Below are 121,591 nucleotides of genomic sequence, written 5' to 3'. Positions count from 1 at the left end.
CGTGGTGGGATTCTGCTATAGACCACCAGCCCAGGGGGATGAGATGGACGAGGCTTTCTTCCGGCAACTAACAGAAGTTACTAGATTGCAGGCCCTGGTTCTCATGGGAGACTTTAATCACCCCGATATCTGCTGGGAGAGCAACACAGACAATCCAGGAAGTTTTTGGAAAGTGTAGGGGTCAATTTCCTGGTGCAAGCACTGGAGGTATCAACTACGGGCAGAGCTCTTCTTGACCTGCTGCTCACAAACAGGGAAGAATTAGTAGGGGAAACAAAAGTGGATGAGAACATGGGAGGCAGTGACCATGAGATGTTCAAGTTCAGGACCTGACACAAGGAAGAATGGAGAGCAGCAGAATATGGAGCCATGACTTCAGAAAAGCAGACTCTGACTCCCTCAGGGAACTGATGTGCACGATCCCCTGGGAGAATAACATGAGGGGGGAAGGAGTCCAGAAGCGCTGGCTGTATTTTAAAGAATCCTTATTGAGGTTGCAGGAACAAACCATCCTGATGTGTAGAAAGAATAGTAAATATGGCAGGCGATCAGCTTGTTTAACAGTGAAATCCTTGCTGATCTTAAACACAAAAGAAGTGGAAGCTTGGACAAATGACCAGGGAGGAGCATAAAAATATTGCTCAGGCGTGCAGGAGTGAAATCAGGAAGGCCAAATCACACTTGGAGTTGCAGCTAGCAAGAGATGTTATGAGTAACAAGAAGGGTTTCTTCAGGTATGTTAGCAACAAGAAAAAAGTCAAGGAAAGTGTGGGCCCCTTACTGAATGAGAGAGGCAACCTACTGACAGAGGATGTGGAAAAAGCTAATGTACTCAATGCTTTTTTTGCCTCTGCCAAACAAGGTCATCTCCCAGACTGCTGCACAAGGCAACACAGCATGGAGAGGAGATGACAAGATCCCTGTGGAGAAAGAAGTGGTTCAGGACTATTTAGAAAAGCTGGATGAGCACAAGTCCATCGGGCCGGATGCACTGCATCTGAGGGTGCTGAAGGAGTTGGCGGATGTGACTGCAGAGCCATTGGCCATTATCTTTGAAAACTCATGGTGATTGGGGGAGGTCCCGGATGACTGGAAAAAGGCTAATGTAGTGCCCATCTTTAAAAAAGGGAAGGAGGATGATCTAGGGAACTATAGGCCAGTCAGCCTCACATCAGTCCCTGGAAAAATCATGGGGCAGGTCTTCAAGGAATCAATTCTAAAGCACTTAGAAGAGAGGAAAGTGATCGGGAACAGTCAGCATGGATTCACCAAGGGCAAGTCATACCTGACTAACCTAATTGCCTTCTATGATGAGATAACTGGCTCTGTGGATGAGGGGAAAGCAGTGGGTGTGTTATTCTTGACTTTAGCAAAGGTTTTAATACAGTCTCCCACAATATTCTTGCTGGCAGGTTGAAGAGATATGGGCTGGATGAATGGACTATAAGGTGGACAGAAAGCTGACTAGATCGTTGGGCTCACCGGGCAGTGATCAATGTCTCCATGTCTAGTTAGCAGCCAGTATCAAGTGGAGTGCCCCAAGGGTCGGTCCTGGGGCCGGTTTTATTCAATATCTTCATTAATGATCTGGAGGATGGCGAGGACTGCACCCTCAGCAAGCCTGCAGATGACACTAAACTGGGACGAGTGGTAGATATGCTGCAAGGTAGGAATAGGGTCCAGAGGGACCTAGACAAATTAGAGGATTGAGCCAAAAGAAATCTGATGAGGTTCAGCAAGGACAAGTGCAGAGTCCTGCACTTAGGATGGAAGAATCCCATTCACTGTTACAGACTAGGGACCGAATGGCTAGGCAGCAGTTCTGCAGAAAAGGACGTAGGGGTTACAGTAGATGAGAGGCTGGATATGAGTCAACAGTGTGTCCTTGTTGCCAAGAAGGCTAACAGCATTTTGGGCCGTGTAAGTAGGGGCATTACCAGCAGATCAAGGGACATGATCATTCCCCTCTATTCGACATTGGTGAGGCCTCATCTGGAGCAATGTGTCCAGTTTTGGGCCGCACGCTACAAGAAGGATGTGGAAAAATTGGAAAGAGTCCAGCAGCAGGCAACAAAAATGATTAGGGGCTGGAGCACATGACCTACGAGGAGCAGCTGAGGGAACTCGGATTGTTTAGTCTGCAGAAGAATGTGGGGGAATTGGATAGCTGCTTTCAACTACCTAAAAGGGAGTGCCAAAGAGGATGTATCTAGACTGTTCTCAGTGGTAGCAGATGACAGAACAAGGAGTAATGGTCTCAAGTTGCAATTGGAGAGGTTTAGGTTGGATATTAGGAAAACCTTTTTCACTAGGAGCGTGGTGAAGCACTGGAATGGGTTACCTAGGGAGGTGGTGGAATCTCTTTTTGTAGAGGTTTTTAAGGTCAGGCTTCACAAAGCTCTGGCTGGGATGATTTAGTTGGGGATTGGTCCTGCTTTGAGCAGGGGGTCGAACTAGATGTCCTCCTGAGGTCCCTTTCAACCCTGATATTCTATGATTCTATGAAAAAGAACAAGATACATTCATGGAAGATAGGTCCATCAATGGCAATTAGCCAGAATGGGCAGGGATGGTGTCCCTAGCCTGTGTTTGCCAGAAGCTGAGAATGGGCGACAGGGGATGGATCACTTGATGATTACCTGTTCTGTTCATTCCCTCGGGGCACCTGGCATTGGCCACTGTTGGAAGACAGTATACTGGGCTAGATGGACCTTTGGTTTGACCCACTATGGCCGTTCTTATGATCGAGCTCTACAAAATCATGACTGGTGTGGAGAAAGTGAAAAAGGAAGTGTTATTTACCCCTTCACATAACACACGAACCAGCGTCACCCAATTAAATTAATACGCAACAAGTTTAAAACAAGCATAAGGAAGTAGTTCTTCACACAACGCACAGTCAACCAACCTATGGATCTTGTTGCCAGGGGAATGTTGTGAAGGCCGAACATATAACAGGATTAAAAAAAGAACGAGATAAATTCATGGAGGATGGCTAAATCCATCAGTTGGCAGAGACGCAACCCCATGTTCCACGTGTCTCTAAGACCCTCATTGCTAGATGTTTGGACTGGATGAGAGGGGACAGCCTGTTCTGTCATTTGCTCGGAAGCCTCTGGCACTGGCTGCTAACAGAAACGGGGTACTGGGCTAGACAGACCATTGCCCTGACCCCACACAACTGTTCTCATGACTGTGTCTTTGGCACTGGTGCATTGCACCACTGGTGTTATCATGACATGCACACACTTCCCAGAACAGGAGACTGCACAACCCCTGCGGCAGGAGGGAGGCACTGGGGAACGTGGACCAGCTTCACTAGGGACGAGGCCGCAGCGCGATGGTACACCCGGCTCCCGGCTCGGAGCACAGCTCTGCGGAGCAAGCGCTGCTGCACACCCCGGGCAGGGCGGGGAGCGCCCGGAGCTGGGTCAGCCCACCAGGGGCGAGCTCTGTGGGTGACGGTGTGGGAACGGGTAGGGCCCCCTACTGCCCTGGGGCCCGCCCGAACCCCACTGCTCGCGTCCAGGCCCAGCCCACACGAACCGTCGGCGACCGCGACTACGGCGCTTGAGGGCGGGCCGAGGAGATTGACGTACACACTGTGCGGGGAGGAGGGGTGGCTTCGACACGCGCCTGCGCTAAAGTTCATCGCGAGACCAGATCGCGTACGACCTGACGCCAGACGTTAGTGTAGCGGTTCCCTGGCAACGGGTTGATGCTATGGGCCCGAAGCGGCTGCTGCTCCCGCTCCTGCTATTGCTGCAGCCGCGGTGGGGGGCTGAGACCCCTAGCCCGACCGCGGGGGGGAGCCCCGGGACCCCCAGCCCGACCGCGGGGGGCAGCCCCGGGTCCCCCAGCCCGACCGCGGGGATCGGCCCCGGCCCCCCCAGCCCGACCGCGGGGGGCAGCCCCGGGTCCCCCAGCCCGACCGCGGGGATCGGCCCCGGCCCCCCCAGCCCGACCGCGGGGATCGGCCCCGGCCCCCCCAGCCCGACCGCGGGGGGCAGCCCCGGGTCCCCCAGCCCGACCGCGGGGATCGGCCCCGGGACCCCCAGCCCGACCGCGGGGGGCAGCCCCGGGACCCCCAGCCCGACCGCGGGGATCGGCCCCGGGACTCCCAGCCCGACCGCGGGGATCGGCCCCGGGACCCCCAGCCCGACCGCGGGGGGCAGCCCTGGGTCCCCCAGCCCGACCGCGGGGATCGGCCACGGCGCTGCCACCGACCCTGGTAGTCTCGGCACGACTCCGGGGGGAAGTTCGGGCCCCGAAAGCCCCAGCCCAGAGGGAGGCAGCTCCGCGAAGCCGGAGGCCAGCACGGTTCCAGTCATCCAGGGAGACTCATCCGCTCCCGAAGGTGAGGAGGCGCCCATAGTCCCTTCTCGCTCATCCCCTGCCGGGCATTGCCCAGGCCCAGAGTGAGACCCTCCACCCCCACCCCCGGCCCAGCCTGTTTCCTCCCTAGGGTGCCCAGGCAGCAAATGCGAAAAATCAGGACGGGGGTGAGGGGTAATGGGAGCCTATATAAGAAAACGATCCCAAAATTGGGAGTGTCCCTATAAAATCAGGACATTTGGTCACCTTATTGGTCCCTGCCCCATGCTCTGCAAGGCAGTGCTCAGGGTCCCCTGTGACCTGTCACTGATCTGAACCCAGCATGTCTCTCCACCCATTCCCAGCAGTATAGTGCTCAGGGTCCCCTCTCACCCTGACCTGGGCTGTCTCCTGACCACTTCCCTGGAGTACAGTGCCTGGGGTTCCCTCTCTGCTGACACAGCCTCTCTTCCCGTGTCCATCCCCTGCAGGATAGTCATTGGGTTCCCCTGCTTGACTTGGCTTGTCTCTCCCCCTCATCCCCTTTAGGGCGATACCCAGGGTCCTTTTCCATATCAGCCTCTCTCTCTTGAATCTCCCACTGGCTGGTCTCCCTCACCTACCCCTTACAGGGCTGTCCCGAGGGTGCCCTCTCCCCCAAACCAGCTTTCCCCTCACATCACCTAGATGACAGGGTCGGGGTCACCTCTCCCCTTGATCTAGTGTGTCTTTCTCTTTTCTTAGCCTGTTTGCCCACCTGTATCTGCAACCTGCATTCTGGATCCTGTGACATAAACTGCTGCTGTGATACTGACTGTAACCTTGGCTGTGATCTGGAGGACTCAAGGGCTGCCTTCTCCTTCTGTCTTCCAGGCAGCACCAGGTAAGTTGTGAGGGCCCAGCTTCCTGATGCTCTTCAGTGCTGCATACAGATACCTTTGCAAAGCAGTGGTGAAAGGCCCAGGGCAGTGCTGATGTCAGACTGCTGTAATGTATTTTTGCCCCTTTTCAACCCAAGCAGCTAGTCAAAGTCTGGGGCCCGGGAGCAGAAATTGGTGATAGGCAGGTATATCTTTGATGCAGTTTTGTTTATTACAAATGTATCCCACACACCTCCTAGATGTGGTGTTCTGTCCCATCTAATGGCACCGAGACCACTTAGAGAGAGATTAATGAGTCTGATCAACAGCCTAAGATAAGGACCATGGGGCTTTTAGCTCATGCAGTAGAGGCTCATGCATTTAGCGTCCCAGGTTCAATCCCACTCGCTGACGAACAGGGTCTGTTGGTGTCACACAAAGAATATACAAAGTTCTGTGTCTCTGAATGCAGAGAGAACCAAATAGCAAGAAATGGCTTTTTTTCCCCTACAGCACTAAGAGCATTCTCTTCTAGGTTTCCTACTGGGTCAGCCACCATGCTTTCAGCTGCACCTTCAGGCTGTGTCGCTCTCTCAGGCTTCGTCTACACACGCACTTTTGTCGGCAAAACTTTTGCTGGTCGGGGGTGTGAAAAAACCACACCCCGACCGATATAAGTTTCACTGACAAAAGTGCCAGTGTTGACTGCGCTATGTCAGTGGGATAGCCTCTTCTGCTGACATAGCTACCACTGCTTGTTGGGGGGGTGGTTTAATTGTGCTGGCTGATGAGCTTTCTCCCACCAGCATAGAGCAGCTACACAAAAGACCTTACAGTGGCGCAACTGCCATGGTACAGCTGTGCTACTGTAAGGTCAGTAGTGTAGACATAGCCTCAGTTGGTTCTGGTCTGGTCTTAGATTCTGTGTATTCCCTTCCCACCCCGCCCCAAAACAATACTCAGCCAAAAGCTCTTGGGAAGGTTCACATACATCTTTTGTCTTGGGTGGGGTGTATGCTTACAGTTACGTTAATTGAACGGTGAGTTCACACCTACCAATCTCAAGGGTTGTTTTTTTAAATTCCACTCATAACAAGCCTTCTCCTTCTATCTCCCAGGCAGCAGTAGCTGAGGTGTGAGGGACTGACTGCCTGATACATTTCCATGTTGCATGCAGACATCTTGGCTAAGCAATGGCTAAGGGACCATAATAATGCTGATGCCTGACTGAAGTAACTAACATACATATGTGCAAGGTGATTGCCGTGACACTTTGAATCATAAAATCCTAGAAGACTAGGGTTGGAAGAGACCTCAGGAGGTCATCAAGTCCAACCCCCTGCTCTAAGCATGACCAATCCCAACTAAATCATCCCAGCCAGGGCTTTGTCAAGCTGGGCCTTAAAAACCTCTAAGGATGGAGATTCCACCACTCCTGAGATAACCCATTCCAGTGCTTCACTACCCTCCTAGTGAGTTTTTCCTAATATCCAACCTAGACCTCCCCCTCTGCAACTTGAGACCATTGCTCCTTGTTCTCTTATCTGCCACCACTGAGAACAGCTGAGCTCCATCCTCTTTGGAACCCCTCTTCAGGTAGTTGAAGGCTGCGATCAACCCCCCCCTCACTCTTCTCTTCTGAAGACTAAATAAGCCCAGTTCCCTGAGTCTCTCCTCGTAAGTCATGTGCCTCAGCCCCCTAATCATTTTCGTTGCCCTCTGCTGGACTCTCTCCAATTTATCCACATCTTTTCTGAAGTAGGGGGGCCCAGAACTGGCCACAATACTCCAGATGTGGCCTCACCAGTGCCGAATAGATGGGAATAATCTCTTCCCTTGATCTGCTGACAGTCCTCCTACTTATACAGCCCAATATGCCGTTAGCCTGCTTGGCAACAAGGCACACCATTGACTCATATCCAGGTTCTCATTCACTGTAATCCCCAGGTCCTTTTCGCAGAACTGCCGCTTAGCCAGTCTGTCCCCAGCCTGTAGCGAGGCATGGGATTCATCTGTTTTAAGTGCAGGACTCTGCACTTGTCCTTGTTGAACCTCATCAGATTTCTTTTGGCCCAATCCTCCAATTTGTCTAGGTCACTCTGGACCCTGTGCCTACCCTCCAGTGTATCTACCTCTCCCACTAGCTTAGTGTCATCCATGAACTTGCTGAGGGTGCAGTCTATCCTATTATCCAGATCATTAATGAAGATGTTAAACAAAACCAGCCCCAGGATCAACCCATGGGGCACACCTCTTGATACTGGTTGCCAGTTAGACATTGAGCTGTTGATCACTATCCATTGAGCCCAACGATCTAGCCAGCTTTCTATCCACCTTATAGTCCATTCATCTAATCCATATTTTTTTAGCTTGCTGGCAAGAATACTGTGGGAGACTGTGTCAAAAGCTTTGCTAAAGTCAAGGTATGTCATGTCCACTGCTTTCCCCGTCATAGAAGGCAGTCAATTTGGTCAGGCATGACTTGCCCTTGGTGAATCCATGTTGACTGTTCCTGATCACTTTCCTCTCCTCCAAATGCTTCAAAATGGATTCCTTGAGGACCTGCTCCATGATTTTTCTCAGGACTGAGGTGAGGCTATCCCATCTGTAGTTCCCCGGATTCTCCTTCTTCCTTTTTTAAAGATGGGCACTTTTTTTGCCTTTTTCCAGTCATCTGGGACTTCCCCCGATCGTTGCAAGTTTTCAAAGATAATGGCCAATGGCTCTGCAATCACATCAGCCATCTCCCTCAGCACCCTCGGATGCGCTGCATCTGGCCCCATGGACTGGTGTATGTCCAGCTTTTTCTTTGCTTTCTCACTGTCTGAACACTTCCAATAGAAACTAAAATCCAGCACAGTTATTTTAATATCACTTTGTGTTTGTGTGATCTTTCTCCTGATGTTCAAATGCCTGAGGTCAGTTAAATGATTATGAGGGAAGAGCTGGGGATGTTTGGCTAGGGTTCATACATTGTCATGACAGTTTTGCAAGGCTGGACGTGATGACTTTATAATGAAATTATTAGGGATGGCAACTGAGAGGCAGAGGATAGGGAGACAGATTGGAGAGAAGGGGGAGGAGGTTGAGCTGGGCTTGGCTGTTCTAGAAAGGAGGAGATTTGGGAGAAGGCTCGTACTCCTGCTATTATGAGATTGTGGACAGGACAGAGGAGATCCATGCTGGCCCTATATTGCATTGTATGAAGAATCCTAAAGTGCTTCGCAAATATACAGATCACTTCTCCCCCACAGCTCCTTCTAGGGTGAGACACAATAACTATTTAATAATGCAAAACAACTTGTGTTAGGAAATTAAGAAGAATTCGGTATCCAGTTGGTTGTGGGGTGAAGGGACATGGATTGTAAATGTATCCTTAGTGTTATCTCTCTCTCTCTTCTGTTTTTTGTGCAGAATTGTGAGTCAAATGTGCGTGGAGAAGTCTCTTATTTTCAGAAATAACACCCCTCATCACACTGAAATCATCACTGACCCCAGCGGATCTGAGTCTCTGTTCTGTGTGCAGCTAAGTGATTGTAAGTAGTCTTGCCCTCCGCACACTGAATTCTCAAGTTCTCCCTGATCAGGGAATCTGTTCTGTAACATCTTGTGAATATGAGGGGTGAACAGTCAGCTGTTCCACAGCACTTGCCAGCATCACTACAGGCCAAGGATGAGAGAAGGAGTTATGCACCTTTGATCTGAAGCTGGCCAAGAAATCTACAAGATTGCCACAAGGTATTATTGAGGCCAAGAGCTCAGTGAGATTTAAAAAGTTAAGACATCTGTGAGAATAATTATAATGTTCACAAGGATAGTGTCAAAGTTAGACTCAGGACTCACGGTTTGTCAGACCACTCTGTTTTATTAGCACAGCGCTCTGCTAATAACACCCAGATAATGTGAGCACCATGCAAGACACAAACTATCTTATTTATACAGATAAAAGGGTGAGCACTTAACAAGATAACAAAGGAAGCAGAATCTGATATGCATGCCTAGCTCAGGTAAACTTATCTTGTTTCCTTACTAACTATTACCGATCTTCTGTTAATGTTTCGCCATTAGCACCCTTGTTTATGCCTAATGTTTCTTTTCCTGGCACCTGTATTTCAACATTTCTTATTTCTGCTTAAAGGTACATACAACATTTCTTTAATCCATTCTTATTTTTACAATCTAATTCATTCTACTTTCACAATAGTAAAGAAGATAAGAATGCTAACAGGGGTATAAACCCTCTGGCTTCATGGAATAAATCTTGAGTTAGAAAGCAGCTGCCCCATGTTACTCCATAATGGGCCATTATGTGTTTTCTTACATCTTCCTCTGAAACATTTGGCAGTGACCATTGTCAGAGACTGAGACCCGACTAGATCAGACTATTTTCTCATGTAATCTGAAAATTTCTGTATTATGCTACTGTGCCTGCCCCTGACTCTCCCTACTAGTTTGTATTTAAGTTCACATTTCCTTAATGTATAATATGTTTTTCATTCACCTGTTGCTCTTTCAAGGATCCATTCAAATATGCAGATTCATATGGCCTACACTCATCTGGCTAAAAAAACAAAAATATTTTACTTACTTGCTGTGGGCCTGAGCCAAAGTGCTTTGAAGTCAGTATATCACATTATATAATATATATACCAATGTAACAATTTCTCTTTCAAAAAGCCTGCAGAGGTTTATCAGCCATGTGGTATTTCTTCATCTGGATCGGGGTGGCCAACCTGAGCCTGAGAAGGAGCCAGAATTTACCAATGTGCATTGCCAAAGAGCCACAGTAACACATCAGCAGCCCCCTGTCAGCTCCCCGCTCCGCCCCCAGTGTCTTCCACCCACCAGAAGCACTGCTGATCAGCACCTAACCCTCCAATCCTGTGCCTTCCGCCCGCTGCGATCAGCTGTTTTGTGGTTTGCAGGAGGCTCGGGGTGCAGGGTGAGGGAGGAGAAGTAAGGGTGTGGCAGACTCAGTGGAAGGGTTGGGGGAAGGAGTGGAGTGGGGCCGGGGCCTGGGGCAAAGCCAGGGGTTGAGCAGTGAGCACCCTGTAGCACATTGAAAAGTTGGCGCCTGCAGCTCCAGCTCCGGAGTTGGTGCCTGTGCAAGGAGACACATATTCATCCTGTGACGAACCGCATGTGGCTCCAGAGCTACAGGCTGGCCACCCCTGTTCTGGATCATGGTGATGACATTAAAAACTTATATAAAACAGGGAATAAACCCATCTACAGGCCTAGTTTATTTTTTTTTCACCTCATGGATTCTAAAACATGCGTCTCCTGTACAGTAACTCCTCACTTAAGTCGTCCTGGTTAACATTGCTTCATTGTTACGTCGCTGATCTATTAGAGAACATACTTATTTAAATTTTCACAATGTTTGGGTATCACATTGTTTGGCCCTCGGAACTTGGAACCAAGGTGGGTTGGTAGCCCACCTATCAGCACTCCTCCAGCTCCCCAACCCCTCCCACCCTCCAGCGGCTCCATGGATCAACAACTCCTCCCTCCCTCCCTGCACCTCTTGCCTGCAGCAATCATCTGTTTTGCGGCATTCAGGAGGCTCTGAAGGGAGGGAGGAGGAGCAAGGATGTGGTGTACTAGGTGATGTGTTAGCTAAAGCAGCCCCCTGCTTCTCCAATTCATATTTCAGCTCACCAAAAGGTAATGCCAAAATTTTCAAGGGTGTTTTTTAATATTTAATATTGTGCATCTTAATATGGGCACCTAACTGGCTCTGTGGATATGGGGAAAGCAGTGGACGTGATATATCTTGACTTTAGCAAAGCTGTTGATACGGTCTCCCACAGTATTCTTGCCAGCAAGCTAAAAAAAATATGGATTGGATAAATGGACTATAAGGTGGATAGAAAGCTAGCTAGATTGTTGGGCTCAGTGGGTAGTGATCAATGGCTCGATATCTAGTTGGCAGCCGGAATCAAGCCGAGTACCTCGGGTCGGTCCTGCAGGTGGTTTTGTTCAACATCTTCATTAATGATCTAGATTGCATCCTCAGCAAGTTCGCAGATGACACTAAGCTGAGGGGAGAGGTAGATACACTGGAGGGTAGGGATAGTGTCCAGAGTGACCTAGACAAATTGGAGGACTGGGCCAAAAGAAATCTGATCAGGTTTGACAAGGACAAGTGCAGAGTCTTGCACTTAGAATGAAAGAATCCCATGCCCCTACAGTCTGGGGATCGACTGTCTAAGTGGCAGTTCTGCAGAAAAGGACCTGGGGATTACAGTGGATGAGAAACTGGATATGAGTCAGCAATGTGCCCTTGTTGCCAAGAAGGCTAACAGCATATTGGGCTGTATTAGTAGGAGCATTGCCAGCAGATCAAGGGAGTGATTATTCCCCTCTATTCGGCACTGGTGAGGCACATCTGGAGTATTGCATTTAGTTTTGGGCCCCCTACTACAGAAAGGATGTGGATAAATTGGAGAGAGTCCAGCGGAGGGCAACAAAAATTATCAGGGGGCTGAGGCACATGACTTACAAGGAGAGTCTGAGGGAACCGGGCTTCTTTAGTCTGCAGAAGAGAAGAGGGAGGGTGGGATTTGATCGCAGCCATCAACCAGCTGAAGGGGAGTTCCAAAGAGGATGGAGCTCAGCTGTTCTCAGTGGTGTCAGATGACAGAACAAGAAGCAACGGTCTCAAGTTGCAGTGGGGAAGGTCTAGGTTGAACATTAGGAAACACTATTTCACTAGGAGGGTGGTGAAGCACTGGAATGGGTTGCCTAGGGAAGTGGTGGAATCTCCATCCTTAAAGGTTTTTAAGGCCCAGCTTGACAAAGACCTGGCTCAGATGATTTAATTGGTGTTGGTCCTGCTTTGAGCAGGGGGTTGGACTAGATGATCTCTTGAGGTCTCTTCCAACCCTAATTTTCTATGATCCTGAGATGCCTGGGGCTGGATTTAAAAAAACAAAAATATTCATCTCCCATTTAATGGAGGTGTAGGCACTCAGCACTTCTGAAAATCAGACCATCGATGTCTTAAGTTGGGTATTGAGAAACAGGGGCACCCATAATCAGACTGATTTGGAAAATTTTGTCCGGAGGCACTTGCTCAAGATCAGACAAAGTCTATGGCAGAGTCAAGAACAGAGCTCAGATTTCCTTATTCCCTGTTTTGTGCCTTAACTTCAAGACCATCTTCCTTCCCCTTGGAATAGTCTCTTCTCTTCCTTCTTGAGAAAATGGTGTTTTGTGGCTTTTTATCATCAAAATGAAACAGATTTCCAAAATCCTTGCATGTCATACAGCCTTTTGCTGAACCCGGGCTGCATGGCTGAAACAGGAATAGTTCCACCATGCAAGGGTGCAGTGACCCAAACAAAGAATGCCACTGAGGGGAATGGGGGGAACCCGAACTCGCCCTCTACTCTGGGTTCCAGCCCAGGGCCCTGTGTATTGCAGCTGTCTATCGTGTCTCCTGTAACAGCTGTGTGACAGCTACAACTCCCTGGGCTACTTCCCCATGGCCTCCTCCCAACACCTTTATCCTCACCACAGGACCCTCCTCCTGGTGTCTGATAACGCTTGTACTTCACAGTTCTCCAGCAGTACTCCTACTCACTCTCAGCTTTTTGTGCTTCTTACTCTGTTCCTCACATGCGCCCCTCACTAACTGAAGTGAGGTCCTTTTAACCCAGGTGCCCTGATTAACCTGCTTGTCTTAATTGATTCTAGCAGCTTCTTAATTGGCTCCAGGTGTACTAATTAGCCTGTCTGCCTTAATTTGTTCCAGCAAGTTCCTGATTGTTCTGGAACTGTCTCTGTTACCTTACCCAGGGAAAAGGGACCTGCTTAACCTGGGGCTAATATGTCTGCCTTCTATCACTCCTGTAGCCATCTGGCCCGACCCTGTCACACTATCTATCCCTTTCTTAATGATTCGCAACATTCTGTTAGCTTTTTTGGCTGCTGCTGCACATTAACTGGATGTTTTCAGAGACCTATTCACAATGACTCCAAGATCTCTTTCTTGAGTGAATAAACTAAATGCATTGAGCTTTGTAAGGTTCTCACTTATAAGGCATGTTTCCCAAACCTCTAGTCTCTAAAATGCCACAAGTACTCCTGTTCCTTTTTCCCAAACCTCAGTGCATTCTTGTGCTCTTTTCTGAGTCATTTCCAGGACATTTTTTCAATATCCTTTCAAAAGAGTGGATAGTAGAACTGGACATAATATTTCTGTAATGGTCTCACTAATGCTGTGTTCAGGGTCGTTACCACCTCCTTACCCCAACTTGATATTCCCTTGCTGATGCATCCAAGGACCATGTAAGCCCTAAAATAGTACATCTACACTTAAAAAAAAAAAAAAAAAGCCCGATGGCAGTGAGTCTTAGAGCTTAGGTCAGTTGGCTTGGGTTGCTGGCATTCGCGCTACAGGATAGCAGTATAGATGTTTTCAGCTTGGGCTGAACCCTTGGCTCTGAGATCTGGCAAGGCCAGGTCTCAGAGCCTTCTCTCCAGCCTGAGTGGGAAAGTATACACTGCTATTTTTAGCCCTGTAATGCAGGACCATGAGCCCAGGTCTGTTCACCCGGGCTCTGGCACTCACCGCTGCAGGTCATTTTTTGTAGCGTAGACATACCCTTAGGTCCATCAATGGCTATTAGCCAGGCTGGGCTGGGCTGGTGTTCCTAGTCGCTGTTTACTAGAAACTGGGAATGGGCGATGGGATGAATCATTTGATGATTACCCATTCTGTTCATTCCCTCTGGGGCACCTGGCATTGGCCACTGTCGGCAGAGAGGATACTGGGCTAGATTGACCTTTGGTCTGACCCAGTATGACTGTTCTTATGTTCTACAGGATCACACTGGGAGCTCATGTTCAGCTACTTATCTATCATGACCTGTAAATCCTTCTCAGTGTCACTTCATTCAAAGACACAGGCCCCCCATCTTGTAAGTTTGACCTACATTTAGTGTTCCTAGATGCATGACCTTGGATTCAGCAGTATTAAAATGCATGTTGTTCAAATGAACCCACTTTACCAAGCTCTCCAGATCGGTCTATATAACTGATATGTCCCCTTTATTTGCCATTCTACAACGGTATGTCCTCTGGAAGGTTTGCTAGCTGCAATTTTATATCTGTTCCAGATAATTTATAAAGTTATTGAATAGCATTGCGCTGAGAAGAGATCCCTGTAAGACCTCACTAGAAAGCCCCTTCACCCCCGCTCCGCAATGACTGTTCCCCAGTCAAGGGATGAGTTTCTCCAGCATGCCTCTTTGTGGCTCTACTGGTGCACTCCATACCCCTTTCAGTTCTTTCATTCAATTACCAGGCTTAGCTTGGTTCAGAAACATCCATACCCTTTGTAGAGTCTGGTTTATTAAATTTTCTACAGAGGGTGACTGACTTTGTTAGTAGCCCCAGATCACTCTACTCTAGGTCCCAGTAAGAGTCCTGGTCACCTCTTTGTGCCAGTTCAGAAGAGCACCCCCCTTCTCTGACTTGGAGTTGTGCTTCAAACAGTCATTCTCTCTCTCTCTCTCCTTATCGCAGGGTCCTCAATCCTCCTCTCTCTCTTCTTATACCAGGCTATATATCAATGACATATTTTGTAAATTGCATACTTGATTGTTTGTCCACACTTTTTGGTTCTTTATGTAACTTACTTGAGGCCAAATGACCAATATCAGTCAGGTTTATTGCTAAAAATTAATAATATCGTATAGGAAAAAAGATTCAACATGATATCAGTTTCTGGGAGGCTATATTGTTCAGCATTTTTAAATTAATCTTACACAGAAGATGTGCTTTCAAATTGCACATTTCCGCTGGTAGTATTCATAGGATGATTTTATAAGTTACAAAATTCCTCACATATCACTAAAATCTAGTTTGTACCAGTTCCTTAACTTGTTCTGTACCTTCCTTATCTTTGGTTTGGATACTAGCATTCCAGGTATTGGTCTTTGAAGGTAATGTACCTCTCTCCCCAGCCTGTATTAGGGCAGAACATTAATGTATTTTGCCTTTGACAGGATTTCCATTTTCTAATGCCAAAGCTAACTTCAACTTTGCAAAGTGCTATACGTAAATGAACAAAATTATAAAAGGACATGGGCCAATTCAGGCCATGTAACTGCTAGAACTATAATACAATACAATATAATGGAATGTTTATATTGTGTGCATAATACATATTAATATATGTGGTGTGTACTAAGCACACAATATAAACATTCTCCCAGCTCATTCCCAGTTGGTTGGAAGGAGAGAGGAGCCTTGCCCCTCCCTCTCTGGAAGGCTCCTGGCCCTAGGCCCTTAAAGGATACAGTTACAGGATTTCCTTTCAAGAACTGCTCATTCCCAGGACTATTTCCTTCCCACATCCCCATTTGGTCCTTCTATTGGACCTTTCAAACCCTTGAAGGGCCAAGCCACGTGGTGGGATGGGCTGACAACTGCTACTGAGCTACTGCCTTTAAGGGGTAGACTACCCTGTCACATCCTCACTTATAATTACTTAGGGATTTATCATTTAATCAGTTTTAAATTAACTTAATATGGGCTACGTTGGTTTGTAGAGTGCTAATTTTTACTAAAATCAGAATATCATGTGGGACTAAGTCAAATGCTTTACAGAAGTTTAAGCATATTATGTCACGGTTACCTTTATCAACCATACTTGTATCGTAATGAAAAAAAAGATAAAATTTGTTTGACAGAATATTTTCCCTGAAATCATGTTGATTGGCATTAAATATGCTATCGTCCTTTACTAATTGCATATCATCTTTTCCTTTTTTTGCATGGCATTGATGTCAGGCTAACAATCCTATATTTACCCAAGTCATCTCTTTTAGAATAGTGGCACAACGTTAGCCTTTCCACGATCTTTGTCTAGTGATTTGATGGTGGATTTGTTTGTTTTTTCCCTCCCCAACTTTAGCAAAGTTGAACTATTTCCAGCAGCCGCAAAAAGTTAAAAAATCAGATTTCTCTGTGTTCTTGGCACAGTATGGCGGACCATCATTCATTCCACCATCACAAGACCTGCCATCTTCCTCTGCGTTTTACCGGGTGAGTTGGAAGAGCACTTACGAAAATCTAATTGTTTTTCTCTGGGGTTCTTGGTGGCGGCAAGGGGGATATAAGAATGCCATAAGGAGTTAGACCACTACTCCATCTAACCCACTACAGTGGCTGGTGCCCGATGAACAGAACTGGACAATTTGGAGTGATCCGTTCTTTGTTGTCCATTCCCTGCTTCTGGCAGTCAGAGTATGGGTTTGCGTCCCTGACCATTTGGCTAATAGCCATTGATGGATCTAGCCTTCATGAATTTAGCTAATCCTTTTTCAGTACAGTTATACTTTTGCCCTTCTCAGCTTCTGATGGCAACAAGTTCCACAGGTTGTGTGTGTTAAGGAAGTACTTCCTTATGTTTGTTTTAAACTTGCTGCCTATTAATTTCATTGGATGACTTCTGGTTCTTGTGCTATGTGAAGGGATAAATAACACTTCCCTATTCACTTTTTCCACACCATTCATGATTTTATAGCATCCAGCCTCCCATCCACCCTCCTCCTTCCCAGAGGTAAAACAGGAAGTGTGCTTCCCAACAAACTTAAACCCCTCTGCTTATGATCGATACCTAATAGATGCTTGGGATTGTTCAAATTCATCAGCAAAAGTTGCAAGCTCTTTTACCATTTTTACCTTTTAATCTCATAAGCACTGTTTTACATCATCATTAGACATATTCAGGAGCTGTTCCTGAGCCACCAAATCACAAATTTCTTTAAAGCTTGAAATACCTTTTCCCCTTACCCACTTATCCAATGAATCTCCCATTTAATTTACATATGTCACATTACTCAATCCAGCCCCTCTCTTAAAGCTTCTAAATTTTACTCTGTAAGTTTCAGGTGTAATCTGAAACTGTTTCACAACCAATTCCTTAAATTTACCATAATTTGAAACATCATCAATTGACATTTTATTGAATATTTCCAGAGCTCTCACAGAGAACTTTGCAACCAAGATGGTCATCTGTTGATCCTCAGGAATCTCATGGAGCACACACAGCCTCTCAAAGGTGATGAAATATTCAGTAATGTCCCCAAACTCGCTGTATGCAGGACACAATCGCTCCCACCTGTGTGTGGGGTTCTGTTTCCTCCATTCCATTAAGGCCAGTTCATGCTTTCTCTCTTTTTCTTTCTCCTTGTGACGTTCTCCTGGTGTTATCTGTACTGGTCATCTGCTAGGCCACTTCAATCCTTGACTCTGGGAGCCAGCCTTACCTACTCTGCTGTGAGAACCCCCACTCCTGGGATGTTCACGCACAGCCTCTGGATGTAAGCTGCTCCCAGCTATGTGAGTGGGCACTTTTGGCCAGCCGCTGCTTGGATTGTGCAACCAAGTGACACTAGCCATTATCTCCGGTCCCAGACACAACCCTAGGAATCTCTGTCTTGCAGGGTCCAGTTATGCCCGCTGGACGCTGCAAGCCTATATGAGTTCATCAGTTTAATAAAGAAATTGATATGTTCCAGGTTTGTTATCCCAAGGGGAGTCTCTGACATGCTTCAAACCAAATGCACTGCTTCAGGTAGAAAAAACAAATAAATTTGTTTACTGCAAAAGATAGATTTTAAGTGATTATAAGTCAAAGCACAACAAGTCAGATTTGGTCAAAAAAAAAAAAAAAAAGCAAAACACAGTCTAAGCTGATCATAACACTTTCAGTGCCCTTACAAACTTAGATGATTCTCACCACAGGTTGGCTGGTTGCCCTTCAGCCTGGCTCTCCCCTTTGATCAGCGCTTCAGTCGCTTGGTGGTGATGTCTGTAGATGGAGGTGGAAGAGAGAGGAAGAGCATGGCAAATGTCTCTCCCTTTTATCACATTCTTTATTCCCTCTTGGCATTGTCTCCCCGCCCCTCCTTCAGGGTCAGGTGATCATTACCTCATCGTAGTCCCTGATTGACCAAGGGAAGGGAGGTGACTTACTCGAGAGTCCAACAGATCCTTTGTTGCTATGAGACTGGGCTGGGTTTGTCCCATACATGTCCTGATGAGGTGTGAACCGCCCCTCTGTTCCTGGGGAGTTTTGTCTGGGCTTGTTTTAAGCCATGAGGACACATTTTCAGTCTCATAACTCTATAAACAACAATGTTTAGTGCACCATGAGCCTTCCAAAGACACCCGACATAACAGACTTTGCACTGGATACCACACAATCATATTATAAGGATGAACATGGGGGTGCAGGGTGTTCCCCCGAGATACAGATTTGTGAGACTCCTCCATTGCTAGCTTCCAGGCTTCACTTTCTTTATCAGCCTCTAGCTGTCTCAGTTCCATGGCTAGCTTCTGGATTTCCATGGCCCTCTCTTGGGCTGCTTTTTGTCTGGCTTCCTCTGCTTCCTGGAATTCCATGTCTTTTGCATTCTTTTTTGCTTTCTTCTGTCTGCAATCTGTATAGCTCCAACTTTTTGGTAGCTTCACTTGCACTCATTTTCCTACTTTTGTGCCCCTACTTCCCTTGCCCGAAATAAGCAAACAGAAAATAACAAACCAGTAATCACTTTGTCTGTTCCCTGTCCGACACAGTTAAAATCACCACCAGTGTCTCAGAGCTATAAGCTGTGCACACGACTCTGCTCGCTGCACCACTGTGATGAGTTGGACCCCCCTTCCACGGTGCCACCTGATGTGCTTGGGGTCCCACTGAGCCTTCCTGTTCTTTTCTATTCTTTTAGCTGATTTGTCTAGTACAGAAGTTAGACTTACCAGCCTGTAATTGTCAGGATCGCCTCTGAAGCCTTTTTTTAAAACTTGGCATTATGTTAGCTATCCTCCAGTCAGCTGATACAATGTTAGTAATTATGGAGTTTCATATTTGAGTTCTTTCAGAACTCTTGGGTGAATATCATGTGGCCCTGGTGACTTAATTCTGTTAAATTAAACAGTTTGTTCCAAAACCTCCTTATTGACACTTCAATCTGGGACAGTTCCTCAGATTTATCTCCTAAAAAGAATCCTCTGCAGTAAAGACTGATGTAAAATATTCATGTACCTTCTCTATAATGGCCTTGTCTTCCTTGAGTGCATCTTCAGCACTTCATTGTCCCCTAACTGTTTGACAAAGTACTAGCAGCAGCACCCTGATCACTGACATTGCTGCAGCACAGAGAAGTCTGGAAACAGTTAACTACTTTTCTGTTGGGGGATTATGAGCACCTGGGTGGTAATTACCAAGCTGTTGATACAATTGGTAGGAACAAGAAGCAGAGAGAGAAGCTCAGGGAGTGATCTGTGTGAAGAAGAGAAGTTGTGTGGAGAGTTTCTGCTGCAATTTGCTTGTGACTTGGCCTGTTTGAAAAAGAGTTGTGGAATGAAAGGTACCCTTGGTGAAAGGGAAACTCTTGGCATATTTATGATGGTGAGGTAATGGAAGCAAGGCAGTGCGGCACGCCAGGTAGCTGAGGGAGAACCCTGTGATGGGCTTGATACTGGCTGCCAAGCAGTCATGGAACCATTGATCACTACCCGTTGAGCCCAATGATCTAGCCAGCTTTCTATCCACCTTATAGTCCATTCATCCAGCCCATACTTCTTTAACTTGCTGGCAAGAATACTGTGTGTGACCGTGTCAAAAGCTTTGCTAAAGTCAAGGGTTGGTCCAGGGGCCGGTTTTGTTCAATATCTTCATTAATGATCTGGAGGATGGCATGGATTGCACCCTCAGCAAGTATACAGATGACGCTAAACTGGGAGGAGTGGTAGATATGCTGGAAGGGATAGGATACAGAGGGACCTAGACAAATTAGAGGATTGGGCCCAAAGGAATCTGATGAGGTTCAGCAAGGACAAGTGCAGAGTCGTGCACTTAGGACGGAAGAATCCCACGCACTACTACAAACTAGGGACCAAGTGGCTAGGAAGCAGTTCCGCAGAAAAGGACGTAGGGGTTACAGTTGATGAGAAGCTAGATCTGAGTCAACAGAGTGCACTTGTTGCCAAGAAGGCTAACGGCATTTTGGGCTGTATAAGTAGGGGCATTGCCAGCAGATCGAGGGACATGATCCTTCCCCTTTATTTGACATTGGTGAGGTCTCATCTGGAGTACTGTGTCCAGTTTTGGGCCCCACACTACAAGAAGAATGTGGAAAAATTGGAAAGAGTCCAGCAGAGGGCAACAAAACTGATTAGGGGGCTGGAGCACATGACTTGTAAGGAGAGGCTGATAGAACTGGGATTGTTTAGTCTGCAGAAAAGAAGAATGAGGGGGGATTTGATAGCTGGTTTCAACTACCTGAAAGGGGGTTCCAAAGAGGATGGATCTAGACTGTTCTCAGCGGTACCTGATGACGGAACAAGGAGTAATGGTCTCAAGTTTCAGTGTGGGAGGTTTAGGTTGGATATTAGGAAAACCTTATTCACTAGGAGAGTGGTAAAGCACTGGAATGGGTTACCCAGGGAGGTGGTGGAATCTCCTTCCTTAGAGGTTTTTAAGGTCAGGCTTGACAAAGCCCTGGCTGGGATGATTTAGTTGAGGATTGATCCTGTTTTGAGCAGGGGTTTGGACTAGATGACCTCCTGAGGTCTGTTCCAGCCCTGAGATTCTATTATTCTATTCAATGGTCAGGTTTCTTGCTTCTGATGAAATTAAAAAAACAAATACTGTTAGTTTTTGTGTCTTTAGCTAGTTCACATTCTTTCTTGGGTTGCCTTAATTGTACTTTTACACTTGGTCTGCCAAAGTTTATACTTCTTTCTATTTTTCTCTCAAAAGGAATTGACTTCTAATTTTTAAAGGATGCCTTTTTGCCTCTAACCGTCTCTCTTATTCTGCTATTTAGCCATGGTTGCATTTTTCTGGTCCTCCTAATGTGTGTGTGGTTTTTGTTTTTAAAATTTGGGGTGTACTTCTAGTTTGAGCCTCTATTATGGTGTTTTTTAATAGTTTCTAGACATTTCACCCTTGTGACTGTTACTTTAATTTCTGTTTAACTAATTTTCCTCATTTTTGTGTTGTTCCTCCTTTTTGAAGTAAAATGCTGCTGTGATGGGTTTCCTCAGCATTTTTCCCTCGACAAGGATGTTAAATTTAATTAAATTCACTGTTGCCAAGCAGTTCAGCTATACTTACCTCTTGGATCAAATTCTATGTTTCACGTAGGACTAGATCAAGATTTTTCTCTCCCCTTTTGGGTTCCAGGACAAGCTGCTCGAAGAAGAAATCACTTATGGTGTCTAGAAATTTTACCTCTACATCTCTTCCTGTAGTGACACATACCCAGTCAATATGGGGATAGTTGAAATCCCCCATTATTATTGAGTGCTCTCTTTTTATTTTTTCTATCATCTCTAATCTCCCTGAGCATTTCACAATCACCATCTCTGTCATATAGTTCGTAGTACATTCCTACTGCTGTACTCTTTATTATTCAAGCATGGAATTTCTATTCATAGGGATTTATGACCCAGTCTGATGAATTTAAGATTTTTAATTTTATTTGACTCTGATTTCTTTCGCATATAATGCCACTCCCTCATTAGCGTGACCTACTCTGTCATTCCTATATATTTTGTACTCTGTTATTACTATGTCTCCTCCTTCCTCCAAAGTTTCATGATGCCTATTATATCAATATCCTTATTTAATACCAGGCATTGTACACCTCTCTTAGTATTTAGACTTCTAGCATTTGTATACAAGCACTTGTACATTTTGTCAGTATTCAGTTGTTTAGCTTCAGGTGTTACATTTAACTTCCATCCCGGACACACCACACGATCCATTGTCTATAGCCAAGCACTGAGGTACAACCGCATCTGCTCCAACCCTTCAGACAGAGACCAACACCTACAAAATCTTCACCAAGCATTCTCAAAACTACAATACCCACAAAAGGAAATAAGGAAACAGATCAACAGAGCCAGACGTGTACCCAGAAGCCTCCTGCAAGACAAGTCCAAGAAAGAAACGAACAGAACTCCACTGACCATCACATACAGTCCCCAGCTAAAACCCCTCCAACTCATCATCAGGGATCTACAACCCATCCTGGACAATGATCCCTCACTTTCACAGGCCTTGGGAGGTAGGCCAGTCTTCGCCCACAGACAACCAGCCAACCTGAAGCATATTCTCACCAGCAACCGTACACCACACCATAATAACTCTAACTCAGGAACCAATCCATGCAACAAACCTCGATGCCAACTCTGCCCACATATATACACCAGCGACAGCATCACAGGACCTAACCAGATCAGTCACACTATCACCAGTTCATTCACCTGCACATCCACCAATGTAATATAGGCCATCATGTGCCAGCAATGCCCCTCTGCTATGTACATTGGCCTGTACAAGGGTTCGCTGGGGCTCGACCCTCTTCGGGGCGGCGGGAAACCACACCGGCTCACTACACAGTTGATGTTGGGGAATTAGTCTGGCCACGAGGTCTCCCTCAGCAGCCCTTGCTGTAACCAAAACGAATACTGTAAGCCCAGGCCCTAGGTCTGGGCAGGGCAACACTGGGTCAGGTGCTCAGGCCCTTGGGCCGGGGTTGAGCACTAGCACTATAAACAGTAGCAATAAGCCCAGGCCTTAGGTTAGGGCAGGGCAACAAACGCTGAGTCAGGAGCTCAGACCCTCAGGCAGGGCTGAGCAGTAAGTACAAGAGTATTAAGCCCAAGCCCTAAGTCAGGGTGGGCAACAAATGATGAGTCAGGAGCTGAGATCCTCAGACAGGGCTGAGCAATAGCAATAGGCCCAAGCCTCCTCAGGCCTGGGCGAGGGGGAGTCTGCCACCCATGAGTTGGGTGGCAGGCAGGACGCAGGCCCTCCCACTCCATTGCTTCCCAACCCGGGACCCTAGCAGCGGCAGAAGACCCACTGCTTAGTCAGTGGGGATCCTGGCTGCAACACACTGACATGGGCTCTGGCAGTGCTGCAGCCAGACTGGGGTCAGCTGCCCCCGGGCTACTTCCACACTCCCCCTCGGGCATACCTGGGTCCTGGCGTTGGCCTCTAGGGGATCCAGGACCATGGGTTCTTCAGGGCAGGGTGTGATCGGCAGGCCCGGCACCTCCTCCGGGTAACAAGCACTGGGCAGGTCTGGCAGCTCCTCCGGATAGCAGGCTTAGGGCAGGTCTGGCAGCTCCTCCGGATAGCAGGCGCAGGGCAGCCCCGGCCAGCCGCCTTGGGCCATGGGATTTTCCCAGTTGCAGGCTAGGCTAGAGACTTCTGGCCTCTCCGGCAGCTGGGGCCCTACTGAGCTCTGAGAGTGAGCCTTTATACTTCTGGGTCGCTGCCTGACCCTCTGAGGGGTGGGCTCAGAGCTCTCTAGCTCCGCCCACTCCGGCCTCTGGATGGGCTCTTCCCCTTCCGGGGCAGCAGGGAGCCACACCTGCTCACTACACAGCCAAACTGGACAGTCCCTACGTAAAAGGATAAATGGGTACAAATCAGATATTAGGAATGGCAGTATACGAAAACCTGTAAGAGAACACTTCAGTCTCCCTGGACACACAATAACAGATTTAAAGGTAGCCATCCTGCAGCAAAAAAACTTTCAGGACCAGACTTCAAAGAGAAACTTCTGAGATTCAGTTCATCTGCAGATTTGACACCATCAGCTCAGGATTAAACAAAGACTGTGAATAGCTAGTCAACTACAAAAGCAGTTTCTCCTCCCTTGGTGTTCACACCTCAACTGCTAGAAGAGGGCCTCATCCTCCCTTATTGAACTAACCTCGTTATCTCTAGCTTGTTTCTTGCTTGCATATATATACCTGCCCCTGGAAATTTCCACTACATGCATCCAACGAAGTGGGTATTCACCCAGAAAGCTCATGCTCCAATATGTTTGTTAGTCTATAAGGTGCCACAGAACTCTTTGCTGCTTTTACAGATCCAGACTAACACTGCTACTCCTCTGATATTTGACATATTTAACTAGGATTCTTATGTTTGATTCTTCCTCACTAGCTCCTACCTGTACTTTACCTGTATTTTCGTTTGTTTGGTTGGTTGTTTGAAGGACCATGTGCTGTTGCTGGCAGTTGCAGACCGTGAGCTTCAAAGGAAGGTTTGAAAGCTCGAAGCCTCTGGTAATTGGCTGAGCCTTAATCAGTGGGCGGGCATTCACTCAGGCCAGGGCTCTATAAAGCCACGCACAAGCGACCAGGGAACTTGCGACCAGGGGCTGCTAACAGGGAGTTTCGCAAGGGAGTTTGGAAGGGAAGTGGGAAGGGAGCGGGGGTCCCTGGTTGGTCCTACCTGTTCCCCTGTAGTCCCCTTAAAACCTATACTCCAAACCATATTCCAAAACCCCTATCTTTAAACCCACCCTTTCATTAACTAGGAGACAATGCAGGCAGAAGTCCAGCAGCAGAGTGGGCTATCCAGTTTATTGCACTGAGTGTAGCATGTATGATTACCTGCCTTGTGGCCGGGTGGCGTATGTGTGCAGTCGGTGCAAGGAGCTCCTGGCCCTCAGAGACCACGTACGGACTTTGGAGGCCAGGGTGGCGGAACTGGAGGAGCTAAGAGAGGCAGAGAGGTATGTTGATGAGGCTTTCAGGGACACTGTAGAATTGTCCCACCTCCGCTCAGACAGTCTGTATGCTGTTGAGGAGGAAGAAAGGCCCAGGGAAGCAGAGCAATCAATGGGAGCAGAGGGAAACCTTCCCATAGTTGGGACCCTCCTTCCAGATGGTGCTGGGGTTGCCTCTCACACTGAGGTTACCTCTCCGGGGGAGGGAACTCCAGTTGCTAGGAAAAGGCAGGTGTTAGTAATGGGAGATTCGATCATTAGAAATGTAGATAGCTGTGTTTGTGATGACCGGGAGAACCGTATGGTGACTTGCCTGCCTGGTGCGAAGCTTGCGGATCTCTCGAGGCATCTAGACAGACTTATGTGTAGTGCTGGGGAGGAGCTGGTGGTCGTGGTACATGTAGGTACCAATGACATAGGGAAGGGTAGGAGAGATGTCCTGGAAGCCAAATTTAAGCTGCTAGGGAAGAGACTGAAATCCAGGACCTCTATGGTGGCATTCTCAGAAATGCTCCCAGTTCCACGCGCAGGGCCAGGTAGGCAGGCAGAGCTTCAGAGTCTCAATGCGTGGATGAGACGATGGTGTAGAGAGGAGGGGTTTACCTTCATTAGGAACTGGGGAAACTTTTGGGATGGGAGGAGCCTGTACAGGAGAGATGGGGTCCACCTAAACCAAAGTGGAACAAGGCTGCTGGCACTAAACATTAAAAAGGTTGTAGAGCAGCTTTTAAACTAGGAGATGGGGGAAAGCCGACTGCTGCAGAGGAGCATGTGGATTGGACACAGACTTCTCTTGGGGAGAGTCTGATGATAGAGAATCTCCAGGTTATAGTCAGGAACAGAAGACAGAAGAGGATAATGTAAGGGCTGGATGAGATGATAAACAGTCACATAAAAAAGAGTCTGGCACATCAGAAAAGGGCAGACAAATAAACAGGGACAAGTTTTTAAAGTGCTTGTACACAAATGCTGGAAGTCTAAATAATAAGATGGGTGAACTAGAGTGCTTTGTGATAAAGGAGGATATTGATATAATAGGCATCACAGAAACATGGTGGACTGAGAGCAATCAATGGGACACAATCATTCCGGGGTACAAAATATATCGGAAGGACAGAACAGGTCGTGCAGGGGGAGGAGTGGCACTATATATGAAAGAAAATGTAGATTCAAATGAAGTAAAAATCTTAAGCGAATCCACATGTTCCATAGAACTGCTATGGATAGAAATGTCATGCTCTAATAAAAATATAACATTAGGGATCTATTATCGACCACCTGACCAGGACAGTAATAGTGATGTTGAAATGGTTGAAAAACCATAGGCAGGAGTTGTAGACCAAGCTGGATGAGCAAGCATCTCAGAGAGATGATTAAGAAAAAGCAGAAAGCCTACAAGGAGTGGAAGAAGGGTGGGATTAGCAAGGAAAGCTACCTTAGTGAGGTCAGAACATGTAGGGATAAAGTGAGAAAGGCTAAAAGCCATGTAGAGTTGGACCTTGCAAAGGGAATTAAAACCAATAGTAAAAGGTTCTATAGCCATATAAATAAGAAGAAAACAAAGAAAGAAGAAGTGGGACCGCTAAACACTGAGGATGGAATGGAGGTTAAGGATAACCTAGGCATGGCCCAATATCTAAATAAGTACTTTGCCTCAGTCTTTAACAAGGCTAATGAGGAGCTTAGGGATAATGGAAGGATGACAAACGGGAATGAGGATATGGAGGTGGATATTACCACATCTGAGGTAGAAGCCAAACTTGAACAGCTTAATGGGACAAAATCAGAGGGCCCAGATAATCTTCATCCCTATTAAAGGAACTGGCGCATGAAATTGCAAGCCCATTAGCAAGAATTTTTAATGAATCGGTAAACTCAGGGGTTGTACTGTGTGACTGGAGAATTGCTAACATAGTTCCTATCTTTAAGAAAGGGAAAAAAAGTGATCCGAGTAACTATAGACCTGTTAGTTTGACATCTGTAGTATTTAAGGTCTTGGAAAAAATTTTGAAGGAGAAAGTAGTTAAGGACATTGAGGTCAATGGTAATTGGGACAAGTTACAACATGGTTTTACAAAAGGTAGATCGTGCCAAACCAACCTGATCTCCTTCTTTGAGAAGGTGACAGATTATTTAGACAAAGGAAATGCAGTAGATCTAATTTACCTCAATTTCAGTAAGACATTTGACACGGTTCCACATGGGGAATTATTAGTTAAATTGGAAAAGATGGGGATCAATATGAAAATTGAAAGGTGGATAAGGAACTGGTTAAAGGGGAGACTCCAACGGGTCGTACTGAAGAGTGAACTGTCAGGCTGGAAGGAGGTTACTAGTGGAGTTCCTCAAGGATCAGTTTTGGGACCAATCTTATTTAACCTTTTTATTACTGACCTTGGCACAAAAAGCGGGAATGTGCTAATAAAGTTTGCGGATGACACAAAGCTGGGAGGTATTGCTAATACAGAGAAGGACCGGAATATCATACAGGAAGATCTGGATGACCTTGTAAACTGGAGTAATAGTAATAGGATGAAATTTAATAGTGAAAAGTGCAAGGTCATGCACTTAGGGATTAATAATAAGAATTTTAGATATACATTGAGGACGCATCAGTTGGAAGCAACAGAGGAGGAGAAGGACCTTGGAGTATTGGTTGATCACAGAATGACTATGAGCCGCCAATGTGATATAGCCGTTAAAAAAGCTAATGCAGTTTTAGGATGCATCTGGTAAGGTATTTCCAGCAAAGATAAGGAGGTGTTAGTACCGTTATATAAGGCACTGGTGAGACCTCATCTGGAATACTGTGTGCAGTTCTGGTCTCCCATGTTTAAGAAGGATGAATTCAAACTGGAACAGGTTCAGAGACGGGCTACTAGGATGATCCGAGGAATGGAAAACCTGTCTTATGAAAGGAGATTCAAAGAGCTTGATTTGTTTAGCCTAGCCAAAAGAAGGCTGAGGGGGGATATGGTTGCTCTTTATAAATATATCAGAGGGATTAATATTAGGGAAGGAGAGGAATTATTTAAGCTTAGTACCAATGTAGACACAAGAACAAATGGGTACAAACTGGACACTAGGAAGTTTAGACTTGAAATTAGATGAAGGTTTCTAACCATTAGAGGAGTGAAGTTCTGGAATAGCCTCCCAAGGGGAGTAGTGGGGGCAAAAGACATATCTGGCTTTAAGACGAAGCTTGATAAGTTTATGGAAGTGATGGTATGATGGGATAGCTTAATTTTGGCAATTGATCTTTGATTATCAGCAGATAAGTATGCCCAGTGGTCTGTGATGGGATGTTGGATGGGATGGGATCTGAGTTACTGCAGAGAATTCTTTCCTGAGTACTGGCTGGTGAGTCTTGCCCACATGCTCAGGGTTTAGCTGATCACCATATTTGGGGTCGAGAAGGAATTTTCCTCCGGGGCAGATTGGCAGAGGCCCTGGAGGTTTTTCGCCTTCCTCTGCAGCATGGGGCATGGGTCACTTGCTGGTGGATTCTCTGCAGCTTGAGGTCTTCAAACCACAATTTGAAAACTTCAATAACTCGGACGTAGGTTAGGGGTTTGTTATAGAAGTGGATGGGTAGTGATCTGTGGCCTGCTTTGTGCAGGAGGTCAGACTAGATGACCATGTTGGTCCCTTCTGACCCTAAAGTCTATGAGTCTGAGTCTATGCTAAGGGAAATTAGAGAGGCTATCAAAATTAAGAACCCAATAATAGTGGGGGATTTCAATTATCCCCATATTGACTGGGAACATTTCACTTCAGGATGAAATGCAGAGATGAAATTTCTCGATACTTTAAATGACTGCTTCATGGAGCAGCTGGTATGGGAACCCACAAGGGGAGAGGCAACTCTAGATTTAATCCTGAGTGGAGCACAGGAGCTGGTTCAAGAGGTAACTATAGCAGGACTGCATGGAAATAGTGACCATAATACAATAACATTCAACATCCCTGTGGTGGGAAGAACACCTCAACAGCCCAACACTGTGGCATTTAATTTCAAAAGGGGGAACTATACAAAATAAGGGGGTTAGTCAAACAAAAGTTAAAAGGTACAGTGACTAAAGTGAAATCCCTGCAAGTTGCATGGGCCCTTTTTAAAGACACCATAATAGAGGCCCAACTTCAATGTATACCCCAAATTAAGAAACACAGTAAAAGAACTAAAAAAGAGCCACTGTGGCCTAACAACCATGTAAAAGAAGCAGTGAGAGAGAAAAAGATTTCCTTTAAAAAGTGAAAGTCAAATCCTAGTGAGGCAAATAGAAAGGAGCACAAACACTGTCAGCTTAAGTGGAAGAGTGTAATAAGAAAAGCCAAGGAGGAGTTTGAAGAACGGCTAGCCAAAAACTCCAGAGGTAATAACAAAATGTTTTTTAAGTACATCAGAAGCAGGAAGCCTGCTAAACAACCAGTGGGGCCCCTTGACGATCGAAATACAAAAGGAGTGCTTAAAGACAATAAAGTCATTGCGGAGAAACTAAATGGATTCTTTGCTTCAGTCTTCACTGCTGAGGATGTTAGGGAGATTCCCAAACCTGAACTGGCTTTTGTAGGTGACAAATCTGAGGATCTGTCACAGACTGAAGTGTCACTAGAGGAGGTTTTGGAATGAATTGATAAACTCAACATTAACAAGTCGCTGGGACCAGATGGCATTCACCCAAGAGTTCTGAAAGAACTCAAATATGAAGTTGTGGAACTATTAACTAAGGTTTGTAACCTGTCCTTTAAATTGGCTTCGGTACCCAATAACTGGAAGTTAGCTAATGTAACGCCAATATTTAAAAAGGGCTCTAGAGGTGATCCCAGCAATTACAGACCGGTAAGTCTAACATCGGTACTGGGCAAATTAGTTGAAACAATAGTTAAGAATAAAATTGTCAGACACATAGGAAAACATAAACTGTTGAGCAATAGTCAACATGGTTTCTGTAAAGGGAAATCATGTCTTACTAATCTATTACAGTTCTTTGAAGGAGTTAACAAACATGTGGACAAGGGGGATCCAGTGGACATAGTATACTTAGATTTCCAGGAAGCCTTTGACAAGGTCCCTCACCAAAGGCTCTTACGTAAATTAAACTGTCATGGGATGAAAGGGAAGGTCCTTTCATGGATTGAGAACTGGCTAAAAGACAGGGAACAAAGGGTAGGAATTAATGGTAAATTCTCAGAATGGAGAGGGGTAACTAGTGGTGTTCCCCGAGGGTCAGTCCTAGGACCAATCCTATTCAATTTATTCATAAATGATCTGGAGAAAGGGGTAAACAGTGAGGTGGCAAAGTTTGCAGATGATACTAAACTTCTCAAGATAGTTAAGACCAAAGCAGATTATGAAAATCTTCAAAAAGATCTCACAAAACTAAGTGATTGGGCAACAAAGTGGCAAATGAAATTGAATGTGGATAAATGTAAAGTAATGCACATTGGAAAAAATAACCCCAACTATACATACAATATGATGCGGGCTAATTTAGCTACGAGTCAGGAAAAAGATCTTGGTGTCATCGTGGATAGTTCTCTGAAGATGCCCATTCAGTGTGCAGAGGCGGTCAAAAAAGCAAACAAGATGTTAGGAATCATTAAAAAGGGGATAGAGAATAAGACTGAGAATATATTATTGCCCTTGTATAAATCCATGGTATGCCCACATCTCGAATACTGTGTACAGATGTGGTCTTCTCACCTCAAAAAAGATATATCGGCACTAGAAAAGGTTCAGAAAAGGGCAACTAAAATGATTAGGGGTTTGGAGAGGGTCCCATACCAGGAAAGATTAAGGAGGCTAGGCCTCATCAGCTTGGAAAAGAGGAGACTAAGGGGGGATATGATAGAGGTATATAAAATCATGAGTGATGTGGAGAAAGTGGATAAGGAAAAGTTATTTACTTATTCCCATAATACAAGAACTAGGGGTCACCAAATGAAATTAATAGGTAGCAGGTTTAAAACAAATAAAAGGAAGTTCTTCACGCAACGCACAGTCAGCTTGTGGAACTCCTTAGCTGAGGAGGTTGTGAAGACTGGGACTATAACAATGTTTAAAAGGGAACTGGATAAATTAATGGTGGCTAAGTCCATAAATGGCTATTAGCCAGGAAGGGTAAAGAATGGTGTCTATAGCTTCTGTTCATCAGAGGATGGAGATGGATAGCAGGAGAGAGATCACTTGATCATTGCCTGTTAGCTTCACCCCCTCTGGGGCACCTGGCATTGGCCACTGTCGGTAGACAGATACTGGGCTAGATGGACCTTTGATCTGACCCGGTATGGCCGTTCTTATGTTCTTAACATCTTTCTTATCCTCCTTACTGGAATATAGTAATAAATTCATCCCTAGGGGCTGGGGGAATAATCTGTTCCCTTGTCTGTTTTCACCTAGCCCTTAGTTTAAAAAATCCTCTACAACTTCTTAAATTTTACATGTCAGCAGTCTGGTTCCGTTTTGGTTTAAGTGGAACCCATCCTTCCAGTATAGACTTCGCCTTCCCCAAAAGGTTCCCCACTTCCCAATATACCTAAAACCCTCCTCCCTACACCATCATCTCATTAACAGATTGAGACTCTGCAGTTCTGCCTCGCTGGTCCTGCATGTGAAACTGGAAGCATTTCAGAAAATGCTGCTGTGTTGGTCCTGTACTTTAATCTCTTACCTACCGACCTAAACTTGACCTCCAGGACCTCTCTTCTACCTTTCCCTATGTCCCTGGTACATACATATACCATGATCCTCAGCTCCTCCCTAGCACTGCACATAATCTGACTAGATCCCTCATGATAGAAAGAGGGTCTTCTCCTATCTAACTTCTCTCTCTTACAACCCATATCCTCCCTGCAGTTCTTTTCACTCTCCTTGGGCTTGGCTACACTCGAAACTTCAAAGCGCTGCCGCGGGAGCGCTGCCATGGCAGTGCTTTGAAGTGTGAGTGCGGTCGCAACGCCAGCGCTGGGAGAGAGCTCTTCCAGCGCTGCACGTACTCCACCTCCCTATGAGGATTAGCTTGCAGCGCTGGGAGCTGTGCTCCCAGCTGTGCGGCACTGTTTACACTGAGGCTTTACAGCGCTATATCTTGCAGCGCTCAGGGGGGTGGTTTTTTCGCACCCCTGAGCGAGAAAGTTGCAGCGCTGTAAAGTGCCAGTGTAGCCAAGGCCCTTATCTGAGGTCCATGAAACTGGATTATGCTGCTGAATGGGGTTTATGACTAGCTGTATGCATTGGGGGTGGGGGGTTAAGGTGCAGGGGCAGTGGGACTCTGCAGTGGCTTCCAGGTGAAGGTGGTTGGGGCTCAGCAGAGGGGTCTGGGTGTGGGGGTCTCGGCAGGGGGCTCTGGTGCTGCAGGAGTGGGGCTTGGTGGGGTGGTGGTCTGAGTGCAGCTAGTTGGGGATCAGTGGCATGGAGGTCTGGATGTGGGAGCTAAGGGTGGTGCAGGGGGGTGGGGCTCATCAGGGTGGGGATTTGAGTTCAGGAAACTCAGTAGGGGGTGGACTGGGTGTAGGGGGGCTCCAGATGCACAGTTTGAGGTACAGTGAGTGGGGTTTGGGTATGGATGGCTAGAGGGATTCTGGTGTACAGGGTGAGGCTTGGCAGGTGTGTCTAGGTATGGGAGTCCAGATGCACAGAAGTTGGGTGGATGGAGGAGCAGCTTGCCGTACAGTGACCCCCTCCCCCCACAGCTGAGGAGCAATGGGGAAGGAAGCAGGGGAAGATGCTGAGCTTCTGCAGCTGGGGGAGGTTTCTGGGGGTGGGTCTGACACAGCCCCAGCCACTCCTTGCAGAGGAAAAGGAAGTCCCAGACTCTCCTGCCTCCAGCCCAGCCGGGACTAGCAGCAGTTCCCGGCTCAGGGTAGGAGCCACTGGCCGGGGTGTCCCCAGCCCTGCAGAGATTTACCTCTCCGCCAACTGCTCCGGGTGCATGAAACTATGTACCCGTGCAGCTAGGGAAGGGTGCATGACTGCCATTGCAGTTTCTCTTTGCTTCTCTGTCAGAAAGTCATTTTTCTTTGGGGAAGCAAAGAAATCTGTGAGGGACATGAATTCTGCGCACACACAGTGGCACAGAACCCCACAGGAGTAATAAGTATGTGTACTATGGGCATATTGACCCATTGCTCAACAAAAGCAGAGTTAAAGTTGTATTTTCTAGTTTTCAGAGGTCAGAGTTTTGCTATATTTGATGTGCTGGAAGGGTATGAGATACCTCTGGGCAACCTTAGTTCTGCATTAACAAAGTGTTTTTTTTGTTTTCTTTTTTGTCAATGAATTACCTAGGGGTGGGGGGTTGTTGTGGGGTTTTTTTTAACAGCAAGAAATTTTGTTGGTAAGAATGGTTATTTAGGCATTTGTAGTTCTCACTTAGGTTTGCAGTTGATACAATGCTATGGCTAGGTAATAACAAAAAGACTTTTTCATCAGTGGATCTCAAAGATCTTTACATCATTATACCATTTTCAGATGGGAAATTGAGTCTCAGAGGAGTGAAGTGTCTTGCCTAGGTTCACCCAGCAGGCCAGTGGCAGAGCTATTAATACTCTCAATCCAATGGTCTCCCCACTAAGGTGCACAGGTGCTGGGTGATTCCTAATTGCCATCCCCAACCCCCAGTACTTTTTGTCATCATAGATGGGGATTATGATTATGTTTTGAGATGTTGGGAGTGTGTGGTGGGTCAGTGAGAGAAATCCCAGACATGGTCTATGTCCCCAAATCATAGCAGTTCTATTGCATGACACTTATAGTAACTAAGCACATGAGAGAAAACTGGTGTGTCTCTTCTTCTCCAGTCCTCTCCCCCACCATTCCCAGTAACATTTTGGCTCAGGAAGAGTGAAACATACATTTCTGGCTCGCCCTCCTCTTCCTGTCCCATTAAGCCATTCATTGGTATTGTAAAAGCCACTAGCACGTAAGAACTTGCTCTTGTGCTGTCTCCTTCCCTATGCTGCTGCATACTCATATCATAGGTGGTAGTTTACTGGAAGGTTGTACACCTTGGTTATGTAGCCTGAACTGCACACTGATCTGGGCCCCTCACTTCCACTACCGGTCCCCAGCTGGGACTCCTGCCTCTGCCTCAGCCAACTTCCTCAGGCTCCCCACCCCCTCATTTTGAAACCAGAACCCTCCCCTATACACTCTGGTCAATTTCCCTCTCCCAGAGGAATGATGTGCACCGTAGCTATTTATTTCCTGGATTTCAGATGTTTAAACCTGTTGGCTTAGGATGTCCCCATTCTTGTGCCTCCCAGATCCTGGCTGACGTGTGGGCGAAGGAGAGGAGTTCAAACAACCTGATAAGGGCAGGGTCTCGTAGATCTCAGGACATACAGGAGTCAGGGAGAGCCCCCAGGAGAAAGGCTCCCCCAGATCTCAGCTCACACAGAAGGGGAGAATTCAGGGCTGACATACCTCCTCTAATCCTCCAAGTTCCCTGTCACCACTCCCATCTTCTCTCTTCTCTACCCTACACTCCCATGTGGCACAGCAGATTTCAAGACAATCCAGGAATGTGTGGGGCTTGTAGAGCACTTAGAAAAGTTGTCCTTTAAACAGAAAACTCTTCTAAATCTTAACTACAGCTGAGCTGGTACTTTGCTATAATATTGTATGAAATTTAATCATCAGCAACAATTTTGGTATCTCCAGATCCAGCACAGAATAATCCTGAAAGTATATGAGGCTGCAAGAGGTGTGAAGTGGCCCATTCATTTCTGAGATTGTCTTGGCTGAACAAGAACACCACATGCAGATGAATATAGCCAGAAACAATAGTTCTGAGATGTCAACTGCTTCAGTCATCTCTGTGGATGTTCCCATCTCTATCTCCCCAGTGACGAGAAACCTGTGATGTGCAGCAAGCTTGCCTGTTCTCAACTTCTCAGTAGCAGTATACTCTTGATGCATGCTCCCAGCATGCCTGTCCTTAGCTTCCTACCCGGAGGGCAGGGCTTTGCCAGATGCTGGGTCCCATGGAAGGCAGGGAGTGGGGCTCTGACCTCCCAGAGAGACAAGGCACCCCCAGAATGGCAAGGCCTCACCCAGACTCCAGCTTACATGAGGGGGCAGGAAGTGAGGGTCAAATCCGCTTAGATAGGCAGAGGCCTGTCAGATCCTGGCACAGGGGAGGCAGGAGGAAGGGCTTACCATGCCCCTCTGGGGGTCTCTTCCCCGTATTCTGACTCTCAGGGAGTGGGGGCTCAGCCCTCTCAAAAGAGGCAGCCCCCCACAAGATCCTAACACATACCTGGGAGGGGAAAATATGAGGGTAACAAGTGCCTCTGCCTACAGAGTGTAACCACTGAGTTTGTGGGTGATGGGTGTGCAGTTGAATGGACACAACTCTGTTCTGCTAATAATGTTATGATTTTCTTGCTCCTCCAAAGGCCTAGTATGTGACAAGCGCAGTGGGGATAACTCTCAAGCGATTGAGACCCCACAGTGATGATCTCAGCCATGGCTTGAGCCCTATCTTTGGACAACATTACATTGATTAAATTAACGAACCTTCAGGAAACTTTTTTTCCCTGCAGGGGACAGTATTCTGGGAACCCTTGGTCAAATGATCACCAATTAATTTGAGTCACTAACTCTACCCCTGTACCCCCAAATGAGGCACACCAAATTTCAAGGCAATCCAAGTAACCATGCAGGTTTTAGAGTACTTCAAAGAGTCAAGCTTTAAACAGAAAGCTGGTCTAAACCTTAACTCTAGCAGACCTGATGGTTTGCTATAATTCCTTCCTGCATTGATGGTGTTAAGCCCCTTGCACTTGGTGTGGGTGTTCCATGAACACTTTGTAAATTCTCCAAATTTCCTTTTCAGGCTGGTGATCCAATCCAGACCTACTTTGCTGCATCATCTGTACGGAGCACACTAAGACAGCCAGTGGGAATGAGTGCCAATGGATTTTGTATTGATGGGAATCCTGCTGGTGAGTGTGGTAATGGTAGCAGTTCCAGCTTTATTAAGGATGACATTTCCGACTGCTATTTTTTCATGTCTCTTGTTCCCTTTTCTCAGGTTTCCTGGAGAGTAAAAGCACAAGCTGTACTCGGACCTTCACCAACCTGAGCAGCAGCTGCACCACTGATCCTACCTTGGATGCAGCCTCATATTACCGTGACTTCACTATATTAAAGGTGCATATCGTCTTCCCCACCCTCAGCAGTGTCTTGTACTGTGATTTGACATCCTGTTCTCCTGACTTCAGCACTGTTTTGCCACTGCCTTTTCAGCTAATTTAGCTATTAATAAAGCAGAGCTCACTTGTGTGCATTTCTCAGGGGCTCCCAATCACCTTGGCCTGTCTTTCAGTACAGAAACTGATTTTAATGAAGGATTGTTTAATGAAGGATTCATTCCATTCTGCATTCCTACAGTACTCCTGGATCAAGAGCATCCTGTCTTGGTGACTTGCTGCTATTTAATGAATCATTAATGTAGTCCCCATCATTAAAAAAGGGAAGGAGGAGGATCCGCAGAACTACAGGCCGGTCAGCCTCACCTCAGTCCCTGGAAAAATCATGGAGCAGGTCCTCATGGAATCAATTCTGAAGCATTTAGAGGAGAGGAAAGTGATCTGAAGCAGTCAGCATGGATTCACCAAGGGCAAGTCATCCCTGACTAACCTAATTGCCCTCTATGAGGCGATAACTGGGTCTATGGATGAGGGGAAAGCAGCAGATGTGTTATCCTTTGACTTTAGCAAAGCTTTTGATACAGTCTCCCACAGTATTCTTGCCAGCAAGTTAAAGAAGTATGGGCTGGATGAATGGACTATAAGGTGGATAGAAATCCACCACTCCTCCCAGTTTAGTGTCATCTGCAAACTTGCTGAGGGTGCAGTCCATGCCATCCTTCAGATCGTTAATGAAGATATTGAATAAAACCAGCCCAGGACTGACCCTTGGGGCTCTCCACTTGATATTGGCTGTCAACTAGACATGGAGCCATTGATCACTACCCATGGAGCCCGACAATCTAGCCAGCTTTCTATCCACCTTATAGTCCATTCATCCAGCCCATACTATTTAACTTGCCGGCAAGAATACTGTGGGAGACCGTATCAAAAACTTTGCTAAAGTCAAGCAATAACACGTCCACTGCTTTTCCCTCATCCACAGAGCCAGTTATCTCGTCGTAGAAGGCAATTAGGTTAGTCAGGATGACTTGCCCTTGGTGAATCCATACTGACTGTTCCTGATCACTTTTCTGTCCTCTAAGTGCTTCAAAATTGATTCCTTGAGGACCTGCTCCATGATTTTCCCAGGGACTGAGGTGAGGCTGACTGGCCTATACTTCCCCAGATTCTCCTCCTTCCCGTTTTTAAAGATGGGCACTACATTAGCCTTTTTCCAGTCATCCGGGACCTCCCCTGATCACCATGAGTTTTCAAAGTTAATGGCCAATGGCTCTGCAATTACATCCACCAACTCCTTTAGCACCCTCGGATGCAGCGCATCTGGCCCCATGGACTTTTGCTCGGCCAGTTTTTCTAAATAGTCCCAAACCACTTCTTTCTCCACAGACGGCTGGTCACCTCCTCCGCATACTGTGCTGCCCAGTTCAGCAGTCTGGGAGCTGACCTTGTTTGTGAAGACAGAGGCAAAAAAATCATTGAGTACATTAGCTTTTTCAACATCCTCTGTCCCTAGGTTGCCTCCCTCATTCAGTAAGTGGCCCGCACTTTTCTTGACTTTCTTCTTGTTGCTAACATAACTGAAGAAACCCTTCTTGTTACTCTTAACATCTCTTGCTAGCTGCAACTCCAAGTGTGATTTGGCCTTCCTGATTTCACTCCTGCATGCCTGAGCAATATTTTTATACTCCTCCCTGGTCATTTGTCCAATCTTCCACTTCTTGTAAGCTTCTTTTTTGTGTTTAGATCAGCAAGGATTTCACTGTTAAGCCAAGCTGATCGCCTGCCATATTTACTATTCTTTCTACACATCGGGATGTTTTTTTCCTGCAACCTCAATAAGGATTCTTTAAAATACAGCCAGCTCTCCTGGACTCCTTTCCCCCTCAATACATCTGTTAGTCTATAAGGTGCCACAGGACCCTTTGCTGCTTTTACAGATCCAGACTAATACGGCTACCCTTCTGATACTTGACACCATGCAAGGCACTGCATTTAGCCGTATGGAGTGGAAATCCATCAACCTCATTTTCACAGGGTGAGTGCAGGCTCTCCCACTTTTGTGCCTGCACCCTGTGTTTAGGCTGGTTTAATATAGAGTGTTCACTCCCTCTGTTGTTGAATCCCCCCAGCGTCTTTATTTACAGTGCCCGTGCAGTGCCCAGATCCCCCAACAGTTAGTGCCCCACAGACCCTCCCCAGGGTCTCCTGGCCCTTGAGGCTTCCTTCTTGGCAAGGAAACAGAGATACTGCGCTCCTGTCTCCTCCCAGGCTAGCCTCTCCACTGAGGTTTGCCCAAGGCTTTTACAGCCTTCTCCTGCCTCAGCCCAGCTGTCACTACTTAGCCCAGCAAGTTCATCTGAGCCAGCCTTCGTTAGCGCTTGCAGCTGGGCTCACTGCTGAGTACCTGCATCCTTACCCCTGGTCTACCAGCCAGAGAGCAGGCTGTAGCCCGCATTTTGACAGGGCTTTAAAGGGGTTTTACCCCTGCCCTGCCACACTCATGAAGAAACTTGCTTGCATATATATACCTGCCTCTGGAAATTTCCACTACATGCGTCTGACAAAGTGGGTATCCACCCAGAAAAGTCATGCTCCAATACATCTGTTAGTCTATAAGGTGTCACAGGACTCTTTGCTGCTTTTACAGATCCAGACTAACACGGCTACCCCTCTGATACTTCCCCCTCATGTTATTCTCCCAGGGTATCCTGCCCTCTCAGTTCCCTGAGGGAGTCAAAGTCTGCTTTTCTGAAGTCCAGGGTCCATATTCTGCTGCTTTCCTTTCTTCTTGTGTCAAGATCCTGAACTCGACCATCTCATGGTCACTGCCTCCCATGTTCCCATCCACTTTTGCTTCCCCTACTAATTCTTCCTGGTTTCTGAGCAGCAGGTCTAGAAGAGCTCTGCCCCTGGATGGTCCCTCCATCACTTGCACCAGGAAATTGTCCCCTACACTTTCCGAAATCTTCCTTGATTGTCTGTGCATCGCTGTATTGCTCTCCCAGCAGATATCAGGGTGATTAAAGTCTCCCATGAGAACCAGGGCCTGCGATCTAGTAACTTCTGCTAGTTGCCGGAAGAAAGCCTCATCCACCTCATCCCGCTGTCTGATGGTCTATAGCAGACTCCCACCACGACATCATCCTTGTTACTCACACTTCTAAACTTAATCCAGAGACTCTCAGGTTTTTCTGCAGTTTTATACTGGAGCTCTGAGCAGTCATACTGCTCTCTTACATACAATGCAACTCCTCCACCTTTTCTGCCCTGCCTGTCTTTCCTGAACAGTTTATGTCCATCCATGACAGTACTCCAGTCACATGAGTTATCCCACCAAGTCTCTGTTATTACAATCACATCATAGTTCCTTGACTGTTCCAGGACTTCCAGTTCTCCCTGCTTGTTTCCCAGGCTTCTTGCATTTGTGTATCGGCACTTAAGATAACTCGCTGATTGTCCCGCTTTCTCAGTCTGAGACAGGAGTCCTCTCCTCTTGCACTCTCCTGCTTGTGCTTCCTCCCGGTATCCCATTTCCCCACTTATGTCAGGGCTTTGGTCTCCTTCTGCTGGTGAACCTAGTTTAAAGCCCTTTTCACTAGGTTAGCCAGCCTGCTTGCGAAGATGCTCTTCCCTCTCTTCCTTAGGTGGAGCCCGTCTCTGCCTAGCACTCCTCCTTCTTGGAACACCCATCCCATGGTTGAAGAATCCTGGCTAATAGCCATGGATGGACCTATGTTCCATGAATTTATCTAGTTCTTTTTTGAACCCTGTTATGGTCTTGGCCTTCATAACATCCTGTGGCAAGTAGTTCCACAGATTGACTGTGCATTGTGTGAAGAAATAATTCCTTTTATTTGTTGTAAACCTGCTGCCTATTAATTTCATTTGGTGACCCCTAATTTTTGTCTTCTGAGAAGTAGTGAACAGCACTTCATCTACTTTCTCTACACCAGTCATGATTTTATAGACCTCAATCATATCTCCCCTTAGCCATCTTTTTTCCAAGCTGAGACGTCCCAGTCATTATTAAACTCTCCTCATATAGAAACTGTTCCATGCCCCTAATCATTTTTGTTGCCCTTTTCTCAACTTTTTCCAGTTCCAATATCTCTCTTTTGAGATGGGGCGACCACATCTGCACAGAGTATTCAAGATGGATTTATAGAGGCAACATGATATTTTCTGTCCTGTTATCTACCCCTTTCTTAATTATTCCCAGCATTCTGTTCGCATTTTTGACAGCCGTTGCACATTGGATAGTTCTCTGAAAACATCCACTCACAATGACTCTAAGATCTCTTTCTTGAGAGGTAACAGCTAATTTAGACCCCATCATTTTATCTGTATTTGTAGGGATTATGCTTTCCAATGTGCATTACTTTGCATTTATCAACATTAAATTTTTTTGGCCATTTTGTTGCCCAGTCACCCAGTTTTGAGAGATCCTTTTGTAGCTCTTTGCAGTCTGCGTGGGTCTTAACTATCTGCAGATTTTGCCACCTCACTTTGTTTACCCCCTTTTCCAGATCCTTTATTAATTTGTTGAGTAGGACTGATCCCAGAACAGACCCCTGGGGCACACTACAATTTACCTCTTTCCATTCTGAAAACTGACCATTTATACCTACCCTTTGTTTCCTATCTTTTAACCAGTTATCAATCCATGACAGCACCTTCCCTCTTATCCCATAGCAGCTTACTTTGCTTGAGAGCCTTTGGTGAGGGACCTTGTCAAAGGCTTTCTGAAAATCTAAGTACACTATATCGACTGGATCCCCTTGGTCCACATGCTTGTTCACCCCCTCAAAGAATTCTAGTAGATTGGTGAGGCTTGATTTCCCTTTACTAAAACCACGTTGACTCTTCCTCAACAAATTATGTTCAATCTATATTGTTCTTTATTATAGTTTCAACCAGTTTACCTGGTACTGAAGTCAGACTTACAGGCTTGTAAATTCCAGAATCACCTCTGGACCCTTTTTAAAAATTGGCGTCATATTAGCTATCCTCTAGTCATCTGGTACAGAAGCTGCAATTTTACATTTAAGTTCCTTCAGAACTCTTGAGTGAATACCATCTGGTCCTGGTGACTTATTGCTATTTAATTTATCAGTTTGTTCCAAAACCTCCTCTAATGATACCTCAATCTGGGACAGTTCCTCAGATCTGTCATCCAAAAAGAATGTCTCAGGTTTGAGAATCTCCCTCACATCCTCAGCCATGAAGACTGGTGCAAAGAATTAATTTAGTTTCTCCGCAGTGGCCTTATTGTCCTTGAGTGCTCCTTTAGCACCTCGACTGTCCAGTGGCCCCGCTGGTTGTTGCGGGCATCCTGCTTCTGATGTACTTGAAGAAAATTGCTATTACGTTTTGAGTCTTTGGCTAACTGTTTATGTTCTGTTTTTGACTATTTGCACTTCAAAAATTGCTCCTTTAGCCCTCCTAATTTCCATCTAATGCTTTATCTGCTACAGCATTTGCTCCTTTATTTTGACTTCCATTTTCTGAAGGATAACGCTTTGACTCAAATAACCTCTTGTACACCTCTACCCCGATATAACGCAACCCGATATAACATGAATTTGGATATAAAGCGGTAAAGCACCACTTTGGGGGGGCAGGGGGGAGACTGCATCCTCCAGCAGATCAAAGCAAGTTCAATATAACACAGTTTCACCTATAACACAGTAAGATTTTTTGGCTCTCAAGGACAGCGTTATATCGGGGTAGAGGTGTATTTTGTCATTTAACTATACAGGTTTTTTTTTTTCCCTTGCCTTTTTTGTTTTGTTTGGGGAATGCATGCAGTTTTTGAGATTATTATTATGACTTGGTCAAATATAGACTCCATACCAACTCTGAGCATTTTAATTTCTTTTGACCTAGTTCCAATGAGGAAGCTAGACAAAGACAACAAAAATGATCTAAAGTATAGTATCCAGTGACAGTGCTTGTTGTGATTTCCCTCCCTCTCCCCTACCCCCACTCTCCTGGAATGTGGAGATTAATTACATTGAAACCAGTGTTACTTAATGGCTCAAGAGTAGTCCTTGAACTGCTTGTGTGTGTAGCGAGGTGATGACTCACCAGCACGGCACCTCCTGCTGGTTATCCTGAGACTTAGTTCGATTCCACCCCAGAGTGCCTTCTGCTGGCCGGTGGCTCACCTGCTGCTGGCACCCGTGTCCCTCTCAGATCCCGGTGCCCTTTACCTTGGGGGGCTGCCCCCAGCAGTAACCCACAGTCTGGGTCTCCCCTCCCAGAGGAACCCCCAACCCTCTATCCCCAGCTTGCCTCAGTGGCTACTGCCAGTCATCATCTAGCCCACCCGCTCACTGGGTCTGTCAAGGTATTATTCCCACTTTGAACTTTAGCGTCCAGAAAGTGGGGACCTGCATGTACCCTTCTAAGCTTAATTCCTAGCTTAGATTTGATAACGCTGCCACCAACCAAAAATATAGTGTTTTGGTACACTTTCTATCCCCCAAAAACCTTCCCTGGGGAACCCAAGACCCAAACCCTTGGGCCTTAAAACAAAGGAATAAACCATTCTCCCTCCTTTCCCCCTCCCAGATTTTCCCCTCCCTGGGTTACCCTGAGAGATCACTGTGATTCAACTCTTTGAATCTTAAAACAGAGAGGAATTAACCTTCCCCCTCTCTCCTTTCCCCCTCCCAGACTTTCCCTGAGAGATCACTGATCCAAACTCCTTGGATCCTAAAACAGAGAGGAATTAACCTTCTCCCCCACCTTCTCTCCCCGGTGAGTTCAGACTCAATCCCCTTGAGTTACACAAGGAAAAAAATAATCAGATTCTTAAAAAAAGAAAGCTTTTAATTAAAGAAAGAAAAAAGTAAAAATTCTCTCTGTAAAATCAAGATGGAAAATGTTTACAGGGTCTAAGCTTTACATAGACTAGAGGGACTCCCTCTCCCCCAGCTTAAGATACAAGTTACAGCAAACAGAGGTAAAATATCCTTCCAGCAAAATCCACATTTGCAAATAAAGAAAACAAACAAAAGTCTACTCCGTCTTCTAGCTAGTACTTACGATTTTTGAACATGAGAGACTGTTTCAGAAAGATTGGAAAAAACTGGTTGCATGTCTGGTCCCTCTTAACTCCAAGAGAGAACAAAGAACATCCCAAAAAGCACAAACGAAGACTTCCCTCCACCAAGATTTGAAAGTATCTTGTCCCCCAATTGGTCCTTTGGTCAGGTGTCAGCCAGGTTCACTGAGCTTGTTAACCCTTTACAGGTAAAAGAGACATTAACCCTTAACTATCTGTTTATGACAGGGGCAGACTGCAGTCTGTAAACCACTCATCACTGGCAAGGGGGGGTTGGACCTGCTGTCTTTCCCTGCAGCCCAGTACCTCTCTTTAGGCCTTGAACAAGGCCTGCAGCCTGGGGAGTTGCCAGGCTGGAGCTCCCCAGCTCCTCTCTACCTCTGGTACCCTGCTCCAAGGCAACTAGATCCTTCTCTCTCCACTGCTAGAGAGAGACTGACACAGCTCCTCCCTGAGCCCTTATAACAGGACCAGGTGTGGCCTGATTGGGGCGTGGCCCCAACTGTGGCTGCTTTCCCAATCAGCCTAGCCTTTTCTCTAGGAATAGGGTAACTCCTTGCTACACACACCCCTCCTTAAAATCTCCACTCGTGGGGGTGGGGGGACTCTTGGGCTGGGCTCCCCGAAGATGGCCCTCCAGGGCTGCCACTCCAGGCCCACATGCATCCTCTCTGAAGACTCCCAGCTTCAGACCATCTCCCACGTGTGGGCTTCCACCTTCCAACTGGCCTGTTCCATGCCTTGAGCTGCGCCCTCAGGTCTGTATCTCCCGGACCCTCCACCCTCAGGGTCTGGGTTCATTTGGTGTCCTGTACCACGACCACCTGGGTCCCAGCCTCTTGCAGGGCTCACTCTGTCTGGGTTTCCTCATTGGCAAGTGGCTCAGTGACGGTCTGGGTCCCAACCGTCTCCATCGCTGCCTTTCCCACCTCTCGTGGGTGACCCAATGGCCAGTCAGCCATTATCTCTGTCTCCTCCACCCTGTCCTTGAGGGGGCAGTGTCTCTCAATGTGGCCCAGTTTCTGGCAGCCACAGCAGGCTCCCCGCCTCCTCACTGCCTTGGGCCTTTTCCCCTCCTTTCTGGGCCTAGCCCTCCCTGGGCTGCCGTGGATCATGTTTCCTGGGCCTGGGCAATCCCTCAAGAGGTGCCCTCGCTGCCCACAGGCCCAACATGTCCATAGCCGCCTGGATTCCCTCAGCTAGCGGACTCTTATAGGGACTTGTCCCTGTCCCTACTTGGGATGAGGTGCCCTGCCCCCAGCCCAAGAGGGACAATTTCTTTTTAAATGTCTATGCTGTGTACAGGCATAACACGCCCTACGTTCCCTGCCTGGCCTCCGTGTCCTGGTGCTGGGATTTCCGTCCCGCTCTCTCTGGTGTAGCTTTATCAGGGCCTGCTGCTCCTCCGCCAGCTGGCCCAACTGTTCACTGCACCTCTCAGAGTCTCTGGGGGTCATCAGCCCCCTTTCACCAGGGCACTGACGCCTGTCCCCAACCAGGGGTAGCACCTTGGGCCTCCGCAAAGAAAACCCCAGTATAGCCAGGATCCATCATCCCCTTTTTCCTGATCTCTGGGCAATAGTCCCACAGTTCTTGCTCTGCCCCTTGTATCAGGGGTGGACCATACATGCCCACATTCTGCACCACGTGTAGCGAGGCAACAACTCACCGGCGCTGCACCTCCTGCTGCTTTTCCTGGGAATTAGCTCAATTCCAGCCCAGAGCACCCTCTGCTGGCCAATGGCTCACCTGCTGCTGGCCCCCATGTCCCTTCCAGACCCCAGTGCCCTTTACCTTGGTGGGCTGCCCTCAGAAGTAACCCACAATCTGGGTCTCCCCTTCCAGGGCAACCCCCAACTCTCTATCCCAACCTGGCTTCAGTGGCTACTGCCAGTCATCATCTAGCCCCCCTGCTCACTGGGGCAGACTGTAGTCTGTAAACCACTCATCACTGGCAAGGGGGGTTTTGGATCCGCTGCCTTTCCCTGCAGCCCAGTACCTCTCTTTAAGCCGTGAACAAGGCCTGCAGCCTGGGGAGTTGCCAGGCTGGAACTCCCCAGCACCTCGCTACCTCTGGTACCCTGCTCCGAGGCAGCTAGGTCCTTCTGTCTCCACCACTAGAGAGAGACTGAGCCAGCTCCTCCCTGAGCCCTTATAACAGGGCCAAATGTGGCCTGACTGGGGCATGGCCCCAGCTGTGCCTACTTCCCCAATTAGCCTAGCCTTTTCTCTAGGAGCAGGGTAACTGACCTGCTACAGTGTGATTGTTGCCATCCTCTTACGTTTTTGGTTACACTTTTCCCCTCACCTCCTTTTGTATGCACTCCCTATCCGTGGCCCCACGAAGTCCCGGGACCTCCTGGTCAACCTCCTCCTCGCCCTGGCGAAAAAGGCCATCCACGCGACCAGGGAGGGGAGGTTGGCCGACGGAGACTCCGGTGACTGTGGGGCTTGCTTCCGCTCCATGGTCCGATCACGTATCCGGGCGGAGTTCCTCTGGGCGGCATCCACTGGCTCCCTTGACGCCTTCGAGGAGCAGTGGGCGCTGTCCGGGGTTCTCTGCTCGGTGTCCCCGTTAGGTTCCCTCCTTCTGACCCTTTGACCTCACTCCTGTCCCTGTTCTTTTATTAGTTGTCCCCCGCACTCAGTGGGTTCTGTGGCCCTGTGGTTCCTCCCCTTAGGCTGGGGGAGGATCCTTTAGCAGTGGGCGGGCTTCGCCCGCCCACTTCCCGGACACCCAATAGGTACAGTGTGATTGTTAGGCCTGGAATCCAATAGGTACAGTGTGATTGTTAGTCCCAGATCAAACATAGCCTCTCCTGGTGCTCTAGAAAGCAATCATTTAAGGTATCAAGAGACTGTTTCTCTAAACCTTGTCCTACTGCAATACTTCTAGATTCATAGATTCTAGGACTGGAAGTATCAGAGGGGTAGCCGTGTTAGTCTGGATCTGTAAAAGCAGCAAAGAATCCTGTGGCACCTTATAGTCTAACAGACTTTTTGGAGCATGAGCTTTCGTGGGTGAATACCCATTTCGTCAGATGCATGTAGTGGAAATTTCCAGGGGCAGGTATATATATGCAGGCAAGCTAGAGATAATGAGGTAGTTCAATCAGGGAGGATGAGGCCCTGTTCTAGCAGCTGAGGTATGAAAACCAAGGGAGGAGAAACTGGTTCTGTAATTGGCAAGCCATTCACAGTCTTTCTTTAATCCTGAGCTGATGGTGTCAAATTTGCAGATGAACTGAAGCTCAGCAGTTTCTCTTTGAAGTCCGGTCCTGAAGTTTTTTTGCTGCAGGATGGCCACCTTAAGGTCTGCTATAGTGTGGCCAGGGAGGTTGGAGTGTTCTCCTACAGGTTTTTGTATATTGCCATTCCTAATATCTGATTTGTGTCCATTTATCCTTTTCCGAAGCGACTGTCCAGTTTGGCCGATGTACATAGCAGAGGGGCATTGCTGGCATATGATGGCGTATATTACATTGGTGGACGTGCAGGTGAATGAACTGGTGATGGTGTGGCTGATCTGGTTAGGTGCTGTGATGGTGTCGCTGGTGTAGATATGTGGGCAGAGTTGGCATCGAGGTTTGTTACATGGATTGGTTCCTGAGCTAGAGTTCCTATGTTGTGGTGTGCAGTTACTGGTGAGAATATGTTTCAGATTGGCAGGTTGCCTGTGGGCGAGGACTGGCCTGCCACCTAAGGCCTGTGAAAGTGTGGGGTCATTGTTCAGGATGGGTTGTAGGTCCCTGAAGATGCGTTGGAGAGGTTTTAGCTGGGGACTGTATGTGATGGTCAGTGGAGTCCTGTTGGTTTCTTTCTTGGGTTTGTCTTCCAGTAGGAGGCTTCTGGGTACACGTCTGGCTCTGTTGATCTGTGTCCTTATTTCCTCGTGCGGGTATTGTAGTTTTGAGAATGCTTGGTGGAGATTTTGTAGGTGTTGGTCTCTGTCTGAGGGGTTAGAGCAGATGCGGTTGTACCTCAGTGCTTGGCTGTAGACAATGGATTGTGTGATGTGCCCGGGATGGAAGCTGGAGGCATGAAGGTAGGCATAGCGGTCGGTAGGTTTTCGGTATAGGGTGGTGGTAATGTGACCATCACTTATTTGCACAGTGGTGTCTAGGAAGTGGACCTCCCGTGTAGATTGGTCCAGGCTGAGGTTGATGGTGGGGTGGAAGCTGTTGAAATCGTGGTGGAATTTTTCCAGAGACTCCTTCCCATTGGTCCCGATGATGAAGATGTCATCAATGTAGCATAGGTAGAGAAGGGGCCTGAGTGGACGAGAGCTGAGGAAGCGTTGTTCCAGGTCAGCCATAAAAATATTGGCATATTGTGGGGCCATGCGGGTGCCCATAGCTGTGCCACTGATCTGGAGATATATATTGTCATCAAATTTGAAATAGTTGTGTGTGAGGATTAAGGCACAGAGCTCAGCAGCCAGTTGTGCTGTAGCATCATCAGGGATACTGTTCCTGACAGCTTGTATTCCGTCTGTATGTGGGATGTTTGTGTAGAGAGCCTCTACGTCCATGGTGGCTAGGATGATGTTTTCTGGAAGGTCACCAATGCATTGTAGTTTCCTCAGGAAATCAGTGGTGTCACGGAGATAGCTGGGAGTGCTGGTGGCATGGGATCTGAGTAGAGAGTCCACATATCCAGACAGTCCTTCAGTGAGAGTGCCAATGCCCGAGATGATGGGGCGTCCAGGATTTCCGGGTTTGTGGATCTTGGGTAGTAGATAGAATAACCCTGGTCGGGGCTCTAAGGGTATGTTGATTTGTTCCGGTGTTAGTGTAGGGAGTGTCCTGAGTAGATGTTGCAGTTTCTTAGTGTATTCCTCAGTGGGATCTGAGGGAAGTGGCCTGTAGAAAGTGGTGTTGGAGAGTTGTCTGGCAGCGTCCTTTTGGTAGTCAGACCTGTTCATGATGACAACAGCACCTCCTTTATCAGCCTCTTTGATGATAATGTCAGGGTGGTTTCTGAGGCTGTGGATGGCATTGCGTTCTGTATGACTTAGGTTATGAGGCAAGCGATGTTGTTTTTCCACAATTTCTGCCTGTGCACGTCGACAGAAGCATTCAATGTAGAGGTCCAGACTGTCATTTCGACCCTCAGGAGGAGTCCATGTGGAGTTCTTCTTCTTGTGCTGTTGGTGGGTGGGTACCTGTGTATCAGTGCGCTGTTCAGTGTTGTCCTGAAAGTATTCTTTGAGTCGGAGACGGCGGAAGTAGGCTTCCAGATCGCCGCAGAACTGTATCATATTGATGGGGGTGGCAGGGCAGAAATAGGACAGACTTTTCTTCTGGGTTGAGTGTGTAGTTGGATAGATAGGACTGGAAGGGAGCTCGAGAGGTCATCAAGTCCAGCCCCCTGCCCTCATGGCAGGACCATATACTGTCTAGACCATCCCTGATAGACAATTCTCTAACCTACTCTTAAATATCTCCAGAGATGGAGATTCCACAACCTCCCTACACGATTTATTCCAGTGTTTAACCACCCTGACAGTTAGGAACTTTTTCTTAATGTTCAGCCTAAACCTCCCTTGCTGCAGTTTAAGCCCATTGCTTCTTGTTTTATCCGTAGAGGCTAAGGTGAACAAGTTTTCTCCCTCCTCCTTATGACACCTTTTAGATATCTGAAAACTGCTATCATGTCCCCTCTCAGTCTTCTCTTTTCCAAACTAAACAAACCCAATGTTCTCAAGACCTTTAATCATTCTTATTGCTCTTCTCTGGACCCTCTCCAATTTCTCCACATCTTTCTTGAAATGCGGTGCCCAGAACTGGACACAATACTCCAGTTGAGGCCTAATCAGCACAGAGTAGAGCGGAAGAATGACTTCTCGTGTCTTGCTCACAACACGCCTGTTAATGCATCTGTGACGTTATTGATATAAACTAGGACCATATAGAACATGGGTTGCAACCAAGGTCCTGTAGTGGCACCAAATCCTAGGTACAGGGGGTCATATAAGGTGTCTAAGACTAGGTTACGGATTACTGGTTATGATTATGCTGTCTGTATGTCTGTAGCATTTTGGTAGTTGAAGTTATGAATATTGGCTATATGCTGTCTGTATTGCAAACTTGTGTTGTGTTACTGGGAAAGATCCCAGACAAGTTGGTGTCAGCTCTGTTTAGCCTGCTTGATGGCCCATTAAGGACCATCACCTACACAATTGTCCCATCGAGAGAAGGCAGTTACGCCCTGTGACTCAGCAGGGTGTGCAGAAACTGGCCCATGTGACTGCAAACTCCATTTTGCTGTAACTTTCCACAGCAGGAACAAAGGAGTGTTCTTACACTTGGAAAAGCCTATATAAGGCAGAGGCCTCATCTCCATTTTGTCTTCAATCCTGCTTCTTACCTCTGGAGGGATTTTGCTACAAGCTGAAGCTCTACACAAGGGACTGAGGACCCATCCCAGTGGGGGATGTTCTCCAGAGACTTGATTTGAACCTGCAATTTACTCCATCACTGCTACAAGCCTGAACTAAGACCTTTGCCATTCCTGTATGTAATTGATTCCATTTAACCAATTCTAGCTCTCATCTCTATCTTTTTCCCTTTATGAATAAACCTTTAGATTTTAGATTCTAAAGGATTGGCAACAGCGTGATTTGTGGGTAAGATCTAATGTGTATATTGACCTGGGTCTGGAGCTTGGTCCTTTGGGATCGAGAGAACCTTTTTCTTTTACTGGGGTGTTGGTTTTCATAACCATTTGTCCCAGGACGGGTGGCACTGGTGGTGACACTGGAAGACTGGTGTGTCTAAGGAAATTGCTTGTGTGACTTGTGGTTAGCCAGTGGGGTAAAACCGAATTCCTTTTTGTCTGGCTGGTTTGGTTTGCCTTAGAGGTGGAAAAACCCCAGCCTTGGGCTGTGACTGCCCTGTTTGAGCAATTGGTCCTGAATTGGCGCTCTCAGTTGGGTCCCGCCAGAACCACAACGTCACAGCATCCCAGAATCATGTTTGCTTTTTTTGCAACAGCATCACACTGTTGACTCACATTTAGCTTGTGGTCCACTGTGACCCCTAGGTAGATCCCTTTCTGCTGTACTCCTTCCTAGACAGTCTCTTCCCATTCTGTGTGTGTGAAACTGATTATTCCTTCCTAAGTGGAGCACTTTGCATTTGTCTTTATTAAACTTCATCCTGTTTACCTCAGACCATTTCTCCAATTTGTCCAGATCATTTTGAAATATGACCCTATCCTTCAAAGCAGTTGCAATCCCTCCCAGTTTGGTATCATCTGCGAACTTAATAAGCGTACTTTCTATGCCAATATGTAAGTCGTTGATGAAGATATTGAACAGAGCCGGTCCCAAAACAGACCCCTGCGGAACCCCACTTGTTATACCTTTCCAGCAGGATTGGGAACCATTGAAAACTATTCTCTGAGTATGATTATCCAGCCAAATATGAACCACCTTATAGTAGCCCCATCTAAGTTGTATTTGCCTAGTTTATTAATAAGACTATCATGCGAGACCATATCAAATCCCTCACTAAAGTCTAGGTATACCACATCCACCACTTCTCCCTTATCCACAAGACTTGTTATCCTATCAAAGAAAGCTGTTGGATTGGTTTGACATGATTTGTTCTTTACAAATCCATGCAGGCTATTCCCTATCAGTTTACCACCTTCCAAGTGTTTGCAGATGATTTCCTTAATTACTTGCTCCATTATCTTCCCTGTCACAGAAATTAAACTAACTGGTCTGTAGTTTCCGGGGTTGTTCTTATTTCCCTTTTTGAAGATGGGCACTATATTTGCCCTTTTCTAGTCTTCTGGAATCTCTCCTGTCTCCCATGATTTTCTAAAGATAATAGTTAGAGGCTCAGATATCTCTTTATTAGCTCCTTGAGTAGTCTAGGATGCATTTCATCAGACCCTGGTGACTTCCAGGTATCTAACTTTTCTAAGTGATTTTTAACTTGTTCTTTTTTTATTTTATCTTCTAAACCTACCCCCTTCCTATCAGCAGTGATTATGTTAGGCATTCCTTCAGACTTCATAGTGAAGACCAAAACAAAGTCATTAAGCATCTCTGCTATTTCAAAGTTTCCTGTTACTGTTTCTCCCTTCTCACTGAATAGCGGGCCTACCCTGTCCTTGGTCTTCCTCTTGCTTCTAATGGCTTGATAAAAAGTTGTCTTCTTTTCCTTTATTCCTGTAGCTAGTTTGAGCTCATTTTGTGCCTTTGCCTTTCTAATCTTGCCCTTAAGAACATAAGAACAGCCATACTGGGTCAGACCAAAGGTCCATCTAGCCCACTATCCTGTCTACCGACAGTGGCCAATGCCAGGTGCCCCAGAGGGAGTGAACCTAACAGGCAATGATCAAGTGATCTCTCTCCTGCCATCCACCTCCATCCTCCGACAAACAGAGGCTAGGGACACTATTCCTTACCCATCCTGGCTAATAGCCATTTATGGACTTAACCACCATGAATTTATCCAGTTCCTTTTTAAACGCTGTTATAGTCCTAGCCTTCACAACCTCCTCAGGTAAGGAGTTCCACAAGTTGACTGTGCACTGCGTGAAGAACTTCCTTTTATTTGTTTTAAACCTGCTGCCTATTAATTTCATTTGGTGACCCCTAGTTCTTGTATTATGGGAATAAGTAAATAACTTTTCCTTATCCACTTTCTCCACATTACTCATGATTTTATAGACCTCTATCATATCTCCCCTTTGTTTCCTCTTTTCCAAGCTGAAGAGGCCTAGCCTCTTGAATCTTTCCTCATATGGGACCCTCTCCAAACCTCTAATCATTTTAGTTGCCCTTTTCTGAACCTTTTCTAATGCCAGTATATCTTTTTTGAGGTGAGAAGACCACATCTGTACACAGTATTCGAGATATGGGCATACCATGGATTTATATAAGGGCAATAATATATTCTCAGTCTTATTTTCTCTCCCTTTTTTAATGATTCCTAACATCCTGTTTGCTTTTTTGACCGCCTCTGCACGGACGTCTTCAGAGAATTCTCCATGATGACTCCAAGATCTTTTTCCTGACTCGTTGTAGGTAAATTAGCCCCCATCATATTGTATGTATAGTTGGGGTTATTTTTTCCAATGTGCATTACTTTACATTTATCCACATTCAATTTCATTTGCCATTTTGTTGCCCAATCACTTAGTTTTGTGAGATCTTTTTGAAGTTCTTCACAGTCTGCTTTGGTCTTAACTATCTTGAGCAGTTTAGTATCATCTGTGAACTTTGCCACCTCACTGTTTACCCCTTTCTCCAGGTCATTTATGAATAAATTGAATAGGATTGGTCCTAGGACTGACCCTTGGGGAACACCACTAGTTACCCCTCTCCATTCTGAGAATTTACCATTAATTCCTACCCTTTGTTCCCTGTCTTTTAACCAGTTCTCAATCCATGAAAGGACCTTCCCTTTTATCCCATGACAGCTTAATTTACGTAAGAGCCTTTGGTGAGGGACCTTGTCAAAGGCTTCCTGGAAATCTAAGTACACTACGTCCATTGGATCCACATATTTGTTGACCTCTTCAAAGAACTGTAATAGATTAGTAAGACACGATTTCCCTTTACAGAAACCATGTTGACTATTGCTCAACAGTTTGTTTTTCTATGTGTCTGACAATTTTATTCTTAACTATTGTTTCAACTAATTTGCCCGGTACCGATGTTAGACTTACTGGTCTGTAATTACTGAGATCACCTCTAGAGCCCTTTTTAAATATTGGTGTTACATTAGCTAACTTCCAGTCATTGGGTACAGAAGCCAATTTAAAGGTCAGGTTACAAACCGTAGTTAATAGTTCTGCAACTTCACATTTGAGTTCTTTCAGAACTCTTGGGTGAATCCCATCTGGTCCCAGCGACTTGTTAATGCTGAATTTATCAATTCATTCCAAAACCTCCTCTAGTGACACTTCAATCTGTGACAGTTCCTCAGATTTGTCACCTACAAAAGCCGGCTCAGGTTCGGGAATCTCCCTAACATCCTCAGCAGTGAAGACTGAAGCAAAGAATCCATTTAGTTTCTCCGCAATGACTTTATTGTCTTTAAGCACTCCTTTTGTATCTTGATCATCAAGGGGCCCCACTGGTTATTTAGCAGGCTTCCTGCTTCTGATGTACTTAAAAAACATTTTGTTCTTACCTTTGGAGTTTTTTGGCTTGCCATTCTTCAAACTCCTCTTTGGCTTTTCTTATTACACTCTTGCGCTTAATTTGTCAGTGTTTGTGCTCCTTTCTATTTGCCTCACTAGGATTTAACTGAGGTCCAACCCATGAAAAGGTCAGCTCACCCTGTAATAGTGACCTACATTCATTGTTCTTAGATGTATGACCTTGCATGTAGCTATATTAAAACACATTTTGGCCATGTCTACATCTAAAATTTTGCAGCGCTGGTTGTTACAGCTGTATTAGTACAGCTGTATAGGGCCAGCGCTGCAGAGTGGCCACACTTACAGCAACCAGCGCTGCAAGTGGTGTTAGATGTGGCCACACTGCAGCGCTGTTGGGCGGCTTCAAGGGGGGTTCGGGGAACGCGAGAGCAAACCGGGAAAGGAGACCAGCTTCGCCGCAGTTTGCTCTCGCGTTCCCCGAACCACCCTGCAAACCGCAGGGAAGGAGACCTGCTTGCTCGGGGTTCCGGGAACGAGAGAGCAAACCGGGAAAGGAGACCAGCTTCGCCGCGGTTTGCTCTCACGTTCCCCGAACCACCCTGCAAACCGCAGGGAAGGAGACCTGCTTGCTCGGGGTTCCGGGAACGAGAGAGCAAACCGGGAAAGGAGACCAGCTTCGCCGCGGTTTGCTCTCGCGTTCCCCGAACCACCCTGCAAACCGCAGGGAAGGAGACCTGCTTGCTCGGGGTTCCGGGAATGAGAGAGCAAACCGGGAAAGGAGACCAGCTTCGCCGCGGTTTGCTCTCACGTTCCCCGAACCACCCTTCAAACCGCAGGGAAGGAGACCTGCTTGCTCGGGGTTCCGGGAACGCGAGAGCAAGCCGGGGAAGGAGACCAGCTTGATTACCAGAGGCTTCCTCCTTCCACGGAGGTCAAGAAAAGCGCTGGTAAGTGTCTACATTGGATTACCAGCGCTGGATCACCAGCGCTGGATCCTCTACACCCTAGACAAAACGGGAGTACGGCCAGCGCTGCAAACAGGGAGTTGCAGCGCTGGTGATGCCCTGCAGATGTGTACACCTTCAAAGTTGCAGCGCTGTAACTCCCTCACCAGCGTTGCAACTTTCTGATGTAGACAAGCCCTTTGACAGGGCCCAGTTTACCAAGTGATCCAGATCACTGTGTATGACAGCCCTGTCCTACTCATTATTACCTTTCCACCAATCTTTGTGTCAACTACAAATTTTATTAGCAGTGATTTTATATTTACTTCTGGGTCATTGATGAAAAGATTGAATAGCATCAGGTTTCAACCGATTCTGACAAACCCCACTAGAAAGACATCCCCTGTTGATAACTGCTTTGAGATATGTCAGCTAGCCAGCTCTTAATCCATTTAATATGTGCTGTACTGATATTGTATAGTGCTAATTTTTTAATCAGAATGTTGTGTGATACCCAGTCAAGTGCTTCACAAAAGTATACATCTATTACATCTATGCAGTCGCCTTCATCAACCAAACATAAGAATGTAAGAACGGCCGTACCGGGTCAGACCAAAGGTCCATCTAGCCTGGTATCTGTCTGCCGACAGTGGCCAATGTCAGGTGCCCCAGAGGGAGTGAAGCTAACAGGCAATGATCAAGTGATCTCTCTCCTGCCATCCATCTCCATCCTCTGATGAACAGAGGCTAGGGACACCATTTTTTACCCTTCCTGGCTAATAGCCATTTATGGACTTAGCCACCATGAATTTATCCAGTTCCCTTTTAAACATTGTTATAGTCCCAGCCTTCATAACCTCCTCAGGTAAGGAGTTCCACAAGTTGACTGTGCGCTGTGTGAAGAAGAACTTCCTTTTATTTGTTTTAAACCTGCTACCTATTAATTTCATTTGGTGACCCCTAGTTCTTGTATTATGGGAATAAGTAAATAACTTTTCCTTATCCACTTTCTCAACATCACTCATGATTTGCAATCACATCAAATAATTAAATCAAGTTTTTTTGTCAAGAGCTGTTTTCTATAAAACCATGTTGACTGCATTAATTGTATTCCCAGAATTTGATTGATTTGATATCAGCTTTTCAGTTCTTTTTCTTGAGGTTGATGTTGGGCTAGCTGGCGTATTTTACTAGGATCCTCCTGTTTTCCCTTTCTGAATATTGGCACACCATCATTGCTGTTCTATTCTTTGGGAATTTCCCTGTCAGTCCAAGATTTATTAAAATTAATATTGGTCTAAATATTAATATGCTGTTGAAATGGATGAGACAGTTTGCTCCTCTCAGAATTATTTTTTCAGGATGTTTGCAGAGTAAAACAGATGTCACTGCATCAGTTACACTATTTGTATTTTCAAGGTTTACTTCACAACCATGGGACCTAGAAAATTACGTTTTCGTAAATGAAAGCTGAAGTTCTTCTGTAATCATCTAACACTGGTTGCGGGAGCCCTGGGCACAGGCCTGTAGTACCTTAATTTGGCTTTGCACACAGTAGGTCACTAGCAGAACCAGGAAAACAACATAGATCTCCTGGGTCTCAGACCAGTGCCATATCCACTAGACCATACTTCTAGATTCTAGAGCACAAAGTTGGTGGCGAGTTCCATAGCCTTGGAATAGGCAGGGCTCTGCTTATCACCATATTATCTAGACACTGGTGTGTGATTTCCTAGTGACTCTGGGCACTTACAGTTAAAACACCTGTTGATTTTTCTTTTCCAGGTCCCAGTTAATATGACCATTGTCCAGCTCATACAGGTGAGACTCTGCCAATGAAAATAATTTATGCATCTGAGATGAAGGGAATCCTGAGTCTGAGGCATGCAGAATGAGCTGCTTGATCCAACCCTTTGGGGGAATGGAAAAGTTCTGTGTCTGAGACAAGGTTTTGGAGGAGAAAGCCACATTGTCTCTGGAAAAGGAATATGAGGAAGGTTTCAGATATGAGATGGGGTATACTCTAAGGTGATGTGTACGTGAGTGTGTGGAAGATCTTTGACTGGGATGGGCAGAGATGGGGTAGAGAGCAGGCTCCGGTTCTGGGATAGATTGGGAATGGAAGGGCAGGTCACAGACAGAAATGTGGTTGAGAAGGGAAAGGACTCAGACTTGGAAGTGGTTTGGAAAGAGGAGGCGGAGGAAGGCCCCAATTCTTCTTCAAGTGATGATCCCTGTGTGTTTTCCACACATGGGTACACATGCAGGTCCGAGTCTGGAAATTCTTCAAAAGCAGTGTCCGTTGATCTGCACGTGCAGTAGTTTCCCTTGTGCTCCCAACCAAGGATATCTGAGGCAGGGCGGGTCAATGCCTCTCCAGTTCCTTCTTACCTCTGCATAGCCTGAGTTGGAGTCATGTCCTCCTTCACTATAACCTGTAAAGTAGAAAATATTTTAAGTAGTTTATATTTTAGTTTAGTCATTTAATTTTCTAATAAGTTTAGAGTAGTTTTTTCCTCCCCAATTGAGGGAAACCATCCCTGGTTCCAGGATTATGCCCAGAGTCCTGGGATTCAAGAACTGCATTTCTTGCTCTTGCTCCTTCTCCATCAATGATGAACATAAACAGTGCTTGTTCTGTCTGAGTGCAGCATGTATCTGCAAAGTGCAGTATCTGTTGATCCTTACCACCCAGAACTTGAGAGGCACGGGGACTTTGCCTAAGAAAGTACCTGATGGTGGAGGCTATGAGGTCCCTCTCTGATCCAGGCCCAGGAGAACCCCCTGTGTGTCAGCCGCAGCCAACCAGCCGTGCCCTCCAAGCATGTGCCTTGGAGTGGAGCCTCTAACACTGAAGCCCAAGGGCTCTTCCTTCAGTGTTCCCCATGAAAGTAGAGAGCATTCTGATGGGCACAAGGACAAAACCATGCAAAGGACAGTCAATAAGAAATGTGTTTCCTCCCTGAGCCAGTCCAGGTTGGGTGAGATGTCGTGTCTCACTCAGAACCAATGGAACCAGCTCTGCCAAAGACCCCCAGGTTGGAAGGCAAGGTGGGCAAAAAGATCTGCCCGTTCTGAAGGTGGTACCAAAGCATAAAGCACAGTTGCCCACCGGTTCTGTGAGTCCTGATCCGAACCAATTATCAGCACTGCCTTGTTCATTTAAAGATCATTCAACTGCAACAGATGAGCTGAATCCTTCAGGTGTAACTGCTGGAACTCCTCGGACCCTAGGCTGTTACTTATGTAACACTGGAGGATATATTCAACTTTGTGGTGGTGCAGGTGACTGGAGACAGAGCTTGGCTGCACTACCAGAAATTCACCCTGGCAGATAAGGGCTCTGAGAGACTAGACCTCCTGGTAAAGAAAGTCTTCTCCTCCACAGGTCTGCAATTTTATGTCATTTAACTACCAAACTTTGTTAGTGAAATATGACTTTAATAACTACTTCAGGCCCACGGACTTCAGAGATAAACTTCCTGTAACCTTTTATTTATTTAAAGTGAAATGTATTACATCACCACGGGTTCGTCTCTGGTTGCTATAGTGAAACTCAAGGAGCTCAATCTATTTAGATTAACAAAGAGAAGGTTAAAGGGGTGACTTGATCAGTATGTAAATACCTAGGGAGGACAGATATTTAATACTGAGCTCTCCAGTCTAGCAGACAAAAGTATACAAGTTGAAGGTTGAGAAATTCAAACTAGAAATAGGCATAAAATTTTAATAGGGCTGTTGATTAGTTGCAGTTAACTCGTGATTAACTCAAAAAATTAATTGTGATTAATCGCACTGTTAATAGCATACGAATTGAAATTTAATAAAATATTTTTGGACGTTTTTCTACATTTTCAAATATATTGATTTCTGTTGCAAAACAATGTACAGTGCTCACTTTAAATTATTTTTATTACAAATATTTTCACTATAGAAACGATAAACAAAAGTAATAATATTTTTCAATTCACCTAATACAAGTACTGTAGTGCAATCTCTTTATCATGAAAGTTGAAACTACAAATGTAGATTTTTATGTGTTGTGTGTGTTACATAACAGCACTCGAAACCAAAATAATATAAAACTTTAGAGCCTACAAATCCTCTGTCCTACTTCTTGTTCAGTCAATTGCTCAGACAAAAAAGTTTGTTTACATTTACGGGAGTTACTGCTGCCTGCTTCTTATTTATAATGTCATCTGCAAGTGAGAACAACTGTTCGCATGGCACTTTTGTAGCTGGTATTGCAAGGTGTTTATGTGCCAGATATACTAAACATTCATATGCCCCTTGGTGCTTTGGCCACCATTCCAGAGGACATGCTTCCATGCTGATGATGTGCATTAAAAAAAATGCATTTAATTAAATTTGTGACTGAACTCCTTGGGGGAAAATTGTATGTCTCCTGTTCTGTTTTACTCGCATTCTGCCATATATTTCATGTTATAGCAGTCTTGGATGATGACCGAGCACATGTTCATTTTAAGAATACTTTCACCGCAAATTTGACAAAATGCAAAGAAATACCAATGTGAGATTTATAAAAATAACTGCAGTACTCAACCCAAGGTTTAAGAATCTGAAGTGCCATCTAAAATCTGAGAGGGATGAGGTGTGGAGCATGCTTTCAGAAGTCTTAAAAGAGCAACACTCCGATGCAGATACTACAGAACCCAAACCACCAAAAAATAAAATCAGTCTTTTGCTGGTGACATCTGACTCAAATGATGAAAATGAACAGGTGTCAGCCCGCTCTGCTTTGGATTGTTATCAAGCAGAACCCATCATCAGCATGGATGTATGTCCTCTGAAATGGTGGTCCAAGGATAAAGGGACATATGAATCTTTAGCACATCTGGCATGTAAATATCTTGCGATGCCAGCTACAACAGTGCCATGCAAATGCCTGTTCTCACTTTCAGGTGACATTGTAAACAAGAAGCAGGCAGCATTATCTCCTGCAAATTATAATCAAACTTGTTTGTCTGAGCAATTGGCTGAACAAGAAGTAGGACTGAGTGGACTTGTAGGTTGTAAAGTTTTACGTTGTTTTGTTTTTAAATGCAGTTATTGTACATAATTCTACATTTGTAAGTTTAACTTTCATGATGAAGAGATTGCACTACAGTACCTGTATTAGGTGAATTGAAAAATACTATTTCTTTTGTTTTTACAGTGCAAATATTTGTAATAAATATATGTGTATATATATAAATGAGCACTATACACTTTGTATTCTGTGTTGTAATTGAAAACAATATATTTGAAAATGTAGAAAACATTCAAAATATTTAAATAAGTGGTATTTTATTATTGTTTAGCAATGCAATTAATCATGATTATTTGTTTTAATTGCTTGAGAGCCCTAAATGTTAAGTAAGAGGAATCAACAGTAGGAGCAATTTTTCAAAGTTTGTGCTGTACTCTTCACCTCTGGTAATTTTTTAAATCAAGACTGGACCTTTCTCTAAAAGATTCTCTAATACAAACAAGAATTATTTCAGGTAAATTCTGGGGCTTGTGTTATAATAGAGATCATACTAGATGGTCACAGTGGTTGGTCCTTTCTAATCTTGAAATCTATGAAAACCCACCCAGTGTTTGTTTGTTTGTTTTTTCCCCAAAGGCTAGCATCAATACCTTGGGGTCTTTGTTCTGTATTTGAATATTGTCTGAACTCCAGACACCAGCCCCATATTGAGAGGTTGGGGAAAACTTGTTCTCTCAACTTCAGCCAATCTCTAGTAATATCTTCAATCCCCGTGTGTTTCTAATTCAGAAGTTGCTTGACTCTCTTTCTGGTGTGTGGAAAGTGGAAGAGGGCCAAGAAAAAAACAGGGTTCAAAAAAGAACTAATAAATTCATGGAGGACAGGTCCATCAATGGCTATTAGACAAGATGGGCAGGGATGGTGTCTCTAGCCTCTGTTTGCCAGAAGCTGGGAATGGGTGACAAGGGATGGATCACTTGCTTACCTGAGTAGTTGGAAATGATGGTGCACAGGTCTCTCTCTCTGTTAGGCCACATGGTTGCATGCACCTACATGGTGTCATTTGCCAGACTCCACTTATGGTGTCTGAAAACTTGGCGCCACTCGATTTTACCGACCGAACAGGGACCACATCGACTCCAGCTTACTGTTCCCACCAGAGTTATCTCCTCCCTTACTTAGTGGTCGAATCCAGAAAAGGTCACTGTGGGGACTTCTTTCAGCCCTCCTGCGCCTAAGACCACCCTTGTTACGAACATCTCCCTTCTGGGATGAGGGGCTCTCATTTGAACAACTACACTGCTCAGGGTACCTGAACCCCATGGGAGGCCAGGCTACATATAAACTTACTGGAACTGAGGGCAGTCTGCCTTGTGTGCAAGGTCTTCCTTCCCTTCATGCTGGACAATATCACTGTGGTGGTGTATATAAACAAACGAGGAGCAAGATCTCATCCCCTCTGTCTGGAAGACATCAGTCTTTGGAATTGGTGTGTTAGGCACCATGTCACACTGCAGGCTGTATACCTCCTGGGTATTCACAACGCTGTTGCAGGCAAGCTAAGTAGAAGATTTTCTGCAGATCATGAATGGGAGATTCGTGATTCAGTTCTAACCATGATAGTTAGACAATGAGGTGCTCACTATGTGATCTCTTTTCATCCTAGATGAACAGAAAGCTTCTCCTATGTTGGTTTTAGGGGAGCCATAGGTTGCAACTCCCAGGGTGCTGCTCCCCTGCTGTCTTGGATGGATGGCCTCAGATCCTCCTTTCCTCCTATTTCCGCCCCTCCCCCCCACCAAGTTATAGAGAAAATATGCAGTGACAAAGTCAATATTCTCATAGTACCTTACTGGACCAGACAGTTCATGAAACTTCTAACTGTGTCCACCCACCCATTTATCAGGACCACCCATTTCTGGATCTCCTAATCCAGCATAGGGGGAAAATCAACCACCCCACCTGGCTCATTCCACTTTATGGCCTGGTATTTGGATGAGCATCAGAAATAGAATGCTTATGCTCTGCCCGCATTCAGGAAACCCTTAATCAAAGTAGAAAGAATTCCACTAGAACCTACTATCTAACCAAATGGAGGTGCTTTTTGGTCTGGGCATGACTCCACCAACGTTTATTAGATACTATGGGCATTCTGGCTGTCCTGGACTCGCTCTAAATCTTGAAGAATTCAGGTCTAGCTCTTAGTTTGCTGCGGGTACACCTAGCACCCGTGAAACGATGTTACGATTTATGAAGGTCTTGATCAGGACCTTCCCACCAATCCTTAAACCTGTGCCTCAATGGGACCTTAACCTTGCCCTGTTGACACTCACAGAACTACCCTTCGAACCTGTGGCAACATGTGCCATGACCCACCTGTCCATGAAGGTGGTGTTTTTAGTGGCCATCACTTCAGCCAGGAGGGTCAGTGAGCTAGGAGCCATCATCGCAGACCATCCCTGTACAGTGTTTAGCAAGAGAAATTTTCCCCTGGGTATGCTCCAGATTTCTCCCCAAGATTGATTCTGAGTTTCACATCAATCGAACAATACACTTATTTGTATTTTTCCCAAAACCCGATGCTTCCTCTGAAGAGAAGAGATTCACTTCCTTGACATCCAGTACACCCTGGTGTTCTATCTTCAAAGAACCAAATCCATTAGAAATCTCTGAGTTTTTTTACTGCCATAGCAGAAAGATTGTGTAGGCAAGCCATATACTCCCAGAGAATTTCTAAGTGGGTTTTGGGATGCATCTTTAGAGTGCTACAAAATAGCAAGAATTCCTGCCTCTATAGCATCCCTATCTGATGTCCCACTGCAGGACAGGGCAGCAACTTGGAGTTCTGTTCATATGTTTGCAACACACTACGCTCTAGGTCAGGGATCAGCTGTGGATAAAGTGGTAGGAATGGGAGTATTGCAAGCATCTTTGTTACCAGCTTTCTTGCACCCTCCTGCAGTCTGAACATTGCTTGCCAGTCACCCAGGTATGGAATACACACAGGGACCATCACTTGAAAAAGAAGTGGAAGTTACTTACTGTTACTGGAGGTTCTTTGAGAAGTGTGGTCCCTAGCTGTATTCCACTACTTGCCCTCCCTCCCCTCTGCTTCAGATCAAGTTGGATTTGCAATAAGAAGAGGAACTGGAGAAGTGTTGACTTGCATTGACTGTTATACCCTCAGTCAGGAATACAGATAGGGACCACATATCTCGAAGAACCTCCAGTTATGGTAAGTAACGTCCACATCAGGGATGGATGGTCCCACTCCACTCGTTACTGGATTAACTGATATTTTTATTTTTTCTGCCTCCAGGTGAGAATCACCCCTGTCACACAGCCTGGAGCTCCCCAGATGGATGGCAACACCTGTCACAATGTTGTTTCTGAGGTACCTGAACCACCCTTCCACCATCATTGAGGCAGTGCAGGGCTGGAGTTAAGGCCCTAGGTCCTTGCCTTTTCTCTGATCGTCCTCTGTGTTGGACTTGCAGGTGATCTATGAAATAGAGTTCAATGGGACCCATGGAATCCAGAATGTCTCTGTCCAGCTTAAAGTGACCAGTGTCTCTGGGAACTCTCTGCAGCAGCGGTTCACACTTCAGTTCTGGGTCAGTGCCCTAGTTTCACATGGATCCTTACAAGGGCTGGGGTTAGTGTCCTGACTTCATTTGAGTCCTTGGGTGAGGAGATCTGGTTAGTATCATGAGAGCATGTGGACCTTAAGGAATCAGGAGTCAACATCCCAGTCTTATACGGATCCTATGGGGTATTGGGGTCAGTGTTTTGGTCTCGGGTAGGTCCTCAAGGTAGGGACAGGTGGGCTCAGTGCCCTGGTCTTGTGCAGGGTTGGAGGGTATTGATGTCCTGCTCTTGGATGGTCTCTGGGGGAGGGGAGGGAAGAGATCAGGGTCAATATTTTTGTCCCAGACGTATTATGTAAAGAGAGGATAGGAGACAGTGCTGTATTTCACTTGTTCTGAGCAAAGCTGCTGGTGTCCTTTCCAGATGCTACTTGACCTGTGCCCTCGCAGTGGGGGATGGGAATTGCCTTGAAGGGTCAGTGACCTTTTCCAACTCCTTAGGTTCTAAGGCTGGAGGACAAAGCTGGGAAATATTAAATCTGTCTGTAAGTTAATACTGGAGAGGCCCACTCTTGTGCCAAGTGGCTACAGTATAATGTGGGAGGTGTGAGGTTGTTTGCATGACTCAGAACAACGGACGCTTGTTGAGGTAGTCCCTAAAACCCCTCTCCAGTGAGGACAGAGTAATAAGTGTGTGTTTGTGGGAGAGAATATCAGTAACTCAAAACTTTAGGGCTGTGGAAGAGCAAGGGTGAGTTCTTCTTTTGAGTATCCTCTGCATATTCCCATTCATGGGAATGCTCTGCCAGAACAGCCTGAACAGTAAAATTCTACTAGAAGTAGCCATTGGAGCATCCATGTGCCTTCCTTGCTCATCCCTCTTCTCTTTGCCCCCCAACCTCCCTCCCCAATTCCAGATGTTCTAGGGCGATGGGTCTCAAACTTTTTTACTGGTGACCTCTTTCACACAGCAAGCCTCTGAGTGCAACCCCCTCAAATAAATTAAACACACTTTTTAATATATTTAACACCATTATAAGTGCTGGAGGCAAGCGGGGTTTGGGGTAGAGATTGACAGCTCACAACCCCCTATGTAATAACCTCACCACTCCCTGTGGGGTCCCGACCCCCAGTTTGAGAACCCCTGTTCTAAGGCAAGTATTTAAAAGGACCATGGTGCTTCATTGCCTCAGTGCCTTCAGATATGGACAGCTGGACCCTTACATTGTTGCTGTAGGATCCTTTCAGAACCTATAAGTAGATAGGCAGTTTGTATGGGTTAGTTGGTACATAAGTTCCCAGGGTTACATAAAGGATAATATGACAGATCAGAAGGCTAAGGAGCCTGGATTCAAAAGATGCATCTGGTGCCAAGGTGTATTCCTAGCATTGGGCACATATCCCAGATGCTTGACATGTTTGGGAGAAGGGCATTCTCCCTCTAAATGTCCAAACTTCTCATAGATAGATTCTAGGGTCAGAAGGGACCAATGTGGTCATCTAGTCCGACCCCCTGCACAAAGCAGGCCACAGAACCCTACCTATCCACTTCTATAACAAACCCCTAACCTATGCCTGAGTTATTGAAGTCTTCAAATTGTGCTTCATCATTTATCACAAGGGTAAAGAGAGACAAAACTGGCTCAAGGCAATTTTATTGCATGAAACGCTGAAGTGGCAGCTTGTTTTCAGATACTGGGAGTTAAAGCTGTCTTCGTACAGCTGTGTAGGGAAAGCGCTGCAGTGTGGCCACACTGACAGCTACCAGTGCACTGTCATGGCCACTTTCGCAGCATTTGCAGCGGTGTTGGGAGTGGTGCATTATGGGCAGCTATCCCAGCATTCAAGTGGCTGCAACGTGCTTTTCAAAAGAGGGGGATGGGGTGGAGTGTGACAGGGAGCGTGGGGGAGACAGAGAGAGTGGATTTTTGGAGCTGACACTGTGTCAGCTCCCTGCCTTGCAAGTTCCGACCCCTTCCCCTACCCCTCTCTCATTCTCTAAATGCAAATAGCCTTCTTTGTTTTTTTCCTCACAGACCAGATAAGCAGCTGCTCCGAAACAGACACCCCCACCCCCTGCCCTTCATGCTGCTTCTCTCCTCAAGCAAACACTAGCTGTGGACATTCCAAAGGGATCCCTCCTGCCTGCCTCATTCGCAGCAAACAGTAGCTGTGTTTGTTTTTTAGCTAAGCAGCTCCGGGAGCCCCGAGTTCACAACAAAACAGACAGAGGCATCAGAACACAACAAAGAGTGTTATCTTTACTTAAAAGCATTATGGGAAGGTTCCAGAGGTCAGTTACAGCGTAGTAAGATTAATCACTGTTTACACTGACATCCCAGCACTTCAGCACCAGCGCTGTTCTCTTTATTCCTCTCGTGGAGGCGGAGTACATGCAGCACTGTAGCCAGGGAGATACAGCGCTGTATGTGCCTTGCCAGTGTAGACGGGGAGTAAGTTACAGCACTGTAAAGCCACCACCAGTGCTGTAACTCTCAAGTGTAGCCAAGGCCCATATCAGGCACGGTATCCAAGAGAGATGTCAGGATCTGAAAAAAAGGTCTGGATCAGTGACAGACTGTTTCCAGAGCTGTCTGATTTCAGAGAGACTTCATTGCAGTACTGAGGAAAAATTTGCAGCCCTTCTCGGTGTCAGCCTTATTACAAAGAGTCAATCTGAGTGAGAAGGACATACTAGGACAGAATCTCATTTATGGAGCCAGGCTCTGATTTAAGCTTTCAGTGCAGAGCTAGGAGCCATTCCTCTATGGATCCAACAAGACTGGATCCAGAGGAGCCTGTCATGAGGGTGAGATCTATGGAGCCAATTAAGAGAACTCAGGAGGGTTTGTTAACTAGCACTGTTCTGCATAGTGTTACTGTTAAGCAGTAATATGATAAGCAGTGCGAGGTAATATCTTTTTTACCAGACCAACTTCTGTTGCTGAGAGAGACAAGCTTTTGAGCTACACAGAGGTCTTCCTGAGGTTTGGGAAAAGTACTCAGAGTGTCACAGCTAAATACAAGGTCGAACAGATAGTTTAACATAAGTAGTTACCACATTTTCTAAGGGACCATTGAAGGTGAAGTGGCCTGTTATCACCCTTGGAGTCCTAGGACTGCACCATTGGACAAAGGCATCACAGAACCAATGATATACCTGACATTCATTGATGATATTTTTATTCTCTGAACATACAGCTTAAACTCCCTCATAGATTTCCACCACAACTTCAACCACCACCGCCCATCCATCAAACTCTCTCTGGAACAGTCCTATACTAGCATCAACTTCCTTTACACCATAATCAGCTTCACTCTACAAACAATTATATACAAGGACCCCACAGATCATGACACCTATCTTCATAAATCCAGTAGCTAACTCGAGCACACCAAGAACTCTGTTATCTACAGCCAGCCACTCAGATACCATAGAATATTGTCTGAGGAGCAAGTCCAGGATATACACCTTGAAACACTCAAAACTGCCTTCACCAAACAAGGACGCTCCCAGAGAAGTAGATTGCATCATAGAATGGGCCACCCAAATACCCCAAGAGAACCTGCTTAAATACAGAAATAAAATCTGCTCTGACCACACACCCTCATTGTCACCTACCACCTCACACTGGAACCCATATGGGCTATCATCAAACTAAAACTCCACCCTGGAAGAAATCTTTCCTGAACCCCCTTTTCTGGCCTACAGACAACCTCCCCGCAACCTCTCTTAGCTCAACAGAAGCAAGCTCCCCACAGATCAGGACACACTAACTCAAAGCTGCACCAGACGCTGCCGGAACAACAGATGCAAAACCTGCAGACATATCTCCATTGCTACAGTGATCAACACCCCCCCACAACACAGCTTTCAAGACCTGTGGGTCTTACACATGCCTATCACAACTTCTGGGGGTACCTCATCCGGTGAACTACATGACCCAATAACTATGTGGATGAAACCAGACAATCACTACGCTCTTGAATGAACTCACACAGGAAAATAATAGACAACAATACCACATCGCCTATGGCTGAACACATTCAACAAAGTGATCACTCTGTATCTGACCTATCAGTCTTGATCCTCACAGAAAACCTGCACACCACTTTCAAAAGACAAATCTGGGAGCTTAAATTCATAACTTTGCTAGATACTAAAAGTCATGGTCTTAAATACAGACACTGGATTTATGACTAATTACAACAATCTGTAACCCACTAACCTCTCTTGTAGTCCTGTGACTACAAGGGTGTTAATGGGTCACTTCACCTTGAGTGGTCCCAGAGAATATATGCTAACTACTTATGTTAAACTATCGGTTCGACCTTGTATTTAGCTGTGACACTCTGAGTATTTTTCCCAGACCTTAGGAAGAGCTCTATGTAGCTCAAAAGCATGTCTCTCTCACCAACAGAAGTTGGTCCAATAAGGGATATTGCTTCATTCACTTCATTCATTGTCTCTCTAATATCCTGGAACTGGCATGGCTACAACTGACATGTATACAACAGTGTTAGAGCAGTGAGCATACTGTGTACAACAGTGTTAGAGCAGCGCGGGCGACCGGGACCTGCTAGAGCTGCCTCTCACTCTGGCCGAGTTCTCGGAAGCCCTCCGTCGCATGCCCACCAATAAATCTCCAGGCATGGACGGGCTGACCATGGAGTTCTACCGCATGTTCTGAGACGTCCTCGTCCCAGACCTAGTCACTGTCTGGGCCGAGTCTTTGCAGGGCAGGGTCCTCCCTCTTTCGTGCAGGCAAGCCGTGCTTGCCTTATTGCTGAAGAAGGGGGACTTCCGTGACTTACGGAATTGGTGTCCTGTCTCACTCCTCAGCATGGACTACAAAATCATGGTAAAGGCCATCTCGATGCGGCTAGGGTCCGTGCTGGCGGACGTGGTCCACCCAGATCAGACCTACACTGTCCCAGGCGCACAATATTTGATAACCTGTATCTGGTCCGGGACCTCCTGGAACTAGAGTGTAGGGATGGTCTGTCATTCGCCCTCTTGTCCCTGGATCAGGAGAAGGCGTTTGACAGGGTGGGCCATGGGAATCTCCTGAGCACTCTGCGAGCGTTCGGCTTCGGACCCCGGTTTGTGGGTTTTCTCCAGGTGCTATACGCTTCTACAGAGTGTCTGGTCAGGCTCAACTGGACCCTGACCGAGCCGGTCAACTTCAGGCTAGGAGTGCGGCAGGGGTGTCCCCTCTCGGGTCAGCTGTACTCTCTGGTGATCGAACCCTTCTTCTGTCTCCTCCATCGGAGGCATACGGGGTTGGTGCTTCGAGAGCCGGAGCTGCGGCTGGTCCTGTCGGCATATGCCAACAATGTGCTCCTTGTGGTCCAGGACCCGGGCGACTTGGCGCAGGTGGAGGCTTGCCAGGCCATCTGCTCGGCAGCCTCCTCCGCCTGGGTCAACTGGGTCAAGAGCTCTGGCCTGGTGGTCGGGGACAGGTGGCAGGCGAGCTCCCTCCCACCCACGCTTCAGGCCATCCGGTGAAGCGCGGGTCCGCTGCGTGGGTCCGCTGCTCTATCTCGGCGTTTATCTTTCTGCCACGCATCCATCTCCACCGGAGAACTGGCACGGTTTAGAGGGCTGGGTGACGGAGCGGCTCCAGAAATGGACAGGACTACTCCGGTGCCTCTCCCTCCGAGGGAGGGCAGTGGTGCTCAATCAGCTAGTCCTGTCCATGCTCTGGTACCGGCTCAGCACCCTGGTCCTGGCCCCGGGTTTCCTGGCCGACCTCCGGACGGCGATTCTGGAGTTCTTTTGGCCAGGAATGCACTGGGTCTCTGCAGGGGTCCTCCACCTGCCCCTGGAGGAGCAGAGGCAGCTCCTGAAGTGCCTACACACTCAGGTCCATGTCTTCCACCTCCAGGCCCTGCAGAGGCTCCTGTATGGTGCAGGTTGTCCGGCGTGGAGTGTACTGGCGCACGCCTTCTTCTGCCGCTTCTGAGGGCTCCGATACGACTGGCAGCTCCTTTATCTCCATCCAAGAGGTCTTCCATGAGACCTCTCCGGGCTGCCGGTCTTCTACCACGACCTCCTCCAGACCTGGAAGCTCTTTTCAACGACCAGATCCATGGCGGTCACGGTGGGGGCTGATCTCCTTGTGGAGCCCCTGCTACATAACCCCCAGCTTCGTGTGCAGGTGATGGAGTCCCTCGCAGTGCGCCAGAGGCTCGTCTTGGCAGAAGTCACCAGGGTCAGAGACCTCCTGGACTACGGTCGGGGAGACTGGCTGGATCCCCTGATGCTCGCTCGGCACATGGGGCTCTCCAGACCTTGCATTCCCCAGGAGGTGAAGGCTGCTTTACCTCCTGCTGCTCGGGCTACCTCGACCGGGTCCTGCAAGAGGGCACGCCCTGCCCACCCTCCACCCCAGGCCCAGTGGACCTTTTCATCGGGTCCCTACCCGTACACCCAATCGGCCCCCCTACCTTTTCACTGCAAGCCGGCTGCATGACCTGCAGCTGGTTCTGTTCCAAACTGTGCCAAGGAAACATCTGTACACGCTCGTGCTCCACATTCTTCACTTCCTCACCCTCGCATCCCGCCCCGGCACAAAGTGGCGGGACCTTCTGCCACCTCTTGAGGGTGAGACGCTCCAGTGAGCTAGCTTATAATCCACCCTGGTTCCAAAGCCCCCCGGGGATATCAGTTGGCGGCTCCTTCACTGGGCCGTGAGCACGGGCATGTACTTGGCGCGGTTTACCCCTCTCCCAAACACCTGCCCCTTTTGCGGCATGAAGGAAACCCTGGTGCACATTTATCTAAAGGGCGCCAGGTTGCAGTCCCTATTCCGGCTCCTCTTAGATCTCTTCTTACATTTTTGGTTGCACTTTTCCCCTCACCTGTTCATCTATGCACTCCCCATACGTGGCCCCACAAAGTCGCAGGATCTCCTTATCAACCTCCTCTTAGCCCTGGCCAAACAAGCCATCTACAAAACCAGGGAGAGGAGGTTGGCCTACGGGATTTCCTGCGACTGTGAGGCCTGTTTCCGTTCCTCTGTCCATTTACACATCTGGGCAGAGTTCCTCTGGGCGGCATCCGCTGGCTCCCTTGACGCCTTTGAGGAGCAGTGGGCGTTGTCCAGTGTTCTCTGCTCGGTGTCCCCATCAGGTTCCCTTCGTTTAGCCCTATGATCTCACTCCCAATCCTGTGTTTTTCATTAGTTGTCCCAGGTATTTATTTGGTATCACAGACCTGTGGATCCTCCCCTTAGGCTGGGGGGAGGTCCTTTAGCAGTGGGTGGGCTTTGCCCGCCCACTTCCTGGATACCAACAGGACTACTCTGCTGTTCCCAACTGGCCTGGGTCTATCAGTCTTGTTAGAGGGAATATTCAGTCTGGAATATTCAGACCATTCAGCCTCTATGTAAGAAGAAAGATAAATTTTGTAAGTCCCTGCAAAGAAATACCGTGCTTCATGCTCATCTGCCTCTTAATTTGTTGATGGTCAAAGTGGTACTTCACAGAAAAGATGCCCAAGTTCACTTTACTCCATCAAATGAGGAAGGGAAGAGGCTGGATATATTAGGAAGAAAAATATTTTCTTCAGCAGCATTAAACATGCTTATGTCCAGCTACGAAGCTGTTGTGGCTGGGTACCAATGCCATTTCTGGAGCAAAATGTCCTCTTTTCTTAACTTTGTGTTCCTCTGGAAGTGCATTATCAAATGCTGTTTTGACTGAAGGACTGAATGTTGTCAAGCAACAGTTGAAAGCAGCTTTTGACTCCTCAGATACTTCAGCAAGGTCAGTAGCTTTGGCTGTCTCACTAAGAAGACACACACTGTTAAAACCAATGGTATTCCCTCATGAGACACAAATGAGGATCGAGGACCATCCATCTGAAGGAGAAGGTCTGTTTATTATTCAGACTGATGAGGTATTCAAGAAGATGAAAAATTTAAGATCTTTTGTTAGATCTCTATGTTTCTTTTATACAGGGAAGAGGCCATATTCAATTCCCATTACACAAGTATCTAAGGAAATATGCCTTCATCTCCTTGACTTCATTACAATTATCAGAGAAGGGCATACCCTTTCTAACCTCAGTATTATTCTCCACACCACCAACTACAACAGAGAAAGAAATTTAAGCCTTGCAGTAACAAAGGTACTGTTTCATCTTTGTTCTCTGCAGTTCATCTAAGACATCAGATTTGACATGAGAACAGAGAGCTTCAAGCCAGTCCACCTAGACATTGTTTATCCATGGTTTGGAGTCCAGCAGTCCAGTTTTTATTACCAATGGGAGTTAATAACATCAGACAGATGGATTATAGAAGTTATTTCATGCATGTACATAATTCAATTCAAAACCTTTTCTCACCACAATCCACCTGCTTCGTAATTGGGCAGAGATCAAAGTAATCTCAATATGTTAAAAAAAGTCTCTGCTCCAGTTAGGTGCAATACAGCTAATTCCATGAGATCATAGAGGGAAGGGGTTTTACTCGTGTTATTTTCTAATCCCCCTCAAAAATGGAGGGCCTATTTTGGATTTAAGCAGATTAAGCACTTATATAAAGAAATTATGTTGCTACATGCTGCCTCTAACTTACGTAATACTCTTTCACTGCAGGGTTGGTTTGCAGCTGTGGATTTAAAAGACGCATACTTGCACATTTCATTCTATAAGACCATGTCAGTGACTTGTTGTTGAAGAAGACCATTTTCAGTACAAGGTCCTCCCTTTCAGATTGTCCACAGCACCTCTGGTGCTTACAGAATGTCTGTCTGCTGAAAGAGCATACCTAATGCTCAGTACCTAATGCTCAATACCTCAATACCTAATTAGTCCTGCACTTAGGACAGAAGAATCCCATGCACTGCTACAGACTAGGGACCGAATGGCTAGGCAGCAGTTCTGCAGAAGAGAATCTAGGGGTTACAGTGGACAAGAAGCTGAATGTGAGTCAACAGTGTGCCCTTGTTGCCAAGAAGGCTAATGGCATTTTGGGCTCTATTAGCAGGAGCATTGCTAGCAGATCGAGGGATGTGATTATTCCCCTCTATTCAGCATTGATGAGGCCTCATCTGGAGTACTGTGTCCAGTTTTGGGCCCCACACTACAAGAAGCATGTGGAAAAATTGGAAAGAGTCCAGCAGAGGGCAACAAAACTGATTAGACGGCTGGAGCACATGACTTATGAGGAGAGGCTGAGAGAACTGAGATTGTTTAGTCTGCAGAAGAGAAGAATGAGGGGAGATTTGATAGCTGCTTTCAACTACCTGAAAGGGGGTTCCAAAGAGGATGGATCTATACTGTTCTCAGTGGTACCTGATGACAGAACAAGGAGTAATGGTTTCACGTTGCAGTGGGGGAGGTCTAGGTTGGATATTAGGAAAAGCTTTTTCACTAGGAGGGTGGTGAAGCACTGGAATGGGTTCCCTAGGTAGGTGGTTGAATCTCCTTCCTTACAGGTTTTTTATGTCAGGTTTGACAAAGCCCTGGCTGGGATGATTTAGATGGGGATTGGTCCAGCTTTGAGCAGAGGGTTGGACTAGATGATCTCCTGAGGTCCCTTCCAACCCTGATATTCTATGATTCTAAGAAGGCAGGGGATGTATGTATAGCCATACCTAGACAACTGGATAATAAAAGTGTCATCCAAGGAAGGGATCTTACTACATGTATATCAAATATGTTTACCATTTATCAGTCTGGGATTACAGATGAATTGGGAAAAGTCATGTCTAAACCCTACTCAAGGGACTCTTTATAGGAGGAATTGTGCATTTATCTGTGGGGAGCGCTTTTCTCCCAGAGGTGAGATGTATCAAAATAAACATATCTCCTCTTCCAGTTACCAAGACAACCATTCAGTTGCTGGGTCTACTGGTGTTAACCACAGCAGTGACTCCTTATGCTCGTCTTTAGATGAGAGACCTTCAACACTGCTTAGCAAAGAACTATGAACCAGTGTAGATGGTGTGCATTGAAAAATATTAATTCCACAACAATTGCTAATGGGATGGACAGACAATCAGAATGCAATGAAGTGTATACTTTTCTGTCCCCCATAATATCGGTTACAGTGATCACTGATGCTCCTACCTCAGGATGGGGAACCCATCTGAACAATGAATCGTTGGAAAGAGATCATCCGTCACTAAAGGAATGTACGTACCAATATTTTAGAACTGAGAGCAATCAGATTAGCTCTCAGGTCTTTTCTACTGGAAGTCAAAAACAAAGTAGTTGAGGTAGTAACCTGCACTAGGACAGCATTATATTATCTAAACAAGCAAGCAGGAGACTCACTCTGTGAATTATGCTGGGAGGCCAAGAGTCTTAGTAAGTACTGTATAGAACAAGATATTAATCCAGTAGCAATTCACATGGCAGGAGAAGAGAACACTCTTGTAAATCATCTGAGTAGATCATCAGATCAGATCCACGAATGGTTCTTGAAGGAAGAAGTAGTGAATAACCCCTTCCGTTTATGGGGGGAACCCAATAATAGACTTGTTTGCATCCCGCAGCAACAGGAAATATCAGAGCTATTGTTCTAGGGCAGGCAGATCGGTACTGAACGCTTTTCTAATACAGGGGGGTCAGGGCCTAAGGAATGCTCTTCCCTCATTTACCCTCATTCAGAGAGTGATAAACAAGATAAGACAGGGCAAAGCCAGGGTGATTTGAATAGCACTAGCATGACCCAGACAGCAATGGTAGCCGGCTTTGGTACATTTGTCACAAGGATTAGTGGAACCTTTATCACAGATATTGAACTTGTTGACGCAATAAACAGGGAAGATCTATCATCTGAACTTTCAGTCCCTTCTCCTGACTGCATGAGGAATAGGCCTTTAGAGGTGCTAGAAGAAAGCCTTTCATTAGAATATACATTGTACTGTTAATTCTAGAAAGGAATTCACATGGCTGTGCTGTAGTCTTAAATGGAATAGCTTTCTATTGTGGATTTCCATGTATAATGTGGATCCTTATATGGCATCAATTAATTATATATTAAGAAGACATCTCTTTCATTATCTTCAGTTAAGATTAATCTTTCGGCCATGTCATGTATCTGTAGAGGGAAAATCAGTTTTTAGTAATGATGAAATTTAGAGGTTTTTAAAAGGCCTTAATAATTTGTACCCTCCAATAAGAATTCCTGTGCCTTTCTCGGATCTGAATGTATTGCTAGCATAAATAATGAGAATTCCCTTTGAACCTCTAGGACAGAGGTGGGCAAACTACAGCCCGGGGGCTGCATCCAGCCCTTCCGATGTTTTAATCTGGCCCTCAAGCTCCTGCCTGGGAGTGGGGTCCAAGGCTTGCCCTGCTTTGTGCATGCTGTGGCTCCACGCGGCTCCCAGAAGCAGCAGCATGTCCCCCTTTGGTTCCTGTGCGTAGGGGCAGCCAGGGGGCTCCGAATGCTGCCTCTGCCCCAAATGCCACCCCCGCAGCTCCCACTGGTCGGGAACTATATGACGTCTGCAAACGGGGTAGCGCACCGAGCTGCCTGACTGTGCCTCAGTGTAGGACCCGGAGTGGGACTTGCAGCTGCTTTCAGGAGCTGCTTGAGATAAGCGCTGCCTGAAGCCTGCACTCGTTATCGCACACTGATCTCCCTCCTGCCCTCCGAACCCCTTGGTCTTAGCTCAGAGCACCCTCCTGCACCCCCAACCCTCATCCCCAGTACTACCCCAGAGCCTGTACCCCCAGCCGGAGCCCTCACCCTCCCCATCCACACCCCTGCCCCTGCCCAGAGCCCCCTCCCACGCCCTGAACTCTTCATTTCTGGCCCCACCCCAGAGCCCGCACCCACAAGCCAGAGCCCTCACCCCCTCCCACGCCCCAACTCCCAATTTCGTGAGCATTCATGGCCCGCCATACAATTTCCATACCCAGATGTGGCCCTTGGGCCAAAAAGTTTGCCCTCTCCTACTCTAGGGAGCTGGTCTTTATTTCCCCTATCTGTAAAAACTCTGTTTTAGCAATCTCTTCTGCCAGGTGCATAAGTCAATTGCATGCATTAATGCTGATCCACCATTCAGTGTGTTTCATGAGGATAAAGTGGTTCTTTGCACTCATTCTGAGTTTTTACCAAAAATAATCTCCGATTTTGACATAGAACAATCTATAGTTTTACCATTTTTTCTCTCAAACTCCACACTCCTGATGGGGAAGTTAAATTACACACATTAGTTATGAGGAGAGCGTTATCTTTTTACTTAGGCCATGTCTACACTAGCACTTATGTTGGCAAAATGTTTGTCGCTCAGTGGTGTGAAAAAAACACACTCCTGGATGACATAAATTTTGCCACCATAAGTGCTTATTTGCACAGTTCCATGTTGGTGAGAGATGCTCTCCTGCCGACATAGCTACCCTCTCTCATTGAGCTGGTTTTATTATGTCGATGGGAGAGCTCTCTCCTATCTGCATAATGCAGCTCTTACAGCAGCACAACTGTATCGATACAGCTGTGATGCTGTAAGCTTGTAAGTGTAGACATGGTGTTAGGGCTAAACAATTTAGACAGTGCTCAAGGCTGTTTAGCGCTTAGAGACCAAAAAACAAGGATAAAGGCATTTCTGTACAGATTCTAGGCGAGTTAGGCTAGGTATTTATGTTCTTATGCTCAATTTATAAGATTAATAAGAACATAAGGATGGCCATACTGGGTCAGACCAATGGTCCATCTAGGCCCAGTATCCTGTCTTCTGACAATGGCCAATATCAGATGCTTCAGACGGAATGAACAGAACAGGGCAATTATTAAGTGATCCATCCCCTGTCGTCCAGTCCCAGCTTCTGGCAATTAGAGGCTTAGGGACATCCAGAGCATGCGATCGAAGAGATTATCCTTTCCTCAAGGCATCAAAACTCATTCAACTAGATCAAAGTCAACTTGCATGGCTTTCCCTAGACATATTGCTCTCGTAGAAACAAGGAGAGCAACAACTTGGAGTATTGTCCACATTTTTACTAAACATTACTCTTTAGACTTGGAATCTAGATTGGACACAAAGTTTGGTAGGGCATTCCTGCATTCCTTGTTTAACTAGCACTTTGGGTCCTACCATCCTGGGTCAAAGTACTGCTTATTAATATATCCCATGAGTGAGAATATGCAGAAGACACTCAAAGGAAGAAACGAGGTTTACTTATGTGTGACCAAGGTTCTTTGAGATGGACTCTGCATAATCATACTCCATGCCTCCCTTTCCTCACTGCCTCAGAGCCCTACTTACCAAAGGGCTTGGGGTCACGGGGGAAGACACTGAAGCACGTGAGTGCCACACTCCTTTTTAAGCCTTGCCCTGGAATGTCCAGAGTTTGGGAGTGAAAGGAGGCAAGGGAGGCATGTGGCTGCTCCAACTGCTATTGCTAGTAGAATTTTACAGTTTAGGTCGCACCACTTGGAGCATTCCAAAGAGTTGAATATATAGCATTTATCTCAAAGAAACTGGGTTACAAGTAAGTAAATTAGTTCATTTCTGGGGAACCACCTAACTCCGTATGGAGACAGCGTAACATGGATCATAATTGTGATTATAGAATTCCTCAGGCTCTAATACTTTGTTGCAGAAAAATCTTAGGCAGTGGGAGTCTGATGGTTCAGGAACTTTCTCTGGGGCATGGGTACCCAAGTGTCAGGGCAGGCTGCAGTTTGGCTTGCCAGCTCCTAGGTTGCAGAGGTGCTGGTTGAGTATGGAATCGGATTCTGAGACAGACTGAGATAGGGCTTTTGTTTTCAATGAGACTTTTAATAGAGTGATTTAAAAAAACAACCCTTTAGTCACACTCAGTGCTTCCATAAGTAGGCTTGACTCCCTTGTCTGAAAAAGAGTTTTCCTGTTTATCCCATGGCTGAATTTGATAAGTTGTGCTGAATGAAGGTCTGATCTATGTGGTGCTGATGGTGACACTTCCCTTTGTAACATTTTCTTTCCTTCTCTCCTGCTTTTCTATTCTACTTGCCTCTCAGCAGAGCAGGACCCCTTCATATACCTTGCCAAGAAGCGGAAACCCTGGCTATATCATTGGGGCACCACTCTTGTCTCTAAATAGTGGTGCCAGGCAGCAAGTATCCTTTCTGATATCAGGTTTTACCTGTCACCATCACCTTCTAGCGTGGCTGTACCCTTTAGATTTTGGATTAAGTAGGGAAGTGTTACATGAGTGTCATATTGCAGCCTTTGTCTAACTTTTCCATTGGGGAAAATGGGACAGGTTCTTCGACAGGGATCTCCAGATGTTTCTCTACACATGAACTCCTTCCCTAAACTCATCCATTAGGTCATCACCCTGTCCCTGTTCAGCTCCCTCCTGAAGACCCACTTCTACCCTGACTCCTACAAGAAATTAACCGGCAGACTATAGCAACATTATGGGTACTAAGGAATATCTATGTAGTTAACACAGTGCTTGTTTGGTTTTTTGGGTATCTGCCAAGAGATAGCCATGTTCCACTTTAGGAGCTTTCCTGTACCCTCTGTCCATTTCTCTGTGTATTTCTTCAGAGCAAGGACCATGTTTGGGAAGCATTGGAAAGCACTACTGAAAACAAATAACTGATAATAATACTGAAGGTGTCTTGACCATGACTGAATTGGAATCATGTGTAAGAGTTAACAGGGATTTTAGGTATTCTCTAACTTTGTTGAGGGTATCACTGGCATGTTTGGGTGGAAAGCAGCAAAGAGTCCTGTGGCATCTTATAGACTAACAGACGTATTGGAGCATGAGCTTTCGTGGGTCAGTACCCACTTCGTCGGATACACGCTGGAAATTTCCAGAGGCAGGTGTAAATATGAACTGAAGTTATGATGTTGTGGCTGATCTGTTAGGCCCTGTGATGGTGTTGCTGGTGTAAAGGCCTTTCACAGGCCTTGGGAGACAGGCCAGTCCTTGCCCACAGGCAAGTCACCAACCTTAAGCATATTCTCACCAACAACCACACACTGCACCATAGCAACTCTAACTCAGTAACCAATCCATGCAACAAACCTCGATGACAACTCTGCGCACATATTTGCACCAGTGACACCATCACAGGACCCAACCAGATCAGCCACAACATCATAGGTTCATTCACCTGCACGTCCACCAATGTAATATACGCCATCGTGTGCCAGCAATGTCCCTCTGCTATGTACATCGGCCAAACTGGACAATCCCTGCGTAAAAAGATTAATGGACACAAGTCAGATATTAGGAATGGCAACATACAAAAATGTATAGGAGAACACTTCAACCTCCCTGGACACACAATAGCAGAGTTAAAGATAGCCATCCTGCAGCAAAAAAACTTTAGGACCAGACTCCAAAGAGAAACTGCTGAACTTCAGTTCATTTGGAAATTTGACACCATCAGCTCAGGATTAAACAAAGACTGTGAATGGCTAGCCAACTACAAAAGCAGTTTCTCTTTCCATGGTTTTCACACCTCAGCTACTAGAAGAGGGCCTCATCCTCCCTGACTGAACTGACCTCATTATCTCCAGACTGATTCTGGCCTGCATATTTATACCTGCCTCTGGAAATTTCCACCACATGCGTCCGACAAAGTGGATATTGACCCACGAAAGCTTGTGCTCTAATATGTCTGTTAGTCTATAAGGAGCCACAGATCTATGTTGCTTTTTACAGATCCAGACAACACGGCTACCCCTCTGATGTTTAGGTGGGCATTTCTTTGCTCACAGTGGTTAACTTAGCTATGGGTGGGTTCGGTACATGTGCTACAGTAACTGGCACTGTTGGTAGGAGGTTGCTACTAATTAATGGATGATCTTGTTGAGGACTGGTTGGGTAACTATGCTGTTTAACTTCCCTTCTATTTGATTTCTTGACACATAGCCCCTTCCCTCAGGTGACTATCTTACAGAGCCAGGGTGATGGAATATGCTCTCAGACTCTCAGGTACAAGGTACAGTTTGGAATGAATTTGAGGACAAGCTGCCAGCTCAGGTAACTATTTCCAACGTTCCTTCCTCCCCAATCCTCAGACAAGTTTGCAAGGCTTGGGTAGCACCCTCTCCTGTCATTGCCACACAGGGTTTGCAGGCTCAGGTTGTGCTGTGGAGCTCATGTAGTATCTTCCTCATAAATCCCCTCAAATAATCTCTCTCACACATGCTTAAAGGGTTTGAGCAGCACTAGGGACAGGGAACCTCTACAAGAGAGGGCCCTTCAGAGCAACTTGAATACTATTAATTGTGGAGGTCTGCTGGGGAGGTTCTGAGGCTCCAGTTCTAAGCATGTATTGCACAGCACAATACAGGAATGCAGGGCTTGGATTCGAGGAGTAGTATTATAATTAGGCTTGAAAGAATTAGATTTTTGTTATTCAATATCACTAAAGATCCATTTTGCACCATATGCACACAAACTGATGAAAAATATTTCCATTGATAATAATGGACATTTACAGATAGGCAAAGTAAAACAAGTGCTACTGAAGAGTTTGATTTGAAGCTATTTACTTTGTATGTTTTGACACATGATGTTGACAATGTGTGTTTCAATGGTTATAAAGCTTGAATTTTTTGAATATCAAGATCTGCTTATGATGGGTTTGGTCACAGAGATCCCCTTGGGACTGTCACCTGATGTGCCGAAATTACCTCTGAGCCCATTTTTCCTGCCAGCTTGGGACTCCAGAACCCTGCCTTGTTGAGCTAGACACACTAGCCAGACACACTGCAACACAGACCCAGGGTCCAGGCCATGTCCCCAAAGCTGCAGACTTTAACTAAAAACAGCTCAGTATGTTACCTGTCTCCAGCACCCAGACACCTAGCTCCCAATGGGATTCAAACCCCAAATAAATCCGTTTTACTCTGTATAAAGCTTAGACAGGGTAAATTCATAAATTGTCTGCCCTCTATAACACTGATAGAGTGATATGCACAGCTGTTTTCTCCCCCAGGTATTAATCACTTACTCTGGGTTTACTAATAAACAAAAGTGATTTCATTAAGTGTAAAAAGTAGGATTTAAGTGGTTTCAAGTAATAACAGACAGAACAAAATAAGTCACAAAAGCAAAGTAAAACAAACTCGCAAGTCTAAGCCTAATACATTAAGAAACTGATTACAGGTAATATCTCACCCTCAAAGATGTTCCAATAAGCTGCTTTCACAGACTAGACCCCTTCCTAGTCTGGGCCCAGTCCTTTCCCCAGTACAATCTTTGTTAGATCCAGCAGACATCTCAGGTGGTAAGCAGGGGTTTTCTCATGATTGGCAGCCCCCTTTGTCCTGCTACACCCCCTTTTATAGCTTTTGCACAAGGTGGAATATTTTGTGTGTGCTTGTCTCCACCCCTGCCTCATCAATGGAAAAGTACTAGGATTAAGGTAGATTCCAGGATTATGTGGTGTGGTCACATGTCACTGTAAGACCCCTCGTCTCCATTCTTCCTGGGTTAGCTCACGTGTACACAGAAAGGTTTGCAGGTGAAAAACTATTTACAAACAATTGTCCTAGTCAAGGAGAGCCATCAAGATTCTAAACCATCATTAATGGCCCACACTGTACATAATTACATTAGGACTTCAGAGTTATACTTCATATTTCTAACTTCAGATACAAGAATGATACATGCATACAAACAGGAGGAATATATTCAGAAGGTTGTAACCTTTGTTGTGATACCTTACAAGAGACTTCTTGCATAAAGTATATTCCAGTTACATCATATTCACACACTCATCAGCATATTTCCATAAAACATATGGAGTGCAAAGTCACATTGCTGTTATTGTCTGACCACAACCCCATAATTTTCCACAACTGTGCAAATTTAAATGAAGAAGATTGAGAAAAATGCTTAAAAATAAAAATGTATTTCTGTAAAGTGGTGTGTGTGTGTGTGTGTGTGTGTGTGTGTGTGTGTGTGTGTGTGTAAAATAAGACCAATGGTCCATATACCCCAGTACCGTGTTTTCTGACGGTGCTCAATGCCAGATGCTTCAGAGGGAATGAACAGAATAAGGCAAAAAGTGATCCGTCCTATCTCCAATCCCAACATCTGACAGTCAGAGGTTTAAGTACACCCAGAGCATAGGGTTGCATCCTTGCCTATCTTGGATAATAGCCATTTATGGACCTATCCTCCATGAACTTATTTAATTCTTTTTTTAACTCAGTTGTACTTCTGGCCTTCAGCACATCCCCTGACAACATGTTCCACAGATTGACTGTGCATTGTGTGAAGAAGTACTTCCTTATGTTTTGTTTTAAACCTGCTGCCTATTCATGTCATTGAGTGACCCTGGTTCTTGTGTTATGTGAGGGTGTAAATCACACTTCCCTGTTCGCTTTCTCCACATCATTCATGATTTTATAGAGCTCTGTCATAACTCTCCCTTAGTCATCTCTTTTCCAAGCTTTTTAATCTGTCCTTGTGTGGAAGCTGCACTGTACCCCTTCTCATTTTTGTTGCCCTTCTCTGTACCTTTTTCATTTCCAATGTATCTTTTTATGAGGTGGGGTGATGAGAACTGCAGTATTCAAAGTGTGGTCCTACCATGGATTTATATAGTGACAGTATGACCTTTTCTCTCTTATTATCTGTCCCATTCCTAAAGGTTTAACTTGCATATAGCATCCTGTTCACTTTTTTTGACTACTGCTGCACACTGAGCAGATGTTTTCAGAGAACTATCCATGATGATTCCAAGATCTCTTTTTTTTTCCTTTCCTTTTTTTTGAGTGGAAACAGCTAATTTAGACCCTATCATTTTGTATGTATAGTTGGGATTATTTTTCCCAGTGTTCATTACTTTGCATTTATCAACACTAAATTTCATCTGCCATTTTGTTGTCCAGTCACCCAGTTCTGTGAGATTCCTTTGTAACTCTTCACAATCTGCTTTGGGCTGCATTATCTTGAGTAATTTTGTATCATTGGCAAACTTGTCACCTCACTGTTTATGCCTTTTTCCAGATAATTTATGGATAATTTATGAACAGCACTGGTCCAAGTACAGATCCCTGGGGGGACATCACTATTTACCGCTCCCCATTCTGAAAAACTAACATTTATTCTGACCCTTTGTTTCCTGTCTTTTAACCAGTTACTGATCCATGAGAGGACCTTCCTTCTTATCTCATAACAGCTTACTTTGCTTAAGAGCCTTTGCTGAGGGACCTTGTCAAAGTACTTCTGAAAGTCTAAGTAGATTGTTTCCACTGGATCACCCTTGTCCACGTGTTTGTTGACCCCCTCAAATAATTCTAATAGATTGGTGAGACATGATTTCCCGTCACAAAAGCTATGTTGACTCTTTCCCAACAAATCCTGTTCATCTATTTGTCTGATCATTCAGTTTTTTACTATAGTTTCAATCAGTTTGCCTGGTTCTGAATTTTGGCTTACTGGCCTGTAATTGCCAGGACCACATCTGGAGCCTTTTTTAAAAATTGGTGTCATGTTAGCTATCCTCCAGTCATCTGGTACGACAGTTGATTTAAATGATAGGTTACACACCACACTTCGTTGTTCTGCAATTTCATCTTTGAATTCCTTCATAACTCTTGGGTGAGTACAGTCGGGTGCTAGTGACTTATTACTATTTAACTTGTTAGTTTGTTCTGAAACCTCCTCTGCAGTGAGGACTGATGCAAAGAATTAACTTAGCTTCTCCACAACAGCCTTGTCTGTTTGGAGTACTCCTTTAGCACTTTGATCATCCAGTGGCAGGCTTCCTGCTTCTGATGTACTTACAGTGTGTGTGTGTGTGTGTGTGTGTGTGTGTGTGTGTGTGTGTGTGTGTGTGTGTGTGTAAAAATAAATTCTGCCAAGCCTTCATTATAATGAAGTACTCTAGGAAGTGATATTCCTATTCCATGACTTACAGGGTCAATAATTTGGTTCATTCTCTTCCTGGTGATAGTGGCGATACCCTTCTCCTCCAACAAACAAAAAAACAAAACCAAAAAAACAAAAAAAACAGGGTGACAGGATATCTGAGGCACTCCATCAGTCTCCTCAACATACAGCAAATCACTGTCAGTGTTTTGTGCACTCTTCTTGTGGGGAGGGATAGCTCAGTGGTTTGAGTATTGGCCTGCTTAAACCCAGGGTTGTGAGTTCAGCCCTTGAGGGGGCCACTTAGGGATCTGGGGCAAAAATCAGTACTTGGTCCTGCTAGTGGAGGCAGGGGGCTGGACTTGATGACTTTTCAAGGTTCCTTCCAGTTCTAAGAGATAAGTATATCTCCAAATATTAGTTAGTTAATTTTTCTTCTCCCTTCTACTTTCATGGAGGAGATGGGCTGAATTCATACAGAATTGTACACTAACATTTCCAAAATTCCTCCTTGCAGTCATTACCAAAGTAATAGACACCTTGAAATGGGGTCATTACTGAGGAAAAATATTCTGTATTAAGAACTGGCTTCTTCTCTGCTCCAAAGGACTCAGACTGCTAAAGATGTGTTCTGTCTCATTTCCAGCATATCCCAAACAATGGAGGATGGAAATTGTAGCTACTTTCAGGAGAAGCTATACCAGGCCCTCCAAGGGGTGAGCAGCCCACAGGCTCTGGCCATAATTGGCAGTGCTGAGCCAACCCAGACAGATCAGTGGACCAGCATCATTATCCGGAACTGCAGTATGCAGGTAATAACAATGGAGGGTGAACTCTGAACCCAACGTCTTCTCTTCTGAGCTCGGCATTCAAGATGATATGACTTTGGGGATTGTATGAGTGGGAAGAGTCAGAGTTTGCTCTTCCTTCTTTGTTAGTCGCACTCTATTGGAGTCCAACGGCACATATTACTCTGTGTGTCAAGACTGCTGACACAGTTAAGAGGCCCTCATGCATACAAACAGATGTTGTTGTCGTTGTTCCACACTCATGCTATTTAGAGGCTCATCTTTGACTAGGCAAGCAGAGAACCAGCAGGATTAACTTTTGTAATTCCGTATTACCAGTGTATAAATGGTTAGGAGAGGTCTAATACTGCAGCCAATGTTTTACTGGCCAGTTCTGAGACTGTGTGCAGTAGAGCTCACTCTACCCACTTCTTTGTTGTTGTTATAATACTAGTATTATAATATTTATGTTAATATTGGGGTCTGTCTGACCATTGAGTTATCCTGCTGAATTATTGTCCTTTGAGACTTACCTTATCCAATGTTTATCTATCTAAAGACTGATCTATACTAGAAAGTTAGGTCGACCCAGCTACATCACTGTCCTTTAGGGACATAGTTAAGCTGATCTAAGTCCTAATATAGACAGCACTAGGTCACCCTAGCTACAGCCTCTTAGAGAGATTGATTTACTATAGTGACAGAAGAACCCCTTCTGTCACTGTTGTCTACACTATAATGCTACAGCAGTGCAGCTGCAGCACTGCAGCTGTGCTAATGTAGCATTTCTAATGTAGACCTAGCCTAAGATTAAGAGGTGACTGGACCATAGTCTTCAGGTACTCACATGGGTAAGAGTTTTCTCATAGTAGGTGGCCCTATTCTAGCAGAAAAGGGCATAACAAGATCCAGTGATTGGAAACTGAAGGTGAACAAATTTGGACTAGAAATAAGGTGCACATCTTTAACAGTGGGGGTAATTAACTATTAGAATAACTTAGTTGGCAATGTGGTGGATTCTCCATTACTTGAAATCTTTAATCAAGGCTGGATATCTTTCTAAAAGATATGTTCTGGCTCAACCAAAAGTTATGTACTTGATGCTAAAATTACTGGGTGAGGTTCTTTGGCCTTTGTTATGCAGGAGGTCAGACTAGATTATTTTAATGGTCCTTTCTTGCCTTAAAATCTGTGAAAACATGTGGGTTCCCCTTTTTTTTCTCAGGCTGGGAATTGTGCCTCCTGCTGTATGGTTCCTGTGTCCCTGAAGATCCAGGTATTGTGGGCTGAGGTTGGCCTCCAGTCCAATCCACAAAGTCAAGTGCTGGGAGCACGGTATTGGTATCAGTGTCAGTCTCTGAAGGTATAGCGCCATTATTTTGCACCTCTACCCCCAAAGGCCATAACATGGGGCATATGGTTTACATGAAATCTGAGGGATCCTTCATATAGCTCTGGTATTGAAGGGTTGGAGTTCACTGGATCTTACCATTTGTCCACATAGATTGGCAGTGGCAAGTGTTTAATTCTTCCACAGAAGACGGTGGACAAAATCTCCCAAAATGTTCTTAACCAATTGTATATGGCTGTGCAAAGGGGAGCTCCTTCCCACCCCTGAGCAGCTTCTTTCACCTTAGGCCTGAAACATTAAACTCTTGGTTATTCTTCTCATCACATTATGTACCTTTAAAGTTATGTAAACATGGAATTACCCTCTTTTCTTAAACTCTGACACAAAATTTGTCTTGACCTTCTCTTCCTAGGAATTCCACAGGCTGCCTACGTGCTGCAGAAGGAAATATTTCCTTTTTATTGGTTCTGAAATTACTGCCTTTTTAATTTTTAGTGGCTCCAAAGGGGCTAATCAATTTTCATTTTAGTCTTTAAAATTTTATACTTCATTCAATATATATTTTCTCTAATATATATCTTTAGGTGAAGTGATCACAGGTAAACAGAGTACTCCAGATAAGGGTCCACTCTCGGATACTGTCATTTTATGGTCTAGGTTATTTTTTCTTCCTTTTGGGGGAAAACATGGTTAGAAGTATCAAGTATAAGTTTAACAATCTTTTTAGATCATGCAGGAGAACAAGTCCTTTGCACACAACTCCTAACTTCCACAATGCACCAGTGTCCATCTATCTGATCTGGTGCCATGGAGTTAGGCATGCTCTCCAACAAACAGCTGTGGAGTAATCTTTCTGCCCATGCCTTTGGCACAGACCATGCCTCATCTTCAGCCACACTCTATAGAATGAGTGTTGGGGTGAAGTTAGAGGTCCCTGCCACGGAATTGTTGCCAACAGTTTCTTCATTCCCACACCCACCCAGCTCATAATGTGTTAAAAGTGTAAGGATGCCATACAGGCTATTCCTCCCTGGGAGCAGGTCCTCGGTTGCAGTTTAGGAATCTGTAAAATGGTTACAGAATGCCACTGAGTGGTGGGGAGAGTATGTGTGTGCTGAACATCTGGAATCATTCAGAACACAATAATAATAGAGAGCTTTAGGCTTTGATCAGCATTTCCTAGGACTAGGGCTGAGGAGACAAAGGAAGAAACATGTCCCCAGTCTGGAAGGGAGTATGAGGAAAAAAGAGAGAGACAGTCATTAAGGGCTAAGCCCTACCAGTGATGTCAGAACTGGTGAGTTTGGCTGGTGTGCTGCAGGGTGCTGTACCATCTATTGCAACTGGAGGACTCCTGGTGTACTAGGCTGCTTCAGCTCCTGGAGGATGCAGTGCCACCAGGATCCTTTGGTTCTGCAGAACATAGACTGCAGTCAGAAGAGGGATGAGGCAGGGGATACAGGGTTCTTTGGGATTATTTCACATCCACTTCACTCCCTGTAGCCAGAGTTCTTCCCTGCTGCTTCTGCTCCTGCTTCTCCAGGACCAGCAACAAGCAGTGGGTACGGTTCTGAACCTGGTAGTGGTGGATGTCAAGAAGGATTGTGAGCCTGGAAACTGGTTTTCTGAGCTTGGAGGTTCGTGGTAAGGTGGTAAGGGAAGAGGTTGGGACTAGGAGAAAACAGTGAATTGGTGACAGAAAGGTAAGTATTGTTCTTCGAATACGTGTTAGTGTGAATTCCACTGTAGATGCACACAAGATTGGATTGTTTAATAGCAGTGTCTGTCAGGGACACACATGTATCATGTGCCTTTTCATGCTTATATGCAAGAGCATAATGAGCAGAGAAGCTGTGACCCTCCCTCAGTTCCCTCGAATGGCAGTGAGACAGAACCTGGCTAGTGTCTGCATCCCTACTCTTCCTTGACCTCCAGACTAATTCCAGATTAGTGTGTTTTTTAGAAGAATACCTTGATCTGGACATTCCACACACAAATAAAAAAGAAAGGAAAGAACGAGACACTAGGAGACACCCCACTCCCTGGTACACCCTCCTTAAAGCAGGAAGAGACATTTTGCACCAGCTGCCATGGCGGACTGCAAGCCTTTAGCATGTAAGCTCTGCTGACCCGTGATGGACTCTTCCCTCTCGTCAAGGTGCTTAGCCAGTGTCCTTTCTGTCAGGGGGAAGTGCTGCATTCCTGATAATTCTGTGTTGTGAAAATAGTTTTCATTGAGGATATGCAAGTCAAGGGATTCATTGCCAAACTTCACTTGCTTGAGCAATCAACCATCATCGCCTCAGACCTGGAGGAGAATATCCACCCCCAGGGAGCCAAAGAGAGGTTCTGCTCAGTGAGTACCTCTCCAAGTAGACACCACACTCTGGGCAGCGAGAGGGGGGCAGGGGCAGTGAAACAAACACCAAAATTGGCATTGCCTGCATTGGTGCCAGTCCCACCAGCACCAGGACTGTTGATGGAGCCAGTTTCAATAACCACCTTGGCAATGGCAAAGCTGTCCCCAGAGCCTACACACCAACACATAGGTGAAGCTGAGAGAAAAGACCAAGCAGAGGCCAGATGCAGCTTTAAACATTGACAGGGGAGGAGAAGAAATGCCACTTCTTTGAGGACAAGACCTTCAGCAAGGGAGTAATGCTGGGTGGACAGGCATCACAGACGTCAGTACCAGCAAAGGCACTGGTATGGTGCCGAGGTACATCCACACAGAGTAGTCGAGATCTTCCTTGAGGGTGACATTGCTACTGACTCTGCCCCAGAGCCAAGACGTCACTCCCCTGCATCGCCATTTGAGAAATACTGTTCTTCCCCATCATTACCAGTCTGTGCATTTTCTCTGGCATTGACTAGAAAAGCCTCCTGCTATCATTCACAAGCAACCTTACAGCCCGCAGAGGAGGTGCTCCCCCCATGTCACTGACCCAGCACAGGTGTATAGCTGATCCCCTTCCTACAGACCCCAGAAGAGGAAGAGATCAGGCTTCGCAGTGGCATCACTGCCTGGACCACGAAACCAGAATCAGAGCCGCCAGGCCAGTGCCCAAGACCTGGGGGAAGAACAGCAACAACCTTAGTGTCCACTGAAAGAATCTTCACTGTAATTGGACAAGAGAGTACATTCAGCCCCCATCCCTCCAGTCAATGATTTCAGGGCATTCCAGGATTTCCTGGCATGTATTATGGAGAAACTGGATATAGAAATAATAGTAATTCAGGAAAAGTCACGCAAACTCTTTGGCATCTTGACGAGGTCAGATCCTACCAAAATCACCCTGCCCAGCAATGAGGATATACTGGAACTGGCCAAAGCCCTCTGGCAAACCTCAGTGACTGTTCAGCCAACTCCCAGGAGCACGGGAAGCATTCTCCTTCAAGCTCCTGTGCATGTGGATCTCACTCAAGGTGTACTGATGCCCTGCACAGGAGTTTGGGAATTTTTCTGTAACAATGTCCTATAAGGGTTTCTTCGTGCTTCCCCTCCCAACAGCATAAAGGGCTGAAAGACTCCAACTGCCAACTAGTTCCTGCTGACCACCCTTTTCAGAGAGTCAGAACCTCTCAGTGTTCCTCCATCTCCTTTAATTAGTTTTGGATTAGGATAGAGAGTTTGCTTGTATCCGTAGTAATTGGTTTCATTTTTTTCATATATACTTTATTTCTTTTTGACTTTCTGGTGCAATAAAATAAAAAAAATGCAGCTTAAGGCTAGGTCAGTTGTATTTGTCAATTTCACTAGGCTGCCCACCATTTGACTGTCTTGCTCACCCAGCTTCGTCTTTTCCATTATGTAAAAGAATGATACCTCTGTATGATGGATGAGATATGTGTTTGTATTGTCTTGAGGACACTCATTTAACAGAAAAGCTGCAAGGCTTTTAATAAATGCACATAAAGGTAGAGAATCCAGGGTTTGACTTTCCATGAGAAATAGTTTGAGAGGACCTTCAGACACAGAGGCTTTGAGGGATCAAGGGACTTCAACCCCTTCCCTGCTCTAGTCATGCCTTCAGCGCTCAGGAGATGAGGGAGATCTCTTCTAGCCTGAAAGGTCTTAAGAGACTTCATACATTGATAAAGAGTCTGCTGCAATAGACTGAGTTCTTGTTGGAGCAGGCAGAGACCCCTGCTGCCTGTGGAAGAAAAAGACAGCCCAGCACCAACAGTGTTCAGCCTTCCTACTATCATGTATGAAGTCAAACAAGCATGTGTCAAAGGAGTCTGAGTTGCCATTGAAGCATTCTTCTCTCCCAGCACTGTTGTAAGTTTCACTGCAGCCTCTGCTCACCGGGATCCCTTGTCAGTTTCATTGATGCCAGCTGCTGCAGTGGCTTAGAAACTCAGTGACTCATCAAGTGGGAGCATACATCTTTGAGTGCCTCACCAGCAATACTGTCTGCCACAGTACCTGAGTGGCAGAAACACCACTTCTCAGCCAAATTCTCGGCCCTGGGGGATTCTGTACTGAAGGTCTCAGCTCAGAAGAATTCAGCTTCTTCCTTGGCACTGCCTTTTTCATCAGAAGCTGCATTTTTATTCCCTGAGGTGATCAGGGTCACTCTGGGTCTGGAACCTACTATTCTCCTGATTCATTTTCACCCAAATCTCCAGTACAGCAAGACAGTAGGACGTCTATAATGAAACCTGCTGTGCGACCTCCGCTCATAAGAACGGCCATAGTGGGTCAGACTAAAGGTCCATCTAGCCCAGTATCCTGTCTTCTGACAAAGCAGCAAAGAATCCTGTGGCACCTTATAGACTAACAGACGTTTTGGAGCATGAGCTTTCGTGGGTGAATACCTACTTCCTCACATGCATCTGAGGAAGTGGGTATTCACCCACGAAAGCTCATGCTTCAAAACGTCTGTTAGTCTATAAGGTGCCACAGGATTCTTTGCTGCTTTTACAGATCCAGACTAACACGGCTACCCCTCTGATACTGGCCAATGCCAGGTGCCCTGGAGGGAATGAACAGAACAGGTAATCATCAAGTGATCCATCCCCTGTCACCCTCCTATCCACTCCTAAGCAAGTTATTGCACTTCCTAAAGTAGCCCAGATGTCAGAGTATTTTTCTCTTTCTTTGTCAACTGAGTCTAGTAAAGGGTTACCTCGAATACATTTTTATGATGTTTGACTCTCTTATTAGGTATCTTCAAGAATTACTCAAGCTAAGAGTTCACCATGTGATTTTCAATTATCTCCGTGAATGGCAGTATGTTGTAGTGCTGTGTCTTGTGCATATGGTTATTAGTTCTGATCATACTGGTTTCCTTAGGACAATTCAAATCAGCAATTCCCTTCTCCTCTAATTCAGGATGAAGATCCACAGAGACAAGATTAATTGCCTTCATGTTCTCTTCAGAAGTCCACATATTTGGAAACAATGTAGCCTCTGAGGAAGATGAAGAGCAGATTCAGAACGATCCTTCTGCAGAAGGACAAATGCTGTCTCTCTTCTCTTGATAAGGTTGTGGCATTGTTTACTCCTATGACAGTAGACTTCAAAACCTTTCCAGAGCTGTTAAAGAGGATGGCAAAGACATTAGAAATTCCTTTGGAACTTATGCAAGAAAAGTCATATACATAGTTTCCTACAACCTTCTACTCCAAAGAGGAGCATTGTCAGCAGATCGAGGGAAGTGATTATTCCCTTATATTCGACACTGGTGGGGCCACACCTGCAGTATTGTGTCCAGTTTTGGTCCCCCACTACAGAAGTGATGTGGACAAATTGGAGAGAGTCCAGCAGAGGGCAACGAAAATTATTAAGGGGCTGGGGCACATGACTTACAAGGTGAGGCAGAGGGAACTGGGGTTATTTAGTCTGCAGAAGAGAATAGGGAGGGGGGATTTGATAGCAGCCTTCAACAACCTTAAGAAGGGTTCCAAAGAGGATGGAGCTAGGCTGTTCTCAGTGGTGGCAGATGACAGAACAAGAAGCAATGGTCTCAAGTTGCAATGAGGGAGTTCTAGGTTGGATATTAGGAAACACTATTTCACTAGAAGGGTGGTGAAGCACTGGAATGGGTGACCTAGGGAGGTGGTGGAATCTCCATCCTTAGAGGTTTTTAAGCCCAGCTTGACAAAGCCTTGGCTGGGATGATTTAGTTGGTGTTGGTCCTGCTTTGAGCAGCGAATTGGACTAGATGATGTCTTGAGGTCTCTTCCAACCCTAATATTCTATGATTCTATGATTAGCCTTACCTGTTAATGAAGGTATTGTTAGCCAGCGAAGGATTACAGGCAAGACCATCTTCTATACTGAAAACTTCCAAACAAGCAGATCAGAAATAGCAAGTTTCTCCAATGAGGTATTATTGCTATTAATGAAAAATCCAAAGAGGTTTTGAGATCTGAACCAAAAGAGAAGGAATGGAAACAAAAACTGTATCTGTATCCTGGGAAGAAGTGACCCTGAAATTTTTGGGGGGATCATGACAGATAATCAGCTGAACATGAGCTCCCGGTGCAATGCTATGGCCAAAAGGGCTAATTTATCCTTGAATGCAGAAATGGGACTTTTGAGTAGGAGCAGAAAGATGTTATTTTGCCTCTGTACTTGGCACTGGTGTGACTGCTGCTGGAATACTGTGTCCAATTCTGGTGTCCACAGTTCAAGAAGGATGTTGATAAACTGGAGAGGGTTCAGAGAAGAGCTACGAAAATGATTAAAGGATTAGAAAACTTGCCTTATAGTGAGAAACTCGAGGCGCTCAATCTATTTAGTTTAACAAAAAGAAGGTTAAGGGGTGACTTGATTAGTCTGTAAATACCTACATAGAGAACACATATTTAATAATAGGCTCTTCAGTCTAGCAAAGAGCGGTAAAAGATGATCCAGTGACTGGAAGTTGAAGCTAGAGAAATTCAGACTAGCAATAAAGTGTAAATTTTCAATAGTGAGAGTAATTAACCACTGGAACAATTTACCAAGGATTGTGGTGGATTCTCTATCACTGATTATTTTTAAATCAAGATTGGGTGTTTTTCTAAAAGATATGGTCCAGGAGCTATTTTGGGGAAGTTCTGTGCCTGTGTTATAGACTCATATCATAGAAATATAGTACTGGAAGAGACCTCTGTAAGTCATCTAGTCCAGTACCCTGCACTCGACAGAGGAGTAAGTAATAACTAGTCATTCTTGACAGGTGTTTGTCTAATCTGTTCTTCAAATCCTCCAATGACATAGATTCTACAACCTCCCTAGGCAATTTATTCCAGTGCTTAACTACTCTGATAGTTAGGAAGTTATTTCTAATGTCCAACCTAAACCTCTGTTGCTTCAATTTAAGCCCACTGCTTCTTTTCCTGCTCTCAGAGATTAAGGAGAAATTTTTTTTACCCTCCTCCTTGTACAATCTTTTATATACTTGAAAACTCTTATCATGTGCCCCCTCAGTCCTCTCTTCTCCATACTAAACAAACCCAATTTTTTTCAATCTTTGCTCATAGGTCATGTTTTCTAGACCTTTAATCATTTTTATTTCTCTCCTCTGGACTTTCTCCAATTTGTTCATATCTTTCCTAAAATGCGACACACATAACTGGACACAATACTCCAGTTGAGGCCTAATCAGCGCAGAGTAGAGTGGAAGAATTACTTCTTGTGTCATACTTATAACATTCCTGCTAATACAACCCAGAATGTTTGCTTTTTTTTTGCAACAGTGTTACACTGTTGATTCATATTTAGCTTGTGGTCAACTATCATCCCTGATCCCTTTCTACAGTACTCCTTCCTAGGGAGCCATTTCCCATTTTGCACGTGTGCAACTGATTGTTCCTTCCTAAGTGGAGTACTTTGAATTAGTTCTTATTAAATTTTATCCTGTTTACTTCAGATATTTCTGCAGTTTGTCCAGATCATTTTGAATTCTAATCCTCTACTCCAAAGCACTTGCAACCCCTCCCAGTTTGATATCGTCTGCAAACTTTATAAAAGAGTATTCTTTGTGCCATTATATACAGGAGGTCAGACTAAATGAACACAAGGATCCCTTCTGGGCTTGGAATCTGTAAAGCTGTGAATCCATTAAGTCCATCTGTGCAGGCTCAGAGCTAGTTTGAGGCTCTTGACATGCAGGATGTGTACTTACTTCCATGTTGCCATCCACTTGGCCTAAAGTAAGTACCTGAGATTTATGGTAGAGTTGAATCAGAATTGGTACAAAGTATGGCAATATGGACTCTTTATAGCATCAAGGATCGTCACAAAATACCTTTTGGTGATAATGGCCCACCTGAGGAGTCAGGGTATTCATGTCAATGCCTGTTGGGACAACTGGCAGATCTGGGACAGGTCGCAACGGAAGACCTCAGCGAGCTAGGACTGCTCTTTGTCCGTATTCAGTTGAGTGAGACTTTTAGTGAACTGTGAAAAGTTGTCACTCATGCTGTCGCAGATAATAGCAGCTCTATGAATGCTAATCGACTCAACATCAGAAAGAGTGCACTTTCTGAGGACAGGTTCCAGTTGTTACTAGGACTCTTACTTCATTTGATGTCACAACTAACTACAACAGTACAAATATGCCTCACAGTGCTAGGCCACATGTCAGTATGCATATACATGACACCACTTTCCAGACTTTGCTTGTGGACCCTCCAGTTCTGGCTCAAGACTGTCTATTCATCAGTGAAACATCCAGTGGCCAAGAAGGTCATAGTACCACATCATGTCATTGCAGAACTGGTTGTGTGGCTTGAACCTGCAGTCATATGGAATGGGGCCCCTTCAGTCCCCTCCCAAACAAAGACCCTGCTCATGGATGCATCAGTGACAGGTTGGGGAGCTCACTTGGACCACTAGCAGATCAAAGACACCTGATCCCCAAATGATGTGGGGCTTCATATGAATGTTTTAGATCTCTGAGCCTTCTGACTAGCTTGTCTGGCATTCCTGCCTGTCCTCAAACTCAATAATGCAGGTTTTCACAGACAACATGGCAGCCATACAACAACATAAACAAGCAACAGGGCACCTGCTCCTTGCTCGTCTGCCAAGAGGCCACCGATTTCTGGAATTGGTAACATCAGAGTGTGGTAAGACCAATATCCCTTCACCTCCCAGGAATCAGCAACAACTTAGAAGACTTCCTAATCAGGACAGTCAGTGACCAACCAGGAATGGTCATTACACAGATCCACCACAGAACTGGTATTCCATCAGTGGGGACTCCCATGAGAGACTTTTTTGCTATTAAGGATAATGCAAAGTGGAAGAGCTTTTGCTCCACAAGAGTCCTGAGTCCAAGAATGCTAACAGATGCCTTCTTGCTACAGTGGAACAAGGACTTGTTTGTATGCCTTCCCACCAATTCCCTTGATTCCCAGGGAGATTTCCAAAATCAGGAGACAAAGCTACAATCTTTCTGGTGGCTTTATATGGGCCAAGGCAGTTCTGGCTCAAAGACCTACTCCAGATGTCCATTCAGCCTTTGATCCATCTCTCAGGCAGCCTGGTCCTGATCTTGCAGCATTGTGGCCAGACATATCATGCAGACCAGAGTCTCTGCACCTGATGGTGTGGCTAGGGGTGGTTGACCACCACAGAGAAACTGCTCCATACAGGTCCAGGAAAACATGTACCAGAAGGACATATTCTTGCACAGGAAATAGGTTTTCAATATGGGTAGCCCAAGATGGCCTAGACCCAGCCCAGGCCTCAGTACCAAAGATCCTTGAAGATCTACTGTATCTCAAGCAGATAAGTCTCTTAATCAGTTCTACTGAAGTGCACCTCACAGTTATTTCAAACATATCACCTGCCTGTGCAATTGTGTTTGGTCTTCTCTTACCCCATGATATCAAAGTTTCTTAAAGAGCTACTACATGCTCATACAGTGGTCAGAGAACCCTCTCCTGCCTGGGACCTCAATATAGTCCTCTTGAGACTCTCGTTGAGCCTTTCTCTGAATGCGTCCTGGACCACCTCAGTCTGAAAACAGTCTTCCTAGTCGCTATCACTTCAGTCAGAAGAGTTAGGGTTAGGGTTACCCTGACCCTAACCCTAATCCTAACCCTGAGCTTCAGGTGCTCTTGGCTGAACCCAAATGCAGTTCCATAGGAATAAAGTAATGCTGAGACCTCATCATAACTTCCGCTCCAATATGGTCTCAGAATTCTATCTGAGCCAATTCATCAACTTGCCTGCCTCCGTCTGAAAAGCACATTTATCACTGGGAGAAAAGAAATGACACACACTAGTCATTTCCAGGTCTCTGCTCTATTGACAGAACTAAATCATTCCACCTGTCACCCTATTTCTCCCTATACCAGAGCATTCAAAAGGTCAGCTTCTTAAATCTTAGAGAATATTGAAACAGATCACATGATGCATCCTCATGTTATTAGTTGGGTAGTGTACCTCTCCCACTAAATATCAAGGCTAACTCCACCAGCATTCAGGTGATTTCTTCACCTTTTTCAGACATGTGCCACTATCAGATATTTGCAAGGCAGAGATGTGGAGTAAACCACTGACTTTTGTCAAGCACTGTGCCTTGGACTTAGCTGATCAGATGCCAAGTTTAGGAGAGTAGAACTGTGACACTGTATGGAATCTGGAGGACACTTGTGGATATTATGAATATCAATATTGTAAAATTGTGATGAGTTATGCCAGATATGCTATGTATGGTATCTGCAAAAATGTTATAATTTGCAAGATACGATAATCTCATGTATGTGTTTATATCGCCTTTGTATTATGAGTTACAGATATGTATGTATATCTGTATTTCAAACTTGTGCTATGCTTCTGGGTGACACCCCCAGACAGTTTGGCATCAGCATTGCCTAGCCTGCTTGATTGCCCATTTAGGACCATCAGCTATACAACTGACCCATTGAAAGACAGCAGAGGATACACCTTATGACTCAGCAAGGCATGCATGGGCATGCCTATGGACAGAAAAGGTCCTCCAAGCCATGTGCTGGGCAGCTTGTGTTGGAAATAAAGGAAGCAGAGCCCGCATGGTAAAAGACTATAAAAGGCAGCTGCATTTTCTCCATTTTGTCTTCAATCCTGCTTCTTACCTCTGGAGGAACTTTGCTACAAACCGAAGTTCTGCATAACAGAATGAATGACCCATCTAAGCTGTGGATGTATTCCAGAGGGACTTTCAAGCCAGCAAACTCACCAATACTGCTAGGAACCTGATATATGGACTTTGAAGTCTTTGTATGTATGTGACTGTTTTACCCTTTAACATCTCTCTTCTTGTTCTTTCTTTTTTCTTTATAAGAAACCTTTCGTTTTAGACACTAAGGGATTGGCTGGCAGCGTGGTAAGATCCAAACCCATACTGATCTGGTAACGTGGCTGACCCTTTGGGGTCAGAAGAACATTTTATATATGTGCACAGAGTTTTTTAAATAACTTCTCATTGTACTGGACCTAGGCGCTGATTGGGAGCAGAGAACTTGAATGCAATAAAGGGTGCCGTGTGATTTCTTTTTCCTTCTTGATAACCAGTGTGGGGGATCAGAAGCACAGTTTGTAACTGGTTGGGGAGTGTAACTTCAGTGTTACCCACCAGTTTTGGGAGTATCTGCTCTTCCTTTTGCAGCCTGCCCTGACCTTGGTGTTACCAGTGAGGACTGACCCAGGCATAACAGGTCACAAGAGCTATGATCCCTATTTGACTGATGCAGCTGGAATTCCTCATTTCCACTGTCCTGAGGGGATACTGCTTGCCAATCACCTATAGTAGGACTCCACATTGATACATAGTGGAAGAAAGGATAGTTAGTTACGCTACAGTAACTGTGATTCTTCTAGATGTTGTCTGCTCTCGGAGTCCTTGGTTACCAGGAGCTTCAAATTGTGAGGGAACTGAGAGGTGGTCATGGCTGCTCTGCCTTTTGCGCCCTCTCATGGAAACATCAGGCAGCACAGGGTTCATGTGTGACCCCAATGGACAAGGCAATAAAAAAAAGTCTGGTTCTGCATGTATGAGGTGCATGTGCACCCTACAGTGGGAACCACACTGACAAAAACATCTAGGAGAACAACAGCTACTGCAGGGTAAGTAACTATTCTTCTCCTACACTGCTCTGTAAAGTGTCCCAGTTCTTTATTCTGAAGGGGGAAGGGAAAGGGACATACCCACACATGGAAGTACTACATTTCTCTTATAGCTCACCGAAACACTTCCCTGTGATATGCCTGACCACAGTGTCAGAGTTCTTTTCACTTTGAAAATATGATCAATCTGCAGAAGATGGTAATAATAGCTGGTGGAGACTGCTTGCTATTTGGAGCCGCACCAGTCGTTTTGGGCAGCCATTATCTTTGCAGAAACATGCCCTAGGTTGGAAGATGCATCTGTGGCTCTAGGAATGCTAAGCTGTTGGTGTTTTCCTTTTCTTGCAGTCCCTCAACATGAGCATGGTGCCTTTGACAACCGTTGTTTCCTTCACTGACATGACAGAATGGCCAAAGCCTCCACGTAGCCAGCCCGGCACATACTGGAAACTTCCATTTGACTTCTTTTTCCCCTTCAAAGTTGCATCGAATGGGGGGATAAGCTGTCAAGGAGACCTGGCTGGTGCTTTCCTGATGTCTCTCACATTCTGCAGCATTCTCAGTTTCTGAAGAGAGTGAAGTCTGGTGCTCTGCTCCTCATGGCAACATTTATGCCCAGGTAGTACCAGAGAGCTCACGCCATCCTGCTGTATCCTGATGTCACATCTGGTGCCTGTTCCTCACCTGGGTGAGACAATATGAGAGAGACGGTAACCTAAATGATTCCTCTTTGTTCTTGTGAACAGCAAAGGTGTTTATCTGACAGCTTAAAAAAAGCAGATGTTTCAGGAAATCCTGTTGGTGTAATGGTACAGTCAGAATATGATGCAGACCAAAGACTCTTCTATTCTGTTCAGGTTCTCACCCTGTGCCTATCATCATGCTATCCCTGTTCCTTCCTGTAGTGCATTGTGACCTTATTAACATCTGTCACCTGTGATCCTTCAATGTCTGCAACCTCTTTATGCAGATTTGTGAAGGTCAACCCAGCATTGCTCATGGGGGATGGGAGGACAGAAGGAGCAGTCTCTGTGTGGAACAAAGAGGAGCGAGGGAATGAAAAGGAACTTTCTTTATTCTGTCCCCTACAAGAAGGAAAAGTCCCTTCCAAGCTGAGCGATATGGGGAGAAGTGCAGCTTTCATTTCTAGTTTCCCTCCCTATTGGCAGGGAGTCTGGAGCTCACTTGTTCAGCTCCCTGTTACAGAAGAGCCTCATCTTTCCCTGTGGAATTGTAATTTGTACGTTTTAAATCTGATATAATTGATCCAGCGATAGTTTCTGTATGAAATCATCGGTGCCCCTGTGACTAGCTGTAGAATGTATGCCTTTGTTAGGGGACCTGAATTACTATTCAGTGATTGATACTATAATGACCTATCTGCTCGTCTCCTTTGGCCCATTTTAAATAAGCTGGCCTTGTGCATCTGTGTCAATCTTTATCTCTTACTTTTTTATTAATCTCTTCAAATAAAATTGGCACCTGAACATGCATTACTTTATTAACATGTTTTTATTTGCAAGATGGGTATGCAAGACACAAGGAATTACGGAGGTTCTGTCCTTTGGGATTACTGTCCTGGGAATTTTATGCCCAAGTCTTTTGACAGCTCTCCTTTCCACCCTCACAGCCCTTCCGTCATGCATACAGGCTCAATGCCACTCTCCCCAACTGTGGTGGTTTAGGATTCTCTAAAACTGGGCAGTACTACTGCTCCAGGTCCAAGCAGAGGCTACACTGGCAGTGACCGCCATCGTGAATGTTGGATGATGTATAAGAGATGAGTCATCCTGAGTAGTTAGAGTTGGAGATTAAAGTTAATTATTTTAGAAAAGGTTTGCAATTTATTATGAGACTGCAGTCTCATGCAACACCTAGGCTTTGACTCTGGCCTCCTGTGGCTCAGTGACATTTCATAGATTTCAGGGCCAGAAAAGACCTCTAGATCTTGGGATAAATGAAGGAGGGTAGCTTCCTTTTATGGACACCCAGCCAGCCACTTAGCTATAAAATCCCTCTTGGTAGCTGTTCTCTACTTGCTTTACCTGTAAAGGGTTAAAAAGCCCATAGGTAGAAGAAAGGGAGTGGACTCCTACCAAAAGAGTCAACGGAAGGGCTAGAACTTTTTTAAATTGGGAAAAAACTTCCCTTTGTCCGTCTGTCATTCTCCAGAGAGAAGGTACAGAGCAGAGGCAGGGCTGGGACTATGCTGTAAGAGCTTTGAGCCAGGTATGGAAAACCATCAAATCATACCTAGGAATTGCTTATCTGAAACCCCAGATATGTAAGTAAATCAGGGAATGTCTAGGAAGATGCGATTAGGGTTATTTCTTGTTGTCTTGTGGACTCCTCTGTGCTAACTCCAGGTGCTTTTGTTTTGCTTGTAACCGTTAAACTGGACCTCAAGAAAATCATTCTTGATGCTTAATTATTATATTTGCTTTTTTTAAATCTAGCAATAGCCTAAATTCCAGATGTATTTTCTTTCTTTTTGTTTTTAATAAAATTTACCTTTAAGAACAGGATTGGTTTTTTTGTGTCCTAAGAGGTTAGTGCAGGGGTCAGCAACCTTTCAGAAGTGCTGTGCCGAGTCTTCATTTATTCAGTCTAATTTAAGGTTCCGCGTGCCATTAATACATTTTAACATTTTTAGAAGGTCTCTTTCCATAAGTCTATAATATATAACTAAACTATTGTTGTATGTAAAGTAAATAAGGTCTTTAAAATGTTTAAGAACCTTCATTTAAAATTAAATTAAAATGCAGAGCCTCCCAGACCAGTGGCCAGGACCCGGGCAGTGTGAGTGCCACTGAAAATCAGCAAGCGTGCCGTCTTCGGCACACGTGCCACAGGTTGCCTACCCCTGGATTAGTGCACATGTTGTTTAATTTGCTGGTGGCAGCAGCTGATTTCCTTTGTTTTCTTTCTCAGCTTTTCCCCAGAGGGGGTGTGAAAGGGCTTGAGGATACCCCACAAGAAGGAATTCCCAAGATTCCCAAGTGCTCCTTCCTGGGCTCTCAAAAGCGGGGGGAGGGGGGGAGCGGGGGGTTGCACTTGGGTGGTGGCAGCATCTACTCATCCAAGGGGAGAGAAAAGCTGTAACCTTGGGAGTTTAATACCAGCCTGGATTGGCCTGTATTAATTTTTTAGAATCCTTGCAGGCCCCCACCTACTGCACTCAAAGTGCCAGAGTGGGGAATCAGCCTTGACAGATTTATTCAAGGTGTGGCCAAACTGCAGCTTGCGAGCTGCATTCAGCTTTTTTACAGTTAAAGTGGGGCTCACGAGCTGAAGCCCCGAGCCCTGGTGCCTCCTGTGGGGCAGAAGCTAAGAGCCCCGACACCACCCTCAGGCTAAAATCTCGAGACCCCCCACACACACCTGGTAGGCAGAGAATTGGGGGTGGGCAAGAAATACTTCAAAAGATTTTAAGCCCTGAGCAACCTTGAGAGTGAGGCCGATAGAAAGAGAAGCTCTCACATGTGCATTATATCAGGAAATTGCATCATTCTGTTTTCAAATGTGCTGTGCGGCCCTCGTATGCTCACAATCTCCCTGCATTGCACAGAATACAGGCTGTATTTACTGTTCACAAATCTCATTTGAATAGTTTTAGATTTAAGTGTTAACTATACGTTAATTTTGTGGATGATAATGATATCTTCAAATTGTAAGAAATGCAAGCGCGAAGAAGGAAACTGAAGTTTTAAGCCAGAATAGGAGGAAGATTTTGCATTCACTGTTAAAGGTGGCAAACGCCTATGCCTTAACTGCAATGCATTGCTCACTCACTACAAAGCGAGCAACTTGAAACATCACTGTGGAATGAATCACAATAACTTTTCATCTAAATACCCTCCTGAATTAGAATTAAGGATAAACAAGCATTAAAATCATGCCTAAACAGTCAACAGACACTACTCTTGGCGTTCAGTAAGGAAGCTGACAATGAGTGAAGCTAGTTTTATTATGTCATGGAATATCTCTCGTGCTAAATGTCCACATTGTGATGGAGAATTTGTTAAGAAGAATGTTGCAGAAGTGGTTGCAATTTTAGATCCAAGTAACACAAAACTAATAAAGCGAATTCCAATTTTGTGCCATACTGCAGAGAGGTGTATCTCCCAGATCAGTGATGATGTTACAAGCAAGATGCAAAACGATCTAAAGAATTCTCTAGCATTCAGCTTAGCTCTCAATGAATCTACAGATGTACAAGAAAAACCACAACTAGTGATATTTGTTCCCTATGTTTTCACTGATGTAATTGAAAGAAGAAATGTTGGACTGTAGCACGGTGTGCACTCACCGCCACTGCACCTCCTCCTGGTCATCTGGGAATTAGCTCATCCCAGCCTCGGAGCGCCTCCTGCTGACTGGGGTCTCCCTACTGGTATCTGCTTCCTGGTCAATCTCCACCACTTGTAGTACTTCTGACCCCACATCCCTCACCGGCCGTGGTGCACTTGGGGTCCTCCCCCTCCCTGGGGAACCTCAATCCCCTAAACCCACCTTGCCTCAGTGACCCACTGCCAGTCTTTATCTAGCCTCTTCCCTCAGGGGCAAATTGCAGTCTGAAATGGCCAGTCATCATTGGCCACGGGGTTGGATCCGCTGCCTCGTCCGTCCCTGGCTGCCTCCCCACAGCCCTAGTACCTCCTCCAGCCCTGAAAGCAAGGCATCTGCCTGGGGGTTTGCCAGGCTGGAGTGCCCCCAGCTCCTCCTTCCCTTCCCCAGCACTGCACTGCCCAGGATACCCTTTTTCTCTATCAGGCAGCCAGATTCATCTCTCTCCAAGGCTGGAGAGAGACTGACTATCCCTTTTGGTCTGCTCCCGTTTATCCTGGTTTGGCCAGCTCTGATTGGCTGTCTCACAGCCTTCTCTGATTGGCTCTCAGCCCCAGCCCCCTCCAAAGGCTGGCTTTTAACCCTTTCTGAGACGGAAGGGGGGTGACTGCCCTGCTACATGGACTTAGTGGTGCTAAAAGAAATAACCCACAGTGTTGGTGTAAAGAATGCACTTGACAAAGCATTGACAAATGCTGATGTACCACTGGATAAACTTGTCAGTGTTGCAACGGATGGAGCACCTGCAATGCTTGGGGGAAAAGTCGGCCTTATCAGACTCCTGAAAAGTGATCCCAAATTTCCAGAATTTCTTCCTCTTCATTGCGTAATCCATTATGAAGATCTCACAGGCAGATACTTCAACTCTGAAATGTTACAAAAATGGTCCTAGAAATTTTCAATTTCATCTGCTCAAACGGGAATACTCATTGACACTCAAAAATTTCATCGAAGAGCTGGAGCTTGAAGACAAACCTAGTAACATCTCTTTCTACTGTATTGTGAGGTGGTTATAAACCAGCAGTGTCTTAAATAGGTTTGTGGAACTGTTGGAGTCTATCAATGCTTTCCTTGAAGAAAAAGAAAAGTCTTATCCACAATTGGAAGATGAGCAATGGATGCAGGGTCTGATGTTTTTCACTGATATTATGTAGCATCTGCAAACTCTCAATTAAGCTCTCCAAAGGAAGGAGAAGATTATTTCTGTCCTTATTCAGACAGTCTTCAGCTTCCAGAATAAGTTAAAACTTCTGAAAAAGAACATAAGGCCAAGAGACTTCAATGACACTCCCTATCTCAAAAGTAGGGCAAACACATTCCCTGAAATGGAAGTAGATCACAAACTCGAGGAATACAAAGGTAAATTGCAAAGATTGCTTAATGAATTTCAGATCAGGTTTGAAGACCTGCAGAAGTTGAGATCGTGCTTTGCCTTTCTTGTAAACTGTGATGTGATCAACAAGAGCTGTCCAATTCCCAAAACTGTGGTTACGGAAATATCTACTGTAGAAATGGAACTACTGGAATACCAGGAGGACTAGGCTCTAAAGATAATGGATAAATCACAATCTACGCTTGTGAAATGCTGAGGGGGATTAGAGAAGCTATTAATATAAAAATGGGGGATTTCAGCTATGCCCATATTGACTGGGTACATGTCACCTCAGGACAGGATGCTGAGATAAAGTTTCTTGATACCTTAAATGACTGCGTCTTGGAGCAGCTAGTCCTGGAACCCACCAGAGGAGAGGCAGTTCTTGATTTAGTCCTAAGTGGAGCACAGGATCTGGTCCAAGAAGTGAATATAGCTGGACCGCTTGGTAATAGTGACCAAAATATAATTAAATTTAACATCCCTGTGGTGAGGAACACACCAAAGCAGCTCAACATTGTAGCATTTAATTTCAGAAAAGGAAACTACAGAAAAATGAGGAAGTTAGTGAAACAGAACTTAAAAGGTACAGCGCAAAAAGTGAAATCCCTGCAAGCTGAATGGAAAATTTTTAAAGACACCATAATAGAGGCTCAACTTAAATGTATATCCCAAATTCAAAAACATTGTAAGAGAACCAAAATAGTGCTACTATGGCTAAACAACAAAGTAAAAGAAGCAGTGAGAGGCAAAAAGGCATCTATTTTTATCTCTTAAGGTTTCCCACATGCCATTCTGATGAGTAAACGAGAAATGAGAGCTCGGTAGAACTGCCATTAAGTTAATACATAATTGGTTAGATGACCGCAAACAAAGAGTAATTATTAATGGAAAGATGTCAGATTGGAAGGAGGTGTCAGTTGGCTGTTACACAGGGATTTGCTCGGGGTCCAGTGTTATTTAACATCTTTATTAATTACCTAGATGCAGGAATAGAGAGCATACTGATCAAGTCTGTAGATGACAAAAAGTGGAGGAAGGAGTTGCAAACACTTTAGAGGATAACACTAAAATTCAAAGGGTTCTTGATAAATTGGAGAACTGGGCTACAGACAACAAAATGAAATTCAACAAAGACAATGTAAGGTGTACTCTGAAGAAAGGAAAAACCAAATGCAGAAATACAGAATGGGGGATAACTGGCTTGGCAGCAGCTCTGCTCAGAAGGATCTGGGAGTTGTGGTGGATCACAGCCTCAACATGAGTCAACAATGCAATGCTGTTGCAAAGAAAGCAAATCCAATTTTGGGTTGCATGAACAGAGGCATAGTATGCAAGTCATGGGAGGTGATAGTACTGCTCTACTCAGTGCTGGTTAGGCCTCAGCTATAGTACTATGTCCAATTTTAGTCACTGCTGTGTAGAAATGATGTAGAGAAGCTGGAAAGGATCCAGAAGTGAGCAGCAAAGATGATCAAAGGGATGGAATGCAAGCCATATGAGCAAAGGCTGAAGGAACTGGGTATGTTTAGTTTGGAAAAGAGGAGGTAAAGGGGGGAATAAGATTGCCGTCTTCAAATACTTGAAAGGCTGCCATAAAAAGATGGAGAAAAATTGTTCTCTCTTGCCACAGAGAGCAAGACAAGAGGCAATGGGTTCAAACTACAGCATAGCAGATTTAGATTAAATCTCAGGTAAAACTTCCTAACTGTAAGAACAGTATGAAACTGGAACAAACTGCCTACGGAGGTCATAGAATCTCCTACACTGGAGGCTTTCAGAAAGAGGCTGAATAGCCATCTGTCTTGGGTGCTTTAAACACAACAAATCCAGCATCTTGGGAGGGGGTTGGACTAGATGATCCTTGCGGTTCCTTCTAACCCTGTGGTTCTATGATTCTAGGAATAGGTAGTGTGACAGACCCAGGCCAGTGGGGTGCAGGAGTCTGGTAGAGGGCAAATATACTGGTCACTGGGTGAGTAGTTTTCTATTCCCTGAGTGACCAGAGCAGGGTGTGCACTAGAGTAGTCAGGAACTTGCTAGAACCAATTAAGGCAGACAGGCTGATTAGAACACCTGCAGCCAATCAAGGCAGACTAATCAGGGCACCTGGGTTTTAAAAGGAGCTCTCTCCAGTCAGATGGGGAGGAGCCAGAGGAGAGGAAGTGAGTGTGAGAAGCTGGGAGCAAGAGACACAAGGAGCTGAGATTGAGAGGCTGTGCTGCTGGAGGACTAAGGAGTATAAGCATTATCAGACACCAAGAGGAAGGTTCTGTGGTGAGGATAAAGAAGGTGTTTGGAGGAGGCCTTGGGGAAGTAGCCCAGGGAGGTGTAGCTGTCACACCGCTGTTACAAGAGGCACTATAGACAGCTGCAAATCCATAGGGCCCTGGGCTGGAACCCGGCGTAGAGGGCAGGCCTGGGTTCCCCCCAAACCTCCTAACTCCTGATCAGACACAGGAGGAGTTGATCTAGACTGTGGGAGAGATCACTGAGGTGAGCAAATCTGCCAATAAGCGCAGGACCCACCAAGGTAGAGGAGGAACTTTGTCACAACTGGTGTCAGGAGTGGGATCTTGGTGTGCACAGCGCGGCAGAAGAAGCGGGGTGATTAAAAAAAAAAAAGTAAAGGGTTTATTTTTTTTCACCACAATGGAAGACTTAGTGCGGGCATTGATACAAGCTACAGTGGCCCAGCAGGAGGCTACCCGTGTCCAGGCAGCTGCCCAACAGGAGGCAGTGCGGCTGCAGCAAGAGACTAATCGCCTGCTAATGGACCAGGCTTCTGAAGACCGAGCTATGTTGCGAGAACTGGTTAACCAGGTAAAGACCCTTACAGAGCTGAACCATGGCCATGATAGGACGCAGTTCATTTAGGCCAGCCATTGGCTGCAGAAAATGACGTGGGAGGATGATGTCGAGGCATTCCTTCTGGCCTTTGAGAGGACAGCCCTACGGGAGGCCTGGCCTCGAGATCAGTGGTCTGGGATCCTTGCCCCATTCCTGTGTGGAGAGGCCCAGAAGGCCTACTATGATCTGCCTGAAGAGGCTGCAGCAGACTACCCCCAGCTGAAAGCAGAGATCCTGGCCAGATCTGGGGTAATGACTGCAGTGTGGACCCAGTGATATCACGAGTGGAGGTACCAGGAAAATAAAACGCCGCGGTCTCAATTGTATGACCTCATCCATCTTGCACGAAAGTGGTTGCGAACGGAGTCCCGGAGTCCAGAAGAGATACTAGAGGTTCTGATCATCGACCGATACATGGGGGACTACCACCAGACCTTCGTACCTGGGTGAGCCAGAACGAACCCTCCACCTATGACGAGGTTGTTGCACTGGTAGAAAGGCGAAGGACAGCGAGGGAGCTGACCCGACCAGTTAAGGAAGAGGCACTGCAGGTTAAACTAGCAGCACCAAGCCCTAGAGCTCGAGTGACGGAGATACCAGGAGAGTCCAGGTGGAAAAGAGAGGGTCTGAAGGCTCATCAGAACCCACAAAGAGTCGGAGCACTGAGAGAGAAGAAGATCGAGATGTTAGACTGCTCAAACCAAGAGACTGGGGAATGCCTGAGGCCCCATACAGATGTTATGCCTGCGGGGAGTGGGGACATATAGCTGCACAGTGTCCCAATGTTGAGGAGCCTATGCAGTGTAACCTGGGGAACTGGGCAGACCCATGCTCCCTAATCCACCTTGTGGGGATCTCACTAACCCCACACATGTACATCAGACCAGTAAAACTAAATGGGGTAGAGACCACAGCACTGGTTGATTCGGGGAGTGCTATCATGCTTGTCTTGGGGAAGCTTGTGAAGTGTAGTCAGCTGCTGTGGGCTAAGCGTACGAGGATAACATGCATCCATGGGACAGTTGGTTACTACCCAACCATCCCAGTAAAAACTGAGATTTAGGGGAACACTACTGAGGTAGCAGCAGGTGTAGTCCCTAAACTCCCATACCCGGTGCTCATAGGGAGGGACTTCCCACGGTTTGGAGACTTACTCCCAGTAGGTGGATTGGAGAAAGAGGGGAATCCTGAAGCTAGTGAGGCATCCACAGTAGACTGTCAACCCCCAATCTTCTCTGAAATATCCCCAGATTTATTTTCCATTCCCAGACATGGTAGAAAGTCGAAAAGGGAAAGGAGGGCAGCTAAGTCCTTGGGAACCTGAATACTGGCCCAAAGCCAGAGGGTCGCTCTCGTAGGTAGGCGGACCCGAGCAGCTGAAAAGGAGGCCATCCAGGAGGGAGAAGCTCCTGAGTCTGACCCCCACCCTAATGCTTCTGAACCAGTAGAGGCAACAGAGACTGGGCCCCTAGATCTTGGGCAGATTAGCCCCGGAAGAGGAAATTTTGGACGGGACGAGGCTGAAGACCCAAGGTACAACAGCGTTAGAAAGGAGGTGACTGAAATAGATGGTGTCTCCGTGGAAGGGAGAACACAGGGACCAGGACCCTACTTCATAATGAAGAAGAATCTCTTATACCGAGTTGCATCAGTACAGGGGCAGAAGATACAGCAGGTTTTAGTACCTCAAAAACACCAGAACGCTGTATTAAGTCTTGTGCATAGTCATCTTTTTGGGGGGCACTTGGGGGTAGAGAAGACCCTGGCACGAGTCCTACGACGGTTCTTCTGGCGCGGAGTACATGAAGAAGTGCGAAGGTACTGTGCATCCTGCCCAGAGTGTCAGCTGCACAGTCCCCGTCCCCACCTGAGGGCACCTTTAGTACCCCTTCCCATCGTAGAGGTCCCCTTTGAGCGAATAGCCATGGACCTAGTGGGACCCTTGGAGAAGATGGCTCGGGGCCACCAATATATACTTGTTGTTTTGGACTATGCTACTCGCTACCCAGAAGCTGTCCCCCTGAGGAACACAGCCTCCAAAACGATAGCCAAAGAGCTGGTGGGGATCTTTGCCCGAGTGGGGCTACCAAAGGAGATATTAACAGACCAAGGAACCCCATTTATGTCAAAGCTAATGAAGGACCTCTGTACGCTGCTCCATATACATACCCTGAGAACTTCAGGTTACCATCCACAGACTGATGGGTTGATAGAAAGGTTTAATCGAACCCTCAAGGCTATGATAAGGATGGTGGTAAGTCACGACGGGAAGGACTGGGACACCCTACTGCCCTACCTTATGTTTGCTATCTGGGAGGTACCTCAGGCCTCAACTGGGTTTTCCACATTTGAGTTATTATACGGACATCACCCCCGTGGCATATTAGATATTGCCAAAGAGATTTGGGAAGAGGAACCCAATGAAGGGAGAAATATAATAGAACATGTAATACAGATGCAAGACCGGATAGCCCGTGTCACCCCTATTGTACGGGAACATTTGGAAAAGGCACAGGAAGCCCAGAGAACCTAGTACAATCGCCAGGCAAAAGTCCGACAGTTCCAACCAGGGGATCGGGTGATGGTGTTGGTACTCATGGCAGAAAGCAAGCGTCTGGCCCAATGGCAGGGGCCCTGTGAGGTGGTTGAACCTGTGGGGGAAGTAACCTACAAAGTGCGGCAGCCAGGACGACGAAAACAAGAACACATTTATCACATCAACCTTCTGAAACCCTGGCATGCACAAGAGGCATGCATAACTATCCGAAAAGACCTAACCCAGGAAAACAAGCCTTCCAAACAGGTGAAAGTGTCTCCCGATTTAACACCAGACCAGAAGAATGAGGTGTCTGAGATGATCTTCCGAAACCAAGATGTGTTCTTGACAAAACCAGGTCGAACAACCGAGACATATCTCCACATCGTCACCAGAGCCAGTGCAACCATTTAGGTGGACTAGGCAGTTGCCTAGGGTGCCGAGATTTGAGGGCGCCAAAAAGCGCCCTCACATTTTTTTTTAAATGGTTGAGCAGCCGCTGCTGCTGGGACAAGGAGTCTGATCTGCCAGCGGCAGCCAGCACCCAGGGTGTCCCCTGGGTCAGGGCGCCTCCGCGGCAGCCCGCAGTCCAGGGGTCCCCTGGGTCAGGGCGACGCTACGGCAGCCCGCAGTCCAGGGGGTCCCCTGGCCCGGGTCAGGGCACCGCCGCGGCAGCTGGCAGCCCAGGGTGTCCGGAAGGGGCGGCAGGCAGCTCCACCAGAGCTGCCTACCTGCCCAATCAGGGCATAGTGGGGGGTGAGGGGAGGGTTGAAGTATGGCTGATAAGAAACCTTATCACTGTTTGGAATGTTCAGTGTCCCCCTTAGAAATGCTAACAAACTTATTCAGCGAAGTTTTAATGTACTTGATACATGCTATTAGATCGTCAATTAGGCATCAACGAGATAATTTAAGAGTAAATGTCTTTTTGTTTGAAGTACCACTGAACACTAATCTGTCCATTGCCCTCTCCCTCCTGTGTTACTGCTTGAAGCAGAATCCTGGGTAACAGTAATGGGGATGCTGGTAAAACCTTTTAAAATATTTCCCCTTTATAATGCCACATTTTTAATACAATTTAAAAATTAGATCCCATAATTTCAAGGCATCGATTTCCCCGTTTGGACAATTAAATTGCAAGTGTCGGCATGAACATCATTTTAAAGCTGAGTATGAAAATCTAATTTAACTTCAAAAATTAATGACCAAAAGATGGGCACGTGAAGTAAGGTAAAAGTAATTAACCGAGGGTCTAGCATTCACTCCCAACACCGCAAAAGAGCTGAGGGATTTCCAAAGAACTCCGACACCACTACAGTGTATCATTCAAACGTGAGAACATAGTTACTACAGATAATAAATAATGAGTTACCTGGGTTGGAAATAGATCTTTGTGGAAGGGAAAGCAGGAAACTTGTCTTTTTGATTACAGAATTATTTTGCTTCTGGATCCATTAAAATCATAACCGATTTTTTGGGGGAAGGGAGTGGGGAAGAAACTCTTTTCTCTACTAGGTTTGTTTATAGGCAGCTGAAAAGAATAGTTAACCGGCTTTGCACAGAACTGAAACCTAAAGGTCTCTCCTCCCTCCTTCTCTACTCTGACCCCTCTGGGCTATTCCAAGTTAATTGTCATCTAATTGCCCAGCAAAGAAAGAGATAGTGGCAACAATTAGACATAGCCTCCACCAGTTCAGGAGTCATTAACACAGTACAAAGATATGCTGCATGCTTTCCATGCATCCAGGCCTAATGAGGGACTGAGGGCAAGAGGAGCAGGGTGGGGTGAGCCCCTAGGGAGTGAGCGGCAGAGAGCCAGTGCCCAGGAGGCTGAGAGAGCAAGGGGCTGCAGGGGTGTCCCCACTGCTATTTAAAATGCAGATCCCGCAGTGGTACCTCTCCATGGGACAGAGCCGGTTCCTCACAGAAACTTCTGTCCAACAGCTCTTCCTTCTGCAGCTGCTCTTTGTGCTCCAGCTCCAGCCATGGCAGCTGAACACCCTGTCCTGACTGCAGCCAACCCCTCATCCCCTGCCCTGCCTCTAGTCAGCCCCACACCCTTTCCCCTGCCTCCAGCCAGCCCCTCACCCCCTGCCCTACCCACAGCCACCCCTGCTGCACTCCCTGCCCTGCCCACAGCCAGCCTCACAGCCCCTGCCCTGTCTCTAGCCAGCCCCACACCCCTGTATCCAGCCAGTCCCTCACCCCCTGCCCGCAGCCAGCCCCACACCCCCTGCCCTGCCTGCAGCCAGCCCCACACCTCCTACCCTGCCCGCAGCCAGCCCCACACCTCCTGTCTCCAGCCACCCCACACCCCCTGCCCTGCCACAGCCAGCCCCTCACTCCCTGTCCTGCATGCAGCCAGCCCCTGCTGCACTCCTTGCCCTGTCCATAGCCAGCCCCACACCCCCTGTCTCCATCCAGCCCCTGCTGCAGCCCCTGCCTTGCTTGCAGCCAGCCCCACACCCCCTGCCCTGCACGCAGCCAGTTCCGCACCCGCTGTCTCCAGCCAACCCCACACCCCATCTCCAACCAGCTTCGCATCCCCTGCCCTGCCCAGAGCCAGCCAGCCCCACACCCTGTCAGGTTATTCAATTATTTTCATTAAATATGTAGGCTAAATAATGAAATTAATAAATTTTCAAGCCGAATATGTATTAATTCTAATGAACAATGCCACATTATGCAGTATTCATTTTTGAAAGTTTATAATAAGCAATGCTCTGGGGGGAGGGGTGGGGGCAGAGGGCGCAAGGTGGAAGTTTCGCCTAGGGCACAAAATATCCTTGCACCGGCCCTGATCGTCACGAACCCTGGGGCCAGAATAACAATGAGGCCCTATCGGGTGCCAGCGGCCAAAAGAGAAGAAATAAAAGCAGAAGTAAAAAAAATGCTGGAGTTGGGGATCATCGAAGAATCCCACAGTCAGTGGTCCAGCCCAATCGTGCTGGTGCCCAAACCTGATGGCACCACAAGGTTTTGCAATGACTTCCGGTGACTAAATGAAGTATCCTAGTTCGATGTGTACCCCATACCTCGCATAGATGAGCTAGTGGACCGTCTGGGGAATGCCCTGTACTTGACTACCCTAGACTTGACAAAGGGGTACTGGCAGATTCCTCTGGCGGAAGACGCAAAGGAAAAAACTGCATTCTCTACACCAGAGGGTCTTTTTCAATATACTGTCCTCCCTTTTGGACTACATGGGGCCCCAGCTACTTTCCAGTGCCTCATGGACAAGCTATTATGCCCGCATAACAGTTATGCTGCTGCCTTCTTGGACGATGTGGTCATTCATACCCAAGACTAGGAAACCCTCCTAGAGAAGGTGGAGGCAGTCCTTGATACCTTCAGGCGAACTGGCCTTACAACAACCCAGGGTTGTGAGTTCAATCTTTGAGGGGGCCACTTTGGGATCTGGGGCAAAAATCAGTACTTGGTCCTGCTGGAGAAGGCAGGGGGCTGGACTTGATGACCTTTCAAGGTCCCTTCCAGTTCTATGAGATGGGTATATCTCCATATATTAAGTGCGCTGTAGGGTTTACAGAGGCCAAATATCTTGGCTACATTGTGGGAAAAGGTCTGGTAAGACCCCAAGTGAACAAGTTGGAGGCCATCCAAAATTGACCCCAACCGTGTCGCAAGAAACAAGTCCGGGCATTCCTAGGTGTAGTGGGGCATTACTGACGATTTATCCCCCACTTTGCCACAAGGGCAAGCCCCGTGACAGACCTAGTGAAAGCCCGTGGACCTGATCTGGTAAGGTGGTCTGACGCAGCAGAGGAAGCATTCACCAACCTAAGGACTGCCCTTTGCAGTAATCATGTACTAATAGCTCCTGATTTCACCAAGGAATTTATCCTGCAGACGGATGCATTGGAAGTAGGGTTGGGGGCCGTTCTGTCACAGATGGTTGGGGAGGAGGAACACCCAATTCTTTACCTCAATAGGAAACTCCTTCCGAGGGAACAAAAATATGCAGTGGTGGAGAGGGAGTGCCTTGCCATAAAATGGGCCATGGAAGCATTGCACTACTGCTTGCTCGAGCGCAGATTTGTCCTCGTGACCAACCATGCCCCTCTCCAATGGATGCAGCGGAACAAGGAGAAGAACACAGGGGTGACCAGGTGGTTCTTATCCCTCCAACCTTTCCAGTTCCATGTGCAACACAGAGCAGGGAGCCGTCACGGCAATACCGATGGCTTGTCATGTGTGCACTGTCTGGCTTCCCCAGCTGCCCAACCCCTTGGTGTTGAGCAAGGGGGAGGGATATGTGACAGAGCCAGGCCAATGGGGTGCAGGAGTCTGGTAGAGGGCAAATATACTGGTCACTGGGTGAGTAGTTTTCTGTTCCCTGAGTGACCAGAGCAGGGTGTGCACTAGAGTAGTCAGGAACTTGCTAGAACCAATTAAGGCAGACAGGCTGATTAGAACACCTGCAGCCAATCAAGGCAGACTAATCAGGGCACCTGGGTTTTAAAAGGAGCTCTCTCCAGTCAGATGGGGAGGAGCCAGAGGAGAGGAAGTGCGTGTGAGGAGCTGGAAGCAAGAGGCACCCAAGGATCTGAGAGTGAGTGTGTGCTGCTAGAGGACTAAGGAGTACAAGTGTTATCAGACACCAGGAGGAAGGTCCTGTGGTGAGGATAAAGAAGGTGTTTGGAGGAGGCCTTGGGGAAGTAGCCCAGGGAGGTGTAGCTGTCACACAGCTGTTACAAGAGGCACTATAGACAGCTGCAAATCCATAGGGCCCTGGGCTGGAACCCGGAGTAGAGGGCGGGCCCGGGTTCCCCCCAAACCTCCCAACTCCTGATCAGACACAGGAGGAGTTGGTCCAGACTGTCGGGGAGATCACTGAGGTGAGCAAATCTGCCAATAAGCGCAGGACCCACCAAGGTAGAGGAGGAACTTTGTCACAGTAGGTAACCCCTGTTTGCTATGCCTGACCTAAACCTGAGTTTTGCCTTAGCAAAGAGCAGGTGATAGACTTTGTCCTGTAATGCTCATGCACTCTGTTCTCAAAGTGTTCTGTGGCATCTGCGTTGGTAGAATGCTAGTATTTGTGTTATTTGGTGCTAGGGTAGTGCTCAAAGAAGGAAGAGTTAAGGTTGTGTTGTGGAGGTGGTAGGTACCTTAACTTTGTATTTCCTGTTTTTTCAGAGGTTTAAGTTTAACCAATCTGCACATTCTGGAAGGCCAGTAGGCACTGCTGGGAAACCTTAACTCTGTTAAAGTTTTTGGACTTTTAATTTCCTTGCGTAAAAAATATTCTCAGCACCCCTATTTACCAGAGCCCAGTTCCCTGCTCCACTGCCTCTGGTTCACTGGCAGTGATTACTGGCTGCATGTTAGTTCCTTCACTGCTTCTATATCATGTCCTCATTCCTCATCTAGCCAGCACAACCTGGTTCTCTCTCCCCAGCCATCCTCTTCACATTGAGGCAGGCGTCAGCCTTTAAGAGACCTTTTGGTTGAGGAACAGGAGAGGGAGCAGGGACCAGCATGGAGTCAGTATGGACACTTTTTGAAAGCAGGGACAGACACGGAGTGAGGGCATGAGAGGAAGGATGGGCCAGTGCTTAGGACCTGTGACCCTTGGTTCAAATTCCTCCTTTCTGTCAGACTTCTTGTGTGACCTTGGGCAAGTCACTTTAGGCCCAGAAACTCAAAGGCACCAGTTAGGGACCTAAATATCTTTGAGGATGTGGGCCTTCATCTCTCCTTGTCTCAGTTCCTGTCTGTAAAAAATGGGAATACTAGCCCAACCCTGCCTCGCAGGGGTGCTGAGAATTAATACATTGAAGATTGTGAGGTGCTCAGAGACTGTGGGGACACACGTAGGCTTCGCATAATTCAATTTGGGGATTTTTTCCTAAATTTGATGATTACTATCAATGTTTGTTTATAAGATTTTTTTTTTCTGTTTTTATGTTTGTGATTGCTGGAAACTACCCCTTCCCCCTTAATGTTAGGCTTAGGGCAGTGCTGACAGAGGAGCTGCAGAGGGCTCCTGGCTCAGCCAAGGGGCCCAAGACACTGGCGTGCGAGGAGCAGGGTGAATGGCACGGATGAACTGTTCCTACCTGGGGTCAGCTCCACCTCCCCTCGCTGGTGACTGAAGGTATGGGGCTGTGACCCTGTGGCCACAGAGGGCTCTCTGCATGGTTGCAGGACTAGTGACACCCAATCCCTGCAGGCACAAGTTGGGGGGAAGCTGTGTCCCTGGCAGGCCAGGCACGCCAGGCCCTCCCAACAGTCCCCACTGCAAAGCTCTGACTCCCTCCTTTCTACCTGACTCTTCACTGCACTGTTCCAACACCTCCCACTCCCTGCTCTGACCGCCACTTTCCCCCAAATGGTCAGAATCACCTACCACAGCTCCAATGCCTCCAACATTCCTTCAACCATGCCCATTGTTCCAATACATCCCTACACACATCTGCTACTTTAAGCCTCTCACCCAGGGCCAGCGCAACCATTTAGGCAACCTAGGCAGTCGCCTAGGGCGCTAGGATTTGGGCGGTGGCATTTTCTTGTGCAGCGATCCGGCCGCCACGGTCACCGTCAGCATTTAGGTGGAGGGAGCTGGGGCTGGGGAGCGTGAGGAGGGCCGCCTGCAGTAAGTGGGGGGGCGGGGCGACACACAGGGGAACTCCCCTCCCCAGCTCACCCCTGCCCCGCCTCCTTCGTGAGCACACCGTGGCTGCTTCACTTCTCCCGCCTCACAGGCTTTCGGTGCCTAAGCTGATTGGTGCTGCAAGCCTGGGAGGTGGGAGAAGTGAAGTGGCGACGGCGTGCTCGGGGAGGAGGAGAAGCAGGGGTGAACTGGGGTGAGGGGTGGCCTCAGGTTGGAGGGTGGGGGGTGGGGAGCTGCCGCAGGGGGAGTGCCTCAGGGTGGGGGGGGAGCTGCCACAGGGGGCTCAGGGTGGGGGCTCGGGGATTGGGGAGGGCGCAAGGTGGATGTTTCGCTTAGGGCGCAAAACATTGTTGCACCAGCCCTGCTCTCACTCCCGCACTGGCTTCCCCCTCTTCCTTATCACACCATGTCCCTCATGAGCTTGGAGGAGCCATGAAAAGATGGTTGGGCTGTGGAAACTGTATGTATTAGCTGGCGGTAGGTGGGAGCAGAGGAGTGGAGTTGGAAAGCCCTTACCCCAGATCTGGACCTAGTGTACACAGAAGGGGCTGTACACATTCCGCTACAACATAGAAGACTCAGAAGGGTGTGAAGTGGCCCATTCATCTCAATGTGGTGATCTCAGCTGAATTAAAACCCCCCTTTGGAAAGTCCTTGTGAGCCTAATATGCACGAAACATGTCCATTTTCAACTTCTCATCCCAGTCTTAGCACTGCATAGCTAAACATACTTGTTCTCAGCTTCCCAACCAGAGGGGTAAGGATTCCCCAGAAGTCAGCTTGCATGGGGCTGTGGGTACAGGAAGAGGGGCTCAGACCTCTCTAAAGGAGTAAGGCCCCCCAGGTTCCAGCACCCATATAGGACGATAGATGGTGGGGCTCAGAGGCTTTGCATCCCTAATCTCCCTGTACTCCCCTTGCCATTTACTCACATGTCCCCCTTCCAGTATCCCACCCCCTTCCCTTTCCTTGCCACCCAACCCCACTTATCCCCATTGCCCCAGCCTCAAACTCCTCTCCTGTTGACCCCACCGCTTCTCTGCCTCCTAATCTCTCCTCCCCTTCCTGTACTTTTTCAGCTCTCAGCACTGCTCCCCCTCGCACATGCACTCCCGCTCACTGCTTTGCTCCCCATATTCCTAGATATGCACCAAAAAGGTTATAAGAATTTTAAGAAGTTATGAGTACCTCCTGCTGTGGGCTGTGTACCAGGAATGCCTTGACCTGAAACACACTCAGGTCCATTGTTCAGGAAACATGATTATATTATCTTATCTTTCATTCCCCCTATAATTAGTCAATGCTAATTTCTGTAATCAGTGCTGGTTCTCTCCTATAATAATCCCTCAGGTGCAAAAGTAGCAATATGCCCAGCAGGCATTCTCACATATCTATGCAGAATATGTGTAATTTGTTATCTTTTTGAAAATAATTAGAGCCCCCTTCTAAATTAGCATGGCACATTTTCCCCCTCTCTCCTTCCCAAAAAACTGACAGAGGTGGTGTCATAAACAGATAGCTAAGGGTTAATGTCTCTTTCACCTGAAGCACCTGACCAGAGGACCAATCAGGAAACCGGATTTTTTCAGCTTTGGGTGGAGGGAATTTTGTGTCTGAGTCTTTGTTGTCTGTCTGCCTGCTTTCTCTGAGCTTTGGAGAAGTAGTTCTGCTTTCTAATCTTCTGTTTCTAAGTGTAAGGACAAAGAGATCAGACAGTAAGTTATATGGTTTCTTTTCTTTGGTATTTGCATGAATATAAGTGCTGGAGTGCTTTGATTTGTATTCTTTTTGAATAAGGCTGTTTATTCAATATTCTTTTAAGCAATTGACCCTGTATTTCGTCACCTTAATACAGAGAGACCATTTGTATGTATTTTTCTTTCTTTTTATATAAAGCTTTCTTTTAAGACCTGTTGGAGTTTTTCTTTACTTCAGGGAAATTGAGTCTGTACTCACCAGGGAATTGGTGGGAGGAAGAAATCAGGGGAAATCTGTGTGTGTTGGATTTGTTAGCCTGATTTTACATTCCCTCTGGGTGAAGAGGAAAGTGCTTTTTGTTTCCAGAACTGGGAACGGAGAAGGGGAGTCACTCTGTTTGGATTCACAGAGCTTGTGTTTGTGTATCTCTCCAGGAGCACCTGGAGGGGGGAAGGGAAAAAGGATTATTTCCCTTTGTTGTGAGACTCAAGGGATTTGGGTCTTGGGGTCCCCAGGGAAGGTTTTTCAGGGGGACCAGAGTGCCCCAAAAAACTCTAATTTTTTGGGTGGTGGCAGCAAGTACCAGGTCCAAGCTGGTAACTAAGCTTGGAGGTTTTCATGCTAACCCCCATATTTTGGACGCTAAGGTCCAAATCTGGGACTAAGGTTATGATAGGTGGCTATTAGCAACATGCCTAGAGACCATTCTTATTGAATTTACAGTGCGTGGATCTAGCTCCGGTTCAATGACCACAGCATGTCCCTTTGAACCACCAAATTACTGTGACTAAAGAAAGGGCCGGTGCAAGGATAGTTCACGCCCTAGGTGAAACTTTCACCTTGTGCCCCCCCTCCAGCCCCCTGTGAGGGGGCTGTGTGGGCCCCCAGGCCTCCACAAGGAGGCTGGTCCCAGGCCTCAGTGGGGGACAGGGGGCTGGCTACTTCCTGCAGAAAGTGGAGTGACCTGACCCCAGCCTGCTCTGCCCCCCAGGCTTAGGGGGAGGGGGAAGGGGGGAACTGCCACCCAGCACTCGCCGACACATGGCTGGGAGCCAGGGGAGCAGAGCAGGCTGGGACCGGGTCACTCCACTTATCATGCGGTGAGTTCAGTGTCAGGCCTGGCTGCAGTCTTCAGGGGCGCGGGGATGGGGCTAGGGTGGAGCAGGCATGGAGGCCATGGGGAAGAGCCCGGGAGCCCCCCCTGCAGCAACTCCCACACCTGTGGCAGCTCCCCGCCCCCCTGCCTGGGGAGCCCCCCCCGTGGCAGCTCCCAGCTCTGCAGCAGCTCCCCGCCCCCCTCTGCCTGGGGAGCCCCCCCCACGGCAGCTACCAGCCCTGCGGCAGCTCCCCGCCCCCCTCCACCCAGGGAGCCCGCCCCCATGGCAGCTCCCAGCCCTGTGGCGCCCCCCTGCAGCAGCTCCCCGTCCCCCCCCACTCTGCTTAGGCAGCCCCTCCGGCAGCTGCTCACCTCCGCTCCGCCTTCTCCCACCTCCCAGGCTTGCGGTGCCAATCAGCTGTTTGGCATGGAAGGCCTGGGAGGGGAGGAGAATTAGAGCGGTGGTGACATGCTCAGGGGAGGAGGCGGAGTGGAGGTGAGCTGGGGTGGGGAGCAGTTCTCCTGCATGCCCCCACCCGTTACTTGTTGCGGGCAGCCCTCCCTGCGCCCCCTGCCCCAGCTCACCTCCACTCTACTGCCTCCCCTGAGCACACTTTTTGGTGCCCCCAACCACTTGGTGCCCTAGGTGGTCGCCTAATTGGCCTAGTGGTTGCACCGGCCCTGACTATAGACTGCCTAGAAACCCTCTTACCTAGCCTTGCTGCATATGTGAAATCCAGTCTCTTTCACATGTGAGTATTTGGCAGATCTAGCCCTCGTCCAGACTAACCCGCGGCATCGGCGGGTTAAAATCGATTGCTCGGGGATCGATATATCGCGTCTAGTCTGGACGCGATGTATCGATCCCCAAGCGCGCTTACATCGATTCCGGAACTCCATCAACCCGAACGGAGTTCCGGAATCGACATGGAGACCCGCGGACATCGATGCAGCGCCGTCCAGACGGGTGAGTACCTCGATTTTAGAAATTCGACTTCAGCTACGTTATTCCCGTAGCTGAAGTTGCGTATCTAAAATCGATTTTAATATCTAGTCTGGACGTGGCCCTAGACAGCTAAACTCTTCCTGTAATAACATTTTCAATGTTGCTTCCCAAAGGAGCATTGAGTACCATGTACTGGGTGAGATAAATGTCAAGTGACTGAGATCAGTTGGGGGATGATCAGAGATATGGTTTGAACCCCAGGTGTGTGCACAAAATGTTATAAGAACCTGTTTATTTTGTAAAATGCTGTTTTTTTTCCAGGGGCTGTAGCCCAACCCCTTAGAATCATAGAAATGTAGGACTGGAATGGACTTCAAGAGGTTATCTAGTCCAGCCCCATGTCTTGAGTCAGGATTCAGTATTATCTAGCCCAGTGGTTCTCAAACTTCTGCATTGGTGACCCCTTTCACACAGCAAATCTCTGAATGTGACCCCCTTTATAAATTAAAAACACATTTTTAAAAATATTTAACACTATTATAAATGCTGGAGGCAAAGCGGGGTTTGGTGATGGAGGCTGACAGCTTGCAACCCCCATGTAATAACCGTGCAACCCCCTGAGGCATCACGACCCCCAGTTTGAGAACCCCTAATCTAGCCCATCTGTGATAGGTATTTGTCTAACCTATTCTTAAAAACTGCCAATGACAGAGATTCTACAACCTCCCTAAGGTAATTTGTTCCAGTGCTTAACTACACTTACCGTTAGGAAGTTTTTCCTATATGTCTAACCTAAATCTCCCTTGCTACATAACTTCTTGTCCTGTCTCAGTGTTAAGGAGAACAATTTATCATCTTTGTAACAATCTTTTACATACATGAAGACTGTTATTATATCTCCCCTCAGTCTTCCCTTTTCCAGACTAAACAAACCCGTTTTTTTCAATCTTTCCTTATAGGTCATGTTTTCTAGACCTTTAACCATTTTTATTGCTCTTCTTTGGACTTTTTCCAATCTGTCCACATCATTCCCAAAATGTGGTGTCCAAAACTGGACACAATACTCCCGTTGAGGCCTTACTGGTGCTGTGTAGAGTGGAATAATTACTTCTTATGTCTTGCTCTCAACACTCCTTCTAAAATATCCCAGAATATTGTTTGCTTTTTTTGCAACAATATTACATTGTTTACTTGTATTTAGCTTGTGATCCACTATAACCCAAGATCCTTTCCTGCACTACTCCTTCATAGGCAGTCATTTCCCATTTTGTATTTGTGAAATTGATTATTCCTTTCTAAGTGCAGTACTTCGAAATTGATTATTCCTTTTCTAAGTGCAGTACTTTGCATTTGTCCTTACTGAATTTTACCCTATTTATTTCAGGCCATTTCTCCTCAGGCCATTTCTCCAGTTCATGAAGATCATTTTGAATTCAAATCCTGTCCCCCAAAGCGCTTGCAACCCCACACAGCTTGGTATCATCCACAGACTGTATAAGTGTACTCTCTATGCTATTATCCAAATCATTTATGAAGATATTGAATAGAACCAGACCCACTCAATATGTCCTTCCAGACTGTTTGTGAACCATTGATAGCTAGTCTCTGATTTTCCAACCAGTGCTGCATCCACCTTATAGTCTATGCTATATTTCCATTGTTTGCTTATGAGAAGGACATGTGAGACAGTATCAAAAGCCTTTCTAAAGTCCAGATATATCACTCCAACTTCTTTCACCCTCTCCACAAGGCTTGTTACCCTGTCAAATAAGGGTGTTAGGTTGGTTTGGCATGATTTGTTATTGACAAATTCATGTTGATTGTTCCTTATAACCCTATTATCTTTAAGGTGCTTGCAAATTTATTTTTTAATCATTTGTTCCCATATCTTTCCAGGTACCAAAGTTAAACTGACTGGACTATAAGTTCCTGGGTTCTCCTTATTCCCCTGTTTATATTTCCCCTTTTCCAGTCCTCTGGGATCTCTCCCGTACTCCATGAGTTCTCAAAGATAGTTGCTAATGGCTCAGAGATCTTTTCAGTCAGTTGCTTAAGTATTCTAGGATGTATTCTGTCAAGCCCTGATGACTAGAGGACATCTTGTTTGTCTAAGTATTTCTTAACTTGCTCTTTCCCTATTTTAGCCTCAGATCCTGCCCCATTGACACTGACATTCACTGTAAAAGCAGCAAAGAATCCTGTGGCACCTTATAGACTAACAGACGTTTTGGAGCATGAGCTTTCGTGGGTGAATACCCACTTCCTCAGATGCATGACATTCACTGTGTTAGTCGGCCAATCTCTGCTAACCTTTTTTGATGAAAACTGAAACAAAAAGACATTTAATACTTTGGCCATTGTTGCATTTTCTGCTTTGTCTTTCGCTCCTCATTGAGTAAGGGGCCTACTCTGTCCTTGGTCAGTCGCTTGCTTCTAATGTATTTGTAAAATGTTTTCTTGTTACCCTTTTAGTTCCTAGTTTACTAGTTTAATCTTATTTTGTCTTGACCTTTTTAATTTTGTCTCTACATGCTTGTGTTTGTTGTTTTTTTTATATTCATCCATCATAATTTGACCTAGTGTCCACTCTTTTTTTTAAGTTTCAGGTCACTGAAGATCTCCTGGTTAAGCCAGTGTGATCTAGTGAGGGGTGTGTTTGTAGTGGCTCCCACGATGGAAGAAAGCAAAAGGGACAGGATAGGCTGGATCTCACAAGATTTCCAGCCCTTACAGGACTTTCAGGATTGGCTTAAGGTGTTGTGGGATTTGGTATGTGATTTGGAGCCATGATAAGAGCCATTTGCTCAGGACTTCCTATTTGCTGGTTTCCAGCAGTCAGCCCTCACTCTCTTATTTAGGTAGCTGTTGGCTATGCTAGTTGCCACTTTGGGACTGAGAAGGAATTTTTACCCATATCACCAGATTGGCCAAGGCGGGTTGGGTTTTTTTCACCCTCCTCACAGTGAAACCTAGGGACTGGGTTTTGGGCAACCAGAGGGTTGGAATTCTTTGGACCTTTGTGAGAGTCCTTTAGTTGTTGCAACTTTTGGCAGGTGGTTAGTGCAGGAACTCACTGATTTAGGCTCCAGATCCAAAAAGGTATCATAAGGGGCATCCCGAGGGCATCTCCTTATGAGATGGGAGCATAGGATCTAACCCCCTCAGGGAAAATGTGAACCAGGGCCGGGGCACTATGCCAGGGGGACCACGTCACCAATGTGCTTGATAGTGGTGCTGACTGGGGGTCAGGCCCCTTCTCACCTCATCCTCTGAAAGGGGGAGTGTCATGGTATAATTCCCCACTCTGAACCTTAGCGTCCAAAAGATGGGGTACCAGCATGAATTCCTCTAAGCTCAATTACCAGCTTAGTACTTGTAGCGCTGCCATCAACCAGGAATTCCAGTGCCCATCACACTCTGGTCCCCCCCAAAACCTTGCCTGGGGACCCCAAGACCCAGACCCTCTGGATCTCAACACAAGGAAAGTAAACCCTTTCCCTCACCGTTGCCTCTCCCAGGCTTCC

General features: G+C 46.2%; 1 protein-coding gene across 1 annotated transcript; it reads left to right on the top strand.

The window, feature by feature from the left end:
- Positions 1 to 3,723: 3,723 nt before the first annotated feature.
- On the top strand, positions 3,724 to 98,929 carry TCTN3 (tectonic family member 3). The gene is made up of 15 exons (XM_030568813.1): positions 3,724 to 3,773; positions 4,125 to 4,357; positions 5,059 to 5,197; positions 8,589 to 8,710; positions 16,102 to 16,232; positions 35,569 to 35,677; positions 35,767 to 35,885; positions 55,811 to 55,846; positions 62,335 to 62,409; positions 62,513 to 62,629; positions 76,567 to 76,665; positions 78,454 to 78,551; positions 83,044 to 83,209; positions 84,411 to 84,548; positions 96,937 to 98,929. The coding sequence occupies exons 1-15, from the start codon at positions 3,724 to 3,726 to the stop codon at positions 97,156 to 97,158; spliced, it is 1,854 nt and encodes a 617-aa protein (XP_030424673.1). The 3' UTR covers positions 97,159 to 98,929.
- Positions 98,930 to 121,591: the final 22,662 nt, after the last annotated feature.

This window comes from Gopherus evgoodei, chromosome 7 (assembly GCF_007399415.2).
Source record: "Gopherus evgoodei ecotype Sinaloan lineage chromosome 7, rGopEvg1_v1.p, whole genome shotgun sequence".
Classification (NCBI taxonomy): Eukaryota; Metazoa; Chordata; order Testudines; family Testudinidae; genus Gopherus; species Gopherus evgoodei.
This window is presented reverse-complemented; position numbering and strand designations above follow the sequence as displayed.

Excerpts from the sequence above, each read along its gene's own strand:
- TCTN3 (XM_030568813.1), top strand. The coding sequence starts at position 3,724 with ATGGGCCCGAAGCGGCTGCTGCTCCCGCTCCTGCTATTGCTGCAGCCG. Across the intron at positions 35,886-55,810 it reads GTGACTTCACTATATTAAAG|GTCCCAGTTAATATGACCAT; the intron begins GTGCATATCGTC and ends TTTCTTTTCCAG. Across the intron at positions 62,630-76,566 it reads GGTTCACACTTCAGTTCTGG|CAGAGCAGGACCCCTTCATA; the intron begins GTCAGTGCCCTA and ends CTTGCCTCTCAG.